The sequence below is a fragment of the Eptesicus fuscus genome, chromosome 21, assembly GCF_027574615.1.
Source record: "Eptesicus fuscus isolate TK198812 chromosome 21, DD_ASM_mEF_20220401, whole genome shotgun sequence".
NCBI classification, from domain to species: domain Eukaryota; kingdom Metazoa; phylum Chordata; class Mammalia; order Chiroptera; family Vespertilionidae; genus Eptesicus; species Eptesicus fuscus.
Genome location: NC_072493.1, coordinates 23601504 through 23741798, shown reverse-complemented (window position 1 = coordinate 23741798; position 140295 = coordinate 23601504). Strand labels below are relative to the sequence as shown.

Sequence of the window (140295 nt, the reverse complement as noted above, 5' to 3'; positions counted from 1 at the left end):
CCCCTCTCACTCCTTCCTCCCCCCCCCCCGCCATTTACCCCCACTTTCTGGAATGAGCCCCACCCCATCACAGCAGACCCTGTAAATGTGCCCAGGAGACTCATCAAATACAGGTGCTGCGTGTAACCACTGAGGAGCTGCGTGCAGTTGAGCAGTAAAGCTAATGCCATGCCTGGCAGATAAAAATTCATTCATGTGCATCTTGTACAATCCTTTCTGTGCTCCAGAGCCTGTGTTTTCTCTTTTCTGATGTCTGAGACCCTGGCCTGGGTAACTGAGGGATGCAGGGGTGTGTCAGAGCCAGGGAGGGTCTGCTCTGAACAAATGCCGGGCATCAAGGTCCTGTGTCCGTGGGACCACTGCCCCTCCGCCCTGGAGCACCACTATCATGCCCCACTCCTCTGAGCCCCCCGAGGCCCCAACCGCTCTCAGGAGGAGCTAGGGCTGACCCCCACACCTCAGGGGCTGGCTCTGCCCTTGGCCCTTCAAATCCTCCCTGAGTAGTGGCTATCACCAACTTCTAAGTCCCAGATGAGCAGGCGGGAGCTCAGAGAGGCTGCTGACTTGCCCAAGGACACACAGCTGGGAGGGCACAGTGAGGGACAGAGGCCAGGCCTGCCTGTGCCAGGCTCCCTGAGTTCACAGACTAATTGGTGAATTCTGCCAACGTTGAATACGTTCCTCATATGGGTTCCCTGAATCCTACTTTCTAGAAATCGGGGCCAGTGCACAGATAATTAGCTCTGACGGGCCCTGTCGCTGGTTCCTAGAGAGGTCTCAGGTTTGTGCTGAAGTGCATCTTAATGGGACAACAGTCAACAAATTGGGGAGAAGTGGGGTCACCAGGAAGCACCTCTGTGAAGCTGGGAGTGTGCCCCAGGGTTCAGGCAGCCACTGGCTGCCCCGCCTCACCCTGAACTCTGTGGGGAGGCCAGCAGCAGGCAGAGGAGCAGAGAAGCAGCACCCAGACCGGCTCTACTGCTAACGCCCGTGCCCTTAGGGTGGGCTCCGTGCCTCTTCCAGCCTCAGTTTCCTCGTCTGGCAAATAGGGCCAAAGACCCTGAGGCAACTCAAAAGATCACAGGTTGAAACTGCAAACTCTCTAGGAGGGCTTACACATCCGATACCCCATGGCACGGCCACAGGCCCGGTCCGTGTCAGAGATCTCATTTCCCAGGGACGAGGGTCTTGTCCTTGGGGACCCACTGGGTCTGGCATGAACCTTCTCACCGGGCAGGTGTGGGACATTGCTTCCAAGGGGTGAGGCTGTCCGGACAGACGTGTGTCCACATGCCGAGGGGCTGTCGGTGTCCAGCTAGAGCGGCCATGTGACACTATGCCCCTGGAATTTGCTGGAGGTTTCTCACTCCCCCCATCCCTGCTCTGGCTTTGGGTCCGTGGTTTCATTTTGACATCAGGCGAAAGTCAAAGGGATGACTCAGGAGCGCTGACTGGATCTCCCGGCACTTGCGGGGGAGCAGGGAGGAGGGCAGGGGGCCTCGGCTCCTTGAGGTTGGCAGGAGTGGGTCTCGGGTCCCAGGCGGCATGGGGGCTGGCCGGGGGCACTGCAGGCACCTCCTCGCTCTGTTACGTCTCAGAGCAAAAGGGCAGGGACTCCCATGTGGGACCCTGACGGTCCATACCCCTCCTCAGCAGCCCGGGCGGGTGTCCAGTGTCGGACAGCTCCTTCCAGGAGAGATGGATGCGGCTACATGTTCGACTTTGGAAATTGTGAAGAGAAAGTGCCACCTGGCCAGACAGGGGAGTGCTGGGATCCAGGGCCTGGACCACCGCCTAACCCCAGCAGGCTGCGGACACCAGCCTCCTCACCCTCAGCTCTGTTGGCATCTGGGGCCAGGTCATTTTTGTCATGGACTGTCCTGTGCCCTAGTTGTGACCACCAAAAATGTCCCTAGACATTGCCGATGTCCCCTGGAGGGCAAAGTCACGTGCACACACACACATTGAGAAGCGCTGGGTTATAAGAAGCAGGATTGGGGTGAGAGGTCAGGGGCTGTCTAGGGTCTCAACCTGAAGGGCTGAGCTCCCAGCTCTGTGGATGGTGGTGCTGGGGTGGGAGAGGCATGCCGTGTGGCCTTGGGGCCTGTGCTAAAGCTCCCTATGAAATGGGAAGAGCAAGGTTGTGGGGTTCATTCATCTGCACGGCACCTGGTCCAGGGTGGGTAGGGGTCCGTCAGTTCTTAGGACTGTGGTCTTGGGCGCCAACACTAAGTGAGGGCTTCTGTCACTGCCGCACACTCGTGAGAGAACTAGCTTCTCGCACCCAGGTGTGCCATGGGCTGGGCACGCACACACACACACACACACACACACACACGCCCCCACACACAGGTGAGTTCTGAAACTAGCTTTCTTAGCAATAAGAATAGACCCCATAGGAAAGATTAGGTAGGAAATACCTTCTGGGAACTTTGTCTGAGCCAGGGGACCCTCAGCATTAGAAACTTTAGGAAACCAACTTGATTGAAATACCGATTAACTCGAGGGGGTTTCTCAGCCCCTTTCTGTGCCACTTTCCATGGAGAGGGAGAGCCCAGAATGATGCCACAGAAATGTGAGCTGAGGCTTGGTGCCTCTCAGTGCCAAGTAGGGCCAGGGGCAGGGGCCTCGGAGTCCCTGGTCCCATTCAGGTTTTCAAGTCAACTGGCAGGAATTTCTGGAACCTTCTTCAGAGGGTATAATGAACAGGCACAGGAAAATCAACTTTGACTTGCCATGTATTTTAGCTTATTGTAAACTGTTCGGGGAGAGCTCAGAGCTCCCTCGCCTCGTGCAGAACCAAGGGCCAGGTCCATTCACTCATTTCCAAGCTCAGTGCAGGATCCTGTGCGTTACCTATACCTTGCTTTACATAATAAAGGTGTTCCTAAGAGGGTGTGAAACTTGAACTTGTGTAAGTTAAAGCAGCTTGAGCACTCTCAGGGGGAACATTGTTCAAAGGACTAATTCTGAAAGGGTGCCTTTCTGTAAAGCGAAGTATCCCTTACAATTTCACTTCTTGGAAGTGCCCTAAGTCCGCACCTTGAGTTTGTCTAAAGTGGGGGAGGGGCCAGATCTGTCCGTGGACACCTCCAGTGAGGGCTCTCCTGACCTTGAAGGAGACCCACCAGTCCATAGGAGGGACTAGCCACTCACTCCCGCGTGTCCCAGGACAGCCAGTGTCACACGCACTGAGTTATGTGGCCGTAAGCAGGTCCCTTCCTTCTCTTGGTCTCAATGTCCTCCTCTGTGGTTGAAGCGATTAAACAGATGACCTGTAAGGTCATTAAATAGATGACCTGCGTGATTCCAGCTCCCACCATCTGTGTGCCAGAGTTCACCAGGTCTGTCTGTGATAGGCCTGAGGCTGAACAAGGGGATCCAGAGCAAAGGTGCCAAGATTTTAGGGACCATTGACTCCCATCTTGGAGATGAGCACCTCCTCCCAGGGTCTCCCCAAGGTACCAACCTGGGGGACCTCAAAGTGAAGTTCCGCAGGCAAGTGCCATGTGACCATTGTGGCATGGCCCCTCATCCTCCTAGCCAGAAGCACAAGAGGAAAATGTTTAATGTGTTGGTACCTAGAGAGGGCTGGAGACCAGGCCAGGACGGGTGGGGATAAAGAATACATGGGAAACTTTTGAAAGTCATGCTAAATCCGGGTTTGCATCTGAGCAACACAGCCCTGCCAGTTTGGGGGTGGACTGGCAAGGGGGCATGGCAAGGGGTTTGGTGGCTTCCATACCTTTCCCATCAGGGACACCCATCACTAAAGGGCATCCCATGAAAAGAACACCTAGGAAGAGCGGTGCTAAAAATAGCAGGGGGGGGTGTAGAAGAGGAGGGGGTGGCGAAGTTTGTAACCGAAGCCTGGGGGCTGACCCACGGGCTGCCCAAGGCTGGGCGGAGGGCTCTCTGAGCACCCAGCCGCTGCCGCTGCCGAGAACTTGTTTGGAGAGGACTTGGCCCGCTTGCGCGCCGGCCTGGGAAGCGGGTGGAGGCTGCTCTCCTCCTCTCCCCACCCCGCCCCGCAGGGGCAGAGCGCGGCGCGGCGGCGGCGGGGCGGCTCGGTGCCCGACGGGCGCGCGGCCCGTCTGCACGGCCCCGGGCGGGCCTGCGGTCGGGGATGGGACTGCGCTCCGCGCTGCAGAGCGCTCGTCTGCGTCCGCCAGCGCGGCGAGCTGAGCGGGGCCCTCGGAGCGGGAGGTGAGTGTGGACGCGCCGCGCCCCGCGCCGCCTGTGCATCCGGCAGGGACACCGGCTCCGGTTCGAAGGGACTTGGGTTCGAACCCCGCGGTCACCTGGCTGTCCGTGCCCTCGTGGCCCCAACCTGGCCCCTCCCCGTGCCCTGGGTAGGGCACCCCGGCGGGGCCAAACGGACCCTCCCGCCTCGCTTCGCCGCGGCCCCTTCTCGGCTCCCCGACCTCGCTCGCCAGGCCGGGGACGTGCGGCGCCACCAACGCCAGGACGCCAGGGGTTCTGCGGGGCCGCGCGCGCCGGCCGGCCGGCCAGCCCTAGCCCTGCCCAACGCCGTTTTTTGCAGGGCTCAGCCAACTCCTCTGGGCACTTTGCAAAGTGCAGTCCCGAGTGCCCGGCGTTGCGTGCCCACCAGGGCCACTGAGCGGGGACGCTGGGAGCAGGGTCCGCCCTGCCGGACTTCGGGGAGCGGGAGTGCATGGCCCGGGATTCTGGGGGTGCGCGGCCGCGGACTGGCTCATTCATTGAGGAGTGGAGCAGCTGGTCCGCCGCCTCCTCCGGGCCGCCCCCGGGCATGTTGGCCCGCAGCTCTGGGGGCGGTGGCACAGGCAGCGCAGGACGGGGTGGGGTCTTTGGGGCCGACCCGGGGACTCCACGCCGCTGAGCTCCTGTAGGGAAGGCCACGCGGCGCCCCCACCCGGTCCGCGCCCCAGGCCGACTCACGCGCAGAGGCAGCCGGCTGGAGGGACCCGTGGGGACGCGGCGCCGCGTGGCGGCGGCCGGAAGGGAAGGCCAGCGGGGCTCCCGGGGACTTCTCTCGGCCACCCAGATCCTGCCGCTGTACCTCCGGCCTGAGCAGCAAGGTGTGGGTGGACAGGCTCTTGGGCACCGGGAGACGGTAGGGGGCTTTGAGGTGAGTGGCCTCCTGCGCCCTGGTGGTGGCTGCACTTCTTACACTCGGTACCGCATAGAAACTGTGCCACGTGTTACTGCTTTTAATCCTCATATCATGGGATAGGAGGTACCCATATTCCAGATGAAGAAACTGAGGATAAGAGAGGTTAGGTAACTGGGTCAACGCAGCACAGCTAGTGAGCAGCAATGGCTGGTAGTCTCTCTCCATCTGTTAGACTCTGCCTGTTGGCGGGGGAAAAAAATGTGTATTGAGCCCCCTCTGTGCCCGACACTGACCCGGACACCCCCAGACCCAGCCTTCTCCATAACAAACAAAACAAATAGGTAAAATGCCAGGCTAGTATCAGAGTGGGAGCTAGGCAGTTACAGTTTGGGGAAGGGCAGCCTCTGGGAGGGTGTGCCCTCGTGTGCCATATGCCCAGCCTGGCAGGCCCTGGACCTGCCAGGGGGCAGAGCTTGCCAAGAGCCTCACCTGTGAGTGGGAAGAGGGAGGAATGGGAAAGCTGGGTGTCTTGAGGGGAAACCATGGCCCCTACAATAAAGCATAAGTGAAGGGTGTGTGGCCTCTGTATCTGGGCCTCAGGCTGGTGCAGCCCCCGGCAGTGTGAGAATGTCCCAGGATTTCATGGTCAAAAATAACTTAAAGGTCATGAGCTTCAGACCCTTCGTCAGTGCTTCAGTCTCCACTGGACTCTGCTTCCAGGTTATTGACTCGGCTTGAATACCCCCCCGCGATGAAGAAGTCGCTTCTTATCATAGCAGTCCATCCCATGACCCCACCCCTGGAAGATGCCAGAGGGCTGTGAGCAAACTCTCTTCTGGCTGAGCAAAAAGCCTCCTACCCGTGTTTCCTGTCCACCCCGGGCCCGTCCTCATGGGCAGCACACCGGACGTCAGGTTAACTCTTATACACAGTTGCCTTTAGAGAATGTTAATAGAGAGATTGTGACCCCTTTAGGCCTCATCTTTTCTGGTCTTGCACCTTTTCTGACTGGACATTTCCCAGTCAGGCTCCATCCTGCCTCCCTCCCTGGGAGAGAGTCAGTGGGTCTCTGCCCCATCTCCACATTTGCTGAACCCCAGGGTGGCCTGGAAGCGGAGACCTGCTCTCACCTCCTTCCTTCTGGAAACCTGCCACCATTGATGGTGCCAAAGACGCATGTGCTTCTTTGACATCAGTTCACACTGTAGATTCCTCTGGAGCCCTGAGACCTCCAAGCCAGGCCCCACCCCACCTCCTTCTGCTTTTGCCTCATGCTAAGAATTCAGTTACTTGTCTGCTTCCTCATCCAAAATGAAGGACTGAGAGTGAGGAGGTGGTGTACTGATTAAGATGTGGGCTCCAGAATCAGTTGCTCGGGGGCTGTATGCAAGTCACCAACATCTCTGACCTCGATTTTCCCATCAGGAAAAATGGGGGGAACTCACAGGTTTCATGGGATGGGCTGAGGGATAGAGTGCCTGCAGTGTAGACCTGCCACACTGAGGTACTACCCACGGGTCTGGGGAGTCTCGCAGGTTCTGTGGGAAGAGTTTTGAAGATGTGAAAGACTTAGAAGGGTACAGATGCCAGCTAAAAGTCTAGGATGGCCCAGCCAGAGTAGCTCAGAGCATCATCCTGTGCACCGAAAGGTTGCCAGTTTAATTCCAGGTCAGGGCAGAAACCTGTGTTTTGGGTTCAATCCCTAGTTGGAAGGCAACTGATTGATCTCTATCTCTATCTCTCTCTCTCTCTCTCTCTCTCTCTCTCTCTCTCTCTCTCTCTCCTCTCTTCCTCTAAGTATTTCCTCAAGTGAGGATTTCTTTTTAAAAGTCTAGGATGGAGGAGGTAGTAGGAAACAGTAATGCGGGCAAGGCAGGATACATCCCAGGCCCCATTGGACGGTACCTCCCCAGAGAGTGGCTCACCCAAGCCAGCTAGCCAGCTTTGCTAGAAGCAAATAGTTGGGAAGAGACTTAGGAAAGAGGGTGCCCAGCCCACTCTCCTGCCCACTGCACACAGAGCTAGAGCTGGAGCTGCATTCAAGGCCAGCCTCTATCCAACCCCGTTCTCCTTTCCCAATTCAGTCTTCATCATCCATTCTCAGGACACTGGCTCCCCCTTCCCATCTCTTGTCCTGGACACTCTGGCTTCCGTCTCTACCATCCAGCCTCCTCCTGGCCATGCTACATGGTCCCACCCTTCCGCCCTTCCAGATCCCACCTTAATAGTCTGTGTGCTCCTGACACCCTGCTCAGAGCCCCATCCTGCTCAGCCAGGTACAGCGAGCAGTCAGCACATACTGGCTGGGGGACGTTCAGGATCTGGTTCTCTGGTGGAATTAGCCATTACGTAGTGAGCATGGCGGAGGGGGCCCGGGGAGGTGAGCTCCATGAGATGGCCGTGCAGGTGCCCAGGGCCTGTTTCTTCAGTCTCTCCTTGCTAGTTTATTCTTACCATTCACCTGTGGCCGTGGCTGGGGTGGCAGATGCTGTCCTCGGGGACTGACCGCCATTTTGTAATTCAGCCCCTTCATGAACTCAGCCAAGGACCCATCGTTTCCCTGAGTGGAAGGAAAGATGGGCCTGCGCAGTGGCAGGCTGTTCATTGCACAGGGCACCCGCCCACACTCCGCTCACCAGGCCTTGGTTTCTGGGGCCATGAACACCTTGTGTTTACACCCAAAGGTACCAAAGCACGAGAGGCGGTGCCACTTTAGAGATGTGTGCTGTTCGCGGGCCTCTGTCCTTGCTCCTGGGACGTCACACACAACCTGTCATGTATGCATGCTGCGAGCTGCGCCTCCAGAGGCCCTGAGAGCCAAGGCATCTGTCATTGCTGACTTGGGACTCCCTCCTCCCTCGTCAGGTGCTGTCAAGCATCCAGGCCCCCTCTGCATTTTTCTGGGTCAGCGTCATTCTTATAGATTTCCCCTTGGCCCAGGAGCGCCAAGACAACGCTGGGGAGGGGTGGGAAGCAGGGCAGCAGGCGGGCAGGGACCCACCCCAGGAGTGCCGGGGACTTGGAGCCCAGCTGCGGTCAGCACAGTGAGTTCCTGCCTCCAGATGTTCTTCAAAGCCTTCGGGCTCCGCCCCCTCACACAGCCGCCTGCGGTTGCTGGTCCTGACTCCCAGCCACCAGAACGTGAGATCACCGACTGCATTGGCAGGGGTTTGGGGGCTGTGACCCCGGCATCAAACTATATGTTCTCGGCTCATTACTCATCCCACTCTTGTCGGGATTGAAGTGGTCTCTGCGAATTACATCCTTGTTTAAATAGAGCTGGCTTTGGGGAGGACAGTTCCAAATATAAGCTTCGTTTATGACCGGGGGTGAGAGGGGTGGAGGGGGCGGGGGAGGGGAAGAGCCTGAAGATGAAGGTTAGAAGGCAGGGCTTGTCTGGAGGATTTGGGGCGCTTCCTGGTAGACCCAGGCCCCCTTCTCTCCCTGTCTTCCCTGTCACCCAGCACTTAAAGCAAGCGGGGGCCACACCATCGCTGAGGAGCTGGCAGAACCGCTTTCCTCTCCTCTCCCAGGGAAGCTCACACCCACAGCTCTCCACCCTCCCAGGCTAGGTCAGGTGAACCCCTTGAGTGAAAAACACATGGCTTAGAGGGGTCTCAGCGTGGGGGCCATGAGGCCAGAACCAGGCACTGACCCCGTGGGGGCCCTGGTTTCATTACAGAGAGGGCCAGGTAGGCCTTCCTTCAAGATGCAGTATGCAGCTACCTGTCCTGGGCCACCCCCTGGACCCCAGAGGAAGGAAGCAGGGAGTGCCCATGGACAATGAGTGAATGGACAGGTGAGCGCAGGAGATTAGTGCGCTGATGCACATGAATGAAATGGGGCCCCATGCATGGGATCGTGCCCACAGCAGCCTCTCCTTCCATCCTCAGCCCTCCTATGAGTGGGCAGGTGGGAGACAGTGGCAGGGCAGTGGCACAGAGTGTCCTGCTAACAGCCTCTGTCCTGACTCTGGGCTGCTCACAGGGCCAATGTCCCACCCAGTGGCCAAACAGAATCCACATTCATGAGTGGCCATTGAGTCTTTCCAACGGCCTGGGCACAGCCTCTGCCTGCAGAATGTGCCCGTTGCATTTTCCGAATTCCTCCAGGCGGCTGGGCCAGGCGGTGTGTGTAAACAGGGCCTGCTCCTCTGAGCCCTCGTTTGGCCGGCAGGGCACTGCCCTCTAGGGATGCTGCGGAGGGGCTCCTCTGGGTTCCTTGCAAAGGGCGGGAGTGGTGACTGATGCAACACACCAGGGAGTGGTCAGTGTGGATTTACCAAGGCCATGGCCAGACAGAGGAGAGGAGCCAGGACCAGGTCCCGGTGCTGGAGGTGGAGGCTGCGGTGCCGGGTGCTCGTAGGCGTCTGTGTCCTAATCAGCCCTCCGCGGCAGGAGCAGAGCATACAATTCACCCCTTTAAAGTGTCCAGTTCCGTGGGTTTTGGTATGTTCACAAGGTCGTGCAACCATTACAACCATCTCATTCTAGAGCAGTCTCATCATCCCCCAGAAGAAACCCCATGCCGTTGGCAGTCACTCCCTCTCCCCCTCCCCCAGTCCCTGGCAGCTACTAAGCTCCTGTCTGTCTCTGTGGGTTCGTCTCTTCAGGGCATTTCCTATAAATGAAATCACACAGTATTTGCCTTTCTGTGAGTGCTTTTCTTAACTTGCCATAACGATTTCAAGGTTCATCCCTGTGAAAGCCTGCACTAGGGCTTCCTACCTTTTTAAGGCTGAATAATATTCCAGTGTATGGATGGACCGCGTTTTGCTTATCTGTTTCGCGCCAAGGGACATTTGAGCCATGTTCACCTTTTGGCTATTGTGAGTAACGCTGCTGTGTGCAGTTTTTTGTTTTGTTTTGTTTTTAAATATATTTTTATTGATTTCAGAGAGGAAGGGAGAGGGAGAGAGAGAGATAGAAACATCAATGATGAGAGAATCATTGATTGGCTGCCTCCTGCACGCCTCCCACTGGGGATCGAGCCCGCAACCTGGGCATGTGCCCTTGACTGGAATCGAACCTGGGACCTTTCAGTCCGCAGGCTGACACTCTATCCACTGAGCAAAACCAGCTAGGGCTCGTGTGCAGTTTTTTATGTGGACGTGTAATTTCGTTTCTCTTGGGTAGACACCTAGGAGTGAAATTGCGGGGTCATGTGTTCACGATAACCCTTTCAGAAGGTTCCGGACTGTGCCCCACAGCAGCTACAGCATTTCTCCTTCCCACCAGTATGTGAAGAGTAGGGGGCCTCTTCACCCCCTTTCTATGGACAGGAAACCAGCACAGAGAGGCAGAGGCGCTGGCTCAGAGCTGCACAGCAGAAGCGGGGCCCAGGATTTAACCTCAGCCCGGGCGCCCGAGCTCTGAGCACGCAGATGGGGAAACTGAGACAAAGGGAGTGGCAGTCATGACTCTGAGGCAGTCTTTACAGGACAGTCCCATCTGTAGGGGGCTTCTGAGGACTGGTGGCTGCTCTGGGCCCTCTCCATGCCTGTTACCTGCTGCCTTTCCTTGAATGAAGGGGGGAGGGGCAGCACCCTGATACACTGCCAAAAACTTATACTGCTCATCTTTTCCAAGACTTCCCCAAAGGGACCCTCAGCATTTTCCCAGGATGACTGTGCATTGAGAAGAGGGAATAAGCACTAATCCCAAGAGGCCTAAATGCACTTACCAAGGTCAGGTGATCTATGGAGTTTTCGCTCAGCCCCCAACCTGTCCTGTGGTTATTTTCTCAGTTCCTGAACGTAAATCGGAGTACACATACCCAACAACCAGCAGAACCCACAGTTCTTGCCCCAGAGAGGTTAAGACACTTGCCCAATGTCCACCAGCTAGGAGAAGTCAGAGGGGCCCACGAGCACCCTCTCCCACTCCGACAGACAGGTGCACTCTGCACCGGCGCTCCCAGGCTGGCTCCTGCTGAGAAGCGTCTCCCTCGGACACACCACATGGGGGAGAGGTGTTGGCGGCTCCCCTGGACAGGTTGACTTCCTTAACCTTAGGCTCAGAGTCGGAAGAGACGCTGTCCTCCCCAGGAAGGACACAGCGCAACACTGCCAGGTGGTGGGCACCTCTGTCCTTCGTGCGTGCATCTCACAACCACTGTGGAGGGCCACCCGGGGCCAGGCTGTGCGCCAGGCATCAGGGCCATTCAAACTGGCCAAGCCCTCTTCCCTGGCAGAAGCTCACAACCTGGTTGGAGGGCAGCCAGGGAGCAAGGGGGCCAGGGGCTTCCTACGGAGCAACTGTAGGAAAGGCTTGTGCGAGTGCCCAAAGGAGGGCATCCGGGCGGGATCCGCTGAGGCCAGCCCGGTGAGGCCGGAGCAGATGCAGGTGTTCCAGGCGGGGATGGCATATCCCCAGCACTGACCCGAGAGAGAGACCAGGAGACAGCCGAGGCCAGCCCCTTCTTTTGGGAGAAAGGGCGAGGTGGAGCAGCCCACCTCGGTCATACCGCTCTGCGAGTCAGAGTCGGGATTTGAGCCCACCCTGGTTCTTACTGCAGCCCCCTTCGCCCCAGGGACCCAAAGGAGAGCAGCTGAGGGGAAGATGATGCCCTAGTGGGGTTCTTGGCCAGGGTCTGCCAGGAGAAGTGGGGTCCCCACCCCTTGAAATAGTCACCACTCCCCACGCAACCATTCAGGCTGGTCTGTACCGTGATGGGAGGATGAGCACTGGGCAGGTGGAACTGCTGGGAGTGCTGTCTCTCCCCGCAACCGGGGAGTGGGGCTGCTGCTGTCATTTCACAGGTGAGGAAACTGAGACACAGAGAGGAGAAGGAGCTGTCATCAAGAGCCCAAGGTCTAGGCATGGCCATGGGGCAGGACAGGCAGTGAGTGGGTGCTCACCAGGCCCACTTCCCAGCCTGCAAGAATCCCTTTAAAGAGCCGGAGCTGTTACTGGCGGCCTGTGCTATGAGGGGGTGTCTTCAGGATCTAGAAACCCAGAAACCAAAGCCTTCTCTTTTCCCAGCATGTGGCAGTGTGCAGTCACCAGAGCAGGGAAGTGTGTGAGTATGTAAGCGTGCTGCATGCATGTATGTGTGTGGACACGCATGTGCACGTCTGTGAGCATGTGCATGTATATATTGTGTGTCATGTGTACATAATGGTGTGCACCCACATGTGTGTGTGTGCATGTATGTATGTCATGTGTACATAATGGTGTGCACCCACATGTGTGTGTGCTTGTGTGTTCCTGTGTGCATGCACATGCACACGTGTGAGTGTACATGTGTGTGAGTATGTCATTGTGTCTATGAGTATGTACATGAATATAATATAATATAATATAATTTAATATAATATAATATAATATATAATAATAAAAGGGTAATATATAAATCAACCCAACGGCCATCCGGACGACCTTCCGGACAAAGCGGGGGGGGGGGGGGCGGGTGGTGCTGCAGCTGCGGGATCGAGGCAGCCGCTGTGGCTGCGAAGGCCTACTCTGGCACGAATTTTGTGCATCGGGCCTCTAGTATATAAAATAAAATGCAAGCCACAATTGCAAGATACAAAGGTAATTTTAAATGTTCTTGTAACTACATTTAAAAACATAAAAAGAAACAGATGAAATTAATTTTAATGCACTATATCCAAAATATCATTTCAATATGTAATCAATATAAAATCAGTGAGATGGTTTAGGTTCTTGAGGTCCCATGTACACTTTACACCTAGTACACATCTCAGTCTGACCAGCCACATGCAAGCACTCAGTGGCCATGCTTGCACATGGCTGATGTGCACCACTAGGCTGTAAGTGCTCTTCAGCTGTGGAATCTCTGACATGCCTCCTAGCATAGCCCCCTCCTGTCCAAGACCTCCTGGGCCTCCAGGATACCTGTTCAGACTGCTCTTCCTTCTCTGAGCCTTGGTTTCTCAAACTGGGGTCCGGGAAACTGAAGTCTCTCTCCTCCCCTAGGTCTGCTGAATCAGAACCACTGGGAAGGGCCTGAGATCTGCATCTTAACTGGCTCCCTGGTGACCTAGCCCACAGTGACATTTCAGACTCTCTTAAGCCCTTACCTTTTTATCCCTAGATGCCATGTTCTGGGCACCCTGGACAGGAGCTGTCCAGAAATGTACCATTTTCTTGATCACCACCATACCATTGCACATGCTCTTTTTCTTTTCTTTGGGATATTTGGAAAACTCCTATCTATCCTTCAAAACCCACCTCGGACATTGCCCTGCCTTTCCTCCAAGGCAACGTGAGTTCCCGCCCCTGCATTGCTCCTTCTTAAATCTGCCCTGTGCACGGTGGTCCCTGGAGTGCTGGAACCTGAGGAGGGTCGAGACTGCCATCTCCTTTCTGAAATCCCAGGTCCTAGCCAGGCCCCAGCTCGGAGCAGTCTCCAGGCGTGTTGTGGTATGAATCCGGGCCTGCGTGGGTGGGTTGGTCTCTGCAATCTCAGTAAACATCTGGCCACAGGGCCTGGCAGGAAGCTGACCTCGAGGGTACCACTCGCCTGGCAGCCGTGCCCTGTCTATAAATATATTCTAAACGCTGAGCAGCCCGCAAGCATTCCTGCTCCCACCCGCCCGGAGGGCCCTCCCTGCGGAAGCAAGGCAGCCGGAGGCCCTTGAGCCTGGCGGTGGCAGTCCCTCCCGGTGAGTGGGAGCGTGCCCACTCCAAGGTCAGCTCAGGGCCTGCCGAATCCGATTGTTATCTGAGCGTGCTTGCCGACATGCCTAGCGCCCAGGCTGCATTTAGCTCTGGGAAAGGCTTCCCATACCGGCAGCGTGCTTTTCTTGGATGTCTAGGCTGTATTTATGCCGGGCTGGTGCCTGAGGAATAATTAAAGTCTCAGAGGCCACCGGAGGGGCCTGCCTGCTGCTGGGCTATAGGTGCCTGGGTCTGCGCACCCAGGCCTGAGGCCCTCTGGTGCCATATTGCCCAGAGCCTATTGACTTAAAGATCAAAGCTGGACTTTGACCAATGCATGTGTGAGCTGAGCCCCGCCGGGACAGGAGACTTCATCCTGTCTGGCATGAGGGGTGCTCAGGTGGGAGTCACCCAGGCAGCTGCGGGGCTTCACTAAAGTGCCTCACCTCTTCGAGCCTCAGTCTCCCCACCTGGCCCTGAGCATCACAAGTCCTGCCTCCCCGGCTGGGAACGAGGACCTGTGTGATTGGCCATCAGTCTGACAGTGCTTTGTCCGCCCAGGCCAGGCCTGGTGTCTGTAGCTGGTATCGTTCCGACAGCAGTGGACACTACTTCACCAGCCTGCTGGCAACCAGGTGTCTCAAGCATGTGCCTTCAGGGAAGATTGTCAGGCCCCAAAGCGTGGCTCAGCAGTGGCGCTCACAAAGAAATGGCTCGCCGTCTACACCAGCATCGTCAGGAGACGTGGGATGCCAGCCACAGGGGTCATGTCAGATTTTCCAGTGGCTGCATGGGGAAAAGAAACAGGCGATACAGACGTTCATGATATATTTAATTAACCAGTATAACCAAAACACTTTCATCTTAACACGTTGTCTAAAATTTATCAATGAAACAGTTCACATTCTTCAGGCACTCAGGGCAGCCTCGGGGTGCGGGGATGGGGTGACACCCAGGTCCCAGCTTCTGGGCATCACTATGTCAGTTCACTGGCATCTCCTCCACTGGCCCGTGAGCTCCTGACATCCACTGTGCCTGGTCATTTCTTGGCCCCGGAGGCCAGGCAATGTGCAGGTGCTCAGCGAGACAGATGCAATACCTGCGGGAACGGGGGCTCAGGGATTCCCAGCACTGTGGTTTCCACGTGGCCCCTGTCCTGGTGGTCCCCGCAGGCACCCATGCCCACTCCAGGGCACCTGTACCTTTTGACCTGCCCTGCACCCCGTCTCATCTATTTCCTCCCTGCTCTCCGGGATAATACCTTAGCCTTAGCAGCCTCAAACTGGCTCAGGTCCTAGGAGTGAATCAGCCCTGGGAGACCCGCCCCCCCCCCTACCTGGGAGCAAACTCTGTAGGCAGGGCCTCAGGAAGTTGTGGCAAGGAGAATGTTTCTCTTATGACCATGGACAGCCAGTTAGAAAGCACTGGAGCAGTGGTTCTCAACCTTTCTAATGCCGCGACCCTTTCATACAGTTCCTCATGTTGTGGTGACCCCCAACCATAAAATTATTTTCGTTGCTACTTCATAACTGTAATTTTGCTACTGTTATGAATCGTAATGTAAATAGCTGTGTTTTCCGATGGTCTTAGGCTCTACAGCAGCGGTTCTCAACCTGTGGGTCACATTCTTCAGGCACTCAGGGCAGCCTGAGGTTGAGAACCGCTGCTGTAGAGCCTAAGACCATCGGAAAACACAGATATTTACATTACGATTCATTAACAGTAGCAAAATTACAGTTATGAAGTAGCAACGAAAATAATTTTATGGTTGGGGGTCACCACAACATGAGGAACTATATTAAAGGGTCGCGGCATTAGAAAGGTTGAGAACCACTGCACTGGAGGGAGGTGGCTATATATGGGTGAAATGCATGTACACATGTTATTGCAGACATATACACTGAGTGGCCAGATTATTATGATCTCTGAATGCATAATAATCTGGCCACTCAGTGTGTGTGTGTGTGTGTGTGTGTGTGTGTGTGTGTGTGTGTGTGTGTACTAGAGGCCCGGTGCATGAAATTCGTGCATGGGGTGGGAGGGGTTGTCCCTAAGCCCAGCCTGCACCCTCTCCAATCTGGGACCCCTCCCTACTGGGATCGGGCCTAAATGGGCAGTTGGACATCCCTCTCACAATCTAGGACTGCTGGCTCCCAACTGCTCGCCTGCCTGCCTTCCTGATTGCCCCTAACTGCTTCTGCCTGCCAGCCTGATCATCCCCTAACCACTCCCCTGCCAGCCTGATTGATGCCGAACTGCTCTCCTGCCAGCCTGTTTGCCCCTAACTGCCCTCCCCTGAAGGCCTGGTCACCTCTAACTGCCCTCCCCTTCAGGTCTGGTCACCCCTAACTGCCCTCCCCTGCAGGCCTGGTCCCCCCCCCCAACTGCTCTCCCCTGCAGGCCTTGGTCCCCCACAACTGGCCTTCCCTGCAGGCCTGGTTGCCCCAAACTTCCCTCCTCTGCCGGCCTGGTCATCCCTAACTGCCCTCCCCTGCAGTCTTGATCTCCCCCAACTGCCCTCCCTTGCAGGCCTGGTCTCTCCCAACTGCCCTCCCCTGCTGGCCTGATCACCCACAACTGCCCTCCCTTGCAGGACTGGTCTCTCCCAACTGCCTTCCTCTGCTGGCCTGACCCCTCCCAACTGCCCTTCCCTGCTGGCCATCTTGTGGTGGCCACCTTGTATCCACATGGGGGCAGCCATCTTTGACCACATGGGAGCAGCCATCTTGTGTGTTGGAGTGATGGTCAATTTGCATATTACTCTTTTATTAGATAGGATATATATATTAGCGGCCCAGTGCATGAATTCGTACACAGGTGGGGTCCGGCCAGCCTGGCCAGGGGGAGGGGACATGGGAGGTTGGCCAGCCTGCCTGCTGGTCGAACTCCTGGTCAAGGGGACAATTTGCATATTAGCCTTTTATTATATAGGATATACACTGACTGGCCAGATTATTATGCATTCAGAGATCATAATAATCTGGCCACTCAGTGTATATTGGTCTATATATTGTTATATATCATAATACACACTTTATATATCATATACAAATTGCGTATTTAGCTCACTGGGATTGGGTGCCATTCCGGGGTACCACAGACCAGGCACTGTGCTAGGACTTAATCCAGTTGGTACCTATCCCACAGCACCCCTCAGGGTGGATAATGCTATCATAGTATACTTCCTGCTGAGGCCCTGAGGTTGCACACCCATCAAGGAGAAGGGACTGGGCCCACATGTGTGAATCTGAAGTCTATTTCCTCCACTCTTGTAGGTCACCCCCCAGCCCAGTGACAGCTGTAGTCCACACACAGTGCCCCAGTGCCAGAAGGTGGTCATGTGTCAGCCCTGCTATGTGGCCCCAAGGGCACTCACTGCATTCAGACTGCCTCCCCTCTAGACACATGTCCTGGAAGGTCATGACCCTGGGTCATCCCAGGAGAACTCCAGAGGCTCCACTCAAGATGGTCATCTCACTGCAGCCAAGACCCCTCCACCCATGCGCTCACTCCTACTAGAGGCTTAACGTTGGGTTGAGGCTGAACAGGGCAGAGTTATCCACAGGGTTACCCACCGTCCATTTGCTCATTTCCAGTTCTTACATCTCAACTCTGTGTCCTTTTTCCTTGTCACCCCACTTTGAGCTTGGCCGTCAGGCTGTCTTTTATGTATTCTTGTGCTTTGGGTCGCCTGAGTGCAAGTGATGATAACAGACCTCCTAGGACACAAAAGAGTATTTATTGGCCTGTGGGACTGCAAAGTCCATGCACTAGCAGGTTTTTGGTAGAGGTGGATCCAGGTTCCCAGGCAACACCTCAGGAGTTGGCCTCTCTCTCAGCAGACCCTCCTGGAGGGTGGCAAAGAGGGACCTACGGCTTAGGCCTCTGTCCCACCCACCAGCCCAGCAAAAGTTCCCAGGGAAGCCCCCATTGGTAGATCCATGCCCACTGCCCACCCAGACTCTAGGCACACGGTGCTTTCAGGAAGGTCTGGATCATGTGCCCAACCCTGGGACCTGGGGGTGAGATCAGCCTTCCCTCTCTTCCGTTCTCTGGTGCCCCTCCCAGCTATTTGGGAAGACGGGGAAGAAGGGCGAGTGGGCTGGCAAATTTCAGGATTCCCAGAGGGTGGGTGGGGCAAGGTGGTGTATTGTCCTAGGTTAGTAATCTTTGCCCCAACATATAAATATGGATCCAAATATGAATATAGGCATTGTGTGTGTGTGTGTGTGTGTGTGTGTGTGTGTGTGTGTGTGTGTGAAAGAGAGAGGGGGGCATAGAAAGGCATGGTAGGTAGGTAGGTAGGTATGTAGGTAGAATGATTCATAGATAGATAGAATCTCCTATGTAAGGTTTCTTTTGGACATTTGAATCAAGTTTCAGTGGCTATACAAGTTGGAAACGCCCAGTTTACGATGACCTCAGATCCTTTGCATCCCTGACATGCTGGCATCTGGAAGTCTGGGAGTGACAGACAGTCAAGCCAGAAGCTTGGTCCTACCTCCCCAGTCTCCCTCGGGCACAGGCCCCTAGTGTTAGGGCACCCAGACCCTCGGGTGCAGGGCAGAGGCACCTCTCTCCCTGCCCAGAGCCTCGAGAAAGAGATGGCATCGCTCCCAGCAACCTGGCAGGGAAAGGCTCAGTCAGCCCACTGGGCAAAGCCGGGTCAGCAAAACAAAAAGCCTCAGAAAGCACGTTCTATCAGCAAATGAGGAAAATGCTGGAAGGAGTGACACCTCTCCTTCCTGGGATGGGGCCTTTGATCCCTGCCTCCCAGCTGTGTAGTCTGAAGGGCCCTCTGTGATGTCCGGCTCCTCACAGGGACCAGCATGGGGAGCTGGGTCCTCCCCACCCCAGTTCTCATCTCTGGTCCCTCTGCTCAGGATGCAAATGCAAAGACACAGTGGCTCCTTGGAAGAAGTCAGGTGACCGGCACAGAAGGAGATGTCAGCTTTGGGGATGAACTTGAATTTGGGTCATTTGCAGCAGCTGAAACATCTGGGATGGGACTTGTGACCAGACAGATGGGGTCCAGGTTGCTTCCCCACAGAGAAACAGCCATTCTCATAGGTCCAGGGGCAGAGGAGGACGAAGTTACAGCAGCAGTCATTGGTCAGCCCCACTGTGCTGAGCCTGACCTGCACCATCTTGTTTAACCCCCCAGGACCCTGCACAATCCCCGTTTAACAGATACAAAAACTAAAGCCAAGAGACGTTGACCACTAAGACCTGGAGGATTCAGACAACAGTGTTCCATCGTTTTTCATGATTCTGTAGGTGGGCAGCATGGCTTTCCCCGCCCCAGCCTGGGCCACTCGGGGGCGGCCGGCTGGTCCCAGCTGGCTTTGCTCATGCGGTTTGGGCAGAGGCAGCTGGGTCATTTTCAGAGCACCCCAGCTCTGAAAGTTTCAATCACACTGTACACCCAAAGTTTCAATCACACTGTACGTGTGCGCCCACACGTGGTATTTTGTAGAAGAGCCACCTCCTTGGGAGGTGTCTTCTCCCCCGATCTGCTGGGCCTGGGCCCCCTAAGAAGCAGGAGCACTGGGCACCCAGGAGGTGGGGGCCGTACTCCAGGCCCCTGTTGGCCTCAGGGTGACACAAGCACACTGGGCCCTTGGCTGTGTGACTCTAGGCAAGTCTCCACGCCTTTCTGGACCTCAGCTCCTCAGTGAGGAGATGGGAATTCACTATTGTGCCAGCCTCACGAATTGGCATGGGAATCAGCCGGGTGACGGAGGTAGTGTGTTGGGGTGAAGGGAAACGGAGCTGCTTATCATCCATACCTACCCTCATGGCCGCCACTGGGGAGCACGCAGCCATTGCCCTAGTGATGGAATGGGACCTGGATGCCAGTGAAAGAGCCTGACCTCTGGGGTCAGCACACCCAAGTCCCATTTCTGCCCAGCCCACAGCATAACCTTTGAACTTCAGCATACTTGTGACCCTACCCAGCAGGGTAGCTGAGCACATCTGCCACAGAAACTCAGACTGGCACCCCACCTTCCTCCAGGTCTGGCCGGTCCAAAGCTCTGCTACACAATCACCAGCAGGGTGACTCCCCACTGTATTATTCCAGCTGGGGCACCAGGCCCACCTGCTGGCAGCGGGGCCCACGCTCAGCCTTCCAGGGCAGCTTCTGCTGCCCCCAGGAGCAGTTCCTCCGCTGAGGCGGGAAGGAGCCCTGTCGCGCTGCGGCTGGGGCTCCTGGAAGCACTTTGCTTCTGCCTGCTTTCCAGAACCTCCCAGCCTAGGGGCCTCCTTGGGCCCAGGACCAGCCTCCCCAGATCAGTCCCTCGCTCAGCTGTGAAAACAGCAGCAGCCCTGGGAGAACTCGGGGCTGCTCGGCTATGGGTCAGCTGGTGACTGCAGTTCAGGGGCCCTGGTCAGAGACTGAGTGAGCTGGGACCACACCCAGCTTCATCTGTGCTTCTTGGCATCTCAGTGGACAGGCAGAGTTGGCCCTGCTCTCAGGGCACTTTGGGTATCTTCAAGGACCCAAGCATGACGGTTACTGAGCCCAGGACTGAGCTGACTCAGAGAAGGGGCTCAAGACAGTAGACTAGTGTCTTTCTCTGGGGATGGAGGCTTATCCACCCAGGGGGAAGAACAGTCATGGCCAGAGTCACATCTGGCTCTTCCACCACAACCCCTTGCCAGCTCTTTGGCCCATGAGGCTCCAGGACCCTTCATAGATTCAGGCAGAAGGGAAGACCCAAACCCCAGACGACTCCTAAGGCCCCTCCCCACACAGGACCCCAGAACGGACCAGCACTGAGCCCAGAGGAAGTAAGGGGCTTTTCCCCTCCCTAAGCCTTGGGATAGAGCTGTCAGTGATAGAGCTGTGGCACCCATGCCATCCAGCTCGACATGTAGGGAGTGGTCAAATGGTGGGGCAGTTGCTTAGTCTAGGGCAGTGGTCGGCAAACCGCTGCTCGCGAGCCACATGCGGCTCTTTGGCCCCTCGAGTGTACTAACGCCACTTCTTTAAAATAGACTCACCCGGGCGAAAACCGACTTCTGCGCATGGGCCACAAAGTTTCAATCACACTGTACGTGCGCGCCCGCACGTGGTATTTTGTAGAAGAGCCACACTCAAGGGGCCAAAGAGCCTCATGTGGCTCGCGAGCCGCCGTTTGCCGACCACTGGTCTAGGGTGTTGCAGTGGCAGTGAGCCAGGGCTAGACTATAGCACTCAGGGCCCCCGGGGCCTGAATTCTAGTCCTGGAGACAGGTGGATGGATGGATGATGAATGGATGGGTGGTGGATGGAGGGATGGATGGATAATGAATGGTGGATGGATGGATGGATGGATGGATGGATGGATGGATGGGAAGATGGATGAATGGATGGTGAATGGATGGATGGATGCAAGATTGGATGATGGATGAATAGATGGGTGGATGGATGGATGGGAGGATGGATGAATGGATGGTGAATGGATGGATGGATGCAAGATTGGATGATGGATGAATAGATGGGTGGATGGATGGATGGATGGTGAATGGATGGATGGATGCATGAATGGATGGATGGATGATGAGTGGATGAATTACTATGTTTGCCAGGCATTGTGCCAAGCAGTAGACACAAGGGTGAACCTGTCCAGTGAGGCCCTGTCCTCCGGGAGCTTCTCATCCAGCACAGGAGGCGATTCACCCAGGTGAACAGGTGGAAGAGGACTCCTAGTGCCATAAAGGACGCTGCATTGCAGCAGGATGATGGTCACACAGGAGCACGGTTTGGGGAGTGGGGGTGGGCAGTGTCAAGAAGAAGACAGTCTGGGATGCTATGTGGGCACGTCACATCCCAGACAGACATTTTGCATCCCAAAGGCACCCTGGTTTCCCCTCTGAATAGGAACTTGCCCCGGCCCCTCGTCACAGCTCTGATTCCTCACACCTGTGCCCCAGACCACCACCATTATTTGCTTTCTCTGAGCCCTCACGGGATGCTGGCTGGCTCTGCCAGGAACGGGGGGTAACAGAGATGAGCAAGTCCCTCCTGCCAACCCCAGGCATCATTCTCCTGTCCCTGGGCCTCTCTGTCCAAGCGTGCTCACCTCCCACTCATCTCCCCCTGTATTTTCCTGGTGGGAAACAATTCCCGCAGCTTCGTGAGGAGAAAGCTGGACAGGGTGGCAGGGGGCTAGCCCAGGGCACATGGCCAGTTAAGCTTTCCCAGGTCTGCTGATTCCCTCACCTGACCTACCCTGACAGAGAAAAAAGACCCCATAAAAAGGTCAGCTTGCCCTAACCAGTTTGGCTCAGTGGATAGAGCGTCGGCCTGCGGACTGAAGGGTCCCAGGTTCGATACCTGTCAAGGGCATGTACCTTAGTTGCAGGCACATCCCCAGTAGGGGGTGTGCAGGAGGCAGCTGATTGATGTTTCTCTCTCATCGATGTTTCTAACTCTCTATCCCTTTCCCTTCCTCTCTGTAAAAAATCAATAAAATGTATTTTTTTTAAAAAAAAGGTCAGCTTTCCCTAGGAAGATAAAAACATAAATGCAACACCCAGCCTCACGTGTCAGAGTTCAAGCATGTTCAAATACACAGATCAGTACGCTTTCAACTTTTACAAGGTCCAGACCCTTAGGAGGGAGGAGGAAGGGGGTGGAATGAGGAGCCTATGAGCTGCTATCTAAGGCAGAGTCCCAGGGAGGGTGGGTTGGGTCAGGTGTGGGTGGTGGGGCGCCCCAGCCCACTCCCAGAGCAAGGGGCAGGCCCCTGTGGATTCATCCCATTTTCTTATGGTGGGAATCTCTACTTGCTTTTATCTCCTCGGTCAGGGTTCCTTTCTATGTTGCAATTTTTGTAAATGTATAACTTGAATTATTTTACTCTCAGAAGTGTTCGGTTTGGACAACACATTCTGTGATCTGCCTAGAGGCCAAGAAGGGGGCCCCCACTGGCCACACCTCGTGGGGCCACACTGAGGGACCCTCCAGAAATGTTCCCTTCCAGAACTGATAGTGCGGATGGAGTTCGTGTGCCATCTCACATCCCTAAGCTCCCTTGCAGTTCTGGGATCCTGAGGAAAGCGGTTGGAGTTTTCGTGGTGGTAGTTGTTTCATGGCATAACTGTTCTTCTGTGTTTACTAGTGGCCCAGTGCATGAAATTCATGCACGGGGGCGGGGGGGCAGGGGGAGGGGAGAGTGTCCCTCAGCCAGGCCTGGACCCTCTCCAGTCTGGGGGATCGGGCCTAAACTGGCAGTCGGACATCCCTCTTGCAATCCGGGACCGCTGGCTCCTAACCACTTACCTGCCTGCCTGCATGATCACCCCTAACCACTCTGCCTGCTGGCCTGCTCGCCCCTAACTGCCCCCCATTCCAGTCTGCTTACCCCCAACTGCCGCCCCCACTGGCCTGACCACCCCCAACTGGCCCCCCCTGCCAGCCTGCTTGTCCCCATCTGCTCCTTCCCCCCACCACCAGCCTGATCACCCCCAACTGCCTTCCCCTCCTGGCCTGATTGCCCCTAACTGCCTCTGCCTTGGCCCTGCCACCATGGCTTTGTCCAGAAGGATGTCCAGAAGGTCTCCCGGTCTAATTAGCATATTACCCTTTTATTAGTATAGATGGTCAACTTTTTTAAACACACACAAAAGTAGGGAGAAGGGCACCCAAACTCAAGCCCGTCTCTCAGGGTTACTAACACCTGGTAATCCGCCTCCACCCGTCCCTGCCCCCTGCTGACTCTTGCTGTGTCCTTTAAAGCAAATCCCAGATGCCACGTTATGCACCCTGTAAAGACTTCCAGAAAAGCAGTCGGCCCTTCCGATAAAACGGTGATCTGAGGAGCGAGGAGCGTACTAACGAGTTACCAGTGTGAATGGGCTGTTTGTCTTTGTAATGGAAACTAGAATGAACTTGAGGTCGTCCCCCACCCTGTGCTTTGGCAGTCACATCCCATTAGGCTCTCCTAGCGGGGGAGAGGGAGGGACGAGCCCCAGCAGCTGTGGGTCTCCGGAAGTGTGGGCGTGGTCTGTGCCCGGTCTCACGGAAAGACCAGGAGGCCTTGGGACAGTTTGGAAATCTCTGGTGGAGGATAGTGGCTTCGCGGCCCAGGACAGGCACACAGCACACGCTAGTGCGTGGATGAATACGCTCTCCGGGGGCTCCTCCTTCTGAGCTGGCAGGGCAGGGAGAGGGGAGCTTCAGGAAGGACACACCCTGGGAAAGAGGCAATTCGGGGGGCAAGGTGAGGAGAAAGGTAACGAGCAGGTCATAGGGCGTGTCGGGCCCCTCAGGACAGCCAGAGGCCAACCCAAGAAGTCCAGGCCCAACGGGGTCACCTGTGAGCCCCATGAAAGGTTGTGTTTGGTCACCATGCTTTTCAGCCACAGGGGAACAGAACTCAACTCGAAATAGGGTAAGCAAAAGTGAGACTCTATTGGCTCCCGTAACTGGGCTACGCAGGGCAGGCTTCAGGTGTAGCTGGATCCAGATACTCCAACCGTGGCTTCAGAATCTAGTCTAAGAGAACAGGGAGGGCCAGGCCTGCCGGACCGCCTGGACAGAGGGCACAGGAGGGTGGTTCCCCAGAGGAAACGCAAGGTGCTCTTGCCAGAAATAGGAGGATGGGTGCTGGGCAGGCAAGAAACAGATGTTCACACAGAGGGAACATTTGCAGCTGCAAGGAGGGTCCAGGGGTGGGAATGGAGCAGAGGGAGGTTTTTCAAGCCCTGAGCCCCGGGGTGCAGCCACATGCGGGATGGGGCTTGCAAACTGTTAGCCCCTGGGGTCATATCCGCCCAGCACATGTGTTTGGTTGGCCACAGCTGTTTCTAAAACCATAGGATCCACAAGGATATCCAAGCTTCTGTTAGAAATCCAAGAGGAGCGTCCGCAGTGGGCCGTCACGCCACCAGCAAACAGTTGGGTGGGCCCGGGCAGCTGCTGCCCCTTGGATGCGGCGTGAACCTCCTGTTGGGCTCAGTCCCCAGCACTCCCTAATGCCCATCCCCTGCTCCCCTGCCTCAGTGTGTTGTCACCCAGCCCCTTTGGGCATTTGCATCTGCACCTCGGGGCCTCGAGGGGACTGTGGCTGGGAGAGGCTGAGAGAGGTGGGCGCCAGTCCCCAGTGAGGTGACACGAACAGGGCTTTGCTAAACAAAGGCCCCCAGGAAATGCAGACAAGGTTTGGAGTCTCCAGGCAGTCAAGAGCAGCCCTTCCCAGCTGCCACAGTGAGGCCACCGTGTCCCCTGTGGTCATCACCCACCTGGCCGAGTCCTGCCCCACCCGCCTGGCAGCCCAGGGACAAACATGCTCTCGGCCCTGCAGCTCTTGACCCGGAAGCAGAAAAACCTGCAGTTTAGTAACTCAAGATGGTTTCTGCCTTTCCCACCTGCCCATCCACCCCCCCCCCAAAAAAAAAACACAGATGTCGAAGTGTCTGGCAGCAGGTGAGCATGGTGCACTGAGCTGTTTAGAGGCACTTGGAAGGGAATTCATTAAGACCAGCTGAGGTGTTAAAAGCTGGATGGTGGCAGGACCAGGGACAATTTGCCTGAGGACACAGGAGCAACCGGAGCCCACAAGATGAGACCAGTTGGGAGGCTGTCGCTCCACTGGGTCCCAGAGCTGAGTCTAAGAATAAGGCAGGAGGGCAGAAGTGTGGGTGTGATGCAGAGGGGGTTGGGTGGGGGCCGACCACCTAGGGGCTTGGCAAGTCACTGGCTCTGGCCCCCAGAGTGGTCCTTTCTCTTCCTGATCTCAGTTTACCTATCTATCGAGGGTGCCTGCGGATCTTTCCAGCGTGCGGCCCCTGCCCACCCTCCCGCAGAGCGGGCTCCCTGCAGGCCGGGCACCAGCACTGGCGCTCAGCAGGGAGAACAAGGTTGGGTCTTTCACTCTTTTCATTGTAAAAGCAATTCCTGCCCTGTGGCAGAAACTGGCAGGGACATTTAAAAAATATGAAGGCCAGCGTCCCCCCTTCCAGTCCTCCTTGGAAAACCTCAGGGCCCTCTTCATTTGTGCACAGATGGCTCTGTCTGCTTTTCTGCAGAGCCCCGCCCACTGGCTCTCTCGAATGCGCTGTTACCGTAACACAGGTGGCCCCTCACTCTCCCTAACAGCTCTGCAGTAGCTGGGGGCTGTCCCATGGTGACCAAACAAGTCCTGTCGGTGTGTTTCGGTTGCCAAGTTGCTCTTCCTTTATTCCCTACAATCTTTTCCTTAATTAAAAATCAGCATAAACACATTAGATTAGAAACAAAAAGACCAACAGGACGTGCCTGTAGCATTAGAAGGTGGCATCTGTTAGTCCGCCCCTCCCCAGCGCCCCAGACTAGCCCGCTGGGGCAGCACTTCTCATTTGCTCTCCAGCCTCTGAGACTCCAGCGGGACCACAGCTGAGCCAGGGAGCCTGAGCCTTCCAGGGGCCTTCGCTGAGCAGGGGGATCGGCTTGGGTGGGCCGGGTGCAGGTGGCTGGCACAGAGCTACCTTGGGCCTCGTCTTAGCTCTGTCTCCACTCCCACCTGATCCATGCAGTGACCACATCTTGAGGAAATGCAGGCTGTGGCATCCCATAGACTCAGCTCTGGAGTAGGGTCACCCCCAGGTCATCATCTCCCAGGTCAGGGTCATCCCCAGGTCAAGGTCATCCCATGTCATAGGGTCAACCTAGGTCAGAGTCACCCCCAGAGTCACCTGTCTGCAGAAGAATGTGCCCAACCACGTTCCTCCCCATCTGACTCCTGGGCCTCCAACAATCTGGGCTGCTAGTGCTTCCAGCCACCAGCAGTCTGGGATGGCAGGACACATGTTGGCAGGTCTCCATGCCCATGGCCTCCAGGGCTGCCCCACTTGGTTTGGGGAAGGACCTGGGCTGAGTGATGTGGTGCTGCATCGCCTCTCTCAGGTTCGGGGCAACTCAGGGTCCTTTCCTGGACATGAGGTCAGACAGGCAGCACCGGGCCAGGCCTCCCTCCCTAAGATGGGGAAAGTGAAGGATGAGCCTGGCCCCTTTCCAGCACCCACTCTCCTACACTCACTCGCTGTGTGACGACCTCTGCAGCCATGTACCTTTCTGGGTCTGTTACCTCACCTATAGCACCAGGGGTAGGGATTCACAGCCATTGAGCGCTTACCATGCACCAGGCATGTGACACCTGGCATGTCTTTTCATCCTGCCTCAATGCTGTGAGGTAGGGATTGGTTAGAAGAATTCCAGAAAAACTGTTTGGCCCATTTGTGCTCCACTTTGGTCAGATAATGGGAGAGACGAGTCTACTGTGCATCCTTCCTGAAAGGTTCGGAGTGGGCCGGGGTCACGCACCTATGACATGAGGCCATAATGTATCCAAAGAACTTTTATTTCAGCCCCCTGGGTGCAGGTGGGCTGAGTCCGAAAAAGGAATCAGCAGAGACTGAAGGGAGAGGCAAGTTTTTATTCACTTCTGCTGGCTGCAAGCTGTTCTGCTAAGGTAAGGGTCCAGTCCCTCGCTCCTCCCGTCGCCAGATGTCTAGTGGTTAGCTAGGCTATGCCGATCTCAAGACTGCAAGCTTTCTGCAAGATATCTGCTAAGCACAGTAAGTCTCTTCTGCCCGTTTTATTCTCTTTAACCCTTTCACTTCCCTTTTTGCCTTGATGGCCAGGAAGCTCAGAGCTCAGTTTGGACCTCATGTGAGGTTTTTGGCTTTCGGTTTCTGTCTGAAGCACCTTGTGGTGTAGGCATCCTTTTCTCTAAGCCACGTTTAGCCCTTTTTTGGAGCAGAAGGAGTATACGTTTTAAAGAAACAAAGTTGGGAGGAGGGGAATTAAAGATTGAAGAATGAAAGGGAGGGGCTGTCGCCATTGGGCCAGTGTGAGGGGATGGCTCTCGTAAGAGGTTAGGGTCCACAGACTCCACAGGGTTCAGAATGACTTTTCCGGCCAGCAGACACTTACTGAGCACCGACTGTATGCACAGCACTAAGTGGTTATCGCTTCATTTGTCTTTCTGGAATCTTCTCTCTCCTCTGTCTCTTTCAGGCCCACTTCTGGTTCCCAGTGGTTGGCTCACGTGGGCTTCGAATCCCCCTCTGCACCCCTATTTCCTGCAGACCCGTGCTGACTCAAGGCTGGCTCATCTCTCTTCACTTCTACCTTAAAGGCCAGAGAAGGAGACTCCCTGTGCCCAGCACCCCACTCGCCATCAAGATAAACATGATCACAATGCCTTTTTTAGTCCCTGGCAAAATTCCCCGCTTTCTTCCTTTCTTCCTACTTTTTCTCCAACTGATGAAAGAAAAACACCCAGAGGGCCAGGGAGGGAGGGGCTCTCTATGGGGTCTCAGCCAACACCACCCTCTGAAGCCAACAGAGCCAGGGCTTGTCTGGGATGAATATCGGCGTTATTCAGCCTGCACACCGTAAGGGCCAGGCAGCCCCTGCTCCCAGCCAGCCCCTCTGCAGTGGGCCCCTCTGCAAGCAGACAGGGGGCTGAGCTGGGCCTTCGAGAACCAGAGTGGATCTCATGCAGCCAGAGATCCCCACACACACACTCCCAGAGTGTGGCTGGAGTAGAAGGCTCCTGCCCAGGAAAATTCCCCCCAGGGTACCCTAGGCTCAGGTCATCAAGCTGGGAAAGGAAATCCCGGGCCTTGCCATGACTCAGTTTCCTCTCATGCAAAGCAGAGATAATGTCAGGGCCTCGGGGGACACCCCGCAGCCAGCCATGGAATGGTAGGATGCATTCCTTCATGATGCTGGCAAACAGGGTGGTGACGAAAATGCAGGGAGGAGGTGCCGGAGGAAGTTGATTCTGGGTTCGGTTGAAGGTGGAGCCAACCGGAATGCCAATGGATTGGACTGGATGTGGGGGCAGAGAGGACAGGGGCAAGTGTGACTCCAAGCATTTGGGTCTGAGCAAGTTGCCAGAGAGTGGACCATTCACGGAGAAGTAGACAATAGGTCAAGGCCATGCTCTCTCCGGGAGCTCTAGAGTAGGAGCCTCTTCCGGCTCCTGGGGGCTCCAGACATCCCTGGACTTGTGGCCGCCTCTGCCTGTGTTATTGTGTGGCCTCTCCCTGGGTCTGTATCTTGTAAGGACACTCTCATTGGATTAAGGCCACGCTAACCTAGGATGACCTCATCTTGGCTTGATTACATCTGCAATGACCCTCTTTCCAAACAAGGTCCCATCCACAGGTTCTGGGGGTTAGGATTTGAACGTATCTTTTGGGGGGACACAATTCAACTCACAATGCCCCCCTATCTCCTGTCCTCTGTGCTGCCTCTGCAAAGACAAATTCAGAGGGCGGAGGAGCCACAAACAAAGAAACAGATTTGAGGGTGAATCACTCCTGTTAAAGCTCCAAGGAGGCAACATCTGAGCTAAAGCATCTACCAGACATAGCCTGACATGGGAAGGTCTAGGAAAAACTTTTCAGGCAGAGGGAATAGTGAGTGCAAAGGCCCTGAGGCATGAGTGAGCTTGGTGCTTTCTAACCCTTCTTTTAAATGTTTTTATTGATTTCAGAGAGGAAAGGAGAGAGAGAGAAACATCAGTGAGAGAGAATCATCAATTGGCTGCCTCCTGCACGCCCCCTACTATCGAGCCCACAACCCAGGCATGAACCCTGACGGGGAATCAAACTATGACCTTCTGGTTCATGGGTCAACACTCAACCACTGAACTACATCAGCCGGGCAACTTGGCGCTTTCTAGAAGTCCCAGGAGGCAGGGCCCTGGTGATGCAAGGGCTTGTAGGCCAGGGTGGGACTTGATTCCAATACCACAGAGGACTTTACGCTGGAGATAGAGCCTCGCTTGTGTTTGGAAAGATCCCTCTGCTGCTATGGGGAGAACAAGATGTGGGAGCCACCAGGAAAGCCGAGACAGGGCATTGCATTCGTCTGGGCGGAAGATGTTGGTGGCCTGGCCCAGCCAGAGAGGGCAGCGGAGTTGTAGCAGGACAGAGGCCAGCCCAGGTTTCTCAGAGCCGTGGCACGTTGGCTGTGTGGTCCTGGGCAAGTGTCTCAACCTCTCAGAGCTCCTTTCTCTTATCAGCAGAGTGTGGATGAGCAACCCCACACCCGAAGGTCCCCTTTTTGTCACACAGCTGGATGGGGCCATCGTGTCATCCAGGGTCTCAGGCCCCCTCCACCTTCCAGTGTCCTGGGGACTTACCAAGGCCCTGCCGCCAGGCATCCCTCCCCCAGGAGGGGCTAACTATTTATCAGGAGGAGCACCTGGCAGTGGGTCAGGAAAGGGGCAAGGTCTGCATGCTTGTTGTGGGAAGTCAAGGTGACAGGGCAACTGCCGGCCGTGGCCACCTGGGAGGAGGGTCCAGATGCTTTGGGAAGGCCTGGGAGACAGCAGCCCTGTGCCAGGCACCCCTTGGACTCCTGCCTCCCTTCCAGCTTTGCTCCTTCTCTGGCTGGAGCCCAGTTCAGCCTTAGGCCAGGGAGATGCCCAACTGGGGGACCTGGCACACCCCACCCTCCACAAGAGCCCTTGAGGGGGATTCAGCACTCCCCACCCTCCACTGAAGCCTTTGAGGGGGGTTCAGCACACCCACCCTCCACAGAAGCCAGCCAGGCTCCCGTGTCACACCCACACTGCTCACCTCAGCCCCTGTCTGCACAGTCTCCACAAGGCCCCAGCCTCCCCGAGCTTGCCCTCTGAGGCCCTCTGCAGCTCACTATGTGACCTAAGGACATGGCCTCGCCTCTCTGCACCCTGCTAGCTCAGGAGGTCCTTTGCCAGTGAGGGTTTTTCCCCCTCCAGTTGGGGTTCTAAACATCCTGAGAACTTTCCAGAGCACAGGGTCAGCAGACATGTGTTCACGTCCTGATTGCCCTAAACTGGGCCTTCTGGGACGTCAATCCATGCGGTGGGGGTCTGTGTTTGTGCCATCTATACCCATGTCCCAGCACCTGGCAGGGAGCTTGGCACACCCTCCGCTTTGTCGAAATTCAATGAATGTGTGAGTGAATGAATGAGTGAGTGACCGGAGAGCCTCAGTGGGTGGAAAAGGTCACACAAGACCAACCACAGGCTCAATCTGGCCTCACACAGTAGTTATTTTGTTTTATGTGAATTTGTTGCAAAGTTTAAAAATAAGGAGATTTCACTTTAAAACCTGGATTTCTGGCTTTTCCTGAAAAATCGGAGAGCCTGCCACTGTGCTGGATTTCCTGGCGGCCACAGTTGGCGGAGCTTGGAGCAGCTGCCCGTCAGGCGAGTGGGCATGGGCCACGGTGCAACTCGTGCAGCCGTGAACCCTGTCAGAGGGACAGATGGGTGGCCGGGTGGACACCACAGTGCAGCTCCCCCACGCCCCGCTCGCTCCCTGGCACTGGGGACGTGGAGGCACATAAAACTATTCGGAAGCTTGGTCCTGGGGATAAATAGTCAAATATGGTGTGTGTGAGAGGGTGCAGCCCAGGGGCTGAGCCCAGCCAGGAGAGGGATGGGGTGCTGGAGGCCTGGAAGGACAGGTGACAGGTGACGCTCAGGCCGACAGAGGAGAGTGAGGCAGGAGACAGGGTCCCGACTCTGAACAGCACAGACCCACCCAGTTCTCCCCCTGAACGTCTTCTTTCCTTTCCTGCACCCCCGCCCCAAAAAGCTATCTTTGGCTTTGGCAATGCTGCCCACCCCCCCCCCACCCCCCGCGCCCCGAAGCCCAGCAGGAGGACTGTCCCTCCGGCGATGCACCAGGCAGCTGGCAGAGCTGAGCAAGTAAATGGCAGGTACATGGAAGGCCCAGACAGGAGCGGCTTTCAGGAAGGGCTGTCGCGGCTGTGTTCCTGGCAGCCCCTTTGTTTTCCATCACGGAGTGTTTGCTGACTTTTTATGAAAGGAGAGGCACCGGGCGGTGTGGGGCCGCCGCTCTGTCCTGAGAGAAGAGGCGCCCGTCAATGCCTGAGACCCTGCGCCACCGCACCGTGACCGTGTGTCCGCCCCACCAGGCCTCAGCTTCCCCTTCTGCACAGAACTGGTGGGCGCTGTGATGGCAGGGGCTCACTGCCAGGCTCAGGGGCCAGTCGAGGAGGGTGTCCTGCAGAGGCAGGGACAGCTTTATGCAGGTGACGGCTTGGTCCTGGGCTGCCTCCGGTGTTGTGGCCTTGGCCTCAGCGTTCCCCTGTGTAAAAAGGGGTGATGGTGGCCTGAAGTTGGCGAAACCCATCTGGAGGCTGTGGGTGGAGGTGTCCTAGGACCTCTCAGTGTCAGGGATGGGGGCTCCCTGAGGGAAGGGCAAAGCTGCAGGCCCCTCAACCAGCTCCCTGCAGTTTGTCACACCCCTGCCCCGTAGGGCCTGGATCCTGCAAGTCCCCTGGAATATTGAAGGGTCTTATCCCCAGAGCCAGAAACCCCCACCCGTGTCTGCGCTGCCCCACCTAACCTTCTCACCCCCGCCCACGGGGCCTCTCAGATCTAACAGCTCCCACTGTCCACAGGCTTCAGTCCAGCAATGGGGCTGTCGCCACCACACAGGAGCACCTACTGTGTGTGCATGAGGAACTAGGGACACATGTGGGCGAGGTGGACCCAGCCTGGCCCCGAGGCCATCCTGGCAGGATTCAGCACTCATTTCCTTCATAAAAGAGCCCTGAGTGTCGAGGACCCCTCTCCCCTACCCAGCTGCCTGCCAACCAGCATGTTTCTAATCCTCTCATCCTTAGGAAGTGAAATTAAAATCACTTTTAATTGAAAAATGAGGCTGATAGGATTCTGAACCTGACGAGAGAATAATTAACTGGGCCTCCGAGGAAGCTCATTAATCTTGTCACTCGGGAGAGACAGCTCATTAAAACCCACCTTCCCCGCCAAGCACAGGAAGGAAGAGCCTTGAGTGACCTCACTCTGACCCCGTTTCTCGTTCAGAGGCCTTGCAAGGGGCAAGATGGGCTGTTTCCAAAAGCCAGAGAAGACAGCCTTCTTCTCTAGGGTCTCAGGGGTGCAGAGGTTGTCCTGCAGCCACCACCCAATTCATCTGCCCTCCCACAACCTCAGTTTTCTCACCTGTAAAATGGGTCTGATGCCACCCCACCCCATGGCTAGATGATAAGAAGACTGACCTAAGGTGACTTATCCCAAGGCCTGGAGTAGCCAGAACCACACCTGGCCCAGCCACCCGGCCCCAGGGAGGCCCGCAGAGCATGCAGGGAGGCCCCATATGTCCCAGGTCCTGCAGCTCCACTCTGCAATCTCCCTCCCTCCCCCTTCTCTCACCTGGGTCCAACCTCCATGCAGACCAGTGCTTCTCACTCTGTCATACATCAGGGTCACGAGGTGGCGGGTGACAGCATGCAGGATCCCCAAGGCATGCTCTGGGCCCCAGCCCAGGATTTCAGACCTAGAGGGTCTGGGTAGACCCCAGACTCTGCCTCCAGATGCTGGTCCATGGCCTGCCCTGGGCAGCAAGGGTCTGGAAACCACTGACGCGTCTGAGGGTGGTAGGAGCAAGAGGCACCCTGAAAGAGCCGCTTCAGAGGAGCCCTGGAGATCGTGACAAAGCACTTGGGACTTCATGTTGAAGTTACAGTAATGGAAAATAACTGATTTTTATAATGAGCCATCGCGTGTTAACGGTTGTTTGGGGGAAGGGATAGTGACAATCTTTCCCACAAAATCAGAATCACATGAACCCTTGAACATCCTCCGCCCTCCAGGGCTTTTCCCAGCGAGACCCAGAGCCCAGAGACAAGGCCCAACCGAGGCTGGGGTTCTGAGCTTTCTGCACCCTCTCCTGGGGCCCTCTGGGTGGGGGTGGGGTTCATTATGGAGGACTGAGGGCCAAGGCTTCCAGATGGACCAGCTGCTCTGGGCAGAGCCCAAAGCAGCCTTATTGGGGACAGGGTCCACTCTGGGGCCCCAGGGCGCCAGACCAAGGCCGGCCACCCCCACCCCTCCTGACTTTCTCCTCCTGGTCCCTCTGAGCATCTCCCTCTCACCACTGTGTCCTTGGTGACAAGGATGGCAGCTCCTGAGCAAGGGCAGTCCTGGGTGCTGGCAGTCCTCCAGAACTGCTCCTCTGGTCAGGGTATGGAGGGCAGAGGGGGTGTTGAGACACACAGCAGTGCCCACTCCAGCAGGACTTGGGGGCTTCATGGAACCCATTTTGAAAACCAAAGTAGCCAGGGCATTAAGGGTGGTGTCTCCGCTCCCTTCTCTGGGAGGCCAAGAGCTGGGCTCTCACCCAGCCCTCCAGCGGTTGCTAGTGGCTGCTTCGAGCATCACTAGGTGCTGCCCCTGCCAGGAGCTCAGAGCCGGAGGCACCAGGAGCCCAAGCTGGCTTCTGGGCGAGCTAGTACCTTCTTGGAGCCACTGTTCCCATCTGTGAAGTGAACACACTGAGATCCTTGATCTAGAACCCAAGGCAGAGTTGTTGGCCAGGCGAATCTGAAGAAAATGCCCTGCCTACTTTGGTTTTCAAAATGGGTTCCATGAAGCCCCCAAGTCCTGCTGGAGTGGGCACTGCTGTGTGTCTCAACACCCCCTCTGCCCTCCATACCCTGACCAGCCTGCCCTGGACAATGGGCACTTGCTGTTCACCCAGGCTTGGTTGGGAGCTTCCTGGAGCCATTAAGTCCCAGTAGAATCCCTGCAGCCAGATCCCCGCAGGAGGGCCCCAAACAGTCCCTTGTCCCTCTCTGCAGGGGAGAAGGACTCTCCAAGGAATAGGTCAGGGGGGCAGCCAGAGTGTGCTGGGCTGAGCTTGGCACAGTGTTAACATTCAAGGTGTGAGACGTGTTCCCAAAACTGAGTGTTGGCCTTGCCATTAGACATTTCTGGACTTGGGTGCAACAGCAGAGAGACAGAGAAGCTGAGGGCACTGCCTCCAAATCCCCACGTCCACCTTCTCCAGGCAGACCCTCCTGCCTGCTGGCTTGTGCACATGGAACATCAAGAGGGTTTTATTTAGAAACTAGTGGCCCAGTGCACGAAATTCATGCATGGAGTGGGGGGTGTCCCTCAGCCTGGTCTGCACCCTCTCCAATCTGGGACCCCTCGGGGGATGTCTGACTGCCTGTGGGATCGGGCCTAAACCGGCAGTCGGACATCCCTCTTGCAATCCAGGACCGCTGGCTCCTAACCACTCACCTGCCTGCCTGCCTGATCACCCCTAACCACTCTGCCTGCTGGCCTGCTCACCCCCAACTGCCCCCCCTCTTGCTGGCCTGATAGCCCCCAACTGCCTCCCCCCCCGCTGGCCTGCTCACCCCCAACTGGCCCCCCCTGCCTGCCTACTTGCTCCCAACTCCCCCCCTCACCAGCCTGATCACCCTCAACTGCCCTCCCCTCCTGGCCTGATCGCCCCTAACCGCCTCTGCCTTGGCCCCGCCACCATGGCTTTGTCCGGAAGGTCTCCTGGAAGGTCTCCTGGTCTAATTAGCATATTACCCTTTTATTAGTATAGATGAGGTCCAGAGGCAGAAAGTGTATCTCCTCCACAGCCTTGGTGAGGGTGCATGCATACATGTCGGTGCTGTGTGCATATGTGTGTACGTGTGTGCTGCGAGGAGGGTCTGGCCCTTGTCCTGCACACCACCCCAGTTGGCCCCCTCAGAACTGGAGCCCCAGGTCTGAGGAGAAGACCCCTGGGAGCCCCAGCAATGACAGCTCTGGGCAGCCTCCCTCCATGAGGGCTGGGCCCCAGGTTCCCCATATGTGTCTCCCCCTGTTCTGTAATGCTGTGTTGAGGTGGGTGGGGGCACCACCACTTCAAAGATGGGGAAACTGAGGACTGCAGAGCTTTCCTGAGGCACCCAGGGAGGTTAGCAGCAGGACCAGGCAAACCTGTGCCCCCCCCAGCCTGTGCCAGACCCCGGGCAGGAGGGAGTGGGGAATGGGGCCTGAGCCAGCATGGCCCAGGTGCTGCCTGTGGTGAGAGGGAGGGTAGTGCAGCAGTGAGCCCACAGCAACGGTGCAGGAACAGGATATGCCATGAGAGACTGACAAGCCTTGGAGGGGCAGAGAGTGACCTTGGGAAGGGGATGTGCTAGCTCCATGTTGAGAAGGGTTTCCTGGAGGAGGTGGCATTGGTGCCAGACCAGAGGAGAAGGGAAAGGGGGCACATCCTGAGAAGGGAATGATGGATGCAAGGACCTAAGGCAGGAGCATGCCTGGCATGCAGGGACATGGAAGGTGACAGAGGCCAAGGAGGTGCCAGGGAGGGTGGTAGGAAGAGAGGGCAGAGGGCAGGAGGATCCAGGCAGTGCAGCATGTAGGTCTCTCAGGTGTGCAGGTGCCTGAACTAGGAGCTGGGGACAAAGGCACAGGGTTCCCCCCCCTCCTCCGCGCGCACACACACATACACATACATACACAGCACTGAGGGCTGTTGTCTGGGTCCCCAACATCTTGACGTCACATAGGACTCCACCCCTCTCTTACAAGTCTCCAATCTCACTCCTTGGCCCTTCCCCACTCAGCCTATATGGGACAGTATGGTCATCCCTGTCTTGCAGGTGACAGCACCAAGTGCCCCTAGAGAGACAGGTCTCTCCTACCCTAGACAGCTGGTGTCCAGGGTTCCAGACAGTGCCAGTCAGTGCAGGTGTCAACACGGCCCCTGGTTGGACTGGTGACCGGGCTGGGAACCCTGCCTTGGATTTCTGGCAGCCTCCTGACGCCGGGTAGCCAGCTGGGCCAGCAAGCACTTTCCAGATGCACATGGGCCATCGAGATGCACCAGACGAGGCCGCTGCTGTCCAGGAACTGAGGCTCGGGGAGAGGCTTGTCAAGGTAGAGCAGGATGTGGGCAGCCAGCGCTATCTCCTCCCATAGCCACCCAGACCCCAAACCATTCTGCACCCCCATCCAGCACGATCCTGCAAAACATCATTCGGACCTGCCGGGTCCTACTTGAAATTCCAGAGCTCCCACCACCACACTCAGAATGAGGTCCGGCTCCTCGGTCGTATCCAGAATGAAGGTGTGCATTGTCCCAGCAGGTTTTTGACTTATTCTAGGAGGAGCTTGGACAGGGCTCCAGCTGGCCATCAGGCACTGGAGGAGGCGCCAGCCGCCTCCCGGAGAGTTGGCATGTAAAGTCTGGGAAATGAAGAGCTACTGTCAGCAGTGTTGTCATGCACCCCATGATACTGGTCCTTGAGGAACAAAAGAACGGAGAGTGGTCGGTGCCGCGCCAGTCCTCACTGGGCACCAGGTGCTGTCTTTAAACACACATCCCTGCCTCCACCACCACCCCCAGCGCCTCCCTGTCATTTTCGAAGACATCATTTTCCCCCTACGTGCTCCTCTTATCTCCCTTCTGTTAAAGGATCTCAAATATGCACCCGATAAGGTGGGACAAACACCCGCTTCCCCAGCCCCTTCCAAAGCCAGCCTCCACTTTCCCCCAAAGTAATTAAGATAAATGCAGCTGATAATTTGCACCGTATTCTTAAACGTACCCTCAGGCCATATCTCAGATATAATTTTACCTGCAGAGGTTTATCTGCGTGCTTGGGTAACAGATAGTTTTTAAGCAAAGTGGCAGTGTTTGAAGGAAAAGGAAAGGAGGATATTTGTGAAATAAATGTCAGAATGAGCCACACTGCAGCCCCTTAGAACAAGGACAGCTAACTGGGAACCCCTGGGGCTGTTCTGGGTCCCTCCACTGTGCTCGGCTGCCCCAGGTCTTGGAGCTTGTCTGGGCTCAGCCAGCTGGGGAAGTGGCCGGGATGGGTGGGGACCAAAAGAGTGGCAAGATGTTGTCATAGGGCAGTGGGTGCAACTGTGCTCTTCTCGCTTCTCCCAGCCATGTTCATCTCGGATAATCTGAAAACAGAGGCTCCTACCCAGCCGAGTTGGCATGCAGAGCACCTGGCTTTGCCCACAACACCCCTTGGGATCAGGCTGGTGGCCAGAGGGGCCAGGCCAAGCCTCAGGCCAGTTATGCACAGGCTCAGGGAGTCCAAGTGGCCAGGTTGGTGCCCAGGAAGGCAGCTCAGGCAGCTCAAGAGGGTGGGCAGCTGGAAACACAGCAAAGATCAATAATAAGAGGGGCCAGCCTAGACCCAAGCTAGACAGGGGCCTCCTAGAGGCCCAGGAGCAGGGTCCACTCGCCATGTGTTGGGGCTGCAAGGTCCACTCGCCATGTGCCCTGGACAGGCCCGTGTCTCCTCTGAGCCTTGGTTTCCCCAGCTGCACCTAGGTCAAGCTGGAGCCCTGCTGCCCTTCCCAGCCCATTCTGCCCAATGGTGCTTGTCTTGCCTCCTGTTTGGTATCTAGGATGGGGAGCAGGGCCTTGGGGTTGGGTGTGGACATGAACCCCATGCATATCCACAGCATCCCTCTGTGGCCTCCCTTTACCAGCCGATGATACCCACACCAGCCCAACCCCTCACCACACCACATGCTCCCACCCCAGCTTCCCAGGCAGGAGTCTCACCCCTAACCTGTGCTTGAGAGCCCCTTACCCAAGGCCCAGCCATGCATGGCTGAGGGTCACCTCCTCACAGAAGCCTGTGCCCATCGCCCTCTCGCACACCCCCACTCACTATCTTTGCCCCATTTACCATCCACAGCTGCATTTTCTGCTCTAACTCGAGGCACACCTGCGCTGGGCACAACTGCACCTCTCTCGGGCTGCACAACCTGGTGAGAGATTCCCCCCTTCTACGTGCCTCAGTTTCCCGTCTATAAATTTGGAGAGCAGCACCAACCTTGTGAGGCAGCCGTAGAGACCAAGTGAGAAATGAGCACAGAGCATGATGCGTGGTGTGGACGCTGTTGCCGTCATTGTCCTTACCCCGCACTGTCTCCTGGCGCTGGCAGCTCTGTGGGGAAGGGTGGAAAATGAAGAAAAGCAAACAGCATCTGAACCTATAGTCTGTCACCACCTCCCTGTGCCCCCCTGACCCCGCTGGCTTCCCTCTCTGTGCTTGTCCTGTGCCCAGCACTTAGCACGCTGCTGGACCGGTGAAAGCCAGTGTGGGCACTGAGGCCTGGAGGCCGGGATGAGCCCAGATGGGGGCTGGAGGGCTTGTGTGGTCCTTGCCCAGGTGCCTCCTGTAAGAGGGGAGCAGGACCAGAGCCGGAAGGGGCTGCCCAGGCCACTAGCCCACCCTCACAGCCTCATCTGACCCTAAGCACCTCCAAAAGCCCCACCTCCAAATACCACTGCCCTGGGAGTTAGGGCTTCAATAAAAGATTTGGGGACACAAACATTCAGCCATGACAGCCAGGATGCAGGGACGTGGCTTTCCCCACTTTGCTGGGGGCGGGGGCCAACATCTAGCTCTCAGGCAGGGCAGGAATTGGGAGGCCCTGCCCTTTAAGAAGTTACAGTCCAGCCCTGATGAGAGATGTAGGAAAATTAAACCCCTCCGCGGATGGACAGATGGACAGCAGGGAGACCGAGGAGGCCACAGGGCAAGGAATGAAGCTTGGGTGCAGGGCCCTGGCCAGGTAGCACAGATGGTTAGTGAGTCATCCCAATACGCCAAGGTTGCAGGTTCAATCCTCAGTCAAGGTACATACAAGAATCAACCAGTGGATGCAGAAATAAGTAGAACAACAAATTAATGTTTTTCTCTCTCTCTCAAATCAAATTAAAGCCCAGCCAGTGTTTCTCAATGGTTACAGCATCAGCCCACTCACGGAGGGTCACAGGTTTGATTCCTGGTCAAGGAGTCAAGGGCACATACCTGGGTTGCAGGTTCGATCCCCAGCGCATATGGGAAGCATCCAATCGATGTGTCTTTCTCTCTCTCTCTCTCTCTCTCTCTCTCTCTCTCTCTCTCTCTCTCTCTCTCCTTCCTTCCCTCCCTTCCACTCTCTCTGAAAAGCAATGGAAAAAAATACCCTCAGGTGAGGATTTAAAATAATAATATTAATAATAATTTAAAATTAAATTTAAAAAAAATATTTTTTTAAAAAAAAAGCTTGAGTGTTGGCTGGGGGCCGTGAGAAGCCACGTCACTGATCATGAGAGACAGAGCCAGGATGGGCCTGAGGAGTCCTCGGGTTCATCTTCTCATTTATAGATGGGGAAACTGAGGCCAGGACACTCAGAGTTGCACATGGAGCTCTGACTGGACAGTGGCATCCTGAGTGCAGAGCTGCCCCAGGCCTCTAGGATGCAGGAGGACAGTCCTTGCCTGAGAGCTTATGAGATCACTGATAACTGCTGGCTACAGCGCTACCTCCTGAACAAATACCGCTCAGGTGGACTGAACACACAGCAGGGAAGGCTTCTCGGAAGAGGTGGACTGGAGAGGAGCCCGAAGAGCAGTGGCCATGTTCAGAGCAAACATCTGCTGAGTGAACAGTTTAGGTGTGTTGTCCCGTTTCATCTTCCTTGACAATCCTCTGAGGTCAGGACTTTGATCATCCCCATTTTACTGGTGAGGAAACTGCTCAGAGAGACTCAGACCAGCCCTGGCCCCACAGCCTAGAAGAGCCGGAACCAGGATTTGAGCCCAGCACAGCTAAACCTGCAGAGCTCCCTGGAAGTGGGTGAGAATCGGAAGACCGGAAAGAAGGCTGGTGTCCTAGGCAGGGGAACTGCTTATGCTTAGGCAGAGGCCCGAAGTGGACTCAAGAGGAAGGGCTGGGACGTGCCCAATAGAGATGGGGAAGAAGGGAGAGCGGAGCCCACTTCTAGGACAGAGACGCCACAGCCCAAACAAGGCAGGTTAAAGAGGAGGTGAGGGGAGAGGGTCAGGAGCAGAGGCCTCTGTGCAAGGGGCTGGGAGATCATGGGGTGGGGACACAGGGACGGCAGGGACCAGGCCTGCAGCAGGACTACCCTCACCAGGAGCTGCCGCCAACAACCGCACTGGAGCCAGCCAACACCACACCACTGTGGTCTTGAGTTACCTGGAGCTCTGGGACCAGGCCTGTTAGGATAGGAGCCAGGTAGTGTTTCTGAGGGAAAGGAGATGCCTGCACTGCTGGGGTTCCCTGGGGCAGCCCGGATCTGGGGGATTGGATCTCCTGACTTCAAAGGGGCCCAGGCTACTGAAACCCACACCAACGCACACTAAGGGGCTTTGCCAAGAGCCTGGGCAGGGGTGGGAACCCGAGACCTAGGGCACACGCTGCCCTGTACCTGCCCCATGGTCTGAGCACCAAAGTCTGGTCCTCAGACCCCTGAAGGGGCAGCTGGCTTTAAGAGGCCTGGGTGTTGTAGGCAGAACGTCAGGCCCACTGCCTGGGGGCTGAGGAGAGAGAATGATGGGGTGGCTGAGCTCTGCCACAGGCTCAGCATGTGGAGGCAGGGTACCCCAGGGATGGGAAGGAGTCACTAAAGCAAGACCAAGGTATAGAGCCACTCTGTCTGGCATGGGCAGGCATCGTCCTGGGCAGGCCTGCTTCACCTCCCTGTGTTCTTCACTACGTGCTGTGTGAGTTGGACAAGTTTACCACCTCTCTGAGCCAGGGTTTCCTCATCTGTGGTTATCTGTTGACTTCTCCTGTAAGCTCCATGACACAGAGGCCATGAATCAGTCACTCACCACTAGACGCCTAGTACAGCGTCTTACACAAACATGCAGATCTGTGAGTGTGAATGAATGAATGAATGAAAGCTCTTCCACTGAGTCGCCAGTGGCAACCCGTGGTCCTCCTCCCTTCCCGGCCTCTGCTGGGAAAAGGTACACTGTGATGCCAGGACTTACATTAAAAGCCCACGGGTTCTCCGCTTTATCAGGAGGAATGCAAGTCAGTGCAACCCACGGGGGGTTGCACGAATGGATTAGTTGTCTGTTGCTGTGTAACAAATAGCAGCTTGAAACAATACCATTATTATCTACAGTTTCTGTGGATCAGGAATTTGGGCCCATCTCAGCTCAGCGGTCTGGCTCCAGGCCTCTCAAGAAGTTGGAGCTGGAATGTCAGCAGGGGCTGTTGTCTCATTTGAAGGCTCACCTGGGGCTTGAAGAGCCGCTTCTGAGGTGGCCACATACAGCTGCAGGCAAGAGGCCTCAGTTCCTCCCCATGTGGACTCTCCACAGGGTTGCTTGTGTGTCCTCACAACATGGCTCCCTGAGTGAGTGACTAGACAGAGAGCAAGGCAGAAGCCACAGTGCCCTTTATGACCTAATTTCTAAAGCCCGACACCCTCACTTCCACCTTATTTTGTTGATTAGCAGCAAGTCACCAGGTCAGCCCACGTTTGAGAAGAGGGCATTGGGCCCCACCTTTTCAAGGAAGGAGGATCAAAAAATTTGTGGCCAAATTTTAAAATCACTCCAGGGATTAATTTGACAAATTACAAATGCACTTGCCCTTTGACCCCATCTCTTCTTAGCATTTACCCTATGGGTCTCACTGGCATGCAGATTCGTTGCTCTGCTGTTTGTAAGGCCCAATATAGGACAATCCCATGCCCATCTGGAGGGGTCTGGACACGTAAATAGCTGTCCATCATTCTGCAGAATATTCTGTAGGTGGAGAGACAGACAGATAGGAATCTGTGGCGTGCTGTGGAATTATCTCCAAGATGCGTTGTTAAATGCAAATAAAGTGGAATAGTGAGTGCAGTAGGCTATCTTTTGTTGAAGAAAGGGGAAATGGGATCTGCTGATATTTACATCAAGAAACTGGAAGGAAACCCAAGAAGTTCCCGGGTGCTTACACAGCAGGACGGGGAAGAGGGCCAACAGGCCAGGGCACAGAGTGAGACTTCGCACTGCAGACCTTTGAACACTGTCTCAAGTTTGGGAGCCATAAGAACTTAACGAAAAGAAATGTAAAATAGTCAACAAACCTGGGGCAAAGGCAGCCAGCTGACCCCTAACCCTGCAGGGCCAGGCTGAGCTGCCTACTGGCCTCCTGAGCTCACCATCTCTCCTTGACAGTTTCCTGGCACCCTAAGGGCCCTGGCTCTGCGTGGCGTTGGGGTAGGGGGCCTCACCTGGGAACCGCTCCCGACTTCTCCCGGGTCTCTTGGCCCCCAGCCAAGCACCACATGGATCCTGACACAGTTTCCATTTTCCTTGCAGCCAAGAAGTCCTCATTCCTCAGGAAGCTGTGCGGCGACCCAGCTGAGGGCCCCACTCCCGAGGTATGTGGACGAGGACAGCTGGCCTGGAGGCTGGCAGTCTCCACCCGGCCGGAGATGCCCTCGGCCCAGGCTCCCCACCCGCCCCACCGGCCCGTCTCCTTCCGTCTCCCGGCTCAGGCGGTAATTGGGGCTGCCAGCTGCCTCCCTAAGAGACCTTCTCCCCGAGCCAGCTGTCAGGAGCCGCCTCGTGGCTTCTAACCGCAGCGCTGAGCTGGGGTGAGACTGCTCAGGGCGGCAGCAGCTCCTGTCAGCTAAGTTCTCCAAGGGGCCAGCAAGTCAGGCCTCCTCAGATCAGACCCCTCCTTTCCTGAGGGCAGGCTGGAGCACAGCTGTTTCAAACCAACAAATTAGCAACTTCTTCCTGTTTTCAGACCCCACTCAGCCCTCCCCACAGCCTCCTTCCTGTAGTCTCCTCACCACATGGCCTTTGTGCTGGTGAGCAAATCGGGGCCCAGAGGAGTGACAAGACTTCACAGTTACAGGACTAACAGGGACAGTGCGTTGGTCCGCACCACACCCTCTGCTAAATGCTTTATGAAGAGGTTATTCACGGATTGCTCCCTTGCCACTGCCTTTGAGATAGGTTCCAGTGTTGTTCCCAGGTCACAGACGCAGAAGCCGAGGCTGGTGGAGGCTGGGAGGGGTGCCTGGCATGTGCGGCAGGCACTGTCAGGGAATCAGAGGCAGGATCCCCACCTACCCTCTCAGAGGCTGCCTGGAGCCTGAACCTGTGGGGCTGTGTCTAACGATGCTCTGGCCTCACCTGCCACCCCCTAAAAAGCTCTGGAAGCTGTGGGGAGTCCCAGGCTCTCCCCGTCCTCTGTACCTGTGTCCCAGCAGCAGCCTCTTCAGGGGCAGGTGAAGGAGGCCCTGCAAGGTCAGAGGCCCTCGGAGGTCAGAGGCCCTGGCACCTCTGCCCGCCTGACCCCATGGACTTCACTACCTATGCAATTGGAGGCCTGGAAGTCGGCCTGGGTCCTGCCCCCTTAGGCTGTCTGAGAAGTTCAAGAGGGGAGGTCCCACAGGCCAGAGCCCCTCCTGCTGGTCCAGAGCCAGCTCTTGGCCCAACTTTTGCTGGATCACGGTCCTGCGAGAGGTTCAAGAGCTTTCCCTGTGGTGTGTACCTGCAGCCAGTGGCAAAGGGGGCCCCCCAGGAGACTCCCTGGCCTGGGTCAGAGTACATGGAAAGGCAGGCCACCTTGTCCAAGCCGCTGGCTGCAGCCTCATACCCGCTCACTTGGGTCCCACTTGCCCACCCTGTAAAGGCCTCAGTGTCCTTCAGAAACTGGCCCAGCTCCACACAGGTCCTTCTTCAGCACAGAGCTCTTTCTCCCAGTTTTCCCAAGCAGCCCTGCACCTGCCCGTGCTCACAGTGCCCACCCTGAATGATCTTCTCCATCCACGTGGCCAAAGCTGATGCCGCCTCCTCTAAGAAGTCTCCTCTGATTCCAGCCAGGCAGGAGCCCCCTCCTCTGATGTCCCTCGACCCCAAGTTAAGTTCCACCTAGCATGCAGTAGGTACTCAATAAATGCCACTCCCTGACCCCCATGCCCAGCCTCCATGGGCCCCACAGGAGCTCTGAGCCCCAAAGCTGCAGTCTATCTCCCCTTGAGCGCTAGGCCTGGGGCAGATGTCCAGAAGCGCTCTTGTGAGTGTGAATGCATGAATGAGGGGTCAGCCCCAGTGACTGGCCTTCCCGCCAAGAAAAGCCGGTTCTGGTTGCTGGAAACAAAAGGACCCTTGGGGACAGCCTGGTCTGACCCCCTCGCCCTTGGCTGATGGGAACAGGAGCCCAGAGATGGACAGTCCCCACCAGTGACCAGGCGGCCAGCCTACCGCCTGGCCACAGCTTGTGACCTCAGTCCTCGAAAAGGCAGCAAGGCAGGTTTCCAGATCTCTGCTCTAAAAATCTCTGCTCAGAAGTAGCATGAGTCACTGCAGCTCACAGCCAGTAGCATGGCTCTGGATTGAATGGAGCCATGTGGCCAAGGCTGCCGGCAGCCGGACAGATTGAAACCCTCCCACAGGGGACAGCCGGATCTTAGTAATGTGATCTACTGCCTCCAGCCCCAATGGGGAGCTTTCTGGCCAGAGCTCGGAGGCTGCAGGTGTCTCTGAGAGCAGGTGGGGCCATGGGGTCAGAGACTTCTGCTCCCCTTTAAACGCCCACTCAGGATGGCCCAGGTGTAGCTGCAGCTTGGAGGGCCAACAGACCAGGCTCCCATCTGGCTTCCAGCAGCGCCCAGGAGAAGCAATGCCACAACCCGTGCACAGATGGAGACACTGAGGCTGGGGAGGCACAGGAAGGGAATGCCCCTGCATGCCGGGCCATGGCAGGTCACAAGAATGTTGAACCTTAGAACAATCCAATGAGAGTGGCACTGTTACCATCCCTACGCAAGGGTGTGGAAACTGACCTTTCCTCAATCTTGAGTGCCTACTGTGTGCCAGACTCCATGTTGTGGGGATGAGGCAGAGAATAAACCACAGGCTCCCTAGTTTGGGAGCCCCAGGCTCAGGCAGAAACAGGAATAGTCAGAAAACCACACACGCAGCAAATGATCCACAAGGGACCTAATATACAGTTTGGACACAGTGACCCGTGTCATTTCACAACAGCCCCATCAGGGGGCTCTCCTGGGATCCCCATATTCCAGGCTTAGGGATGCTGAGGAACTAGTCCCAGGTCCCACAGCAGGTCAGTGGCTGAGCCAGGACTTGCACTGGGCAGTTCAAAGTCCAGTAGGGAGGATGGCATCTCATAGGCTTTGCCCTCTCTTGTGCAGGGGCTTCATGAGGGGCCAGGCTGCTGCTGTCTCCACACCCGGCACAGCCTGGCCCCAATCTGGTGCCCAGACCATGTGTGGCAAGGCTGGAGGAGGCCCTTCCTGGGGACCCCAGTGCCTTTCACTAGCTGTGAGGCCATGTGTGAGTTACTCATCTCTCCGTAGCTCTAAGGGTTCTGACCTTCAGAGCCACCGTGAGGACAGGAAAAGTGACTGATGGAAACCACTCAGCTCCCTGGTCCCCAGCCAAATGCTCAGAAGGAGCTCATGCTGAGGTTACTGCTATCATTCATTCATTCAACAAACTTCACCCACAAGCCCTTGCTCCAAGGTCTTCAGTCTTGAGATAGAAGGGATGGAAGGGTTGGCCCCAGGCAATGGGGCCCAGAAGAGGGGGTAAGACCTCTGCTTAGGAGGGGAGGGGAACACACGCTCTGGAATGGAGGAGGGTCCACGGGGCTGGCCAGCGGGGAAGAGGGACAGTACTGGAACCATCCCCACCCAGGAGAGACAGGGATGCTTGTGCCCCAATCAGGCTATGATCCCTGGGGAGGTCTCCAAACAGGGAGGAGGCCCCAGCAGTGCCCGGCGCTGCCTGGAAATACAGATGCAGACCCCACCCAAGGAGCTGGCCAGTGGGTCCCTAAGGCGAGTGGCTTGAGGCTTTCCTGTGTGCAACAGCCGTAAGACCATCACAGGACCAGGTGTGAGCCTCGGGCCAGACTCAGGTGTGCGTAGTCTCACCCCTTATTTCCCAACTCCGCTTCTGATGTGAGGCCCCTCCTCTCAGCAGGTGAAGGTGTCCCCTCTGTCCTGCGTGGGTTGTCCCTTGACCCCACCTGGGCTCAGGTCACACAGATGACCACCAGGTGCTCTTTATCCCTGCCATGGCCTCTGTAGGTCTAGGGCCTTTGACTCACAGGCTGGCCAGAGCCACACAGGACTGCTCTGAGGTGGCCAGGGGTCTTCGGAGCACTCTCCTTTTTTCCCTTTCTCCTTCTCCCCACCACCCTCACCCCCTTGCTCAGTCTGGCAGGAAAGCTTTTCTCCTCTTGTCTCTCACAGTGGCATTGGAGCTGAGCCCCTTCCTCTAAAGGTGGGGGCTTTGGTGCCAGCTGCTTCTGCTCCCAGCCTGTCACAGCTTCCGTGGGAGCCAGGAGCCTCCACAGCTCCCTCCTCACTTCTGTCTTTTCCTTTCAGGCTCCACCCAGGACCATGAGAGCAGGTTTCTCCAGGGAACCCCAAGGGGCAAGGATGGCCACCCAGCCCTCTCCCCACGGACCCCCTCGGACCACCACATCCTCCTAGCAACCAGACGGAGGGGCCATGCCTGGAGAGCAGCCCCGCGGAGCACCACCCCCAACCATGACCCGAGGCCTGCAATCTGGCCAAACAACCAGTGGCATGGCCAGCGGCACAGCCTCCCAGCCCCCCGGCGAGGACAGTGCCCTGGCCAGCAGGACCACCAAGGCCATGAGGGAGCCGGGCAGTGGGACCCAGGCCATGGAGCCCCCTGATACCCAGCCTGGGCAGGCTAGGGAGGTGGAGCCCAAGGCCACCCTCCAGAGAACCCAGCCCCTACGCAGCCCCCCCAGGAAGGGTGGTAGCCCCCGGGCCCCACTGGGGAGGAGCCACACACAGGCTCCCACAGGGCACCCAGGCAGGGCAGACAACAGCCCCCAGCAGCTCTACACTCTGAGCATTTCGGGCTCCAGGGCCAGGCCTGCTCTGGAGGAGACCCCTGAGGGCCCCCAGCGGGAGGGCCCCCGGCCCCCAGAAGCAGAGGCCCCAGAAGAGCTCACCTTCCAAAGGTGCTTCCAGGAGACACCCTCCAGCTTTACCTCCACCAAGTATACCTCACCGAGTGCCACCCCAGGGCCCCCACCCCTTAGGGCCCCCCAGAGCAGTGGCGCCAGTCCCTGCAGGCCAGCCTCCTACTCAGAATTCCAGGCCAGTGGGGCCGATGCCTGGCTTCCCGCTGCTGAAAACGACTTCCCAGGTGCTAGTTTCAGGGTCCTTCCCACAGAACCGGAGCCCTTCCCCAAAGGTGGCAGCCCCAGGGTGGCCTCCTTCCAGATCCCCTTCCCAGCTCTGCCTGGGCCTGGCCCAAAGCCCTTCCCCGAGGACCCGGCGGGGCCTGAGTACTCTGAGAGGGCCCTGGTGTTTGCCTTCCACCAGCCTCGGGGAGAATGGCAGGAGGAGGCAGTGGGCACAGGCGTGGCCTACCCGCTGCCCACCCAGCCTGCTCCCCCACCCCCGTCCTGCTTCTCCAGCCAGCCCGGGCACCTTGACCCCACCAGTGACCTCGGCCGTGCTCTCCCCACAACTGGTGCTGCTCGCCCGGTCCCCAGCCCCTTCTCAGAGAGCACGGTCACCTTCCCAGACAGTTTGCACAAGAGCCTGACCACAGCCCTCCCTGAGAGACCGCCTTCAGCCCAAAATGGACTGGGGAGCCCCAGGGGACCCCCAAACTCTCTGCCCCAGAGGCACTTTCCAGGGCAGGCTTATGGAAGCCCGGGAGCCAGTGGGGTGGGCACCAGTCCTAGTTCTCTGGACACAGAGCTGGCCAACCCTGGGCCCCCGCCCACCAGACTGCCCCAGCTGTGGGATCCCATCAGAGCCCCCTACCCCACACCTCCCCTGGGCCCCCCCGCCACCACCAGGAGTGTGTTCTTTGAAGGCCAGCCCAGCTCTGGACAGAGGTTTGGCCTCCCCCAGAGCCCCCCACTGCCCTGGCCCCAGGTGCTGCCGGCCACCAGGCCCAGCACCCATCAAGTGGAGATGCTGAACCGGCTGCCTTTTCCCCCAGGGACCCCTGAGTGGCAGGGGGGCCGCCAGGTAGCCCTGGGTGCTGCCAGCAAGACACCTGGACCTGGGGAGAAGCTGGTGCTGAGAAACAGCCCCGGCCAGCACAGCAGCAGCTCCCCAGGGCTGTTCACCTACAATGGACTGCAGGACCCTGGAGCCCAGCCCATGTTCTTTGGAGTAGCCCAGCCCCAGGTCTCACCCCAAGGGACCCCCAGCCTGCCCCCACCCAGGCTGGTGGGAGCCTCTCCCAGTGAGTCCCCACTGCCCTCACCCGCCACCAACACAGCCGGCAGCAGCACCTGCTCATCACTGTCACCGCTGTCCAGCAGCCCAGCCAACCCCAGCTCGGAGGAGAGCCAGCTCCCCGGCCCACTAGGGCCCTCTGCCTTCTTCCACGCCCCCAATCACCCCCAGGAGAACAGCAGCCCCTTCCCATCCCCTGACCCCTCACATGCCCTTCCCATCCACTACCAGCCAGAACCAGTCAAGACCTTCCCTTTCCCCACAGAGGTGCTGGGGGCTGAGGGGACCTTCAAATGCCTGGAGGAGGTCCCATTCCCCAGTGCGGTCCCCGAGGTGGGCAGTGGGCGGCTGGAGGGCTTCCCCCCGGAGCCGCCCCCCTACTCTGCCCACCACTTCCCCCTCAGCAGCGCCAGCCTGGACCAGCTGGACGTGCTGCTCACTTGCAAGCAGTGTGACCGAAACTACAGCAGCCTGGCCACCTTCCTGGAGCACCGGCAGTTTTGCAGCCTGCTCCTGGCCAGGACCAAGGACAGCCACCAGCAGCCCGCAGAGATCCCCACGCCTCCTGCTGCCCCCTCTGTGCTGGCTGCCCCCAAAGCACCGGCCCCCGGGAACCCAGGCCTTCTCAGCCACACTAAGACGGTCCCCTTCCTGCTAGGGGGAGACCTCCGGGTGGATGGCAAAGATGACCCCCTGAGGACAACTTTCTTGCCCAGCCTGACCACTGCCCCTTTCCCACTCTCCGCTGCGGACCTGGACCTGGAGGACGATGCCAAGCTGGACAGCCTCATCACCGAGGCACTCAACGGCCTGGAATATCAGTCAGACAACCCCGAGATCGACAGCAGTTTCATCGACGTCTTCGCTGATGAAGAACCTTCTGGCCCCAGAGGTACCAGTGCTGGGCTGCCCCCCAAGACCAGGGTGGGTGGGGCCACGCCAGAGAACAAAGCCCACCCCCTGCTCCCAACCATGGAGTCCCAGGCCCCCTGCCCGGGGGATGGGAGCTACACAGCCTGCAGCCGGCCCAAAACTCGATCCCTGGGCCCAGTGCCTGCGGAGGCAAATGGTGCCAGCCTGGCCAGCCAGCAGAGGAGAGGGAAGCAGTTTAAGTTTTCCCAGGGGGAACTGGACACAGCCAACACTGCCAAGAGGTCGGGCAGGGGCACCAGAGCCTCCTGTCTGAGGCCCAGGAGGAAGGGCAACAGGACTGAGCCAGCCCCACACCGCCCCCGGGACCTCAGGACCCGAGCCCTCAAGAGCCACACAGATCCCTGTGGAAGGCTCCTCCCGGTGGAGACTCGGAGCTCTAAGCGCCTCCGGCTGTCCCTGCGGAAGGACTCCAGGAGGAGGAAGGCCTGGGGTGGCACCTGGAGCAAGGAGCTCATCCACAAGATTGTGCAGCAGAAGAATCAGCTGCACAAGCAGCAGGCACAGCAAGGCCAGGGCAGTTGCTTCTCCCTGGCAACCGAGAGGCCCGCACCCAGCGCCCTGGATGGCAGGCTTCAGGAATATGACTATGCTTCAGAGTCCGAGGAAGAGGACAACTTGCAGCCACGGGGCTCCCGCCTCAGAGGCCGGCCTCGACACGGCAGCCGGCGGTGGCGCCGAGGTGAGAAGAGGAAGGAAATGGACTTAGCCCTGGGTCCTAGAGAAGAGCGAAAGCAGCAGAAATCCAGGAAGGTCGTGAGGCCGGAAACCACAAAGCCAGGCAGGCCTTGCCCAGGCCCCAGTGAGAGCCCTGAGGGCCAGGGCCCACTGCCAAGCCCGGAGACCATAGACAGCCCTAAGGAGAGAGACCCCAAGTGTCTCCTGCAGATTCCCACCAGGACCAAGACCCCAGAAGAAAGCCATGCATCGCTGGACTTCCCTCAAGAAGATGTTCCTCCTGACACCACCACCAGAGGTGCTTCGGGCTCTCCTCCCTCCACCTGTGTGGAAGGAAGTCCCTGTCCCCCAGCCCCTGAGCGACCACAACCAGGCAGGGAGGACACCATGGTGCCCCACAGGAGCTCAGCAGTGCCAGGTGCAAGCAGTCTGCTGGGTGTCCCCCGGTGCACAGAACCCCCCATCTCTCATGACAAAGAGGACCCCCCTGCCTGCCTGCCAGGAGAATTGCTGGTCCCCATCACTGACACCACTGCTGCCTACCCCGAGCCCAGCACCCTGTTTTTAAAGACCCCTGATCTTGGGTGTGACTCTGCTCTTATTAACAGAGACTCCCTGGTTCCAGGTGCCAAAAAGGAGCCCCAGCCCTACAGCAGTCCCCCCAGAAAATTGCCCCTTGGACCCCAAGACCTGGCTGGCTGTTTCCCCAAAGACTTGTACTCCAAGCCCTTGGATCCAGACACTCCTGCAGCCAGTAGCATGCACCTGTGCCAGGAGGGTGTGGACTCCAGTTCCCTCGAGCCAAAACCTCCCAGGAATCCAGCCTACACAGTGGACACCGACCCAGGCAAAGCCGAATCACCACTGACCTTGGAGTCCACGCCCCTCCTCTCGGGGCTGCCCATGGACGACTTCGACTCACCCATCTACAGCAGCCTATCCGGAAATGGGGACGCACAATCACCGCCTACAGGCATTGACCCACCCCCAAGGAAACCCCGGCTGGACCCACCGTACCCCTCATTTCTGCCTGAGAAGGGCTGGTCTCTGCTGGAGGAAGTTTCCCCGATGCTTTCCAGCCATCTGGATCATCCTCCTGACCTCTCAGGGGCAAAGGTGTTCAGTAAGAAGGGTCCTCGTGAAAGGACAAACGCCGCCACCCCTCCCCCTTTGCCGTGCAAGGTTAACGAATGTAGCATCACTTTTATGAGCAACCTGTCTGAGGATGAATTAGAGATCAAAAGATTGGTTACCGAATTAGAAAGTCAGCTGCAAAGTAAAGGTGTGCATGAGGCCCCAGGAGAGCTGCGTGGAGCTCAGCCCACGGGCAGGATGCGCTCCGGCACAGACACCCCGCTGACCATCCACCAGGTTGCTTCACCCCAAAAGGACTCATTCTCCACAGCTGACCTCACTGATCTTGGGGAATTGAGTCCACACCAGGAAGGGGCAGAAACAGCCATGGCCACCACAGAGGGGACCCTAGGGAGCCCCCAGGAGGAGTGGCCCTCATTTCACCTGGGAGAAGCAGCCCCTCCCCCTGCCTCCCACAAAGACCAGGTTTCTGGAGCTTCTTTCGGCCCCACTGGGGCTAGCCTCAGTTTCCAGCCAGTGCAGAACACCAGACTCTCCGGGAGAGGGCTCCCTGAGGCAGAAGAGGGCTGCAGGGGCTGCCCAGAAGCCTGTCTCCCGGACCCCGGAGAGCCACTCAAACCCCCGTCGGACGGAGGGAAGTTAGTGAAGAGCAGCCCAAACCATGAGCCTTTATTTTTTAAAAATAACAAGGCCACCGGAATCCATCACAACGAAGACGTGCTGCTGCTCCTTCCCTGCAAGGCGCAGGGGCCCGGCCACGATGCCCCTGAGCTGGAGGCGCTCAGCAGTCCTGTTGCCCATTTGGCACCTAACTTGGCATTTCAGGGTGCTGCAGTTCTGCATCTGGGTGCCACTCCACCTTCTGGTACCAGGCACAGTGAGGTCCTCCAGGGACATTCTCTAAGCAGTGCAGATGGGACAGAAGAAACAGGTCCCCTCCACCCTGTAGCAGGGAGCCCTAGCTCTGAGGGTAACAAGAAGGTTGTACCAGCAGGGGCCTCCCCAAGTCCTGGCTGCATGCCTGACATCAGTCCTGGCAGGAGGCCCCAGGACCCAGCCGAAAGCCCCCTATGTCAACTCCAGCTCCTGGTGGCCAGAGCAGCTGAGAATGAAGATGATGACCAGAACTTACAGGGGGCCCAGCTTGCCAACACCCAGAGCCCTCAACAGAGCAACCCTTCAGATGTGGAAGGGGACATCATGGAATGTGGGAATGTGGCCCACAGCCCTGGTAAGGGTTCCGATGGGGGTGTGCAGATGATGACAGCTATCTCTGAAGTGGCCGGATGTCAGCTGAGGCCTGAGGCAGGTGACCATCTGGGCTCACTCGGCCAGGCTGAGAAGCTCAAAGGCCCAGGCGAAGCCAGCCAGCTGCAACCAGATAACTGGGGGAGCCTGGGGAGACCAGACAACCTCGCCACAGTTAATGCTGACCCTGAAACTACACTGGCCAGCCCCGCTGGGGCTGCAGACCAGCTAGGGGGGCAGGTCCAGGGAAGCAGACCGAACTTGGGCCTTCAAAATGAGGCACAGTCCGCTCCCAGCCCCTCCTCCTCTGATGTGGAATCTTTAGTCCCGGCCTTGACAGCAACCCATGCCCAAAATGGGCCTGAGGACTGGACTCCAGTGGCGGCCAGTCCAGGCCTTAAGAAACACCTGCTGCTCACTGGCGAGAGCCCAGAGCTCCCCATGAGAGACCTGGCCAGCTGTGCCCCCTTGCCCATTTCTGCAGCCACCCCTGTTCCCTGCAGCCTGGAGCACCTGCTCCAGGAAGACCCTCCCACAGTGCCTTCAGGTGAGCTGAGGGGGCTGCTCCCAGTGTCGCCATCCCTCGGGGACCCTACCAGCATGAAGCACCTGCCAGCCTATTCCTCTGCCGGTACAGCTCTAAAAAGGGCTGACTGCACCCCAGCTCCCACAGATGCTAGGGCTGGAGGGTCCCTGGCCACCTCTTCATCTTTGAGGACAAGCTCTTGTGGCCTCAAGGAAAGCCTGGTTTGCCACTCTCTCCTAGGGGAACAGAGCCCACTGGAAGACGCTTCCACGGGCCAGCCTGGTCTCATCAATGCCTTCATTTCCACCCATGTGGGGGACCACCCTGAAGGCTACATGTCAGGATCCCTAGAGGGTTCTAGGAAAGAGAGGCTGAGGGGATCTCCTGCCTATGACGTCTCTTCTCCCCCATCGAGGGCCATGTCCCCAAGAGTGACCATCCAGGCTGCAGCCCTACCCGGCATTCCTGCCACAGATGGCATGGGAGCAGTCAGAGGCCCCAGCGCTGAGTGGCCAGACCCCCACTGCAGGGGAGCACTACCCCACAGCAGCCCAGACAGGACGCCCGAGGGCCCCCCTTCAGAACACCCAAGACACAGGGAAGACCAGAGCATCACCACTGACGCTTCCTCCCAGAGGACAGCAGGGCCAGAGCCTCGTGCCTGCCAGGAAGGTGAGGCCGGGGCCAGCACCCAGGGCGAGGAGGACCTTAAGATACCCGGGGCTGGGCGCCCTGGCATTTCCAAGGCCTCAGCAGCTGGCACCAGAGGCCCAACAGTCGCCTGCCCTTGTGAAGAGCTCCAGCAGGACAGAGCCACGTCTCTGAGCAGCACAGCCAGCAACTCCAGGCCCAACTCCCCGCAGAGCCTCAGAAATGTCCCCCAGCAGGTGCCCCAGGGGGACCCTCTATGTCCCCAGGACCCCAAACAGAAGCCTGGTGGCTTTAAAAACAGCCCCGTGTCTACTGAGAGCAGCTGCTGGAAGAACCGAGACCCCAGCGGGAGGCCTGTGACCTGTGAGGTCTGCTCAGCCACCTTCCGATCCGGACCAGGCCTAAGCCGCCACAGAGCCAGGAAGCACAGGCTACAGGGGGTCATCTCCCAGCCAAGCCCCCCAGCCCCGGCTGCTCCCCAACCTGGGGAGCCTGCAGCCCAGATGAACCGCCCCCCTGGGAAAAAAAGCCGCAGGGCGCCTGGGAAGGAGAAACCGAGGCACAGGCTGAGCAGCCCCAGCCACACAGCTGGGTCACCTCCGGTCCAGGGCTCCATGGCTCCTGAGGATGACCCAGGTCCCAAGATGTCCAAGGGGCTCAGGCGGGGGGTCAGCATTGTGAGAACACCAGTCTGTCCCCACAGCCGGGAACCACACCCCCCAGGCCTGGTCAAGCCAGGAGTGGGCTCAAGGCCTGCAGAGCCCAGGAAATGGGGCTTGCTGCAGAGGGACGACCCCTGTCCCAAACGGGCAGAGAGAAGAGGAGGCAAGAGGCGGGGTAGAGCGCCCATGGACATCCCCCGCGAGCCAGAGGGGAAATCAAATAAGAAATCGAGAAAGCCAAGAGCGAGAAGGTTCCGGGAGGAGCGCGGTCCTCCAGTCTCTCCTGATGTGATTTCAGATAGAAGCCACCGGAATCCATCAACTGCGACTGTCAATTACCCACCCCCTCTGAGCCACTGCCTCTCACAGGAGACAGAGCAGGAGACTGAGGTCACACAGCTCCCTCTCCTCCTGGCCACAGAACTGGAGGGGACGTCCGCACAGAAGTCACCTGGGAAGTTGATGGCACCTCCAGGGAGAATGGAGCGGGTGCCTCCTGCAGAAGAGATGAGGGAGCAGAAGGCAGCCTTGGCAAGGGGGTCCCGGGGACCCAGAGAGACCAGGACATCAGGTGTCTGCAGAGAACTATCAAGGGCAGCTGGGGGTACACCTGCAGGGCACAGCAGTGCAACCGAGACTGGGTCAGGGCAAGCTGTCTGGGAAGAGCACAAGCCCCCCTGGGGACCCTCAGGCTCCCCAGAGACTTGTGGTTCTGAAGCAGGTGACACCATCAGCAGTTGCTTCCAGGAGCATGAAGGTGTCACTCCTGAATCCCCCAGCCTGGGTCTCAGGGACCCTCTGAGCTTATTTGATGATGAAGCCTCCTTTTCCCAGCTCTTCCCTCTGAGCAACCACTTAACTCGGAAGAAGAACCCCCGAGTCTATGGGAAGCGCTGTAAAAAGCCAAAGCCTCCGCCATTGCCAGAGCCCTGGGAGTTCCAGGGCAGTGACACTCTGCCCTCCGCCCACATGCCCACAGATCTCAGTGACTCAGGCTCCCTCTGCCTGTCCCTCGAGGACCCATGGAGTGACGAGGCCATGGGCCTGCCTGAGTCCTTCCTCCTGGAGGGCTTCCTCAGCAGCAAGATGCCTGGCATTGACCCCTGGGCCCCAGGACCCAGCCTATGGGCCCTGGAGCCTGACCCAGAGGCGGACTGCGCCGAGCAGGAACCCTCCTGCAATGCCAAGGACCACCCGTCGGAGAGCATCCCTGAGCTGCACATGGTCCCAGCGGCTTGGCGAGGCCTGGAGCTGCAGGCCTCCGCTGATGAGACCGCCTCTTCTCTTGGGGACATGAGCCCTGAGCCCCCCAACCTGGAGCAAGAACACTACAACTGCGGGCTCCCGGGGAATGCCGTGGCTCTTGAGAGGCTCAGCCCTAGATTTGAGATGCAAGATATCTGCTTTCTGGGACCCTGCGAAGACCCTGTGGCTCTCTCCAACATGAGCTTCTTAGACTTCAAGGCCACAGTGAACTCCCAGGGGTCACAGAGCCAAAGGACAGAGGAGGTGGCCAAGGCCAGAAGGGCCCCAGTCAGAGACCGGAATGCCAGGGCCAAGAGGACACCCTACAAGTGCAGGGTGTGCTTCCAGCGCTTTCATGGCCTGGGAGAGCTGGACCTCCATAAGCTGGCCCACAGCCCCTCACCGCCCCCCACCTGCTACATGTGTGTGGAGCGCAGGTTCGGTTCTCGAGAGCTGCTGAGGGAGCACCTGCAGGAGAAGCACGTGCAGGGCCGGGCGGGGCTGTGGGCCTGCGGCATGTGCCTGCGGGAGGTGGCCGATGTCTGGATGTACAATGAGCACCTGCGGGAACATGCCCTACGATTTGCCCGAAAGGGGCCAGCACGGAGGTCCCTGGGAGACCCATCTGGACGCTGGGAGGGGGACAGCACGGTCACACACTTCCTGAGCAGCATGATGGGGCAGGCATCCAAACCCCACAGGGGCAAGTGCTCAGCTGGCCAGGCAAATGGGGGCCCTGCAGAGAGGGAGAGGGCAAAACCCAAGGCTCGTACCAAAAACTCAAACCAGGATGGCACTTTGATGCCAGACAGCACCTTAGCCAAAAGCAGTCCATCAACCTGTGCAAACCCAGCTCTGCCCAGCAGTTCTGCCACTCTCCCTGGCTCCACCAAGACGTGCCCCAGCTTGTCCCCTGCACCCTGCCCCACCCGAGAGCCTCTACCCCACACCATCCCAGTGCATCAGGACTGCAAGGACCCCTCCCGAGACTGCCACCACTGCGGCAAGCGGTTCCCCAAGCCTTTCAAGCTGCAGCGCCACCTTGCGGTGCACAGCCCGCAGCGCGTCTTCCTGTGCCCCCAGTGCCCAAGGGTCTACCCTGAGCCCTGCGAGCTTCGTGCGCACCTCGCCAGGGAGCACGGGGTGAGGGAGGAGCTGGAGCTGCAACACACCCCACTGTATGACTGTGAGCTCTGTGCCAACGTCACCCACATCAGCAAGAGGTCCTTCATCTGCAGCTCTTGCAACTACACGTTCGCCAAGAAAGAGCAGTTTGACCGACACATGGACAAACACCTGAGGAGGGGGCAGCAGCCCTTCACATTCCGCGGGGTGCGGAGGCCAGGCGCCTCTGGGCAGAAGACCCAGGTCCGGGAGGGCTCACTACCTAGTAAACGACGCAGAGTGGCCACACCCAGCAGCACCCCTGGGCCCGTCGTGGACAGGTCTCTGTCTCTGGGCAGCAGTTCCACCCTGAACGAGGCATCCATGCCAGCCCTGCTCCAGCCCTGCCTAGAGGCGGCTCCTGGTGGCACCCAGGGTCAGCCCAGGAGCCCAGAGAGGCCCATGGATCTTGAGGGCCACCTGGCCATGGGCAACAATCTGCCCTCTGACTCCCAAGAGTTCATTTGCCCATCCCTGTCTTCTTTCCCAGCAGCCTCAGCTGATGGCAAAGATGGCCACAAGCCAGACCAGGCCCTGGAGAGTCCCACAGATGAGGCTTCCCCAGGCAGCCCTGGGCCTCTTCTCCAGCAGGCTCTCCCTCTAGAGGGATTTCTACCCCAGCCAGGGGCCAGAGGCCAAGCCTCAGAGAGCCTATTCTCAGGGAAAGGCAGGACCCCAAGTGCCCCTGGCAAATGTGCTCCTGACCATCACCCAGAAGCCTCCTCCATGCTCCGGAAGGAGAAGCAGGTGTCCACGTGCTACATGGTGTCTGAGGGGGACAAGGGAGTCCCCTCCCATAAGGGGAGTGCCACCAAGCATGGGGGCTGTCAGAGTTCATCAAAGGACAGGCCAACTCTGTCTCTCCCCAGCAAAGCACCCAAGTTCCCGGTGCAATCAAAGAAGGCGATGGCCAGCCCAAAACCTGGAGAGCCAGCCCGTGGAACTGAGGACAGGCAGAAGGCCACTGCCCTCAAACCCAAGCCAGGCCCCAGCTCCCAGGGCAATGGAGGCCCACAGCACAGCACCAAGACAGCAGGTGGCAGCCAGCCTCAGCCAGCCAGTGGGCAGCTCCAGAGCGAAACAGCCACTACCCCATCCAAACCCAACTGCCCAGCCCAGAGCCCCGCCCCAGACAAGCTCCCCACTCGAGCCCCAGCCAAGGGCTACTCCAAGGCTCCAAGGGAAGCTGGTGACCAGGGGCCCCAAGGGAGCCTGGTCCCCAGGGAGGACAGGGAGGGCAAAGAGAAGAAGAGAAAGGGCCGGGCCCTGGGGCCAAGCAAGAGTGAAAGTGTGGGGAGCTTGGGAAGGGCCCCTTCAGTCCCTGACAAACCCCGCCGGGCTCCCCGGAAGCAGGCTACTCCCAGCCGTGTGCTCCCTGCCAAGCCCAGGCCCGGTAGCCAGAGCAGCATTACACTGCCTCAGCCCTCAGAGCAGCAGAGGGGGGAGCCCAGCCACACACACCGGGACTTCAGACGCAGCAGAGATGGACTAGGCAAAGCCTTTCCCCAGGCGAGACCCCTGCACAGGACCCCCAAGAGGGGCAGAGCTGTCCGCGGTGCTGAACATGCCCATCGCCGAGCCTGCTGGACTGCTGAATCCCAGAACGACCTCCTCAGCCAGCTCTTCGGACAGAGACTAACCAGCTTCAAGATCCCTCTAAAAAAGGACCCCTCTGAGTAATTTATAGGAGTGAGAGAGTGCATGGGAGAAGGGCTGGGGGATGAACCCAGTGAATAAGGGACTCCTGTCTACACTGGCAAGCTTCAGTACTCAGAGATAGTTTGATTGGTGGCCACATCTTAATCCACCTGACTTACCATGCAAATGCTCAGACTCCAGTGTTAGAGCTGAGACTCTAATGCTTGGAGTAGGGCCTGAGGTTGATGGACAGCAATACCCTTCAACCTAGAAGGTTAGGACGAGGGGCTGGCCAGCAGCAGGCTCTTGGAGACCATGCAGCTGTTTTTTTAGTACCAAGAACATGAAGAAAGAGCAGCTCATGCCTTGCATCCTTTGTGCCTCCTCCTTTGAAGGCTTGGACAGGGTCCTCCCCTCCATGTCATCTAGTAGGGAAGTAAGTTGAGGCAACCACGGTCAGATCACAGCAGGACCCCTCTTGGTCTTGCTGCTGTTGCTGCAATTCCAAAGTGGCCTTACAAATCAAATGGGGGGGGGCGCTCTCCACCTAGCGATTTGTGAGCTACCTGGCCCCCCAAGCACATGGTCGTGATGGCCACTATCCATACCACAGACAAAAGCACTGGTTCCCAGTGCACCTTGACCCCTGAGGACCAGGTTCACACTTGGACTGGGAGGAAGCTGCTCAACAGCCAGCTCCCACCAGTTCTTCCTCCCCACCACACACCCCAGCCTCTGTGGTTGCCTTTCTAGAGCTTTCCTCCTACACAGAGCTCTCAGCTGGCAAGTATCAGCAATTTAGCTCTGAAGTTTCTGGTGCTATTTTCATGTTGTAATGTGAATACAGGCTTCCTTGATTCGTTTTACCTGGGTGGGTTGGGAGGGGAGACAGGCTGGAGAGGTGAGAAGGGGGCTGCATGGAAGGCTCACAGGCACCAGCCGCCCCGAGAAGTCTTTCACTGGCTCCCCGGTCAGCAGGCTCCAGCCCCAGGGTTGCAGTCAGAGAAGCTGGCTGGGACACTCAGGGCCGGGTGTGGCGCTGCTGGCATCTCATGCACTGAATGTGACCCAGGGCTCGGTATGCACGTCCTTTTTACAGAATCGTGTCTTCGAAGCGAATAGGAGTGTGGGAGAGACTTCCTTCTGTTCTTGGTGTCTGCGGTTCAGTTTGTTTCCTTCTGTTTTGTTTTGTTTTTCATTTTTACCTTGGGTACAATGTGCATGTCAAAAGTTTTTATTTTGGTATTTTGAAAGAGACCAAATCAGGCCCAAATCTCCTTTCTAGAAGGTGTTGTGTGCCCCTCAGAATGCCTCTTTAGTGCTAATAAATAAAACATGGGGAACTCTGAGGCTGTGCTCTGCGAATCACAGCAAACCCATCCTGTCAAATATATTCCCACTATTTTCACAGAAAGCCTCTGCTGTGTGGCGTCGGTCCTCCAACCAGCCCCACCCTGCCTGCCACCTGGGCCCAGAACCTGACTCATGGAGTCTCAGCTTCAGCTGCCACTTTTGTCCTGATACCAGGGCTATCTGGTCCTGTAGAGTCTCCCCCAAGCAGCAAAGCGGTCCCACCAGCCCCTCCAGGATTGGTAACACGGGCAGATAATGCCATGGGGCAGCCTCACTTTGTTTCTGGAGCTTTCAGAGCAGGAAACCATTAACTCAACTCAGTTTAGAGGACACGGGAAGGCAGCAGAGGCAGCATGAGGGGTAAAACCAGGAGACCCTCCCCCATCTCAGGCTCAGACACGCGGGGCTCACCAAGACCTGAAGAACCCCTCAAAGACTCCAGTGTCTGGGACATGCGCCTGGAGGGCAAGCGAGGCTGTCTAGAGTCAGGTACCCATCTGGTCCTGCCCATGACAAATACCTGGGCCCAGCATGAGGGGTACCGCTCAGAGCAGGTCCCAAATAACACGTGCTGGGTAGAGGAGAAGAGCCTCGCCAAGCCCTCTCCACTGGAAGAGGGATACCACCTGTGAAACGGTAACTGGGGCCTCATCACTCCTGTCCAGGCCCACAGACCCCTGCCCCAGCTACACTCCCCTGCCTGCCCGGCTCACTTCATCCCGCCAGGCCTTTGCCTGTGCATTTCCCTCCACCAGGAACGCCCTTCCCAGGTCCTCTTCCTAAGTCTTAGCCCCTCCCATTGGTGTGCCCCCAGCCCCAGGTGGGCAGCCATGAGGGAGTCACGACTGGGTGCTCGCATTCCTGGGTGCCCCCATTTAGCCCACCATACCTCTGGCAAGGCCTGGGGCCAGCACCATCTGTATCACCTGGGAACATGGTGGACATTCCAGGCTCTGCCCAAATTTCAATCAGTCAGATGCTCTGGGGTGGGTGAGCAGTCTGTGATGTCACATGCCCTTGGGGTGCTGATGCTCACAATATTTGGGAACCTATCATGGCTCCAGTCTGCTCAGGGACTGGTGTGAACAAGACACCCCACTCCTGCGGCAGTAACCCCGTCCTGCAGCCAGAGCCCCCAGCGTGCACATGCCCAACTGGCCAGCAGGTGGCAGCATTTGTCCAGCAGGCTGGGCACCTAGGCCACTGGCAGCTGGACTCTAGGCCTAGAGTCACCCACCACTTTCACATGCAAACACAACAGACACACGCCATAGCCCCACCCCCTTCCACCTTACCAACAGGTTCAGAAACCCAAGCTTACTGCACATATGTGTGCACCCCTCCATAGCCTTACACACGCCGGCGCGGCATGCAGCCCCACACACCAGCAAACATGGGACTTGCCCAGACACACTGAGACATGAGTGATTGTGGGTATGTCTAGGAGGACCTGGCCCTTGAGAGGTCCCCAGGCGCATCCCAAAGTGCCTGCTTGAGCCATGGAGTGGGCTGGATGAGGATGGGCGAGGGTTTGGGCAGGAGCAGGGCCACTGCTCCCTGAGGACCTGAGGAAGTGCCTGGCCATCCTGCAGCTGAGAAAACAGCATAGACCCCCCCACACACACACACACACACACACACACACACACACACACCCCGCCCCTGAATGTCCTCAGGCGGTGCTGCTGCTTCTGCCCTGGTTCACCATCTAGGAAGCCTGCAGGGTTCCTCCAGGGGCTGCCCTGAGGCAGGCAGGGGTAGGCAGAGGGTGTGCTAGCAGAAAGTAACACAAATGTCTGCATTGTCCAACTGCATCCTCCAATAGGCCCCAAAACCTGACCCCAATAACCTCTCTGCCCCACCAGCTCAGAGACAAGCAGGAAAGAAGATGGTGCTTATGAGCAAGTGAGAAAGTGCAGGTGGAGGGGAGAGGCTGGGAGAGAGAAAGAGCAGGGGTTGCCTGGACTTAGGTGGTGAAGGCAGCCAGAGGAAGAGCAGCTGGTGGTGGAGTGGCAGGCCAGCCTCCATCCCCCCAGACACCATAAAGGGGGAGCTTTGCTAGGCACATCCGCCCGGGGAACTGGCTAGAGAATGTTACTCAAAGTGGGCTTACCTCAGCTTCTGGGGCCACAAAGGCCAGAGAGAGTCTCCTGGGAAACTGTGTAGATGGCCATGTGCACACAGTGGGAAGAACCCAGTGGAAAGGATCCCACAGAGCTGGCCTCAGAGAAGCAGACATCCACCAGGGAAGGGCGAATCCTTGGCACTCCGGAGTGGCCATTGTCAGGATTCCTTGAAGCACCCCCGATGAGGGGATACGACTTGGAGACTCATTTGTCCTCCCTATGTCACCTATGAATGTGCTGCACGTGGGCTCTGAAAATCCACCCCTGAGACCACAGGACTCCTGTTTCTATGCCGGTCCAGTGGGTGGGCAGCACATTTCTTGCAGAAGCCTGACCGCAAGGCCCGAGGTCCTGCTGCTGTGGGAATGGTGGCCCCAAGCAGCCACACTGAGCCCCTCGGGGCCATCTCTCTTTTCCGCCCACTCTGGGCCTGGGCGCCCAAGGCCATGGCCTCTTTCCCACAGGACACTGTCTACCTCACTGGCTGGCTGGTATGGCCTTGTGGGCTGCAGCTCAAGGCCACAGGCCTCCGCCCCAGAGCCCCCAGGTAGAGAGGAGACAGGACTAGGCCTCCCAAGGGCCAAGGTTTAGCTGGACCTAAACAAACTGCACCTTTGCCTGCCCTGCCGAGAGACCCCCAGAACCATGCCTGGGGCCTAGGAGGGAGACAGGTGTGTTCAGCCACAGGACAGGCTCTGGGCTGGGAGACAGCAGACCTCAGGCTCATAGCCATCCGCACCTCAGTTTTCCCACTCATTAAATTGGCACAGTTACCAAAAACCCTTCCAGCCATGACACTTGGAGACTCTTAGGCCTAAGTGTTGTGGCTAGACGGGTGGGTCTCACTCCTCTGCCCTCCGCTCCCCCAGCATGCACCTGGCTCTTCCTTCAGGTGTGTACTCAGATGACACCTCCTATCTGTAGCCTCTCCTGTTTAAGGTGGCAACTGCACCCCCGGTGCCCCGGCAGGCCCCCACCCTGCTTTATAGCATGTTCGACCTTCTGGTGTGCCCCAGGGCCCAGCCCTTAATTGTGGCTATTGGCCTCCTGCTGCTAGACTCTTGTGTGTGTGTGTTCACGGTTTTACCTTTAGTGACTAGAGTAGGAGCTCAATACATGTTTGTAGGTGGGAAGAAGTGAAGAAGGGACAAGGGAGAAAGGAAGGGAGCAGAGGAGGAGAGAAGGGAACAGGATGAGAGAGGGGAGAGGGGAGAGGGGAAGGGAAGAGGAGAGGGGAGTGGAGAAGGGGGAAAGAAGGAGAAAGAAAGAAAGTCTTCCTGTGGGTAAGTGTGCATTTCCTCTCTGGTGATATAACCACGTAACCCCAGCTCTCAGAGTTGGGAAATGTCCAGCTAATACTTCCTTCCAGATAACACTTGCTCCCGGTACTGCCTTGCCTCATGGGGTCAATGGGCCACACTTGGGCAGCTGCATGAAACCGTGGCTCTTGCTAATACCCAAGGACCTAGGACGGTCTCCAGGCAACAGCCTTTGTGCCCAAGGATATCAGAGGGAGTGGCTTGTTAGAGATGCTAGCTTTATAGAGAACCACCATGCCCAGGAGAAGGGGCTTATCTGGTGTGGTCCCGGGACGACTCTCTCTACTGTCCCTCAGATGGAATCCAGAACTGCCTGAGTCCAGTCTCCAAGCCAGAGCCACCCACCCACACTGGGGGCAGCCAAGGCAGCACCCCCCGCCCCCGACCTGCTCCCACCAGCCTGGGGGTGCCCAGACAGCATCTAGTTGTCTTTAGGCCAACTCCTTCTCTGCCCCTTTTGCAGGCAGCCTCCTGATTCCTAACTTAATTTATTTTGACATCCTTGCTGCCTTTTGACCTCCTTACGGAGTCATGTGGTGCTTAAAACTCATTATCCCCCCATTGAAACAGGAAGTTAATTAAACCCTTCACAGAGCCAGTGTTGATGAATGTCAGGATGGGCCCCTGATGCAGCTACCCAGCGTCCTTAGGCTGACCTGCAGAGCTAGGGAGGGAGCCGGGGCGGGGGGGAGGGGAGGGAGGAGCGGCGCAGGGGGGAGAGTAAGGCCTGGCCCTGGGACAGACTGGCCCCCTTCCCTCCAATGCAGCAACCAATGTTCATTCTGGAGCAGAGGGTGTGGATTTCCTAGGGAGAATCCAGCTCTGCCACTTACCTGCTGTGTGGCCTTGGGCAAGTGACTTCACTTCTCTAAGCCTCAGTTTACTCGTCTGGCAAATGGAAATTCTAACAGTCTTTCAAAGAGCCATTATAAGCAGACGGTGCATTGATCTGTATTAGTGCCCAGCACAGGGCCTGGCACCGAGGAACCCTCCATGACATTACTCTCATGGCTGCTAGTGTAAGATGACAGAGCACTGAGTGCTGCAGAAAGGCCTCTGGTCCCCACAAGCTGGAGCAGAGAGGAAAGGCCGAGTCTTGTCTGAGAGCAGTCAGGGGCTTCCCTGAGGAAGGGAAGTGGGAGGGAAGTACCAGGCAGTGGGCGAGAAGGGTGCATGTGGCAGCAGGACCAGCTTTCGCAAAGGCTCAGCCTGCAGGACACCTGGACTTGAGTACAAGGAGGTTCAGAAAAGAGGGTAAGAGCAGGGCAGGCCAGGGCAGAGGTTATCACCAGCAACGGGGTCAGGAGTGGCTCTGGGGGACCAGTGGGGTGGGGACAGTGGTTGGGGTGGTGACTGAGGGAGGCTTGGAGCACGATGGGGTGGTGGCGATGTGCCAGGGGGCATTTTGGAGCTATGAAGAGGTGAAGTCACAAACAGTGGAGGGACAGGGAAGCTCTCCGTGGGCCTGGTGTCCGGAGACCCTTCATCTAGCCTGGCCTGGGGACCTGCTCTGTGCCATAGTCTGCTGTAGCCCGAATCCTTTGAGACCCCACCCTCAGCCCTCCCTGCCTTTGCACTTACTCTTCCCTCAGCTGAGAATGCTCTTCTCCCATCACTCTTTTTTGTGCGTCCTCTTTATTCTTCAATGTCCATCTTAAGTTTATAGAACGTTCTGTGGCTTCCTGGGTCATAGCCCAGCAATCAGTGCAGGGCCTGGCATGCAGGAGATGCCACAATTAGTTCCTTCCCCCACCCATAGCAACTGACCAGCCATGGGCCACCCTCCTCTGGAGTTAACCTGCCTGGGGTTACAGGAAACTGCCACTTCTGAGCTGGAGGACCACCCTGAGCCTTAGTGCCTTCCTCACTGCCACCAGAGCCTTGAGCACTGTGGCCAGGCCCAGCTCTGCCACTTTCTGCCTGGTGACCCTAACGGCTGTAACCAGCAGAGGGTTGCACAAAGACTTCGTGAAAGAATATGAACCAGCCCAAAGAAAGGGCTTAGAAAATGCTCGTGATGGACCATGACATCACCCCTAGAATGCGCGTCCAGGACAGAGCCATGCTCAGGAGCCTTTCCTGGGACCAGACACCCTTGGAACTTCCTGGGAGGCCTCCAGGGAGCCTATTAGCCTTGGAATCCAGTGAGCAGGGGAACAGTCAGGCCTTGGTCAAGGCAGCCCAGCTCCATGCAAAGCCCCTCCCAACTCCACAGCAAGCGTTGACAGCCCCTCCCCCCGCCCCCCCCCCTGCCCCCATTGAGACTGAATGCAATTCTGTTTACTCCACTAATGACTTTTGGATGTGAATCCTGGCACTCCTCACAGTCACACAGGGACAGGTGGAAATCAGAGTTCACAATGGGCAGCCCATGGGGATGGAGGTGGCCAGGTGAGACACCTTCAGCAGCCCTACACCCTGCTCCTCCTCCAGACAGCCTTCCCTGACTTCCCCAGGCAGAGGCAGTTGCTCCCACTCTGGACACACCCAGGCCTTCCTTTCAACAACACTTTTTGTTCTTCTTTCCTCAATATAGCTCCATTATCAACAGACCTCCTCTGAGGCCACAGTAGTGTGTTCAAGGTCCTATGGCATCACCGCTGATCACCAGCGAGGCAGTTTCCTCCTCTGTATAATGGGGTAAAGATAGTCCCTGCAGGGCAGGTGGAGAGAAAAAGCAGAGAAGGAAAGTGCTCCAGAAACAGCTCTCACCTGGGTTTGGGCTGCTATGGCACTTCATGGGCCTGTGACCTGTGCAGGTACACGAGGCCTACAGCACTTGGGAAGATCCTGCACTTGGTTTAACACGCTGCTGTTGCCGCCCTGAAATTCTTACTCTTTGAACAAGGGGCCCCACATTTTCGTTTTGCGCAGGGCCTCAAAAATGATGTAGCTAGTCCTGGTCAGCAGGTTCTGTTTCTCACCTGCCTCTGCTCCTAAGTCTCTGGGTGATTTGAATGTGTTTCTCCTCTTGGGGCCACAGTTTATGGGCAAAGAAGTGGCCAAAGTGATGCCTATCTTCTCATCCTGCACCCTAGACAGATATCACTAATGGATCATGGCTCTTTCTCCTGCTGACCCTCAAGATCCTCCTTAACAGATAGATCTCCAGCCATTTCAGGAGCACCAACCTGGGTGTGCATGGAGCCCCAGACACAACCCATAGCCACCTCCTCCAAGAATCCCTCTGACTCCCAAGTCCCCATCTTTGAGAAGGTAGTAAAGCCCAACGGGAAGCACAGATAGGTGGGGTGCCTCATTCAGTGGACAAACACTATGGGAGCCTTGGGCTGAGTGAACCAGTCAGCCATGGACCCTGAGCTCCTCAGTGAGGGGGTACAGCACCAGGCAGCTGTAGGAAGGCTATACCCACTGGCTCTGGGTAGGAAGCTGTGTGACCCTTGGGCAAGTCTCTTGGCCTCCTAGCCTTAGTGTTTCTGTCTGTCCAGTGGCAGTGAGTGGTCCCAGGGTGGACCTCAGCCTCCTGCCCTGCCTGCCACTCTACTGCCCAGAGACCCCCTGAGAGTAGTGACAGGGCAGGGGAGAGTGCCTAGGCTCTAGGGATAACCCTTCTCCTTACCCATGGAGTGGGGGCAAAGGTAACAGAAGTCAGAATGATGTGGGGGCTCTCACAGGCATGGGGCTCAGCATTCAGCCAGCCTTGGCATGTGACAGTGGTGATGATTATCTGCCACTAGATGGGTGGGGCTCTTTAGAAAAAATCTTCCTGGTAGCCCTGGGGCCCTACTAACTCCCTATTTCTTGGGAATATAAGAGGGGGCAGGCATCTAATTCAGGCCAAGAACATTCAAATAAAAGAATACAATTGTGCTCCTGTTGGGCAACCTTAATGCTGTGTGACCTTGAGCAAGGCTCACTGGAAATGGGGGCCTCTGGGATCCCATAAACATATCCCAAAGGACAAGAGGGTCATCTCTATTTCCAGGATTGGAACAGACAGTACTGACCCTGGGACCCTCGCTCCTTTCCGACTGCCCAGGCGGGAGGGGCGCAGAGATTCGCTCAACCGGCTGAGGGGCCGGCTTCCCGGGCCTCCATCAGGGCGCCCCGCAGAGGAGAGGCTCCGGAGGGGTGACATCCATGACTGCTGGGAGAGGGGCAGGGACAGGGGCAGGGACAGGCCCCTAGCTTCCGCAACCTCCAAGATTTCCTGCCAGATCTCAGTCCGAGGGAGGAGGACCCGAGGTCCCAGCTTTCCATTTGGGGGTCTCGGCCACTGGGGTGGCGGACCCTGGGGATATCGCTTCCACCGAGATTCGGAAGAAAGCCCCCACCAGCCAGAGCTGGCTCCACACCTCAAATCGGATCCAAGACAAATGTGAGGTGTCAGGGCATTGAGCTTCCCCCGCAGGCTTAGGAGCGCGCAAACCGGAGGACCTGAGGGCGGAGTTACAGAGTAGGGGGCGGGGCCATAAGAGGCCGGGGCGGAGCCAGCCTCTGGGGCGGAGGCGGGGCGGGGCCTTAGCGTCTAGGGGCTAAACCAGGTCCCGTCAGGCTTTGGGGCAGGGCCAGCGCTGAGGGGCGGGTCCACAGAGGCCCGGAGCACGCCGGTTGCAATGCCGCGGCGCGGCGAGACGGAATAGGTCGCCGAGTCCCAGAGAGGCCTGAGGACAAAGCTTCAGGGCCGAAGGAGGAGTCGAGGCCTGAGGTCTACACAGGGCTGTGGGCGGGCCTCTGGGCGGGGCCTGTGCCTCTGGGCGGGGCCGCGGCGCTGAGGGAGGGGCGGGGCCAACTCTGTGCAGGCCTGGGCGGGCCCTCGGCGCCGGGGGCGGGGCCGGAGGCGCGGCGCCAGTGACCAGCAGGTCCCGCCCCTCCCGGCCCGCCCTCCCGGAGCGCCCGGGTCCTGGCCTCCCGGTTCGCTGTGTGCTGCCCGCAGGTTCCATTGAGAAAAGCTGAGCGGCGGCGGCGGCGGCGGCGGCGTCTGCGCGGGAGCCGAGGACCGGCAGCAGCCCGCCGCCCGCCGCCCCGGCGGTCCGCGCGCTTGCAGCGCCGGGGCCGAGCCTCCGGTTTCCGCAGCGGCTCCGAGCCGGCCGCGGCGGGCTGGGGGCGCGGGCCGGGGCGGCTGTGGAGCGCGGGGGCCGAGGGCATGAGCCGTCCCGTGGCTCCGCTGCGCCCCCGCCGCCCGCCGCCGCCCGCCAGGGGCTAGAGGCGGCCGCCGGGAGGGCACGCGGCGCCGGAGACATGTCCAGAAGGAAACAGAGCAATCCCCGGCAGATTAAGCGTGAGTCAAACTTTGCCCGCTCGCCCGCCGTCCCCGACCCCCGTCGTCCCCCACCCGCCCCCCGCCCGCCCTGCTCTGCCCGCTCCGCCGGCGACCTTCACCCCGCGCCGCGCCCCCCCGCGCTCTGTGCCAAGCGCGCCGCAATCTAATCTCCGCGGCGGGCTGGGCCCCCGCGTCTCGGCTTGGCACCGGGGGTCTGGCCGGGAGGGGTGTCCGCCCAAACAGTCAGGATCTGAGTGGCTGGGGGCGCGCCCAACTCGTGGCGGACCCCTCCCCCACATCCCCGAGATGGTGCGGCGATAAGGCGGCCCCGATCTGGGCTCAGATAAAGTTTAAAATATTCCATTCTGCAAGTCCCATCCTGATAAGATCACTCTGTCGGGACGGGCTGAAATTGTGATCTTATCTCGCGCAGTTGACTCTCCCAGGCTTTGTATCTAGAGGGAGAAAGAGAGACCTGGGAGGAAGAGGGGACACCCGAGGCCGCGTGGAAATGCATGGTCAAGTGGCGGGGACCCGCTGGCGCCCACTACCACTCCCGCTGGCCAAAGAGCCACGTGGCTTGCGGGGGGTGGGGCGGGGGCGTGCAGCTACTCAGACCCCTGTGTCCTGTAGCCCTGGTTTCAAACTCCAGCCTTCCATGCCTGCAGACAGCCTCTTGGAGGTCCGACCCGGTCAAGGCCGCACCGGCAGCAGAAGGTGCGCTCGGATGCCTGCGGGAACACCCACCACCCCTCCAAGTCAAAAAAGAGGCTCCCTCCCCCCCCCCCCCCCGCCAGGGTCGCCCCTGTGCGCGTCCAAGTTTCTCTCCCATCCGCCCTGAGGGCCTCTCCCCGGGGGTCTAGGTGGCCACTGAGTTCACACTGCTGATGCCCCAGCGGTAAGAGCGCCCCGCACTCTCGGGGGCCACGCGGCTGCGGGAAGAGCCACAGAGCTAGTGCACAGGAAGCGCGGCTCCCCGCCCCACGCCAATAATAACTTGGAGCTTCGGCATCCAGGGCGGAGGCGCGGGACTTCCTCCTGGGGGTCGCATCTCCCAGGCCAGACAGACGGCCAGGTAGTCGGGGCCAGCCCGCTGCCCAGCCCCAGGCAGTGGGCACTGCCACTTCTGTTCGCCTGACCATTGCTACCAGAGCCGACTATGCGAACTCCTGGGGGAGTGTCTACTCCCGAGGTTCGGGGGAGGGGGGAACGCAAGGAGGAATCCGGATTCCCGTAATCTGACTCCCTCAATGTGCAAGTGGGACCTATTTTCAGAAAGTCGCCTTCTATCAAGTCAACTCAAGTATTAAAACCACCCACAGGTCCCGATCTGCGTGCGTTCTCTGGTTTCTTTTTCCCCTCCTCCCTTGTGCGCTACTGATCGGTCTGTTCTCGTGTGTGCGTATGTGTATGTGTTTCAGCGTGATGAGAAATGCAGATAGCGCGGGCAGGGAGATCGCAGGTTGGGAACCGATCGCCAGTGCCGATAAGGCCCAGAGCGGGGCGAGCGCCCTGGCCAGCTGGGTCGGCCGAGCGGTGCGCTTTAGGGACGGGGACTGCAGCTCGCACAAGGGTGAGCCCCCGCGGCCCACCCTCGATGCTCCCTAGACCCAGGCAGAGGCGGGGGCCGGGCCTGGGAGGCGGGGCCGGGCACTCTCCCTGCCGCCCGCGGCCCCGGGAGCCTCCTCCCCGTGGCAGATCTTGGCGCGTTAAGATGCAAGCGCTGATTGTCACCAAGCGGCGGCGCCCGCCCGCCTGCCCTCTGCCCGCGGCTGTGCGTGCAGCCCTCGCAGCTGTGCGCCCGCCACACTGGCCTCACCTGCAACCAGGCCGCGGGGAGGCTGAGCTCGTGGGGCCGCCGTCCCCCGCTCCCTCACCAAAGCCGGGGCGCAGCTGCCCGCGCCTCTGTGTGCCTTTTGTTCCGCGCAGAGATAGATGTGCCGCGCTGATAAGGCGAGTAACCGATGGCGGCGGCGATAGGCGCTTCCATTTATTAACTTCAAACGTGGGAGCGGGGGAGGGCGAGGCGGGAGCGCGGCCTTGGCCGGCCAGATGGCTGACACGATAGGCCCGGCTGCGCTGGCGGGGAGCGCTGGGCAGAACGAGGCCCGGGACCCCTGGTCCCCCCACCCCTCTGAGCTTCCCTCCCGCCCGGGTCGATGTGAGCTCTGATAAACGCCGGGGCCGGTCGGCCGGATGGTGATCGCCAAGAACGATAAGAGTCCTTATCTATGGCCACCAGGCCCCGCCGGTTCAAGGCAACAACAGAGAGGGGGTGTCACGCCTGGGCGAGTGGGGGCCTCGGACGTGGGCAGGGGTAGGAGCCGTGGGCCTGTGTCCTCGCCAGGGATAGTCTGGGCGAGTTTTCATCCCAAACACACTTAATTGCCAAGAAGTTGATTCTCCCCCTGCGGGTGGTACAGTCCGTCAAAATGAAAGGAAAGTGACTGTGCTGGCCAGGATGGGGGAGGCGGGGAGGATACCCCGCCCCTGATTTCTATTAGATGGTGTGAGACAGCCAGAGGTGGGGTTGGCACCTCCAGCAGGAGATAGGGTGTTTTTCCTCTTGAATCATGTTAGGGTTGGTGTCGTTTCTGGCGAGTGTGAGGTGTAACCTGCTTGGAGTTTACTTGAAAACACACACACACACACACACAACGTGGTTTCTATTGCCCAGGCTGAGTTTTGGGGGACCCAGTATGCTGGTTTCTTTTTTAGCGTGTCCCCCAAATTAGGAGAGAAGGTCTGTGTACATGTGTACATCTGTCTTGATTCACTCAGAATGTCTTTATTGAGCACTTGCTGTATGCAAGCACTGGGTCACACCACATTGGGGAGATGGGAGTGGGTGAGACTGGGAGCAGTGTGGGAAGTCAAGACAAGGTAAGGGGTAGAGAACAGATGGGTATTCAGGGACACTTTCTGGAATGGGGGTTAGGCAGAGGCTAGCCATGGGTTGCCCCAGGGACAAGGGACAGTCCTCACTTTCCAACTCTGAAAAATGGGATGATGATTCCTGGCTGTTGAGGGGAATAAAGGGCCGAGAGTCACAAGATTCTAGGGAAGGGATGGCCTGTGTGAGGAGGCAAGAATGAGGTCGGGAGGGTGGGGCTGGGCCTCAGTTTCCCTTTCTGAAAAAATGCGGATAGGAGTGAACCCCCAGGTTAGATGGGCTGTCCAGGGGCCACAGAGTCCCTTTATAGTGGGAAAGCCCTTGGGGACCATGGATCCAGATACAAGGTGGAAACCGAAGTCAGCCAAGGAAGAGACTTCCAGAAGAGGCTGGGCTTTGTCTGGCCGGACAGCCCCCCCCCCCCCCCCCCCCCCCAGTCCCAGCCCCAACAGTTACTCCAGCTCCATCTCAGATGATGGTGTTTTTCACACATTCTCAGAGTTTGATTAAACAAATTATTGGTGGCCACAGGATGACTAATTTACTCCGAGCTTCAAAGTCACCCGCCTGCTCTCCGAAGCAGCCTGACGCCCACCCATAGGACTGGCTATGCCTTCTGGCGAGGGCCAGTTCCAGGAGAGCCTGGGTTAGGCCCCAGAAGGAAACGAGGTGGTCTCTGTGTACATTTTCATGAATGTAAGCACAATGATCTGCACAGGGCCATGCACACTTTCTTTCCGTGTGTGGGAGGCACCTGGAGTCTGCCTGGCTCCCAGGGGCCACCTAGAAATGCCACTGTGGTGGCAGAGAAGCTGGAAAAGAGGCATCTGTGGCAACCTCGCTGCCCCTGACTTGAACCACCGTTGGCAGGTTACCTTACCTTCCACAGCCTCTGAAAAACGGGTGTGACTGTGCCTGCTGTCCAGAGGTTGACAGGCACTAAGTTCAGCCTTCAGCTGGCTTTGGCCCCCTCCCAAGCACCCTGGGGGCATGGGGATTGAGCTGTAGTGAGCAAAGGGGACAGAGGATTTAGAGACCCGGAAGGATTTGCTCACAGTGCCTGCCCCTGAACCTGGACTTGAACAGGGCTCTCGTGCACCTGAGAACTCAGCCTCTCCCTCCTGATGGTGGGACTTCACCCGGCTCTGGACCATTCCTGGTTTTCCTTTATTCTTGGGCCTCAGGAAACATAGTCAGCTCACTTGTTAATAATAACAACATAAATAATAGCTAATCCAGAGTTTACTCTGTGCCACACTACATAGTAACTTAAAGCAGGTCCTGTTCGTATCGCCATTTATATCTAAAGAAACTGAATCACGAAGAGGTCAAGTTTCTCACCCAAGAAAGTGGCAGAGCGAGAATTGAAATACAGGCAGCTTGGCCCCTCACTCTGAACCAGTATGTCTGAACATCACGATGCTTTCTTGAAGTTCTCTCTTCTCTACCTGTCTCTGGGCTTCTCAGGGCCTCAGTCTCCACACCTGTAGAATGGGCCTTTGGGAGCAGTGACACTCCGGGGTCTTTCCCAGCCCTGCCCTTGCTGCATCTCCCATGGCCTCCTTCCTGAGACATTCCTGTGCAGGAGTGGTCCCCGAGGAGACTTTACCCAGCTCTACCCGGGGGCCTGAGCCTGGCCTAGTCCCGGCCGCCCAGCCAGCCCCTCCCCGGAGGTCACCGGGAGCCCAGCATGGCACCAGCACCGCCAGCAATTTAAATGGGTCAGTTGGGGAAGAAAGGAGGAGGGAATGCGATGCCATTAATTGTACCCCTTATCTCCTGTTTCTATGCCAACCAGACGTTCCTGGGGCTTGACGGGCTCGTGAATAATACTCCCGGCCAGCCTATCTGCCATCGACAGGCCTCCTCCTGGAGGCAGCTGTTGCCTCGCCGATTGGTATCACCTACCTCATAGACCCAGGCCTGGGCCCTCACATAGGATGGCCGAGCCACACTCGGGCACCTGGCTGGGCTCCCGTCCACTCAGCCACCATACCGCTGGATCTTCCTGGACCTGTCCTTGGCTACTGTCCCCATTTCACAGAGGGGGAAACTGAGGCCACAGCCACATGTGTGTTCTCTGGACCTAGTCTGCTGTTCCCCATTCAGGCAGGAGTGGCCTGGGGAAAGGGTATTCTACCTGCAGAGGGAGTCATCCTCCATATCTCCTGGCCCTCTGTGGGCCTCAGTGTCCTTGGCTGTGGCAGAACGGGGCAGGTGGTCCCACTGGTAAGAGACCAGCTTCCTTCAAGCTGCACTGCGTGTGGCCCTATGAGAAGAGGAGAGCCTGCACTTGCGGCAGTTCCCATCAGGGCTGAGCCCCCACCAGGGCTGTTCACAACCAGAAACTCCGAGGAGATATCTCTCTCTCTCTCTCTCTCTCTCTCTCTCTCTCTCTCTCTCTCTGGTCCCTTCTAGCCTCAGTGCCTTTGCACAGCTGCTCAGGTCTCCACTCAGAGCCCCTCACAGGCAGATCATTTCTCACCTCCACACCCCACCCTTCCCACAGAGACCTCATTAGTCTGTTTGATCGCTCACTGCCTGGGAGAGGGGACTGAGTCTGTTCTGTCCCCACAAAGAGAGCCTTCCAGAACTCTGTCGGATAAATGATCATATGGATACATGACATGAAATGGACATGGCTGGGATCCCAGCTGTACCACTTAGTGGCCATGGGACTAGGGGCAATGCCCACCCCATGCGAGCCCCGTTTTCCCCATCTACAAAACCAGGTGATGGCATTGCTGGCCCCTGAGTACCACTGTGAGGATCAAAGAGAAATACACATTATCAGAAACAACTGCTATGAACCATCCTCCTCCTCCTTCTCCTCCTCCACAGTGTCTCTGGTCATTCAGGTCAGATCTGTAGTTTCCAGCTTATGTGAGATGGAGAAATCCCTTTTCCCAAACTCCCAGAGAGTAAAACACCTACAGGGCTCTGCCTGGGAAGATCTCCTGCCCACTCTCTGGCCCTATGGCCCACAGAGCTCTCTGTGCCAGGCCCCTGGTGACCAGCCACCCCTCTTCCTAGCTGGCTCATTCCCCCACGACTTGCCAAGTGAGTACCCAAGCTGTGCAATCTTGGCACATTGCTTGCCCTCTCTGGGCTGGAGTCTTTCCTTTGTTAGAAGAGAAGGGAAGAGGAGGGGCTGTGCTGGTGAGTGGTCAGTGATATTCCTCTGCCTCCCCCTACCACCTCCTCACCTCCCTAACTGAACTCTGGATGGGTCTAGGCCAAGCCATGCCAGAGTTGAGAGGCCACAGGGCCAGGCAGCCAAATGAGAGTCTCCTGTGTCCCTGTGCCCATTTCACAGATGAAGCGGGAACTAGAGGCCTAAAGAGGGAGGTGGGCTTACCAAGTGTTCCCAGCCAGCAACTGCCTGGGCCAGGAGAAAAGCAGTGGGCCTGGGAGAGCGGGTCCGGGAGGAGCGGGGGATCTCTGCAGGAAGGCAGCCTTAGTGGTTGCTGTCAGGGTACCAGGCAGCATCCGTGTGGTGCTCCCTCTCTGCTTCAGTTTGCCCATTGGTTCAGTGGGCACATCCCAGTTCAATGTCCTAGTTTTCAGATGAGGACATGAGACCACAAGAGTTCAAGACTTGAGTCCTGGCTTGGGGCAAGGAGGAAAAAGGGGAGATGGTCAAGTTCTGAAAGAGGCCTGGGTCCCCGCCTTTCATCTCAACACACAGCTTCCCAGCTGAGCATGTGGACGAGTGTCCTCCATCCTTAGCCCTAGTTCTCTCATGTGTAGAATGTCTACAGCACCGTGCCTGCTCCAGGGGCTATGCTGAGAGCTCACAATGGCTGGGACACAGCAGCAACAGTTGGAGCATACCTGAGGTCCCAGGTTGGGTAGGGACCTAAGCTTTGTGCTGCTGAGTAACACGTTGCTTCATGGGACCACCAGGTGGGCTAAGGACAGAGACTCTTTTCTTAGGGGCCTCTGGATTCCATCCTCACCCCCATCTTCCACATCAGGGAGCCAGGGCTCAGAGTTCCAGGCCTGGGCCACACTCCAAGGGCTGTGGGCTGCAGACCAGCCCTCATCTCCAGAGTGGGAGACCACTGTAGTGGGGTCCACTGCTCAGCCTTGAGTCCTGGCCTCATTGTGACCCTGGGGCAAGTGGCTTCTCTCATGCCTCAGTTTCTACTTTTGAAGAAAGAGCTTAATAAGAGCAGATTCCTCCTAGGGCCTTCATGAGGAGTCCATGAAATCCCAGGTGCAAACTGTGAAGAGCTGACCTGGGTTTGTGTTCTGGGTGGACACTGGGGCCCTAAGAGCTGCTGGCTATATTACTGATATTTTGCCAGATACCCCAAGAGCCCATCACTCAACACAGAGCCCTAACTTCTGCCTTCCTCTCCTTTGGATGTTCGTTTTTTAAAATGGAGGGATTTGTGGGCAGGGGTGCCCTGACTATACCACGCCCTCGGCTGGGTCGGCCCCACACTCAAGCCCTCTCAGTCCTTTCCTGCACAGGGATCTTACCAGCTGTTATGTTCATCGTCGTTGGTTGACCCATTTTACAGGTGAGAAAACTGAGGCCCTGGGAGACTGTAACATGTCTGGGTCTGTGACATAGAGGTGGGCAGAGGTTTATCTGGGCAGTGCCAGCTCAGCCCTCCAGGCCATCTGCCCCAGTGTTTGTATCCTCCTGAGGCCTCTTCAGCTCCCCCACCTCTCCTTCCCCTTCCTCACAGCCCCATGTTTGGGAGAAGGCAGTGGCCCCGCTGGGACAGGAATGTGGTAGCTGACCTTGGGCCAGAGCCTGGTAAGGCAGATAAGAAGGCCCTCCCCTTGGCCTCCTGTCCCTCCATTCTGTCCTCCCTTGGCTGAGAGGCTGTGGACTCTCAGAATTTTGTTTTCCTCACCTGTAAAAAGGTGCTGGGGTGCTGGGGTGCAGTTTCCATGAGCCCAGGCCTGGTCAGAGCCCAGCCCAGCTGCTCCTGCTTCCTTCAGTCCAGTAGCTGGAATGGGGACAAAGACCCAGTCAGCCAGCCAGTGTCTGAAATCACCTACCTGCTAAGCACTTTGCAGACATCCTCTCTTGTGGTTCTCCCGAGACACACTCAGATTAGGGTCCCCAACCTATTTTGCACACAAAGAAATGGAGGATCAGAGAGTGCGGGCGGCTGCACCAGAGTGACACAGCACATAAGTGGTATGGAGATGGGATGGATGGGGTCGTCTGTGTGAGCCCTGCCCCAGCTCCCCTGGGTGCCTACGTTCCAGTCCCCCAAGAACTGGCAGGTGTTGTGCTTCCTGGCCAGGAGGGTAGACCACAAGGGGATCTCTGAACATGGGTATTACTGCCACAGACAGGTAGAATCCTGGGGTCGAGGCTCTTGGACTCTGTGGGTGTGAAGAAATTACTTTGCCTTCCTGAGCCTGTCTCCACTTCTGCAAGATGGGGACACCGGGCTGAGCTCTGAAAGTACCTGGGCCTTGTGCAAGTCATTGAGCCTCTATGAGCCTTAGTTTCCCCCTACAAAATGAAACAGACCTCTTTGGGCATCTCAGTGAAACAGATGAGACTTGACGTAGGAGGTATAGCCTGGGCCAGAACTGGTGTGTCCTTCTTGTTGTTTTACAAAATTAAAATGAAGAGGACAGAGGGCTACCTCGCCCCTCTCCAGGCTCCCTTGGGCTGCTTCCTTTCGGTTCCTCTTGATGCCTTCAAGCCCTCTAGCTTTCCCAATCTGCCCGTCACAATCTTCGGCCTCAATTTCCCTTTTCTCCATCAAGCCCCCACCCTGTGAGTCAGACCCAGGGAGTAGGAGGGGGAGGGGCCCAAGGCCAGGTGGTCTTGGCTGCTTCCTGCAGTAGGGTTTGAAGGAAGGGCTTCCAGAGGGCCCCCCAGTAGAAATAGGACCTTGCAGGCAATGGTGAGTCTATCCTGGACATTGCTGGATTCTCAGCTCCCAGGAAGGAATTGAGGGGCCTCGGGCTGTCCTCTCAGCTGGTCTTTGGGCTGCTCTTAACCCCTCAAGAAAGGAGAGAAATCCAAGGCAGAGCTATGCACAGCCATAGGGCCTCTCGTGGCCTCCTCCATCCGCCCTCAGCTTATCTAGAACCCCAAGTTCATTCTTGATCATTCCAGGCTTGTTGGTCATTTATCATTACAGCAAGCATTAACCAAGCATTTCTTAAGCCTTTACTCTGTGCTGAGGACTTTAGCTGTGAGCTCACAGCCTTCCACCAGTTACCTTCAAGGGAAGCTCATTGACTAGCCCAGTGCACAAAAGGGAAACTGAGGTTTAGAGAGTTTGAAGGTCAGACCTAACACTGCACCAAGTTCCTGGGGGAGGGTAGAGCTCTGTGCTCCCTGCTGGGCCTGGCCATGTCCAAGTTCAAGTTCAGAAGTCCAAATTCAAGTTCAGAAACTAAGGCCTTCCTGTGGGTCCAGGCAGCATCCAGCTCTGGTCACCATGCTATTCCTCTTGGCTGCATGACCTTCTGTGAGTCCCTTCCCCTTTTTGGGCAGAGCCCACTGGGGTGTCCCCATCCTACTGATATTTTTTGCTGCCAGGGCTTGAGGCTAGAAAAAGGTCTCAGGCCAGGGACAGGGGACCCTGCAGGTCTCAAGGTAGGAGGACAGACTGTTCACAGCACAACCCCACCTGTTGTGCCCCCACACCACCATCCATCTTTCCACTTCATGGGCCTGACACAGCTCAGGAAGGCCTGGGACAACCCAAGCCCACTGGGGCCTTGAGGTGGTCTCCTGTCTGTGTCCTCTCCTATTCGATATACCCATACCTGGCTCCACCAAAACCAAACATTTTCCCAGAGAGCAGAGGGAGAAGCCCTATACTCATCTGGTGGCCTTGAGGGTCGGCCTGCACCCAGGCCCTCGGGGGCCACAGCAAGGTCAGTGGTCCCTCTCTCCCTCCCAGCCTTGCCAGCCGGAGCCCAGTCTGCCCCGAACTGTCTCCTGGTCCGGGCCTCTGGCAGGCGCAGGTTTCAGCTCCTGTGATAACTCGGAAAGTTGAACTGGCCCCATTACTGCGCTGAGATGGTTGGCGAGATACCGCCTTGATAATGGGGGAGATACAGCCTCTCCGTGGCCAATAGCCCAGCCTCTCCACCCATTAACATTCCCCACCAGCGATCCGCTCCTGCGCCTATCTCCTCCATTTCCACTCCTCCCGCAGATAAGAATGGAAATTCTGACTTCATAGCTCACTGATTAAAGTGTCTGGATTTCTTGATAATACACAGATAAATTATGTTTTTGAAAAAGAAGGTAGGGAGGAGGGTGGGGAGGGCGGGGGCCCTGGAGGGGAGCCCTTGGCTGTCTCTCCAGCCTTTCCTGGCCCCCGGGCAGGCCGTGCACCTCGGAGCGTCCAGCTTGCACCTCCCAGGTTTTGGTACAAAGTTAGCATCCAGGGGCCAGCTGGGAAGGCAGAGCAGGCCTCCCTCAGAAGGAGGAATCACGTTGGAGGGAATTATGCCCAGGCCTGAGGGTCAGGCCCTCTGTGGGGGAATTATTGGGCACCCACTGTATCCAGGAGACACAGTTCTCAGTGTCCAGGAGACACAGAGCCCTGAATAAGCAAAATTCCCAGTGGGGCTGGGTGGTCCCAGGTCCTCCTGAACTATGCCAGGCCTGAGCCAGGAGTTGACCTGCCTGCCTGGACTCTTAACTCTTAGGGAACAGCTCTGTGCCTCAGTTTCCTCATCTGTCAAATGTGCATAGACTGTGGAGAGGATGCAGTCCCCCAAAGGCAGGAATTTTGTTTGTTCAGGTCTCTGTCTCCTGGACACCTAGAACAGGGGGTGGTTATACAGTAGGTGCCCAATAAATGTTGAGGGACCAAGCAACGCCCCAATTGTCTCCCTGCCTCATCCCCAGCCATCCTGCCTTTCCAGGCCTGACCGGCTGCCACAAGTGACAGCAGCACCCAAATGGGACTGAGGTGCCATCTCTGAGTCTGTCTGGATAAAGCCGCATCCTTCAGCTGATCCGAGATCCTGCGCTGATGGTGCGATTAGCAACGATTAGGGCTGGCGTGTGGCTAATCCTCCCGCTGAGGGACAGGTGAGGCAGCTGTGGTGAGGGCGGTGCTTGCAGAGGGACACCCAGCTGTTTGGGAGGGGAAACCAGGGCCCTGGCAGCCTTGACATGCCAGCTGGGCCAGTGGTCAGGCAGAGCCCACCTCCCTCGCTACAGAGAGCCCTCCAGAGGGACTGCAGAGGCTTCTGGCAGGCATAGGGCAACTGGCCGTTTCCCCCCTTTCTGCAACTCTTTCAAAAATGAGATTCTCTGTGAGCCCAGAGGCAGGAAGCCTGAGTGGACAGTCAGCAGCATTTGTGGATGGCTCTGGGACTCCCCAATTATAATAATCCTAATGGTGGCCATTGTTAGATAATACCTCCCTTTACTAGGCTGTATGCCACGCCTGGACTTGACCTGTGTTATCCTGAAGAGTACTCCCAGCAGCCCTGAGAAGGGCATCTCTGACCTCATTTCTCCTTGGAGGATTCAGACTCAGAGAGGTTGAACAATTCACCCAAGGTCACACAGCTTGGGAGGGAGCAATAAAGACACTGGCTTAGAGGCCTGGTCAAGGTGAGCTACTGCTCTGAACCACACAGCCATGTCCAAGAGCAGTAGGTGATAGGTGCCTCTACATCTGCCCCCAGAAAATTGGCTCCTTTTATGATAAAGATGGTTTCTTTCTGTCTTTGGGAGTTTGATTTATTTCAGTGTTCTAAGGGAAGTCAGCTATTTTTTAGTAAAATGGGTGCATATACAGGTGAGGGGGACAAGTGTAGAGTGGGGTACCTGGGGTTTGATTCCTGCCCCTTGGGCAGGTGACCTAATGTTTCTGGACCCTAGTTTCCTCACCAGAACAGTGGGCATAATCTCAATTCTGGCCTCCTTGGCCTTTGAGGAATGAGACAGGAGAGAAATGGGAAAAGCATCAAGAACTCAAGGGTTCTCTGAGGGGCATGGACTGTAGGGTGGGGCAAAAGTAGGTTTATAGTTGTGAATATGGGAATCAGAGTTTATTCTTGTATTATTTATTAATCACTATTATTTTCCATATAAACAACTGTAAACCTACCATTGCCCCACTCTGTATGGGTCTGCCTGCTGCACATGCTCCACGAATGCTACCAGCATTCTTCCTGGACTCTTTTTGGCAAATAGCTCTGGTTTGCAGAGGCCCAGGGCCCTGTCAGTAATGCAGGTGGTTCTGGAACATTTGTCCTATGAGCCTGGGAGTCCATTCCTTGGAGAACCCTCCATTTTTACCAGAGACAGAGGGAACATAGAGAGTGTGGGGTCCAGCCTGCCTCCTCTCTGTGGCTCACAGGCACTGCCCTGTTCTGAGCCTCAGTTTCTACATCTGTAAAATGTGGCTGAAGATACTAAGACCTGCCTTGCAGGCCTTGGCCTGGGAGTCAGGCACCTGCTGTGGCCAACTCTCCTGAGGGCTCCCCATTCCTATGCAGCTGTGCCCGTCCTGGCCTTGCAGAATGCCTCAAGGGAGGAGCTCAGCACCCAGTCTCAAGGCCCAGATTCAAGTCCCAGCCCCACCTACTTTTGTCCTGTATCCTCTCTGAGCCTCCCTGCCCTCCTCCATGAAGTCATCCCCTCTCAGGAGAACCCTTTAGTGAGCTAATGAGAAGGATCCAGGGTCTCTTCACTCTGCAAGGACTGATGTGCCCACAGATATTGACAACCACCCCAGGACCCCTACCCCTTCCAGCTGAGAACTCTGGGTGAAGATCCTGGGAGTGTTGGACACAGCTGGAGGGAGCCTGAGAGGGAGGCCCCACCCCCTTGGTTGCCACACTGGGGGCTGGGTGTAGGGGTATGTCCCACCCTACCCCTCCCCAACAAGAAAGGAAAAAAGAAAAGGGAACTGTGATAAAAAGGGTGATAGGCCTGTGTGGTGGAGGAGTCCTATCGCTGTTATCTATCTGCCTGCTGCTCTGAGCAGTTCTGTTGTTTCCCTTATCTCACCCACCAAAATGCCAAGAACAAAAGCATGAGCACACTCATACACACACACCCAGGAGCCCACCACCACACAACTCGTGGAGTCCCAAGAAAGTGGTGAAAGCTAAGGGGTTCAGGTTCTCTTAAAGCTATGACCATCATCATCATTTTGCAAAGGAAGCCAAAATATAGCCCTCCCTGAGACAAGGCAGCTAAAATTAAGAAGTTACCCTGGAAGGAAGGACCTAGCCTTTGGGGAAGGTTGGGGGAGGGGAGGGGGAGAGAGAGACAAGGTTCTAGCTGTGCCGCTACATCCTGGCTGTGTGACCTGGGGTCAGTATCTTTCCCCCTCTGAGTTCCTAATTGGGGGTAGGAGGAGTAGGTAGAATATGAGGATTTCAGGGAACCTTAGAGGAAAAGGAAGAGCCTGCACTATAACCAAAGTCTTCCCCAGGCTGCAAGTGGCCCATTGTGTTCCAGACTTGGGGCTGGGGCAGGCCAGTCACCCAGAGCCTGGCACTCTCAGAACCTGCCCCCGCAGAATGTAGTCTCCCCCAGAGCGCAGCCTAGGCCCTGAGGGCCCAGGCCCCCAGCTTGGCATCCCAGAGCCCAGTACCCCCTCCAGCTTGACACCCCCTAGAGTCCATCATCTCCATAGCACAGCCCCCCCTTGCCTGGTCTGGCACTTCCAGAGCCCAGCACCCCCAGATCCCAGCCTAATGCCCCTCAACTTCCCCCCAGAGCCCAACCCAGCCCCTCAGAGCCCAGGTCCCTCAACCTAGCACCCCGGAATCTGGCATTCCCAGAGCTCAGGGCCCCCAGAACCTAGCCTTCCCCCTCCCCCACCTCAGAACCCTTGCCTGATCTCCCAACCAAGGCCCCTCCAGAGTTCAGTCCCCTGAGCCCAGTAACCCTAGGCTGGCCCCCCAACCCTGCCTACTCAACAGCTTCAGGCAGGCACCCCCTCAGCCAGGGGACCAAGGTCCTAACTTGTGTGTTGGCAGCCAATGGAAGCAGGGTATGCAAATAAGCATGAGTGTGACACAGGGATTGGCTGTTCACTGAGGGGTGGGGCTGCCTCCAGAGTCCCAGCCCAGACCTTGCCCTCCTGGTGGAAATCCCCCCCAACCTTCCCCAGCTTTGAAAGGGCTGGCCTCTCCAGACCTTGCTGCTGAGGCTCTCCATTTGCATGGGAGCAGAGGAATGGGCAGGTTGGCCTTTAGATGACCTCCTGCTGACCGTCAGAGCGCAGACCCTCACAGCCTGAAATTGGGGGCCAGGATTTGTGTGTTCTGACAACTCTGACTCCCAGATGGGAACACCAAGTTCAAAAGCTGGGTGGGGACAGTTCAAGGCTGGCCAACTCCCCTTCTACTCCCTATGTCTGGCACCTCCAGACCATGTGCATGCTGTCCCCCGACTCTGCCCTCCTCCAGCTATGATTTTTATTTAGAACTTGGCTCTGCCAGGCTCTGTAGCACCAACTTCATGAATGACAGTTCCAACCCGTTTGCCAGACCTGCTCCCCACTCTGTAAATCTGAGGGTCTGGTCTCTGCCTCCCAGGGCGGTTTCTGTGTCCTCCAGCAAGCCCTGTTGCTCCTGAGCCTCAATTTCCCCATCCACACAAGGAGAAGGAAGTTCTCTGGGGGCTCCCTACTCCTTCTGTGGCTGTGGCATATTCTAGAAACTTGGGGTCTTCCAGATTTCCCATTTTCAGAAATTTACATGACAGGAAACCATGTCTGTAGAAAGTATTCAAGCAAGTTTGGGGCATTCTTGTGTTCAAAGTCACTTTGCACCCCACGGCATATCTTGTCAGCAAGATTGGGCCCAGGTAGGCCCAGCCAGAGCCCCCACCCCCACCCCCACCCCAGCTCCCATGGCACCAGCAGGGCTCGGTGACCCAAAAAACAGCCACAGGCGTGGGTGTTTTCAAAAATGCGTAAGTGGAAAATAGCAGAGGGGTGAGAAGGGAGCGAATTTGGGCTGAGATCTAAGGGGAGGAAACAGGGAGGGGGCCGTCGGGCCAGTACCAGACTGCCACTGTATGACCTCAGCTGAGCCCCTCACCTCTCTGGGCCTCTGTCCCCTACCCTATAAGATGGGGTGATGGTGCCTCCCAGGAGTAGGGAGGGTGAGGGTCACAGGGACTCAGTGCATGAGAGTAGAAGAACAGTCTAGGCGTCTTCACTTGGGAGGGGTCTCCTAACACCTGCCTGGAAATCTCTCCGAGGGGAGTCCCCATTCTGCCAGCATCTCTGTCTTCCCCAGGACAGTGCCAGGTGCTCAATAAGTTATCCCTCAACTAATTTCTAAATCTATTTCCATCCTGGCCCCTCCCAGGAGAATAAAGCAAAACCAAGGGGAAAAGGACACTGGAAGAAAAAGTTAATGCCTGCAAGAGAATGTGTTATAGACAGAGCCCTAAAGTGCAGGTGCTGGGGTCCTTACACAGTGGGCAGCAAGGTCCCTGTCCCCGAGGCAAGATTGGGACTCACTCCTTCAGGGACTGGCTGTCTGGGAACTGGGACACACAGGCTGACCTCTAACTTGTAATGAGTATCTATTGGGGGGGCGGGGGGCGGGGCCTGGACTAGGGACCCTGGTGACCTTCACAGGTGGGGCCTCAGTCCCTGCCCTCATGGAGACCAAGGTTGATGGGGAGGTAGAGAAGGAAAAAAATCCCTAACGATGGAGGGATCCCCTGCAGCTGGAGGACTGGTGGTCAAGGAAGGCGAGGGGGCCGCAGTGAAGCAGACTTTCAGCGGAGACATTGGGATGGTGGTGTGTGGGGAAGAATGTGCCTGGCAGAGGGAACAACAGAGGTGAAGCTCTGAGCAGGGAATGAGATATCATGGTGAGAGAAGTGCCAGGCCCCTGCCGTGCATTGACCAGCACAGTCAGGGCCCAGTTCAAATGCCAGCACCACCTCAGTATGCGGCCTAGCCCTGGCTCCAGGACAGTCACAGGGCCTGGGGGCCCAGGATAGAGGAACTGTGCATGAGGCTCCCCCTTTCCTCCTCCTCTCCTTCCTCCTCTTCCTCCCTCTCAAGTACCAGACTTTTCCTCTCCACTTACTCTGTCCTGGCCCAATGGGCTCTGGGAATCCAGACGCAAGCCAATGTTTGACAAGTCAGAGGGTTTGGCTCAAAGCTGTAATGTCCAGGCCCCAAGGTGACTGTCATCACAGTGGCTCTCATTCACCCTAGAGGGGTCAAGGTTGACAGTTTTGGAGCCACAGGTCCTAGATGCAAATCCCAGCCCTCCATTCACTGGGTCCCCTTATGCCAGTCTCTGAAACCCCTAAGCCTCAGATGGGGCCCTCCAAGGTGGTGAGGAGCCCATTAGGGGCTATATGGACTGCTTTGCGCAGGCCTGGGGCTCGATCCAGTCTCACTGGGTATTCCTGGGCTGCAGGGCTTGGAGATGGGTGCCAAGGAACTCTTAGACCCTTCATCGGGAGCCTAGCAGGGCCAAACTGTGACCAGCAGCAGAACTTTGCCCAGGGTCATTCATGGGATGGGTCAACTGGTCTGGCCTGCCTTCTGGACTCTCCATGACCCCTCAGCATCCCCATCCCATCCATCGATGCAGGACCAGACCCCAGCAAGCCCTGGCCTCAGTATCTACATCTGGCAGACGGCCTGAGGCAGCATGGTGGTGGGGAAGCCCATATCACTGTAGAGGGCTATGCACCTGGGTAGGGATCTGTGTCTCTGAATCCCTGAGGAAAGGAGCAGACATTTAATGGAGCATCTGCTGTGTGCTCCTTGGCACTAGGTGACAGATTTTTTTTTTATTGTAGCAAAATATACATAAAATTTGTCATTATAACTATTTTAAATATACAATTCAGTGGCATTAAATATATTCGCAAGGTTGTGCAACAATCGGCACTATCCATTTCCAGAAAATTACCATCATCCCAACAAATACTGTCACCATTGAACAGTAAGTCCCCACCCCCCTCGAACTCCCACAGCCTCCATTCTACTCTAGGTGTATGAATTTTTTAAAATACATTTTTATTGATTTAAGAGAAGAGAGAAGAGGGAGAGGATATAGAAACGCCAATGATGAGAGAGAATCATTGATTGGCTGCCTCCTGCACGCCCCACACTGGGGATGGAGCCCGAAACCCGGGCATGTGCCCTGACTGAGAATTGAACCATGACCTCCTGGTTCATAGATCGATGCTCAGCCACTGAGCCATTCCAGCCGGGCTCTGTGTATGAATTTGAGGCTGATGTTTTAGCCCCTAGTTAGTTGAGGTAACAGGCTCAGTGTGGACAAGGGCCCTGTCCTGCAGGATTTGAGGGCAGGCGTCTTCCACCCCAGATTCCTGGATGCTGTGGCTCTGGACCCCATGGGGATGAGGGCCGCCCTGAGCCAAGAGGTACAGTTTCAGGCCCTGCAGAGTCTCCAGCTCCTCGCGGGTTTCCCCATTTCTGTGGTGGGAGCAGAGTAGATTTGCTGCTTGAGACCTGGCCAAACCCACCGGGGGGAAAAGGCCAGCCCAGAGGATCAGCTTCTTCTTTCCTCCCTGGACACTAGAGTCTTCCAGGTTTGAGGGTGTGTCCAGAGCATCTGGACAGCCTGGGGATATGGGTGCAGGACCCCACCTCCTAGAAGAGGAGGTGAATGGGCCTAGAGTTCCCACATCTCCTGGGGCCATAGATCTTTGGTAAACTGGTGATTACAGGCCCTTCTCACACAGGGCAGGACCTAGTGTAGTAGTGCCTGAGGGCCGGGTGCCCCAGAGGTGAGAGGAGAAATCTGGAGCTGAGGAGGGCTCGGCACCTGCCAACTCCCCTCGGGATGTCCTGCCCCGCCTGTCAGATGGCAGGGCCCTGTCACTCTGGAGCCCTTGTCCCCTTCCGGAAGCAGTCTGCCTCCATCCATCTGACGTGGGGGCCACCGGGCGACGGCTCCATTAGCTTCCGCCCCGCTCCCATCTATCAGCCTTATCAGCCCATCGGGAGAGAGAATCTCTTTGGAGCCCGTGGTGCTTCATTCTCTCGGCACTATTTCCCCGTCTCCTCCCCAGGCTGCCTCCTGCTTGCCACTCTATGCTGTGGCCTTGGCTGCTTCTGCCATGCCCCATGGCCTTGACCACCACTCTCACCCCATGCCGTGTCCTCTCCCCTTCACCTCCCCATCAGTCACATGCCGGGGTCTTTGCCACACGGCCCCGAGTGTGTTCTCTAGGGCCCACGAGTGGCCTGGCCCCTCCCCACCCAGCCCAGGCCACGTGGTCTGCACCCCCTCCCCTGGGAGTATTAGTAATCTGTCCTCAGAGTGAAACAATCTCGTGTAATCTATCAGTGGCTATCAGGCCCATCAGAGGGCGGGGAGTGGCCAGGCCCAGAGATGGCGCCAACCTCCAGCGTTGATAAAGTTTCTGAGCTGAGCGGAGATGAATGTTGAGTAAGTGCAGGCCGCGCGATAGGATGTGGACTTGGCAGGCCCGCAGCTCCGGCTGAAACCAATCTCTCCCCTATCAGCCAGGCTGGGCTTTCTCAGGCCCCGCTCTTTCTTCCCGCCTCCTCCGCCTCCCTTTTCTCTGCCTTGCCCCGCCCGGCCCCTGCCCCTGAGGACAGGGGTGGGAGGCGAGGAGGGGGGTGGTGAACCTGCCTGATGGCCCTGGCCCTAGAGAGGGGGCAGGCTTGGGGCAGGATAGGGTCCTGATCAAGGCCAAGGAGGTGGCACCCAGCTGCCTGGGTGGCTGGCTGAAGGTGGTGGCCATCCACAGCAGCTGACCTCCCTTCAGTATAGAGCCTGAAGTCTTTGCTTAGCTCCTGGGGTGCTGAGAATAAACCTCCAGCCAGCTGCCTAGCGCTCTAGCCCCACTGCTTCTCCACCTCCACCGTCCTCAGCGGCAGAGCTAGAACCCACCAACTCTTTCCGCTTCCGGGGCTTTGCATTGACAGTTCCCTGTCTGGAGTGGTCTTCCTTGTCACAGTTGCAGCTTTAATATCGCCTCCTCCTATGAGAATCCCTTGCTCCACACCCACTTGCTATTTTCTATCCTATACTGTCTTAGGTGTTCATGGTATCTGAGATGCCACAGTGTGTCCACCCCCACCCCAATGTACACACACACACACACACGCACGCACACACGCACGCACGCACACACGCACGCACGCACGCACACTCACCGTCTGAACCTGTTTGCTCAGGTTGACCTAGCAAGTGGCAGGCTCTCAGGAACCTGGCAGAAGGAGTTATATACTCTTAGGAATAACTCACATCTGGGGAATCTTCACCTCCTGCAAAGCCCTTTCCCATCCACTCCTTATGACAGCACTACGAGGTCAGTGTGTCAGTACCCGTTTGCCAGGTGTGTACATCAAGGCCTGGGCAGGCTCCCTAAGCTCAGAGCCATATGCCCCAGAACCTGGCCCAGCTCGGTTCTGCCGAGCCCTGAATAGCTGTGTGGGCAGATAGCCCAAGACCCGCGATGAGGCCAGGTGGGGGCTGGTGTAGGGCTCTCTGACTCACTTTCCCCATCTGTAGAGAGGAACCCGTTTCCCCACAGGCCAGTATCGAAGAGGGTCCTGGCAGAGCTTCATGAACGGTCAAAGGCTGTGCACTTGTGTCCCAGCTCCTGGAGGGAGGGGCCCTGGGTGCCAGTCATTGTACACCCCTGCTCTCCCTGCACCACAGCTGGGAGGTAGGTGAGCACCCCCGTAGAGTGGAGAGAGGCATGCTGGCGCTGGCCACACAGCAAGTAGCTGGTAGAGCCTGGGCTCTGGTCTCAGGGAACAGAGAGTTGGAAGGGGAGGTGGCACACCCCAAGATCCGGCCTCAGCCCCTCGTCATCCACCCACATATGGGCTTAGACCCCAAGGCTCCCTTCTGGGGCCAAACAAGATTCCCCAAGTCCCCTCACTCCTCTACCCCAGGCTTCTCCTGTGGGAGCCCAGCAGGCTCCCAGCCACACCCGGCTCTGAGCCAGGCCATCTGTGAGCAGTCTGTTTCCCACCCCCACACCCATCACAGTTACCAGTATTCATTAAGCTCCTACTATGTGCCCAGTGCTGTTGCAGAGCTGGGATACTGGCATGGGCTGAGATTCGGCTCTGGCACTGAAAGAGATGGGAAGCCATGGGGGCTGCTGAGCACAGGAGGGCGGGTCAAGGTGTGGAGGGTTCCAGGTGAGTACAGTGGGGGACACGGGTATAGACAACCACCCACAAGAGAGCGTGACCTTAGCGTCTGTGCTGACAGCCCTGGGGAGAAGGAGCTGGGAAGCTGACCACAGTTGGCCAGGAGGTTGAGGCCTAAGGAGGAGAGGGTGGCCACAGGGCAAGGGGGCCCTGAGGCCTGGGAGGAGGTCCTCCTGTCCCAGAAGCTGCACAGGGGGACAGTGGGTCTCATTTGGGGGCCTGGGGCTGTTCTTGGTTACAGCAGCCCCCAGGCATAATGGGGACACAGGGATAAGACATCCACATGCGTGTGGTTGCTGGCCTTTACCTGTCACCCACCCACCTTCTGCTGAGAGGAAGGTTTATTTTGTCCTTGGCATCTAGGCCTCCTCCACACCCTTCCAGTGGGGTCTGGTGGTAGCCAGCCCGGCTGCCAGGACTGTGATGGAGAGGGTGTGGTGAGAAGGGACCTGGGAGGAAGGAGAGAGAAGCTGGGACAAAGAACATTCGAGTGCGGGAAGGGAGGGCAAAGGCATGGGCCTGGCTGGGTTTAGGGCCAAGTGAGAGGCTCTGGGTGGCTGGGAGTGTGGCAGAGTTGACAAGGAAAGGTGCTAGTGTGTCTTTGCATGAGACTGGGCCACAGGGGGCCCTGGGTTTTATTTGGGCACATATGACTGTCCCTCCCAACTTTTAATAAACACACTGTTAAACGCTGAGTAACACTCTATTGTATGTGAATTATATCTCCAAAAGATCTTTTTAATTTGTTAGCAGCTGGAGTAGGTCCCAGTGGCTCTTGTCCATGAGAGCATGGTTCTGTGTTCCGAGAGAACGTGGGGCCCCTGCTTGGCACGCCCCGGGCACTGCAAGTTTGTGCTTGATGCTGAGGGCATCTCTTTGCCCTCAGATGGCCCAGGGTGTGTTGCCTGTGACAGCCACCCTCCTCCAGCGTGGCTTACTGGGACAGTCTCAGTCACCAGCACTTTCAGGCGTGGCCTGGGTGCCTGCCGAGCCATGAGGCTTACAGCCTGGCAGGTACACACAGCAGATGTGATGGGCACACCAAGACCTGAGAGGCGCAGGGCCGGGGACCCAGATCTGTACCTCTGGAGGAAGAGTGAGTTCTCTGTCTCAGGGTGCGTTCAATCAGCGCCTGGCTGCCCCTTGGTGGAGAAGGGGAGAATCAAGCTGCTCAGTCCCCATGTCTCCTCTGCCCCAGGCCCACTCGTGCAGTCCAGGAAGGGGTGGGGGGCAGGACCAGTGAGGGAGAGCGTCTGGGCCCAGGTCCCCAGAACAGGCAGAGGTTCAGATGCTTGATCTTCTCAGAGGAACAGGCTGCCCGCTCAAATAAGCCAAGATTATCTTGCCAACATCCTCTTTGTGGTCACCCTGGCTGTCATTGGGACTGATCCTGGGTTGATGAGAGCCACTGGCAGGCCACAGCAGGGGCCTGTGGGCCCCTCCTAGTTTGTACCTATTGAGGCTCCAGAGACCCCTCTGCACTCTACTGGGACCCTCTGCATCGCCAACAGCACCCTTACCCTCATGGCCATTGCTGCAGTCCTTGAACACCCCATTAGGGTGACGGGGGCAGTGCCTTCTTTGCAGTTGGTTGCAGGTGGGTCACCCTTCATCCTCCCTCTGGGCACTTCAGGGCCAGCAGGGATCATGAAAATTACACAAATGACTTGCAAATAAATGTGAGGCTCCAGGGACACACCGACCGTGGGAGGAAGAGTTAATGGAGTGGTAAGAAGGCCTTAACCTGGCAGAGATGGGGCAAGAGAGTGTCCGGGCAGAGGGACAGCATAGGCCGAGGCGCTGTGGCTGGAGAGCCAGGGCAGTGGAAGGGGTTTGGTTGTCATTCTGGGGGTAAGGGTGGAGCAGGGAAGAGCTCAGGCCCAGAAGAGGCACCTGCTCTGCTGATGGACTAGACCCCACACTGGCAGTGGCGAGGAGAGAAGCAGGCAGTTCAGGCCATTTTGAGGGGAATGGGGTGGGCAGGAGATGGACCCACTGAGATGACCAGGCTCTGTGTGATATCTGTGGCAGCTCTCAGCCTCCTGGTGGGAAGTGGGCATGAGAGAACCCACCGAGAGGGCTGCTCAGTGCCAGGGCCTGGCTGGGTGTCCAAGAGGCCCTCCCAGAACTCCAGCCTCCTCCTGTGGGTGCCTGTACCCCTCAAGAGGGCCCCCACCCCTCTGCTGCTGTGATCTCCAATGAGCCAATGGTCCAGAAACCTGACTCTGTTCATGTTCAAGAAACTGTTGAGGAACTTCTGATTAAGTGATCATTTTTTATCAGAGGCCCTACTGGGCATGCTCCTGTCCCCCTGGATAGCACAAGCTGACCTCATCAGACCCTGGACTGTCTGGGGCCTCTCCACTCTAGGGATACCCTGTCTTCACCAAAGCCCCATATACTGGGCTCCCTCCTGCTTCTCCAGGCTTGGTCCTGACCCTGCCTTGTCCCTACCCAGCACTCGCCTCTTCTAACCTGCTTCTCTCCGTCCACCTGGGCCTGGAAAGCAACTCAGCTGCTTGTCAGAAATGTGCATAAGTACGAGGCACTTGGTCATACGGGCCTTGGACAGTGAGTGGAGACTGCAGGCTGTAGGGTGCAGCTAACAGGCGGGTGCTCGGCCAGGGCAATCAGCTGCCCCCGCGCTCTGTGCCTTGGTTTCCTGTCTGTCAAACGCTAGCTGGACTAAAGCCCTCCTGTCTGGGAAGGGGTTTAATAGCATCCAGTCGTGCTGGCCAGGACCCAGGGAGGGGAGCGTCACCAGAGGTCACGCTGCCTCCTGATGAGAGGTCAGGGTTCAGACCCAGGTCTGTCTGCTGAGCCCCCAGAATGACTGGGTCCCTGTCACCCTGAGCCCCCTAGCGTATGGCTCCCTCAGGGAGAGCAGGGCTGTCCCCACCGCCTGTCTGTCCCTGCCATGGCCTGAGCTGCCCGCGGCCCCGCGGTGGGAAAGTCTGAATCTGTTGCTATTTTCTCTCTGTTATCAGGGCCTTATCTGGCCACGGTGCCACCCAGAGGCCAGGGTCTCTCTCCTGGCAGCACTGACCCCCCACCTGTCCACTGGCTGCCCAGAGCCAGCAAGACAGGAGGCCAGGCCTTCTGCCAGTCTTCTGCCTGTACTGCCCTCCCCAGCCCCCAGCCCCTCAGCTCCCCAGCCCCTCAGCACCCCAGCCCTTGTCACCTCCATCTCCACCTCTAGAGGGCCCGGTGGCACTTCCATGGAGAGCTGAAATAATAACAGTTGTAATAATAACCACAAGTCTGTGCTCAGCACCTACTGGCACCATCTTGCCTGAACCCTGACCCCAGCCCATGACAGGAGGTTACTATCATGCCAGGCTTTCAGTGAGGAAACCAGACTCAGGGAGGCATGGCCTGCACAAGGTCACCAGCCTCAACGTCCTGCTCTTCCTTCTGCCTGGAATGCTTTTCCTTGGCCCCATTAGCAGGCAACCTCCTTTTGTCCCCTTCTAGGTCACCACTCATTTGTTGCCTCCTCCCAGAAGCCTTCCCTGACTGGCACCTCCACCCCTTCTTTGGGGCAAAGGCCACACTTGCATTTTTCATGTTTCTTTCTTGGGGGTACATCTTAGTTGCTGCAGGGTCTCCAATGCCTGTGGGGTCTGGCACCTGGTGGGCTCAGGAAAGGATGGGTGAATGAAAAAGTGAGTGAATGAAAGAACTAGGATTGAAAATGAGCCATCAGATCCCAGGCTCTGCCTGGTGACCCTCTCCCAGCTCTGAATTTCTCCAGGCAGCCCAGGATATTGGTGAGAGAGGAGCGGGGCACATAACCCTGCAGTGGCCACCTATCCCCCAAGCCAGTGAGCCTGCATTTAAAATCCCACTCGGACACAGGAAGCGGGTGCCTGGCAGATACCTGTCCCTGTTTCCTCCCCTGTAAGTTGGGACTAAAGGACGTTCCCAGAGAGGCATAAATGGCCCATGCAATGGGCAGGCATAAGGGCAAGATCCAATGCAGGTGGGGGCTCACTGGGCCTTTGCCCTGGTTCTTTCACGTTTCCAATGGCCTTGTCGGGGGATGGTCAGAGTTGCCCCCATTCAACAAGGTGCAGTCTGCGGTAGGGGGTGGCGGCGGGGGGGTGGCGGCGGGGGGCAGCCAGTGCTTCAAGCCACCCCCAGCAGCACCTATCTGGAAGGTCGACCTGAGGGCTGAAGTCGGGAGGGATTTTATTCCCTCCTCGGCTACCAGCTCTTGCTTTCTTCAAGGCAGTTATTCAGAAGGACCCCTCAGTTGCCTTGCTATCAAAGCCAGGAGTTCGTTAATCATTGCTGCTCCGGGAATTGGAAGGAGTTGGGATCATCCCACTGCACAGAGGCTGTCTCTGTAATTCAGTTTTAAAGCATGAAAAAAGGGAGTTGATGAAATTCCACTATCAGTGCTGAGCCAATATGCAAAATATCTCACCCCCAATCAAATAGCTATTATGTTTTCATTCCATTTCGGCATCAGCTTAATGAGCAGGAGACGGATCGGAGCGCTGGCGTCTGCTCACCGTGATAACCAAGGGTCTCCGGGCAGCGGGGGCCATGCCCAGGGCTGCCCTGGCTGGCGGTGACCACTGTCATCACCCACATGCACCCCCCCCCCAAACAGGTGCTCGGCCTTGGGCATCGGCCTCTGGACCCCACCAAGCAATGGGGTCAGCCTCGTCCTCGCTCTAGGTCATTTGCAGGTTGAGGAGAGGTGTGAGGCCGCACCTGCACAGAGAAGGGCTTGGTCTGAGCCTGTATCTGGAAGGGTGGCTTATTGGAGAAGACTCCTGCCCCACCTGCCCCCCCCCCCACTGCTTCCTCGCCCAGGCCCATGAGCAGGTCAGTCCACCTTGCTGGACCTCAGTTTACTCATCTGCAAAGTGGTAGTGACTCGGGTTTCCATCTTGGGAGGTGTTGGGAAGTGCATTTGCCCATCATGACTGTCATAATAGCCCTGCCTCCCCCTCCACCTGGTCCTGTCACCGTCCCACTGTCCTCTCCCTCCACTCATCCCTGTATGGTAGAAGTGTACCCTCCTCCCCCCACACACGGTCCCCATCATCGCTATACCCCTGGCTACAGGGGGTTGCAGGGGTACAAAGGACATTTACAAAATGCTGAGCACAAGGTAGTGCTTAATCATAGCACATCCCCCCCCACCATTTCCTGGGCCCTGCTGGGAGGTAGGTGGTAGTAGCTAATGATGATGACAGTTGATGTTTGGGGCATATGCACTGTGTGCCAGCCCTGAGCTAAGTTCAAATACAGGTGTCACCACATTTCATCCTGTAAGGTAGGAGCTGTGTGATTACTGAGCACAGAAAGCTAGAGTTCCTTGTCTGAGGTCACATAGCAAGGACACTTCCCGCCTGGCTCAGCTGTTAGGGTCTCTGGGCAGAGAGGGTCCCAAAGGGGCCGGGCAGCCTCTGTCCTAGCCCAGGGCACCCAGGGAAGCATAGCATCTCAACAATCACCCTTGCCAGCTGAGAAACCTTCCTCCTGAGCCCCAGGTGGAAACAGGTGTCATGGGCTTAAGCGGGAACAACCTGGCATGCTCTCGGTGCGCCCAGGCGAGTGTGGGGCGGAATTGAGTGTGGGGCGGAATTTGCCGAGCTGGTTGTGGGCTTGTAGCGATTTGCTGGTTGGCAGTTGTCTCCTGCATTATCAGAGCTGTGTTAATTGTGCTGGAACTGAATTAGCGGCATTAGAATAAATTGCCTCTTTCTTCACGCTCATTGTCACGCCTTTGTGCAGAGCGGATGCAGAGCGGATGCCTTTGTTCTCCAGTAAATGGACCCAACAGGAGCTCAGGGCCTCCCTGGGTGGCTGAGGCCCACCTGGGTGAGGCATCAAGAGTAGGGGACATCCGGGGGCCTGACCAGTATGAGGAGGGGAGTGTCACCCCCACCCCAATGCTCTGGTCCCTGCCCTTTCTGAAAGCAGGTAGCTTCTTACCCATTCTCCAGAACAGGCAACTGAGGCCTTGAAATCCCATGGCCCATTCAACAGGAGGGGCCACAGCCCTGAGGCAACCCCTCCAGCTCTGAATGAGCTACAGAAGGCACCAGGGCTTCTAGAAAAGGGCCAGCAAGTGGGCTGACCTCAGGACTGTGTGCTGACCACGGTGATGGGCAGTGCCCACTCAGGGCCGACTCCCTGGGAGAGGGATCAGAGGCTGGCCTCCACTGCATCCAGTGCTTCCCTACCAAGGTGCGTGCCGAGGGAGGTTACTGCGGGTCAGGCCTCCCACCTGACCCAGGGGCACAAGTCCGACCGGTCTGGGGTGTGCCCAGCCCAACACAGAGCCTGCTTGTGTGGGCGCATTGACGAGAGCACAGAGGCTTAGCCTGGGGCTGGTTCTGTGTGGTCTGAGTAATTATAGCTCTGAGGTGTCCTGGGGAGGCTAGAGCTAAGTCCAGAGGACTACAGTAGGGAAATGAGCCTGCTGCCCTGTGTGGACCCTCTGTGTGCCTCAGGGTTAGGATCTACCTCCCCTCAGCCCCTCCCCCACCCCCCCCCCCCCACTCCTCACCCCTGTCTCTAGACTAAGAGGAGGTCAGCCCTACTCTCCTCTTAGCCTTGACTCCCCACTCCTCCTTCCTATATCATATCGAGGCCTGTCCGGATTCCGGGCCTTTGCACAAGCCGCTTCCTTTGCCCTCAGCTGTCAGCCTCGCACCAACATCAACCCCTGAGATCTGCTGGTAGCATCTGTCTTTCTCATTTGACTCCCTTCCTCACAGCACACTTATCATTTTCTGTTGTTTCGGTTTGGGGCCTGTCTATTGTTTGACTATCTCCCCCGCCAGCCTGGAAGTCCCTGCAGAATCCAGAGGTCCCAGCACCTCTGCTTTCTAGAACAGTGTCTGCCCTCAGATGTCCATGGAAGTTAGAAAAGGCATCTGCCCCACCAGCAACAACTCGGTTTTCACTACTGTAGCGGGCCACCACCCACCTGTGGTCAGAGAGGTGCCCTGAAATGCAAAGAGAAAACCAGCTTTGCACCTCCCTGCTCCACGTAAATTGCTAGGTTTTGAAAGTAAGCCTGGGAACTCGGCCACCACATTCTATCATAGCCTCATGGGTCTCCCTGTCCTGCTGCCTTGAGCCAGTTTCTGTGGCCATGTTGGACGCTGGCTGGTTGCACAGTGTGACTTGATGGGCAGGCATCGGAAGCATCAGCAGGCCCCGCCTCCCTCCATCAGCTAACTACCCACCTTCTTTCACCCCCTGGAAAACCCTGGCAAAGCTGGAGAGTAAGGGCACCAAGGAGGACACGAGTGATTCGGTGAGAAGCCCCTAAAGCTGGACAAATTTTAGTCCCTCTCTGTGTTTTTCTGGGGAGAAAGCACTGGATTTGACCGGATTCCCAGGGGGGTCATGACATACAAAAGATCAGGAGCCACCAGCCACTGAGGTGTGAATCCCAAGCAAGTCTCCCTCTGCTGCTGCTTGCCTGCCTCTGGGGACGGGAGCTCGATGGCCCCTGAGAAGTGGCCATTCCATTCTTTCCCGCTCAGGTCTCCTTCTAGTGCTTTCCATTCCTGTCAAAACAAGCCCCGTTCTTCTCCATCAGGAACCTCTGACATGTGAATTTGCAGATGTTGCCACAGCTTCTTGCTCATTTTCCTCAGCAGCAGGAGGGTCTGGATGCTTCAGGCTCAATAGCCTGGGACCAAAAGCCCCTGTTCCCTGCCCCCCATTATTCCATACCTGGGGTTTGAATCAGGATCCTCCCCCACACCACACCTGGATGATGAGTGTCATCTCCCTGGTGACCGGTGGGTGGGGCAGGGCAGGTGGCTGCAGAGGAAGAGCTTGGGGAGATACAGTAAGTTCTCACTTAATGTCATTTATAGGTTCTGTGACTCTTAAGTTCCTTGAGGTGTAACGAACCAAATTTGCCCTAGGCTAGGAGATATAACTGGAGTTAGGTTCCTACAGTATCTCATCCTTGTTATTCAAGGACCTGCTGTAATTGGGCAGAGGTGGCCCCACTCCGGTACCTGTCCTGGGGCCCAGGCTGAGACAGGAATAGAAGGGGCTTAGGCAATCAGGTGAGCAGGAGGAGGAGGGGCACCTGTTCACCACTGTTCCCTCTGCCCACTGTACGGCACCATCTGTCTGACCTCGGAGCAGAGGTTGCCAACCTGGCCTGCACTCAGGGGCACTAGCGGGTCCAGCTTTGACACCCTCCCAGGGCTGGTCTGGGGTCAGGTCAACTGGACTCCCATCTGCCTTCTCACCTGTAATGTGGGCTCCATGGGGCTCCCCTTGTAAGAGCCTCTGGGAAGGGTGGGGATTATAATTAGGGGGCCCTAGCCTCCAGAGGTTGACTGCAGACACCCGTGTGTTCACCTGTGCCCCATCGGCTATTTATTTCTGGAATCGGCTTCTCTAAGACCTCCTGTGTGCTGGATGCTGGGGCTCACCCTCAGGAAGCTCCCAGACCTGGACCCTGAGTGTGGGCTGCTTTCCGGAGGAGGGGTCTGGGTCAGAGGGAACAGCTGTGCCAGGCCCAGGAGATGTTTACCCACCGGAGCTGTGGGCGCACACTGGGGCTCTGCAAATCCCTCAAGAGCAGACCTGTGGGACGAGGAAGGGCCACGGCCATCAGGTAGCCTCCAAGAGCTCCCTAAGCCACAAGAGTCCCCATAGTTGCTACCACGATTTGGAGCAGAGGGGAGGGCCTGGGACGATCGTCCTGACAAGAGCAGTTCACTGGGCCAGTAGAGGCTGTGGGGCAGGTGAGATGTAACGGGAAGGCCAGTGACCCCTAGGTGCAGGGGTTGGGCTGATATGGTTAAGGTTCACACATCAAGTCACACTGATGGCTGCCCCCTCCTGGCCTCTGACTCCATGGAGTGGCCGGGGCGTACCATGAGGGAGCAGAGCCTCACGATTTCTCTTGGGCTGTGTCTGCAGGTTCCCTCGGAGACATGGAGGCTGGAGAGGAGGCTCAGGCTGCAGACATCGGCCTCCCAGAGCCGGAGGCTGCAGCACCTGAGCCCGAGGCCAAGGAGGAGCCCAAGCCCCTGAGCCCTTCCAGTCCAGGTGAGTCGGGCAATGGGTATGGCAGGCTGGGGTCTGGCACTCTGAGCCACCCCGCACCTTCTCACATTCTGGCCTGTGGCTTCATGAGAGCCAGTCCCTCTGTGTTTCCACACCTGTGAAGTAGCGTTGAACTTGGTGTATCTGTGGGCTATCTGTGCCTGATAGAGCGAGGAGAAGCCAGGGTGGCTCCCAGCCAAGGGCTTGATCCCAGGGGCTGGAGGGAACTGGGGGTAACCCATTTTATAGATGAGAGAATGAGGCCCAGAGAGGTGAATGAGTTGCTCAGGGTCGCACAGCCTACGCACCTGATCAAGGATCTGACCCCCAAGTCTGGATTCACATTGATTCCCCCTGTCTCCCCACCTGCTCTCCATCCCACCCCAGGCACCAGAATCTCTTCTTGGGACCTCCTGGTGGCAGTTTCCCCAGTGGAGGGTGGGACTCATTTCTCAAGCTGAGAATAAGTTTTGGAAGGAGAGGCAGCCCTCCACCCAGGGGTGAATTAACCTGACACCAGGAGGCTGGCTCAGGATAGCTGTACCCCCAGACATCCCCGAGACCCCTAGAGGGAGGGGCCTCACTGAGCAGAGGTGTTGGGGGAGGTCAGCACCTGACCTGTGATCTAGAAGAAACAGACTGGAAGGCTAGTAGTGGGAGGACGAGGGGGCGGGGCTCTGCCTGGGCCATCTGCTGTGAGCCCAGCTCCCTCTCCTCTGCCTCCCTGGATCCTCCACCATGGCCCTGGGGGTGATTTTACTCCCATTCCCATTTCATACCACGAATGCACACCCAGGCTGAGTTACCCCCAGGCCATATTCTGATGGAGGAAACAGCCACAAACTGGCCCATTTGGGAGAGTAGTAAGTGGGTGGGCATGACTGGAGTGAAGGAGAGATGGGGGAAGCCGGGAGACAACATTGAAGAGATATAGAGTAGACAGCAGGAGAGCTCTGCAGGGGAGGGGGGCGGCCAGAAGCCGAGGAGGGGCAGGAGGCGGGCAGATATCCCAGACAGACCTTTGTCTCTGACAGGGAGGTTCCTTCTCACTGTGGACCCTCCCACCCCCAGCATTTCCCAGTCTCAGAGCATCGGGGTCACCACAAGCTCAGGAGCCCAACAAGCCTGGTCCCCTGTGTCCCTTTTCCCAGTAGCAGGCCCATTGGAGTCACCAGGGCTATACAGTGAGAGGAGGCGGGGCCAGTGGGACTTGAGCCCAAGGCTGGGGCTCCCATCACCCTCAGCTCACTGGGGACTGTGCGGCCATGTGAAGGGATCAGGAGCCTGGCCTCTGGTACCAGTTCTGATTCATTATTGTTATCTCTGCCACCATCATCATCATCTCACATTGCTTGATGGAACACCAGCCTTCCCTCCCATTGGTCCCCAGCCCATGCACCTGTCCTTCCTGAGCCTGTTTCTGAATCTGTAACTGGGCGTGAACCCCTTGGGGTGGCCGATGGGGCTGAGGGAGTGTGTGAGGGGCCCCTTTACACCATCACGATTACTATTAGCTGCTGTGCACTAATGGGAGGCCTCGCAGGGCCTTGATCTGCCAAAGGGCAAATGGCTGGTTACTTATGGACTTTGACCCGGTGGCTTTCCTAGGGTGCTGGGCCCCTTATCTGATCTGGGAGCTGGGGCTGCACGGGGGTGGGGTGGGGAAGGAGCTGGAAAAAACAGCCGGGGTTGCACCTGGCACAGGCCGTGGTGATAACTCGGTGATGGGCGAGATAAGGCAGCAGGAGCAATATCTGCCTCTCGGGCGGGCCCAGCCCGGCTCCCTCTCAGTGGCTGGAGCTCAAATGCCAGCCACGTTGATTTATAGCCAAAAATAATAGGACTTTTATACTGTGTGATTGATTTATTTGATGTTAATCATGGCCCTTATCTCGGGTATTAATAATCTGCTGGGCGCGTGACGTCACCAAGGGGGGGGCTTTTATGGGAGCTCATCGATTGGGGGCTGAGGTAGTTATCAGGCCAGCAGGGAAGGCAAATATGCCCTTTGGGCTGGAATTGGGTGCAGGGCCTGCTGGAGAGGCCCCCAGCTGCCCGTGGAGGAGACAGGGAAGGCGGAGCCCACATGTGTGCCCCTGGCCTGGGCGTGCCCAGTAGGGCATCCTGCACTCTAATTATTAACAGCAGCTGGAATAGCAATTATTATTGCTACAATTAATGAAGGGAATGAGGGGTTTTAAAGGCCAAGGGGAAAAACTGAGGTGCCTGATCCTCCCCAATTAGAGCAAGTCTAGGGGTGGGTGACCTTAGGCACATGCTTACCTGGGCCTTGGTGTCCTTCCTGGCCACCAAGGATGGGTCAAGAGGTCAGGCAACTTGGTACCCAGAGCTTGGTGGGGCCTGATGGTGTTTTCCTCTCTGCAGAAGCTAATCCCCTGCCCCCACCGCCAACACCGCACCCCACATCCCCTGAAGGCTCCAAGGAGATGGAGGGGCAGGAGCCAGAGACGAGTCTGGAGGAGGAGGCCAGCAGCTCGTGGAGCGGGCCAGGTAACCATGCCTGCAGTCATGTCCAGCAGCATTGGGTGGCCCCAGGCCCAGCCTTCTGGGAGTCCTGGAGCTGAGCACTCTGACGGCTCACGTGGGACAGAACTGGCCTGCTGGCTGGAGAGATCGGTGGCAACCCACCGGGCCCAGGCCTGTTCCAAAGTCCAGCCTGCCTGTGGGGCCAGTGGTATCGCTGGAGGCCAGCACCGAGCTGTGCTGATGCTCAGAGCTGAATCCCAGGCCTGGCAGACCAAAGTGGATTCCTAGGAGGGGAAAGAGGAGCAGGCAATGAAGGCAGGGAAAGACATCCGAGGAGGGGGAAACAGCCAGGGCAGGGGATGGGGGGGTGTGGAGAGCCTTCCACCTGGGCTGGGGATTTAGAGCTGTACAGGTGCTCAGGCCCAGAGGTGGCTGCGGGCACCCGGGAGGTGGGAGGTAGCTGCAAACTGCCTGGTCCTGGACCACAGGGAATGTCTTTGAAGGTGGTTTTGGGCCGCCAATCACACGCCCTCCAATTTGCAGCTGAAATTCTGACCTTGGAAGTCCCACCAAATGTGTTCCTTCTGGCCCCCCACCCCCCAGTTCCACTCATTTGTGAAGAGAAGGAAGAATGCCGGTTGTCTCCACGGTTCTTTGGTTCAGGGACACGGGGTGACGTGTGGGAGGAATTGGCAGGGCTACATCTCCAGGCGCAGGTACAGCTTGCCATGGAGGGCTGGAGAGCTGGGGAGGAGGAGGCAGGGTGTGGTCCTTGGTGACTGGAAGGACGGAAGGGAGACTACTCATGCCAGGCACATGCGTGATGCAGCAAGCATTTATGGAACACCTGTTATGTGCCAGAATCCGTGAGCACAGTCTTCAGGGAGCATGCACACACACACAGGCATAATAATACAAGTGAGGTTCATGACCGACCAGTGGGAAGAAGGTACATGGTGAGGGCCTCACCTTGATGGGGGGTCAGGGAAGTCTTCGCCGGAGCAGAGGGGCACCGAGTGACCAAGGGGATTGTCCAAGGTCACCAGCTGCAAAGTGGCAGAGCCATTGGTTTGGACCCACCAACTGGCTCCAGAGTCGGCTATGGGTTTGTGAGCTCCAGCTTGAGTGATCACCCAGGCGGTCCTGTCCACCCTGCAGGGTAATATCATCAGCCCATTTCACATAGAAACATAAGCCCCTAGAGATCAGAACCTGACCCCAGGCCAGGGCCGGAGTACCCCAGAAGCTTCCTACACTATTTGCATCCTTGGGGGCCAGGGGACTCCCTATCAGCTCCCACAGATATGAAATGGGCAGCGATGGGCTGATAAGTGGCCACTGGCCAACCGCCGCGGTGGCTGCCCCCTATCAGCCCCCAAGCAGCCACACTTATCGCCCGCCCAGGGAAGCCAGAGAGGCCCAGTGGGCTCTTATCTCACAGGGGCCACCCGTGCCAGCAATGGGGCGGCAGGGCTTCATCAGGGCCCAGCTGGGTTGGTGTCCCCGAGGGCACTGCCCAGCAGTGACCGCCTGCAGGGTAGGGTGCAGCCAGTGCCTGGCCACCGTCATGGGCAAGTCCTGGCGCTCTTTGCACGTTTAAGGCCCTCTCTCTTGTTCTCTGTCCCTCTGAGCCCCTCTGCCTGTCATGTGTGAGCATCTCTCTCTCCCTGTCTCTCTCTCTCTCTCTCTCTCTCTCCCTATTTTTTTTATCCCTGGCCTGCAGCTAATCCCCTCACCCCATGTGTGAGGAAAAATATAGCCCCTATCCTCACCAGCAGCTCATGAGGCAGGCTTGGGGGCACCACCCATCTATTCCCCTCTGGGATGGGGGTGGCAGCTTGGACCACAGTGCACCGTACACTGCCTGGCCTTGGGCCAGTGCCTGGGCCCGAGCCTCAGTTTCCCATCTGGCCTGCATGAGGGTGGGAGCCGGCCACCTCACAGGGCCCAGAGTTCGGCAGACATGCTGCAGCCCATTCTGGCTGCCCCCTCTCACCTTTCTGGCTGCCATCTGCTGGTCGGGACCCAGGTGGCAGCAGCCCGAGAGAGAGGCCGGGCCTCAGTGTCCCTCTCTGCAGCTGCACGGTGGGTTCAGCGCAGTTGCCCTGCCTCCAGTGGTCAGGGCCCAAGCAGACGGCCAAGAGAACCCCCAGGAGGCACCCACATGGCGCTGGGCAGAAGGGAGGCCTCTCCTCCCAGGAGGCCCTCCACACACACTGCATGTGCAGTGTGGTCCTGGGTGTGCAAGGGCTCGGTAAGCCCTGGAGTGCAGGTCCCGGGGCCTGCCGGTGACCATGCCTACTCTCCCACCCCATCGTCTCCAGGCCCCATTAGTGCCCTACCCTGGCTTCCTCCTACCACTGGCTGAGACCTGGTGACTCCAGAGCTCCAAAGGCAGGCTGGGGAGATGTTCCGGGTGTTGGTTTTCCTTTTCTAAAGCTCTGAACTGTGTCAGCTGCTGGTGGCTTGGTTCTCAGGTGTTACTGCTTCCAGTGGGACCCTCAAGCTGTCCTGAGAGCAGGAGCACAGGCCCCAAGTCAGCCTGCCTGGCCTGGGTCCAAACTTTGCTGTGAGCACAGTCTTCGGGGAGCATGCACACACATGCAGGTCGCTTGTCCTCTCTGGGCCTCAGTTTCCACATGTGTCCAACAGAGCTGAGGAGAGTGCCGGCCCCTTGAGGGAGCTGTGAGGAGAGCGCCATGCCTGGTGCAGTGAGCACTTCGCCTCGGCTTCACCCTGAGGGCTGTTATCTTGCCCCGGCTGCCTGGGTTCCTCTGGGACTGGGGGTACAGGCAGTTCTACGGGGAGAAGCCACGATCCGGCACAACCCGAACTCCACTCCTGGGGCCAGCCAAGCCGTGCACCCGTGGAGCAGGGAGAAGCCCCTTTCACTCCCCTGTGGGTGGTGTTCGTCTTGGCCCCACAGATGCCATTGCCCACCCCTCACCCAAGGCGCCCCCACTGCACCAGAGCCGGATGTGCTGTCTGTCAGAGCCCAGGTCCAGGATGGGTTTGAGGCCCAGCTCTGCAGTGGCATCGCAGTGTGGTCTCTAGGATGTCACCTCCTCCTCCGAGCCCCCTGGGGTGCGTGAGGGCCAGGGCAGAGGTGCGCCGAGTGAATGCTGGAGAAATGGTAGCTGTGCCAGAGATGTTCACCTCACGGGGCTCAAGCAGCACCAACTGTGAGCAGTCCTGGGGAGTGTGTGACCCTGAAGGGCCCAACAGGGCAGGAGGTCTGAGAGCGTGGGAGGGGCGGGTGCCAGGCAAGGACTCAGCCCATGCTAAGGCTCAGAGGTAGGACCAAAGCCCAGCAAGGAGGCCCTAGGGCCTGAGGAGAGGAGGAGGAGTGGGGAGGGACCAGTGGGTAGGTAGGGTCAGGTCCCAAAGGAGAGGAGGTGGGGATGGGAGCTGAGCCTTCAGCCCAGCTCAAAGGGAAGGGGGCAGGCAACAGGAAGAGGGAGAGCTCAGGAGTTTTATCTTTGAAATGACCTTGTTTGCTAGAGGGGCTGACTGTTTAAAATTCTGATATGCAAATAGCTACAAGCTAAAATCTATAATCCCCAAATCCTGTCTGGAAGGGCAGCTGCCACTACCTTTGCTCCGCTGGCCCAGCGCTCTCTGCTCCTCAGGGGATGGCTCCACCCACCCCATGTCCCTCTCTGTGTCCTGTGCCCTCCCCTCCCACTACCCTCGTTCCCCTCCACCTCTCCACTTAACATCAGGAAAAAGCAGGTCAGACAGACAAGCACCCCCATTAGGACTGAGAGCCCTGAGGCTCCCATCTGTGTAGGGGTCCTGGGCCTGACACCCACCTCATGGTTCTGTCCAAGCTTCTGACTAATGGCAGTCAGCATGGCCTGGGCCTGCCTGGCAGATCACGAGGAGACTGATGAAGGGAGCAGCTGCAGTGTTTGGGGTCCCCTCCCCTTGGTAGTCCTCTAGGGTCCCTTCCCACCGAGTAGCCCCTCGGCCAGCAGAGGGAGGGTGACTTGCCCCCCTGGGGTGGCCAGAGAAGGCTTCACTCCTCTGACCTCCCACCCTCCCTCCCCTCCCACCCTCTCTGCCCAGCACAGAGGGGACGCCAAAGAGCACAGTCACTGTCTAGCTCTCCGGCCGCCTGTTTGGAGGCAGGGTGATCCGGATGCCCTGGATGCTGAGCGTAGGGCTGATCACCATGGGTGCTGTACTCGCTGGGGAGCAGGAGGGGAATCAGGAGGCCTCTAGGGCTCCCCCCCCCAACCCAGGGACATCAAGTGACCATGAGGACAGCCCGGGCTTCACAGGCTTAGGAAGGAAGGCGGTGGCCAGGGGCACATTTAGTGGTCAGGGCACCCAGCCTGTGGCCTGCCTGTGTGATCAGGGCCCCAGGAGCAGGGTTCCTTTCCCCCCTAAGGTCTCAGGGCCTGGAATTCTTTCCTGGTGACCACTGTTTACAAAATAAAGCCAATTGGGCAGAGCCTTGGGAGGGTGGGGGCCAGGATACAAGGTGAGAGGACCACTGACGGGTGAGAGGCCTGTGGGCAGTGGGCAGCCTCCTGTGCGAGACTGATTGCTGGACCACAGCCTGGCTTTATCACGAGGGCACAGGCGGGCACTGGGTAGGAAGAGGTTGAGCTGGAGCAGGAAGCGAGGGGGCACAGAGCTGGGGACCACCTGCCACCACCTTTCACTCATCGACACTTGGCATCAACCTGCCCTGAGCCCCAGACTGGGTAGCAAACAGTCCCCACAAGGGCCATAGTCTGTCGCACCTGACTCCAGGGGTGAGTTGGTTCTGCTCCCCCAAAATCCAGGGCTTTTGGTGGGGGAGTGGGCTGGGGTTCCCTAGAGCTGAGACTGAGGTGGACTTTCCTGGGCCTCAAAACCCCTGTCTGGGGCAGCCCAGTTTCAAGAGAGAGGGGCATGGAGCGGGGATGAGGACCCACACCAGCCAAGAGAAGGAATATGGAGCACAGTGTGGCCGCGTGTGTGCTCAGGACCTGGTGAGCACCACTTTACAATTAGGGAAACTGAGGCCTGGCTAGATGCAGTGGCATGGCCAAGGTCATCCAGCTCACAGTGGGCAGGGAGCTGGCATCTGAGAGGCTGCGCCTGTTTGGTAGGAAGTATCTCTAGGCTTCGTTTCAGTGCCCTGCCTCCACCCCTCCATCCCTGGCTGTGTGGTCAGGGCCCCAGGAGTGAGGTCCCCTTTACCTATCAGTTCTCAGGACCTGGAGCTCTTTCCTGGTGACCACTGTTTAAAAAATAAACCCAATGGCCCAAACATCAGTGTCACCTTCTTTGTCCCCAGCTCCATCCCCAGCCCTGGAGGGAATGATGGGCAGGCTGGCCATGTTCCCACAACACTGCAGGTCGGCAGAGGGAACAGCCAGATGGTCAGTGCCAGGTCAGCACCTTACCCCTAACCCCCAAGCCAAGGCCTAAAGGACAAATTGGAGTGGGGCGAGTGTTCAAGTGAGGAGCTAGCATGAACAGGTCCTGAGGTTTGAAGTGTGGGTGTGGCTCAGGCATTAGAGGCTGGAGTGGGGGTGGGGAGAGGTAGGATGGGGCATGCATGGGCTCAATGCCATGGACTGTGGGGAGACGCCTCCAGTTTCTTGGCTATAAAATGGGGGGCTGCAGGGTTTTAAGTGGGGCATTTGGTCAGCTGCCATATGGTGAATAGGTTGGGAAGCGCCTGCTGTGAGGGGCTGGAGGAGGCATCTGTCAGCCATTTCCTGCTGGGAGGGCGGGGGGGGGGGGGGGGGGGGGGCCGGGCGGGATTGGAGCCTGGTTCCCCCACCCGCAGGGACCCAGGGGGCCTGCTGGAAGCTGGGAAACCTCGCCCTGGAGGGTGAGCGAGGGCGTAGGGCCGACTATCTGGGCCGAGCTCGGCTGACTAATCTTGTTGCCTGGAGTTTCTATGCAAACCTCAAGGTTTGTTATCGGGCAGTGGGCGGGCAGGCGGCTGAGGCAGGACGGCCTGTCCTGATGGACAGCCCAGGAGATGGGCCGATACTGCCCGCCACAAGTCCCCTCCCGCCAGCTCGGCATGTGTGGGTGGGAAAAATCATTTCAGCTATTTTGCTTTATCACCGGGCCTGGCATGGCAGCCTGATAGGCCTATTTGTCTTAGATTAACAGATAGGGGAGGGCCATGGAGGGGGATGATGGCTGATGTCAGGGGTCAAGCTGGAGTCAGCTCCAGAGACCAGATTCAGCGGCTGGGTCTTTCTGGATGTCCCAGGGAAGGGGGTGCACACCAGGTGCCCCAGAGGCACGTGTTCCCTAGGATCACCCAGCGGGCTGGCTCTACATGGCCCTGACCTCCCACTTCAGAGCTGAGCAAACTGAGACTCAGGGAAATGGAGCGAAAACCTGGGGAGCAGTCTGTGTGTCCCCGCAGTTGGCCATCCTTTCTTCCCAGGTGTTTCCCGAGCACCTACAGGGCCAGGCACGTTGCAGGTGCCAGCAGAGTCCATCAGACAGGAGCGCCATGGGATCTGCAACCCAGGAGTGGGCAAGGGAAGGGAAGGCGGTAGTTTATTCATTCAACAAACACTTGTGTATTAAGCTCCTGCTTGGTGCCGACAGAGTCCAGGGGCCCAGGGAGCTGATGTTCTAGTCAGGGAGACAGAGACTAAATAATGACGTAAAAATGTCATGTGTTCCAGGGGCTGAGGCTCTGGACTAAAAGAAAGAAGGGGAGCAATTCTGAATTGGGTAGCCAGAGTAGGTGTTGCTGAGCCCATGTTTGAGCAAAGACCACAAGAGTGAGGGGAACCAGCTGCTGTCGGGGGACAGTGTACCAGGTAGAGAGCACAGTGCAGGCAGGAGATCTGAGGCAAGAGTGCTCTTGGCTGGGTCTGGAGTGCAGGGATGAGGAGGTGAGCTCAGAGCATGGGGGCCCTATCTGTAATGGTTGTCTTGGAAACGGAGTTCAGAGGTCACAGGCTTTGGCCAGCACAAGCTGAGGGTGACTGGCTGGCTGATGGATACCTAGGCTGCCCGCCACCCCAGACCCCAAGCTCTTTCCATGACCCCTCCCCAGAGCATCGGTCCCCAAGCCAGGGTAGGGCCTGAACCCTTAGCCTGCGTCCACCACCAAAACTCAGAACTGCCCACCTCTCTGAACAAGGCCCTGTGGGCGGGACCCCCAGGACAGGGCTGAAGTGGGACTATGAGCCCATGGCCTCTGACTGGGGTGCTGAGGCACAGAGATGGCCATGGCTCCCCCTATGCCCAGGCTGTTGACCCCCCTCAGCCCTGGGTAGTCTCCTCACTGTGTTCAGCAGTTCCTCATGCAGAGGAGCTGACCACCTGGCACCCACATCAGCCCTGCCAGGCAGCTGCTCCTTGGCCTGTCCTGACTCCAACCTCTCCCCACAACAAAGGCACCTGGGCCTTGGGGTCGCAGGTTTTGGGGGGTGGTCAGAACATCTGGGAGGGGCAGGCTATCGGTGGGCAGATCTTTGGTAAGACTTCCCACCCAACTCTTCCGTAGGAGCTTATCCCCATTCGCTCACTCGCTAGTACCTTTATTTATTAAGTGCCTACTGCGTGTCAGCCCCTGTTGTAGACACTGGGGGTGTAGCATGAACAAAACAGACCAGCCACTGCCCTCTAAGAGCTGCAGCCAGTAGCACAGAGAGCAGTCGTCAAGGGGCGCAGGCTAAGCAGGGAATGTGGACAGGAATAGAGGGTGGTTAGGGGGCTGGGGTGAGCAGCCCCTGACCCTCAGAGGTTTGCACAGAGAGCTCAGAGGATCCCAGGGAAACTGCCCCACAGAGCACAGCGTGCAGAGATCCTGCACGCAGGGGCACCTGCGGGGAGACAAGGACAGAGCAGGAGGGGGCAAGGGCTGATGGCCGGGCTGGTTGCCATGTGGAGAAAGGACTGTAGGGGGTTCAGGGTAAACATGGAAGACCCATGAAAAAGCTGAGACTGAAATTTGGTGTCAGATGCCGGACTTCCTCAGAGGTGGAAACTGAGGCCCAGAGAGGTTAGGCGGCTGCCCCAGCGCCACGACTGGACGATTGAGAGAGCTGAGCCTGAAGTCCATCTCCCCGAGAGAGGCCCTAGCCCACTCTCTCCCGGCCCAGCTCCAGTTGGTTCTCAGGGGCTCCCAGAGCCCCTCCAAAGAGGGTGCAGACACTGTGTGGGTGGAGGGTGAGTGAGCAACAAGGGACCCGGTGGCTATGGCCCGGGTCCTCGGCTGTCCCGGCGTCTGGGGGGGCCCAGGCCTGGCTGCCTGCCCATGCTGCCCGCTGACCTCACCGGCCTTCCGGGAGCGCCTATCTGTGGCCAGGGCAGCCTATCTCGGCCACGGGTGCTAATCAAGCCCGGCTTCCTCCTCCGCCCTCCCGCCGGCTTCCTGCCTCAGCCAGCCCACCCAGCCGGTTGGCCGTGTGTCTAGGCATCAGCCTTCGCCTGGCCTGCCCCTCCCAAGCATCACTATGGTGCAGGTCCACCTGCCCTCCTCCAGGGCCCAAAATCAGACCACCACAGCCTGGCCATGGTGCCTGGGGTGCATCAGCTCACTTCTCTGAGCCTCCTGGTAAAATGGCCCCAGATACATACCACAGAGGACCCCAAGGGACGGCAGGGATGGCCATTACTGGCACGGCTCTTGCTGTTCCTTTGTCAGTGCCGATGCTAATGCTGGCACGGTCCCTCCTCCTGGCGCCAGTACTCGTGCTGCCACTCTTCCTATCACTGTCACTGTTGTTGGGACTAGTATTGTCACGGTCAATGCTGCTGTTGCTAGCGCTATTGCTGTCACTAACACTGGTACTCCTATAGGTACTCTCACCGTCCGTCACTAACACTGTCCCTGTCACCAGTAATGTTACTGTCCCATCACCCCTTGCTGGCATGACTCAAACAAGGCACCAGGGCAGACCTGGCTTCCAACGTCACCTGTCTCGCAGGGGGCCTTTGGGTCCCTACTCAAGCTTCTCCTCTGTGGGGTGAGGACAGGCTGTCTGGAGATGCCAGGAGGGCTGGGATAGGCATGGGCAGGGCAGGGCAGCAGGAAGGCAGCATGTGCAACGTGGTGGCTCTCTCCAAGCATGCCCAGGGCTCTCCCTGGAGTTATGGGGGGGGGGGGGGGGGGGGCGTGTCAGGGGCACCAGCAGGCAGTTCCCTCCCCTGTACCACTGCCCAGGAGAGAGACAGAGGCAACCTGCTGTCCGTCGTAGGCAGCACTGCCCTCGTGCCAGGCACCATTTGTCACGGGATCTCCCTCAGTCCCAGGAGTGGGCTCTTTGACCACACCCTCTCGACAGAAGGAAACTGAGGCTGGACAAGCGGCAGTGCTTCTCTCAGACCCAGGATGGGAACCGGGCCCCCACTGACCCCACAGGCCTGCCAGCCCTCCCCCCATGTGATTTAACACTTTGTCCTCGGAGGGCCCCTCCCCCTGCCAGATGAGCGGGGCTCCTTATTTATTTATTTATTACTCCTCTATCTCCGTGCGTAACTTTTGATTTCCTCGCTGTGTTTTTCCATTACGGCAGCGGTGGATGTAGCCGATAAGATCAATCCCGGGAGATGGGACAAAGGGGCCGCCATCGGCTCGAGGGCTGGTCATATCCTGCCCGAAAGGGCCGAGCAGGGCCTGAAATGAGGCACGATGCTATCTCCGGGGCTTATTATGTGTCGTCGTGGGGAGGGGGCTCTGCCTGCCTCAGCCTCTCTCCCCTCCCCCTCAGAACCCGCCTTTGCCCCCCCCCCCCAGACAGACTCCTGCGTCCCACCCATCCTCAGCCCCATCCCTCACAGGACCCCTGAGCGCCCTCGGCCGTGGGCCCTTGGAAGGGCTTTGGCCCAGACACCATCTGGGCTGTCCCAGTGCCCTTGGCCTCCTGGGCTGTTCCTTCAGCTTCCCTGAGCCTCAGTGTTCCTGTCTGTCACCAAGACTCCCTCTGCTCCTGGAGCCGCTGGGTGCGGTGGACTCTGGAGACCTACCCCCTTCCCAAAAAAGCACTCACACGCCGAGGTGCCCAGGCTGGATCCTGCACGGCGCTGTGGTGTTCTTGCCTTGACTCAGCAGTTCAGCTTCTAGGAATTTATCCCAGAAAAATAATCTCGGCGTGGACAGGCATAGGGTGGCGAGGATAGCCATCACTCCATGTTGAAGATAGCGAGCCGCTTATTTTATTTATTTATTTATGTATTTATTTATTTATTGCTGGCCTGCAGCATTTCTACAAGAAGAGGGAGAAATTATTCCAAAAGAAGCAAATTCTGCACAGACATCCCCACTTCTCGGCCAGTGTGTGCATTTCTCTACGTGCACACAGTGGGTCAGACGTGCCCAGTGCTGAAGGCCATGGGCAGGACAACAAGCAGATCTGGGGCTGACCTGGGGCAGTCCCAACAGCACCCCTCCCCTTCCCCAGCCCCTGAGCTTTCCTGGTCCTGCCAAAATTCTACCTGTCCCACCCCCGGGGACCTTGCTGGGTCTCAGAGGGCACACGCCATCATCTTGGCAGGAGCAAGGAGTGGAGGTGAGAGCAAGCACCGTGCCCCCAGACAGGGAACTCCAGTGGAGCCTGGCTGTGGGCTCGGCTGGATGGGCCCAGTGGGGAGCCCCCCCCCCCCCCCCCAAGGGCATGAAGAAGGACATAGCATTGGACAGGTTCTGGGGCCTGGGTGTGAACTCAGTCACCTGCCTCACTCTGTGGCCAGGTCCTCTCTGATCCCCAGTCTCTTAGTCTATAAAGGGGATAATACCAGTCCCTATGGCACTGGGGTGGGGGGTAGGGGGACGGCCAGAGGGGGGAGGTTTGAGGACTGAGTTGATCAGTACCATGAAAGCAGGTGTCTGCTGGTTTTACATAGTGCAGTAAACACACACGGCTTTCACAAGATGGGGCTTTAACAATTCCCGGGACTCGGCCTCATGCTGGGTTGTCCCTAGGGGACCGTGGGGCAAGGGGCCAGTGCCCCAGTTATTGCCGTGGGGTGTGGGCAAGCCAGAGCCCTCCTGTAGACCTCAGCCTCCCTCCCCATGTGTAAGCGCCTCCTTTGTGGGCAGAGCAGATGGGAGGTGCTTGGTGCTCATAAAGTGTCAGCGGGTGCTCAGGGACTGTTGCCTTTTCTGGAAGGGTCTTTGTAGTCCCTGCGGGGCTCACCCTGCATAGGCAGTGGTCGTGTCATGATATTCTCGAGTGTGTTGGCTCGATGCCCACTGCTGCCCCCCAGGCAGGACAAGGCGAGGGGCTCAGCAGTAGCCTCAGGCCTTCCCTTCACCCTTGTGACCACCAGCCTCTGCCCAGACCCTCACTCACCCTCATGCCCACCCCCCACCCCCCTACGCATTTACAGCAGAGAGACGGGGCCCTGTGAGGACCATGCCCCAGCCTAGCTCAGGGAGCAGAGTGGACTGGCCAGGCTGGGGGCTGAGAGGCGGTGAGTTGGAGGCTGGAAAGAAGGAAGGGCCCTCTCTGTGGCGTCAGCCTCTGGAAAAACAGGGGCCAGGGGCCAGGACGCCCAGGCTGATAGGGGCCAGATAAGCTATTTGCACAGGAGGTATTTTCTTTACCTTATCACACATCCTGCTTCCAGCCTGCCTACAGGACGAGGCAGGGCCCGGAAAGCCAGGGACCCCGACCCCAGTGCTCAAGCCTCAGGGTCTCCTAAGACCAAGGACCAGGGCCAGGGGCTGGAGAGGCTTCCGCTGCCCACTTGGCAGGTGAGAAGATTGAGGCCCAGGGACCAGGACAGTTAGTTTTTTAAGAAGGCGGGAGAGACCAGGAGTCCTGGAGCTTGGAGGCACCCAGGAAGCTGTGGTTCTTAGGCTCCGCGGGGCCAAGGGGAGGCTCCATCCAAAGTGGGGAGCAGAAAGGAAAGCGCGGCGAGGGCAGGGCAGCATCCTGGGCCCAGCACACGGGCCCCTAAGGAGTCTCAGACCCACTGCCTACCCCATGGCAGCTCCTGCCAGTCAAGCTGGTCCTCTTGGCTGTGCCTGGAGCGGGCAGAGTATCTGAGACACATCCCACCCCAAGGAGCCAGATCTCTAAGCAGTCACCCACCACACCCTCCCCCAAGACTCTGAGCTGCCCACAGGGCCTCAGAAAGGGCACTTCTGGGACTGAGTGAGGCCCCCCTGCAGCCCTTCCTACCCACCTGGGGGCCAGTCAAGATGACCGCCAAGGCCTTGCCAAATCCCAGCCCCACAGACACCGCTTTCCCTAGGGCCACCCCCTTACCAGGATAGGTCTCTGGGCCTGATGGTGGTGAAGGGCCCCTTCAGGTCCCAGGTGAGCAGTGGGGCCCCACCCTGCTCTCTGGCTGTTCCCAGGCGGTCCCAGCTCCACCATTAGCCGGGGCCAGGGTTCAGCCCGATAAAGATGGGCTGTTGTTCTATATCAAAAAATCAATAATCCCCAGTGATGTTCCAGTGATAGGGAGAGAAGTTCACAGGCACCAGCTGGCGGTGGGGCGGGGGTAGGGCCAGGGGCTCCAGCACCTGAGGCTGCCCTCCCTTGCTTGTCCCTCACCTGGCTGACTGGCAAGGCTGATCCCTGGTGGACTCCGGTCTCAGCAGTCCCCCTCCTTGCCCCACCACCTCTTTGTGGGTGTGAGGAAGCCCAGAGCAGCTAGGCCCTCCCCAGGGTCAGGAGGTGAAATGCTGGGCGGTGAGAACAGAAGCAGAGGACAGGCCAGCACGGGGCCCCCCTCAGGCTCAGCAGGACCAGCTGCCCCAGCTCCCAGGCCTACGCTTGTTGATTAGACTGGAAGGTCCAGCTCCAGTTCCGCCTCCTTTCACTGTCCTCTAGACACGGACGCTCGCTAGGTCCCCAGCGGTATTGGGGCCATCAGGACACAGCTGTCGGCAACCCCAGCCCAAGGGGCTAACATTCTAGTGGAGAGACAGTTAATAAAATACAAGGCTCAACTCTGCAGTGCTGGGGTCGGTGGCCAAGGGCAATCACCCCTGCTCATGCACAAGGTAACTGGGCACCGAGGCCCTGGAGCGCCCCACTCCCCGAATCACTGTGCCTGCACCCACTGGCCCATGTTGGAGCCGGCCACGGTGTCGTCCTGCCAGCCCCCTCTGCCGTTAGTTGCCAGTAACGTCACCTGCCGGCTCCGCCTCGTCTCAACCTACCCCACGTTGTCCAGCCGCCGTGCAGAGCTTGACAGGAGAGGGCGGTTCAAAAGAGGGCTATTCGAGAGATGGCGCTTTGCCCAGTGGGCGGGCATTCAGCCCAGGTCCAGTGGAAAGAGAGTCTCGGGCAGGTGCAGTGGCCCGGGCAGGCTGCCGTGGTTCTCCTGGCAGGTGTGACCCCCAGAAGAAGGTCAAGATGAGGCCTCAGGGTCCATCTTGCCCCTGCAACCAGCTACTGTGAGCACAGGATCTGTGGGAAACTGCTTAAGAAGGAAGGTTCTGGGCTTGAAGCCCCTTGAAAAGCTCTGACCTGGATGAGAGGGAAACGCCCTCCAGGGAGGACTCAGGCTCTGCACACTGTACTAGCCTGAGCACTAGGGTGGCTGGGTGCTAGCAGAGGCTGGGCACCCATATCCATGCCCAAAGGCCAGCAGGGGCCACAGTGGGCAGAGAAGCTGGAGACTTCCCCAGGCGATGGTGGGACCAGGTGGGGGACACCCAGGAGGCCCTGTGTGGGGAAGTTGGGAGGTTCCCAGGAATGTTCTCTATTGGTGGAGTGGGCATTGGTCTTGGTTATAGTCCCATCCACATCTCCAGTGCTGGGCACTCAGTAGCGTTAAATAGCACAGAAATGATCTGATGGAAGTGTGGCCCTGTGGTCTGTGGCCAAAATAGCGGTAAGGGTAGGGGTTGAGGCATCATCTCAGGGGAGCTGGTCACTGCCTGAGGGGCAGCAGCCGGCATTGAGCTCAAATGGTTCCTGGCTCTGCCAGGGCATCTTATATCTCCCTCGAGGCCAGAGGTCCCAGATTGTATGTGCTCTTATTTTCAAACTAGAGGCCCGGTGCACAAATTCATGCACCAGTGGGGTCCCTCGGCCTGGCCTGCAGGATCAGGCCAAAACGGGCTCTCCAACATCCCCCGAGGGGCCCCGGATTGCGAGAGGGCACAGGCCAGGCCGAGGGACCCCACCGGTGCACGATTGGGACCGGGGAGGAACACAGGAGGTAGGCCAGCTGGGGAGGGACCCTGGGAGGGCTCCAGGGCATGTCCGGCCCATCTCACTCAGTCCTGATCAGCCAGACTCCAGCAGCAAGCTAACCTACTGGTCAGAGCATCTGCCCCCAGTGGTCAGTGCACGTCATAGCGAGCGGTTCAACCAATCATATTACACTTTGATTGGTTGAACAGACTACCGGACACTTAGCATATTAGGCTTTTATTATGTAGGATGATGACAACAGGCCCCCAATTTTGTTGTTGTTGTTGTTGTTTAGTGGGGAGGGGCCTCCATTTCTATTCACGTCCTCAGCTCACAGTCCCCAGCTCCTCTGGTACCATCTCCCAGACCCTGGCCTTACTTCCTTGGACTGGCAGAGCAGGAGAAAGGGACCCCACTGCTTTTCCCCAAAAGCTCTTTCAGCTGTGTCCTCTCCGCACTGTGTCCCCATAATTCATAGATGGGAACTGGAGGTCTTCAGATGGGGCAGGATCTATCCATAGGTGCTGTAGCCACTGGTGACAGAGCCAGGGCTGAAATCAAGCTCTGCTCCTTTTTGTTTCCTGATGTGACCTTCAGCTGGGCTGGCTGCCAACCTATAGCTCGGGGTCTCCAGGTCCTGAGGCCCCGGGCTGGGTGGGCATGATAGTCTTTTTTGTGCCCTGGAGGGTATGAAAAGGTCAGCAGCAAGCCTGTCAGCAGTCCCGGCTGGGAGTCTTGCTACTGCCCCAAGCCTGGAGAAACAAGCCCAAATGGGAAAGGCTGCATAGCTCCTGCAGATGCGCAGGCCTAGGGGAGAACTGGCAGCAAGGGTGGGCCTCCTGGGAACAGCTGGCCATCCATAGTGCACTGTGACCTCACCCCATGGCCCTCCTCATGCCCCAGTGCAAGGATCTGCCTCAGCCTGTTCCCAGTTCCACATGGGAACCCTGAGCCAGGCTCCGCCTCCTCTGGGCCTTGTTGCCCCTTCCTTAAATGGGAAGCAAGAACAGGGGCCAACAGGATGGGGCCCAGCGGGTGGGATACTCCAAGAAGCTGATGGGGAATAGCCTTCCCCTGCCATTTCTGCCCAGGCCTGGATTTGCCCCCTCCAGCCAGGTCATACAGGAAGGTCACACGTGAGCAGGGCCACAGCATTCATGCAGAACAAACCTTCCCCTCCCAGCGGGCACAGAGCAGAAGGGAAGAGAGCCTGGCCAAGAATTTGCAGGGACTGCAGCTTGGCCCAGCTGGACCCCACTGCCTGCTTGCAGGCCGTGCTCTGTGAATGCTCATCGAGCACTGACTGTGCAGGCCCCATCCTTCATGTACCATACTCATTATGTCATTTCACCCTGCAATTAATGTGCTCTTATACTCATTTCACACAAGAGGAAACGGTGCCGGGAGGGGAGTGACCTGTCCAGCTGGGAGATGGCAGTAGCAGGATACAAACACAGGTTCTAGAACCAAGGTCAATTGCTAAAGCCGCAGAGAAGACAGATGCTGGATGGTGATGGCCACATGGGGCCAGAGGAGGAGCCGCTCAGCCTCCACTCTTTGTCCTTGTTTCTGTCTTTCTAGGGCTTCAGCTACCATTCAGCTCATGGCTTTCCCAGTCAGGAGGGTTGAACTGAGAACAGGAAAGGGGCTGGATTTTAGAGCTGGTGACCTTGGACACGTCACAGCACCCTCAGTAAAATGGACACAGTCGCCAGTGTTCCAGATCATGGGGGGCAGGGGCATTGAGGTGTGTCTCTGGTGGGAGGTGCTGAGCAGGTGTGTGAGTGAACAGGTCTGCAGGACATATCATTGCAAGAGAGCTTGTGCCAGCCAGTAGAGGGGACAGCCATGATCTGCTGTGTGACCTTAAAGAGTCTCTTGCCCTCTCTGGGTCTGGTTTCCATGTTCGTACAGGATGTGTTGGAAACACACACTCTCAGGGCCCACACAATCTCCAAGCCAGCCCAACTCTGGGCCCACACCCAGGAAAACTTTTAGAACCCCATCAGGAAGACAGGGGGCCTGCTTACCCTGGAATTTCCCCCCTCTTGCCCTCTCCCTCCCTCTCTCCCTCTTGCTCCTTTTTCTCTCTCTTTTCTATGACTTTTATCAAAGGCAAACAGCATGATCCCTGAGATAGGGCCACTCCCCAACAAAGCCAGGGCCAGCTGGCCCACAGGAGCCACAGGGTGAGGCCGGGTGGGAGTGATGGGGCTGATTAGATAAGTGGGTGCTTGCAGTGACCCCAAAGTGAGCACCCACATGCTGATCCCCCAGCCCACCATTCAGGGCGGAGAATGCCCAATGGTTGGACTCTGTGCTCTGGAGTCCACCAGCCATTAGCATAAAGGAGGAGCCAGCCAGCAGGGTACAGGAGGCAGCAGCCCCCAAGCTCGTGGACACTCCAGCAAGCCTACAGAGCCGCCCCAAGTCAGAGTTGCAAGCCAGCCTGCTGAGGCCTTTGGTCAGGGAAACTGAGGCCTGGGAGGCTGGGCACAGTGGGCTCTCCAGATGTTCCAACTTGGAGCCCTGGATCTTCTGTCAGAAAGGAGCTCAGGCTGGTCTGGGTGGGTACCTGCTGTGCAACCCTAAGGGAGTTGCTCAGGTTCTCTGGACCCCCTCTGGCATGAAGTGGGAAGAGTGGGACCTTCTCACTGGCTTGTTATTCATGTTGTTGAGGGAGGTCACCACCGGCTCCAAGGTGGGACAGGACTAGGGACAAGGCTAAGAGCAGCAACTCAGCGGCAGGCCTGGGCTGGCCCCAGCCCTCCTGGGATCCCAGGGGAGGAAAGCTGTGCTGCCCACATCTATTAACATGTTGGCCTCTGCTCACACAGCCGCCAACCCAGCACGAAAACTGAGGCTCAGCCAGAGGTGAGCAGAGGCAGGCCCTGGCCCCAGCCTGTTGTTTCCAGACCCCAAGTCTCTTACTCAGCCACGCCCTCCACCAGGCTCCCAGGAGTGGGTCCTGTCTTGGCCTGAGTGGCAACACTCAGCCCTGTTCCCTTCACTATCCCCTTGGGATGCCGTTGGAGGGTTTTGAGACCTAAACAGACGTGTAAATCATATAAATATGCAAAACCTGAATTTTCTCATCTGGTTCCTCACAGATGCTTGGGGGTGAAATTGAATCCTGTGCTGCATGTTTGTTCTGGAAATAACATGTGTGGGGTTGTTTGCCAGAATAAATTAGTCTTTGTCCTGATGCTGTGCCTATAGTGATGGCCTGACACCCATGGGGGTGGGGGAGCCACCCAGGCAGCAGGGCCTGCCCCACCGACTGAGGAGGCCATCTGCAAATGGGGAAACTGAGGACAGAGCAAGAAGTCAGCCACTGGACAGGGGAGCTCAGAGCTGGCCCACTGTACCCCCCACCTCCTCTCCAACAGCCTCCCTATCCTGTTTTCTCTATCACCTCCTGCTTCGGCCCAGAAAAGGGTATTGAGGCCTCGCCATGACCATGGCTGGGCTCTAATTCAAATCCCACCTATTTACTGTGTACCTTGGGCTGGTTGCTTAACCTCTCTGAACCTCACTCTCCTGCTCTGCAGACTGGGGAATAAGTTCATTGTGGCTAGGAGAAATCCCCGTAGATTGTGTCAGGCCGTTGGCTGAGACTCAACAAATGGCCAGAAATCGTGTGCAGATTGTGACTTCTTGGGGCCAAATGACATCGCCCTCACTCTCCAGCTGAGGGACCAGAGTAGATAGAATAGGAAGAGTTGGCCAGTACCTGACTGGAGCTGGCATCTCTCTGTGCCTCTCTTGCCTCAGCTGCTCTGGAGTTGGGGAGGAGGAAACAGAGATATGGGCCACAGGAGGCTTCTGGACACTTCCACCTGGAAGCCTACCATGACTGACCCACCATTAGCGATGTCACCTGTGTTTCCTGGGAGCCCTCGAGGGCAGGCGCTGAGCCTTCTTTATCCTTGCCCCCCGTGCCCCCGTGGGGTTTTGTGACTGAGTAAGCACTAAGCCACCAGTCCGGAGACCTGGGTTCGTCCCACCTTTAGCCTGAGCTCGCAGTGTGGCTTGGGTGGTCCTGGGCCTCCCTGGGCCCTGGGTTTCCTATCCGTGTGGTTCAGAACTGGCCATCTGCACGGCTACCACTGTCTGCGTCTTCCAGCTCTTACCGAGGCTGTTTAAAAATAGCTGCATCTTCCTGCCTGTCACTCTCCCTGTCAGCTGTCACCCCTCGCTCCACATCCCCACCCCTGAGCCCCTCGCCCTCGCTAATTTCTGCTTCCACTCATTCTCAGCCTTGAACTGAGCCCTCATGAGATCCCCAGTCTGCCATGAGTAAGTGGTCCCACCCACCCCCGCTTTTCTGATGCCATTTTACTTCTGGTTGGGAAAGGGTCTCTGCTAGGTGCTAACTGGGCTTTGACACTTGCTTGACCCCGTTTGCCATGGGAGGGTTTGGTCAGGAACTGGAAGCTGGAAATAGGTTATCTGAGCAGACAGGTGTTGAACATCACTAGGGTCACCATGGACAGCTGCACAGGTTGTACGCTGCACAAGGGTCCTGGGTAAGCTGGGGCTTAAATCCAGCCATGTTCCCCTCACCAAGCCGGGCACCTGCCATGGCCCTGCATCCACCCACAGGGGGCGCCTGAAATGGCCTCCCCTGGACCAGGGAGGTGGGTTGTCATATGATCATGGCCAATCCCCAGCCCAAGTCCCTCAGTCCCCCGGCCTCCCCACCTTACCCAGGACTTGACCAGCCCCCAGCAAACCCTGGCTGGTGGGTTCTGTTCCCAGGCCTGCAGAACGGCCGCCTTTATCAGGAGCCAGCCCTCTCTGGCAATGCATGATATCCAGGAGATGGAGCCACTGCCGTGGGGAGCGCTGTTATCTGGGAGGCTCGGCCCGCCAGCCGTGGGGCTCCGATTAGGGAGCATGGCCGTTTGCCTGTGGGTGCCTGTGTGGGCAGGTGGGGGGCAAGCCAGAGCCAAGGTTCTGGAAAGGGACCATGGATCCCCACAGGTATGACAAGCAGGGGCAGACTGGGAGGTCTGGGGCTGCCCCACTCTTTCTGTTGCTCAGGGAGTGACCAGAGCCAGCTGCCTTCCTCCCGCTCTGTGTCCCCAAGTCTTGGCCCACACATGGGAAGACTGAGTTGAATTCTGATTCCTCCTCCCACGGGAAGGTGGGCACCAGCCCCAGATGGAAAGTATTATCTCCTCATGGGGCTCCAACAAGGCCAGGAACGACTCCTACCAACATTCTGCACACAGAAAAGAAAATATGTGAAAACAGGGAGTCATGGCCACTGTGCTGCCCTGTCTGTGGCCCCAGCAGGAAAACTAGTGTCCAGAGGAACAAGTGGGCAGCCCTGCTAAGAGGTCCAAGTGTGGGCCAACCCCTGTGTGGCTTAGTGCATATCTGGTTGTCGGGATAGGGGTAAGCCATTGCATTAGGATTCTGGATGCTTCCCCTTGGATCCCGCTCCCCTGAGTGGGCAGTGCACAGACTCAGCCCATGGTTGGCTCCCTGCCAGCCTCAGAAGCAGCACATGGACCTGTTGGGTGGCTGGACAAATGCATGGATGGACAGATGAGTGCCCAGTGAGCTCAGCTCTAGACCGCCTCTTCGTTCCCCCCATCTCTCCCTCACACACCCACCCACGCATCCTAGGTGGATTGGCAGAAGACTCAGACCCTTGTGGGCAGGCCACAAAGTGACAGAGCCACCCACTGCCCCCCCTCGTTGCGGGGCAGATAAAGGGGCGCCGGCCTCCTCGGCCTCGCCCTGGTCTCCTGCCATCTTATCTGCCCTGGGGAAGACAAGGACCCAGTTGGAACGTTTTAGCCAGGCCTCCTGGCATATTTACACGTTATCTCTGCCATTAGGCCGGCAGTTATCTGATAATCGGGCCCATTAAGGCCACAGCCTGCCCAATCGGGGCTCCAGGAAGTGGGGCCGCCACAGCAGCGCTTGCTCGGGGACCAGGCCAGGCCACGTGAGGCCTCCGTGGGCGCAGGCAGCCTGTATGGCACCTGAGGCATAAGGTGGCCTGGCCTTCTGAGCAGAGGTTGTGCAGCTGAGGGAGGCGAGGCGCTGCCATCCGAGGACATGGCCACCACCATCCCCTTGTCCAGTGAGGACACTGAGGCGGGGAGGAGGGTAACGTGCAGGTGTGATTCTCCCAGGGCACCCCTGACAAATTTGTACAGCCTTGGTGGCTTAAAACATCAGAAATTTACTCTCTCACAGTTCTGGAGCCAGAAGTCCCGAATCCAGGTGTTAGCAGGGCCTCACTCCATCTAGAGGCTCTAGGGGAGGGTCCTTCCTGCTTCTCCCAGCTCCTGGGGCCCGGGTGCAGCTTCCTCCTGGCTACATCACTCCATCTCTGCCTGTCTTCACACCGTCTTTTTCCTCGAGTCTCTCTTCGGTGTCTTTTTCCTGTGTCTCTTATAAGAACACTAGAGGCCCAATGCATGAAATTCGTGCAAGAGTAGGCCTTCCTTCCCCCAGCTGCCAACACCGGCTTCCCTCCAGCCACCGGCAGGCACCCGGGACCCGCCCTCGCAGCCCCGTCTTCGTCCGGAAGGACGTCCGGTCTAAATAGCATATTATGTTTTTATTATTATAGATTCTTCATTGATTTAGGGCCCACTGGATGGTCCATGATGGTCTCATCTTGAGATCCTACCTTGATTATATCTACAAAGACCCTTTTTCTAAGTAGGGCACAATCACATGTTCCGGTGGAAATATCTCTTGGGGGCCACCATTCATTCTACTACACAGGTCATATGGATCATGTGGCAAGCCTGGGCTGAACCTGGGAGCCTGATGTAGACCCTGTACAAACCCAAGTTGCCCACCCCGTGGGAATGACCATTGTAGGGCCTCACAGCTGAGGTCCATCTGTCTGTGTAAACGTAACAGAATCCTAGCTCTACAGTGGATGCCACTCCTCTAGCTATGCTATGGAGTCATGGCCAACACCACACAAGCTGGCAGAGCCCAGAGAGGGTGGCCCTTCTCATGGCACAGGGAGCCTCAGGCCCCTGGGAGCCTTACAGCCTCAGCTAGGAGACAGGCCATGAGAGAGGCCATGGCTAGCCAAGGACCTCAGCAAGAGTCAGGGTCCAGATTTTCCAGAGAATGCGCAGAGGTCCTGAGGATGGTGTGGGAGCAGCACATTCTGGGGTCACCTCTCATCTTCAGGGAGTAAACGGAACTGACCTCAGCACCACCCAGGTGCAGATTCTGGCTTTGCGGAGGCCCACCTGGCACTGTGCTAAGCATGCTAGGTGGATTAACTCATTCAATCCTCATACCACCCAAGGAGGTAGGAAGTATTGGGGATCCCATCTTATCGATGAGGAAACCAAGGCCCAGCATGTCTATAGCTGCCCTCACAAGCCAGCTATGCAGATTCAGGGATTCTGCCTGTGGGAAGGGGCTGGGAGGACAATGCAATGGGAGGGGGGTGAGTCTCATCACCATCATCCTCTGCTCTGTGCCCATCCATGGATGCATCCTGGGTACAAGCAGCTTCGACAATGCCCCCCTGGGCTGCATGAGGGTCACAGATGTCCCTGACACGGCCATGTGTGTTCCTGATACAGCGGCTCTGGTTCAGAGGCCACACATGTCCCTAACAGAGCAGCCATACACCCCAAGCAATGCACCTGCCTGCTCACATCCAGCTGAAGGCACCCCTCATTGTCCTCTCTCTGCAGCCCATTGTCTCCAGGAAAGGTCTTGCCACAGGGGCTGGCCCGACCCCTGAAGCAGGCACCAGCCAACATCCCTGTAACTCAGGCCTAGCCCACGGGGCAGTACTCCCTCCTCTGCCCTGCAGCCCCCCGACTGCTTCTGGAGGGCTGAGGCCGCAGAGGTAGGCTGGACCTGGGCAGGCAGCAGGGCTGGGCGGTCACCATGGCTGACGCTCCTCACACCTCTGATGTCTCTCCCCACAGACGAGCTGGAGCAGGTCCTGCAAGATGGGCAGAGGTGTGTGCGGGCTCGACGCAGCCTTGCTGAGGGCCTATCCTGGGGCCCATTCCACGGGAGCGTCCAGAGCAGAGCCTCATCCCCCAGGCAGGCAGAACCGGTAAGGAGCCACAACCACGGCTAGCCCACCCTCTGGCCACAGGGAAGCCTCCCACCCAGAGCACAAGCCCCTTATACCCCCTGAGCCAGTCCGGGAGCTCCCACCACTGCGTGTGAAATACATCAGAAGATGTGGGTATTGGGACCAGGAGGGCAGGGAGCATTAACTGCCTGAGAGCACAAGGAGGGCCTCCTGGAGAGTTCAGAGACCAGAGCCCCCAAGGGACCTTGGGTGAATCAGGGAGGGCTTCCTGGAGGAAGGGTTTTTAAGGAGCCCTTAATGGAGGAGTAGAAGGTGGTGAGGCAGAGAAGGAGAAGGGCTTTCAAGAGGAGGAGCAACAAGGAGCCCAGTGGTAGGGCTGGACCCTGTGTGTGGCCATGTGGCTGGGAGCAAGTCAGGGACATCACCCCCCTCCCCCAGGACTTTATGGGCAGGGGCCCTCCTGATGGTAAACCAAGTGGCTTTCTGGGCACTTGGGGACAACTGCAGCAGAAAGCAAGAGATTCATTCTGGTTTTGTCCCTATGGGTCCTTCTGAGGACAAGGAGAGGGCACCTGTGGTGCCTGAGTGTCCCAGCACCTCATCAGCACTTGCTCATCTCCCTCTTTAACTGAGAATCCCCGCCTGGGCAGCACCCTCCCCCAGATGAGGAAAGCACCAGGGTAGCTGGGCAAGGCAGAGGAGAAGTGATCCACAAGGGCCTACCACAGGGCAGGGCTCAGTGGGCACAGAGCCAGCAGCCCTGCAGCAGGGATGGTCCTCTTGTCCTCTGGCCCCAGCCGAGGAGGAAACAGCGGAAACTCCAGGATGGATTCGGCTTTGTGGAAGGAGCCTGATTTGGGCTTCACAGTGGGATAGAGGCTGTGGTGTTTAGCGCAGTCTCTGGAGGCAATGAGCTTCCTGTCACTGGAGTCATCCAAGCAGCAGTTGACTCTTCAGAGGTTAGGCTGCTGGGAGGCAGTTAATAGTTGGAAGGAGGAGGGGGTGGGCTGGGAGTTCTGTGTCTCTGGTCTCTGAACTCTCAAAGTGTAAAGAAAACCTATGAGCAGTGACAGGACAAAGGCAGGGTGGCTGAGGGCTTAGGGTCTCAGCGTGTTCTGAATGGAGTCTGCACCTCTCTCCTGTGCTCCCTCCTGGGGATAATCAGCCCCTTCCAAGGTGGACAGGTGTGTTCCAAACTCTCTCCCCACATGGTGCTGTGTGCCCATGCTTACACACAACACCTCGTTTCCTCCCTGTCCCCTAGGATTGCTGCCCCTGTTCTACAGACGAGGAAACGGGTTAAGTGGCTTTCCAAAGCCATCCAGATCAAATAGCAGAGGGAGAATTGGAACCCATGCCTGCCCAACCCCAGAGACCCCTGGACAGGGCTGAGGAGTCCGGAGACGGGGCCCTCCCCTCCCACCTGCAGCTCCTCTCTGGAAGTTTTGTCCTCCTGGGGCCTGGGGCACAGGTCAGCCTGGGGAGACTTGGCGCCCGAGGCTGGAAACGCTCTCCAGGCAGAGATAATGTCCGAGGGGAGTGAGGGAGCGAGCACCAGGGAAGCCGGCAACCTTTGAGGCTCTTGCGGAGGAGCCCAGGGAGGAAGGAGCCTCGCCTGCTCTTCCCTGCAGCTTTATCTCCCACAGAATTAAATCCTTGATTAACCCTTATCTCCCCAGCAGGCACTATCTCTGCCTTGGCGCCGAGTGTCCAGACGCAACGTACAAGATGATTGATTTCTTAAAGATACGCGAGCCTTTCTGATACTTCATTTATTGTCTAAATATTTTTGCTAACGTTTCAGCGGGCCCCTTATCGAGCTCAGCTGATGGGTCCCAGTTCTCTCCCCCAAGCACCTCCTGCCCCAGATCATCCTATCAGCCGCCAGGCGGTGTTCACTCTTTCAAGAGGGGGGAGGGGGGAGGGGCGCCGAAGGGGTGTATTGGCCCTTTCCTGCTGGGAGTGCAGGGGCTTCTTGCAGGCTGGAGAGGGGACCTGGTGGCCGGACTCTGGGGGTGGGAGCTTTAGGAAGGACACAGAGGGCACAGAGCCTGGTGGGGGATTAAGGGTTGGTTCTGGCACCAACCTGCTGTGTGAGTTCAGGCAGGTCCCTCCCTGATCTAGCAGCAGTTTCCACAGTTGGAAACGAGGGCTTGGAGGCCCAGCCAGCTCTAAAATTTGCAGTCAGTACAAAAGAAATGTTCAGTATGGATGGTGGATGGATGGATGGGTGGGTGGATGAGTGGATGGTGGATGGTGGCTGGGTAGATGAATGCATGATAGGTAGATGGATGGGTGGATAAATGAATGAATGGGCAAATGAGCAAATGAATGAACAAACGTTCACCGCCAGCTTGGCCCATCTGTGTCCAGGGCTCACCCACTTTAGCCATAACCCCATCACAACATCAGTGAGACCTGGGAGGGACCCCATAGCTGCCAAGCAGGGCAACAGGTTCACTGGGGAAAGACCCTGCCTGAGAGGTTGAAGTGGGACCCTCTGGGCCCTGACCTACCATGTGGCCCCAGGTGTCTTTGCCCCAGATCAGTGCAGAGGGTGGTCCTTCACCTGGAGATGGAGATGGAGATGGGGCTGGGGCCCTTGGCTCTGAGCGGCTCTCCATGCAGGAAGCCTCAAAGGCTGGCATCAGGGGTCACTGCCATGGCAGAACCAAACCTCACAACAGGGCAAGCAAGCCCTGGCCAGAAGCCTCGAGGGGATGGGGGGGCAGGCTGAGGCAGGGTGCCTGGGTACACTCCTGGTGATCCCCTCTCTCCCTCTTTGATTCTCATTTACATTTGTTTGTAATAGGGAAGAATGCCCCCTGCCCATCACTGCACTGCTTTCCCCTGACGTCTGGGACACCAAACCCGGACGTGGGGTGCTGTGGGTTCTTTACCAGGTGGGGAAGCACTGCAAGCTGCCCTGCATCCGGCTTAGTGCACCTGCAGAAACGTCCCAGCATTCCACGTCAGGGCGGCTTCTTCCCCACGGCGCCAGGTGCTGCTGGCTGCGGCTGTCCAGCCTCCATGTTCCCACCTGGACATGTTGTGGACACACCCTGACAGCAGGCGGTTCCTACCCACTAAGATCTGGGCACAGCAAGGCAGCCCTGGAGCTGGCCTGCCAGCTATGCCTGCCCACGTCCCTGCCCCACCACTGCCTCCTTACTTGCCAGCCCATGGGCCTGTCCATGCCCCTGCTGCTCCCAGGAACCTGTTCCAGGCATCGCAGCTCATTGTCCTTTGCTCAGTATACCCAGCAGCCCATGGGACCTCACAGGAAATGCCCTGTGGCTCTGCTGCTCCCTTCCCCTTCCCACATGACTGAGGGGTAGCCTGGCCCAGACCTGGGGTGCCAACAGGTCCCTAGGACCATGATGGTCAGGCCCTGGACTAGAGCTTTACCCTGGCACTGTTAACTCACCTTGGCCATGAGGCAGCTGCTCCAACTAACCCTACTGTACAGGTGGGGAAACTGAGTTCAGAGAGGGCCCCAGAATGTAAGAGTTTCCCGTGGCTGCTGTTACAAAGTGCCACAACCTGGTGTCTTAAGCAGAATTATATTCTCTCCTAGTTCTGAGGCCAGGGGATGGCAGGGCTGGTTTCTTCTGGGGTCTCTGAGGAAGAAAGCATTCCAGGCCTCTCCTCAGCCGCTGGTGATCCTTGGGGTTCCTTGGCTTGGAGATGTATCAGTCCCACCTCTGCCTCTTCTTCTCCCCTTATCATTGGATTTAAGACCCACATGGATAATCCAGGATGATTTCATCTGGGCTATCCTTAATTCAATCACATCTGCAAAGACCCTTTTTCCAAACAAGGTCACATTCGGGCTCTGAGTGGACATATCCTTGGGGGCCACATTCAGCCGGCTCCACGGAGCCAACAGCCAGCAGAGCGAGGGCCCAGCCAGGTTGGCCCCTGGCTCCACATGGGACAGCCCCGAGGGGATGCTCAGGTCTGGGCGTGGCTGGAACACCGGGGTAAGGAAGAGGGCATTGTGGGGTGTCCTGAAGACAAGCTCCAGACAGGAGACCTGCTGCTGGCCTTGCTGAGTCCCTGGCACCCTTCCTTTCCACGCCTCAGTTTCCCTACCTGCAGTTGTGGGAGCTGGGAAAGTGCCATAGAATATGGGAGGTACTATCGGCAAGAAGGGGCTCCAGCCCTAACCGGTTTGGCTCAGTGGATGGAGCGTCGGCTTTCGGACTGAAGGATCGAGGGCATGTACCTTGGTTGTGGGCACATCCCCAGTAGGAGGTGTTCAGGAGGCAGCTGATGGATGTTTCTCTCTCATTGATGTTTCTGACTCTCTATCCCTCTCCCTGCCTCTCTGTCAAAAATCAATAAAATATGTATTTTTTTTTTTTTTTAAAGAAGGGGCTCCAGCTACAGAGTCAACCCAGACTGGCCTCCAGGGCATCCAGGAGGAGGACTCAGCTGGTGTCAAAGACCTAGGACCCCTCCCACCACACCAGAAAGACTATTGTCCCCTCCCCTATTGTCTGCCTCCTCCAAGTCCCATTCCCACTGATGCCCACACAGTGCTCCTCCTCACCCCTCCAGGACTCACCCACTGTCCTGGCTACAGCTGCCCATACCCACTCCTGCCCCCACCAGGCCTCAGCCCTTCTCAGCCTTGTCCTGTTTCTCCAGCACTTTCCCTTCCAGCCTCCACGGCTTCTTTCTTGCTGGCCTTTCCACTCCAGCATCCTGCTGAGACATCGGGGACTGCATGTTCTGTTCATGGTGCCCCTGCACCTGGCACAAAGCATGCCTGCATTCATTCGGGACTATTTGCTGAATGAGTGAATGAATGAATGAATGAATGAATGAAAAAGCTGCAGTGATTCAATGGAGATCATGCATACCTGGGTTATAATCCTATGTGCAGAAGCCACCACCACCCCTCCCATGGCCTTGGGTGCCATTAACTTCTGTGGGCCTTAGTCTCCTCCCCTGTGAAATGGGTTCTTCACAGGATCTGGGGAGACAAAGGGGCCTGAGGACTGAAAGGCCATTGCCTCTGGCAAGGTGAGCTGGGGACGTGGGCGGGGCTTCTCAGGATGGGCTGAAGGACTGAGGACTGAAGTTGGGGGGGCCCCAGTCAGAGCCCACCCTGGCCTGCCCCAGTTCTGCCCTCTCAGGAACCTGCCTGTGGTAACCTGGGGCAGGGCCAGTGGCCCTGCTGACCTTCTGCAGGACTGTCTGCTCCCTGTGCCAGGCCGCCCTCCCCCAGAACAGGGCCCCCACCTCACCCTCCACGCGGCTTCATGAGAAGCACTGCGAGGTTTGGGAACAGCCTCAGATAAAGTTGTCACAGCGGATGCGGCGGAGATAGGGTTTCTGATGGTTATCGGTGGGCACAGAATCCAGACACTGACCTCTTTGTTGGGGAAACAAGGAGTGTTCTCAGATGCACCCAGAGAATTTAAAGTGGCCGCCCGTTATCCTGGGGCTGGGTGGGGCCGCCCTGGAGCCAGGAGGGAGGGACAGGGGCCGCCCTGCGGGGCTGTAGGCAGGGCAGGCAGGGCTTCCCCCTGGCTCCTGACAGGGCTGAGAGCGAGCTAGACCCAGACTGGGCACCCAGCCCGGGGGCACCCATGGAGGAAAATCAGCTGGTGGAACACACAACTCTGTCAGTTTGGGCTGGAGGGCCAGGGGGAAGTTGTGAATAGTCCCCCCAAGCTTGCTCCCCCTGCCCACAGGCAAGGCAGGCTAAGCAGGGGGCCTGTCTCTGCCCAGCGGCTTCATCACCAGAGAAAAGGGCTTCTGTTCCGAGGCTGCTCGAATTGGGGAGAATCCAGTAGGAAAAAGGAAAGGAAAAGGGGCCGCCCCGTGTTATGTCAGCCCCTCCACAGGGGAAGTGGACTGAAATTTGCCCCTCACCCGGGGCTCGGCGTGCTCCCAGGGGCAGGGAGGTGGCCTTCAGGCTGCAGCCAACAGACATGGGGTCCAGCTGCCTGGCACAGGGCTAGGGGCTGGCTCAGGGCTGGCTGGGTGTGTGGGATAAGGGCAGGCTGGGCAAGGCCATGCTACACTCTCCAAGAGCCAGGGGTCCCTGCACCCCTAGGAGCCAAGTGCAGGCATGTGCTGCCACTCAGGTGGTTGTGCCCCCCCCTTTTCCAGCCTTCCCCATTTAAGTGGGGGACCAGCCCACCTTGGTGTTAAGGGCTGAGGGAGTGTGGGGGTGAAAGTCAGTCATAAAGCTCTGGATCTCCTGACCCATCTCTTCCTGGGAATCGGGTGTAGGGTACAGGACCGAGCCCCCTCGAGGCCCCTGCATTCCCTCCCGCCTCACTTGCCCTCACAGACAGGGGCTGTCACCCAGCCCAGCCAGGGCAGCCACCAAGCGCAGGTGCTCAGTACCCACTGGGACACAGAGATGGGCGGCGCTGGGCAGAAGGCACAAAGCTGGCCGGGGACATGGCGCCACTGCCGTCCGTCCGTCAGCTCAGAACGTACACGGAAAATTAGGGGTTCTGCAGCGTCAGCAAAGCTGAGCGCGAGGGTTTTTATCATGCTGCGAACACGCGCTCCTGAGAGTGATAAGCATTAAACCGACCGGGAGGCTGTCAGTCTCAGTGTGAGGGTTTAGAAATATTGGGACGAATAATTAGATTTCATATCGTTACCGCAGCACCCATCGGAGGATCAGGCAGATTAATTTTTTTTCACCCTCCTCTACTCATTAATATTCATTAGAGACTCAAGGAGACCCAGCCTCTGCCTTGCCGCTGGTTCACCCACCACTGTGCCAGCACCCCCATCCATTCTACTTTGCCCGAGGCCTGACCCCCTGCTGTCGCCTGAGCAGACCTCCCCAGCCAGCCGGGACCCCTAGCTGGCACCCAGCTCCCACCCCTGCTCTGCAGGGTCGGAATCACCAGGTGTCAAAAGGAGGGAGCTGCCTGCCACAGCCTGCCTGAAAGCAGGCTCGTTGGTGGAGATGCCCACCCCAAGTTGCCATTTAGCAATTGCATTTATTTAGCAAAGGCATTTATTTGCATAAAACAAATCCCCAGTGGACCCCAGCCTCCTGGCCCCAGAGGCACAACTGCTACTTGGTGTGTCCTTTCGGCCAAAAGGAAGGCGAAAGCAAGGGTGATAGCGGTAGGGGCTTGTTTGCCATGTGCTGGTCACATACCAGACAGGCACTGTTCCAAAGGAGGGCTTCACACAGATTGCTTCTTCCCAATGCCCTAGGGGAAACTGAGTCACAGAGTCACAGATGCGACATGCCCTGCAAGCAGGTGGCAGGGCAAGGATGGGTCCAGAGTGAGCAAGCAGGCTCAGGCCACAGTTCCAATCAGGAGGGGCATCACCCATTTGCAGAGAGAGGCCAAGGCCCAGGGAGGGCTTCGTGGTACTGGGACAGGTGGGGCTCTCCCTGACCCACTGGCCAGCTATTCTCCGCTCACCTGTTCCATGACCAGGGTGCTCCGACCTGGCTGGGAGTTCTTACCGGGGGTGCCGGCACACTGGCCTGATCTCGCAGGGTCCCTGAGTCTGCCACAGGGTGGGGACAAGATGCAGAGGTAGTCAAAGGGGCGATGCCCTGCCCAAGGTCACAGTGGGAAGGTCAGGCCTGGACTGGATCCCAATGCCCAGCTCTGGAGCCCCTGGGGCCCCCACAGCCAAAGCCCAGGAGAGTGGCGTGGGCTCAGACCCGGCGTGGAGGTGTCCGGAACCCATCAGAGGACATCCCACACACCATGTCCTGCCCTGGGCATCCCACCATGGCAGCATCCCCACCATCTGCCATGTGCACAAAACCACTGCTGTCTCCGTGGTAGCATTTTCAGGTGACAGCAAGTGACACTGATTCTTAAAGGTCCTGGTGCTCAGTTTCTACGTAAAAGGCATTTATTTGCATAAAACAAAAAGTACCTAAATGTTGACGTGCCATAACTTTCCATATGGGACTCATTTGCTAAGCTTGGGGACCTCCAGGAAGAGGATCCCAGAACCGGGGTCCAGTGCTGGGGCTGAGGCCCAAGGGCAGCAGCAGTCACACCCACTTCTTTTTTTTCTTTTTTTAAAAATTTTTTATTGATCTTTTACAGAGAGGAAGGGAGAGGGATAGAGAGTTAGAAACATCGATGAGAGAGAAACATCAATCAGCTGCCTCCTGCACACCTCCTCCTGGGGATATGCCCGCAACCAAGGTACATGCCCTTGACCGGAATCAAATCTGGGACCTTTCAGTCTGCAGGTCAACACTCTATCCACTTAGCAAAACCGGTCAAGGCGCACACCCACTTCTTCAGGCAAAGAGGGCCACGGTTCTGCCCTGCCCACCAGCCAGCCATGGGTCTGCACCACAACCCCATGTGTAACCAAGAGCTGGGCCACAGAGTGGGGCTGCAGGCGGCCGATCCCCGGCCAGCCGTTTCCAGGCACAGGCTGCATTGGGACAGGGGACACGTGTTTCCTCTGCTTAGCCGGGCTCCGGAAATCAGGCCACCCCCTCCGAAGCCCAGCGGACAGCAGCCTTGAGAGCCTAATCCAGGACTCTTTCCTTCCGGATACTGGGGGCCCATGTGGGAGGAGCCTGTGCCTGGTGCAGCCCCATGCACCCCGTGGGTTTCACGGAAGCACCCAGCAGCCTGCTAAGATGGGGATGGGGGTGGTGAGGAGAGAACACAGGTCTGTGTGTGAATTCCCTGTCACTGGCTGCCTATGTGACCCATCTCTCTGGACCTCAGTTTCCTCGAGAACCCAGCTCCTGAGCTCTGAGAGGTGTCACTAGCACAGCATTTGACAAGGAATAGGCCCACAGCCTGGTCCAGCCATCCTACCAGGTGGTCTCTTGGGCTTCCCCGCATGTGGAGAACCCCTAGCTGGGCTCTTCCCGCGCTCTGTCCTTGCTGACCCCTCCTTTCTGCCCCCCAGAGCCCGGCCCTGACCCTGCTGCTGGAGGACGAAGCGTGCTGGCTGAGGACACTGCCCCGGGCCCTGACGGAGGCTGAGGCCAATGTGGAGATCCACAGGAAGGGTTGGTATCTGGCGCTTCCCTCTCTGCCTTCCGGAAGGTGGAGGTCCTCTCCCAGGGCCGGCTCTTAAAGGGAACTCAGCCTGCTCTGGGCCGGGCCAAGGGACTGGCCACCACACCCCTAGCACCCTGCTTAATAGCCATCGGGGGTCGCACAGATGTCTGCCCTGGATGGGGGAGCAGGGTCTCAGGAAGCCAGGACCGCTCTCAGGACCTCTGGGATACCTCCAGGGCAGCGGAGGAGCCCAGGCCAGGGAGGCCAGGACCCAGAAACAGGTGCCAGCTGGACCTGCCTGTGCATTTTGGCCACTCCTGCCTCCCTGCACCTTCTGGAGGGAGGGTCCCTGGAGGCAGAGCCTGGGTGGGGAGGAGGGAGAACAAGATGGGGGTCCTTGCCCCCCTCACCTTCTCAATTCAGAGTTCAGGCCAGGCAGATGCAGGGGCTACCATCTCCATCACCACAGCCCTGCCTGCCCTGAGTGGTCTTATTCCTGAGGGAAGTGTGGCATGGCTTCCAGTGTGTGAGGGTCAGGGTGGTGTGGACCCTGCCCCCCCCCCCATTACAGATGAGGCTCAGGTCCCAGGGGAGAATGTGGAGACATACTCGTGACTTCTACAGACAGCAAGGGCTGTTTGCCACGTGACCAGCCAGGAGGGCTGTGCACCTACTGACCACAGGAAACGTACCTCATTCCCCGTTTTGCTAAAATGTTCTGGGGGTGTCACCCTCACCACCACCTCCTGAGCACACGGCACATTTGGCTGAACACCCAGTGGAGGCAGAGCTCCATCCTGAGGGTGGCTTTGATTTCCAGACAGAGCCAAAGGCCATTGAAGATAAGCAACAGTCCTGTGACCAGCTCCTCAGCCCAGCCCCTACCCACCTGGGGGCTGCCAGGGCCTGGCAGGGGTACAGAACGAATGCTGGGCCCAGCATTTGGGGACCTGGGCTTTCCACCCTGCCCTGCAGTCAACCATGCACCTGGTCCCAACGCTTCACCCTCTGTACCTCAGTTTCCCCATCCACAGCGGGGAGAGAACCCTGGCCCCTCCTCCCTACCAAGGGGTACTCTAAGGACCCAGAAAGCAGCTAGAGGAGAGAGCTGGGTCTTGGCAGTAAGTAGTCAGCCATGAGACTATACACCCAACCAGGACGTGGGTCAGTTAGCAATACCTGGCCTACCCTTCTTCTCAGCCTGGTCAGCAGGGCTCCGGCCACCGGTGTCTGTCCAGGCAGGACAAGGGTCCTTGCAGCTAGTAGCCTTGTGCTGGACACTGGAGGTGGATTATCGGGCAGCTCGCCAGGGTCCTGTTGGATAAGGCTGCCCCCTGCAGGCCACCTTGAGAACAGTGCACCAGCAGAGTTGAATGGAGCAGGCTTGCCAGTCCAGGGCCTGGCCCAGTGGCTACCAGGCGCTCTGCCATCTGTCCTACATGCCACCCCTCTCCTGGAAAACCGAGAAGCTCTGCTGGTACCCTCAAGTTCCACTCTTGGCTCAGCTAAGGGCAAGAAAGCCCAAGGAAGGCCTGGGTAGGCCTGGGGGACCACCCAGCTGCCCCACAGATGCAGGACAACTTGTGGAAACCAACCAGCCACAGCTGTGCTCCAGGCCTGGTCACTCCCTAACTGTGGCCTTGGCTCCATCCCCCATCCTGGGTTTCAAAACTCTGGTCTCTAAGATGAGGGGCTCGAGAAGATGAGAGGGGAGTCTTTGCGGAGCTGCTGTGGTGGGCCTGGAGCTGCTGGTCCTCCCATCACGGTGCCCTTACCCCTGCAGATGGAGCCCTCTGGTGCAGGCTCACCAAGCCAGTGCCAGCAGGGGGACTGCTGAGCGTGCTCCTCGCAGCCGAGCCTCACAGCACCCCTAACCACCCTGTGAAGAAGGAGCCTGCAGAGCCTGAGTGCCTGGCTCCCTCACACACTGACATCCAGCTCCTGCCCCAGCAAGCCGGCATGGCATCCATCCTGGCCACAGCAGTCATCAACAGTGAGTACCTCCCTCGGGCCACCCCAGGGGCATGGGAGGACCGGCACAGTCCCCAGGCGCAGGGCTGCAGGTGGTACTGAGGAGCTCAAGATCTACCAGATCTGTGACCACTGGCTCTGAGCAGAGGAGGAAGTGTGCTGCAGTAGACATGCACGGGGAGCTTGAAAGAGGGGTTCCAGGAGGGAGAGGGGCTCCAGGCTGCAGCCAGCTGAGAGCAACAAGGTTGGCTCACGTATAGTGATGGGGCAGCCCTGAGCAGGCTGCAGGGAGGCGGGGCAGCAGCGTGCACCTAGCTAGGGCAGAGGCAGCAGGGTCCTCAGGGCCCAGGTCACACACTGGGAAGGGCCCAGGAAACAAGCACAAACCTGAGCCCACGCCTCCCTCTTTGGAGCAGAGCAGGTTTCTGTTTCTCAGCCTCCGCTGGCCTGCGGGCCACCCCTGGCCCTGCCCACTAAACACTGGTACTGCCCCCACTTCTCAGCACACGCTAAGCCTCAGAGAGTTGTTGTGAGAGTTAAGTAGGTTTCACACATTCCGCCAATACTTGTTTAATATCCACACTGAACCAAGCAGTGGAGGCACCAGGATCACCGAGGTAGGGTGCTGGCCAGCCCTGAAAGGACCCATACACCAGAGAGGTGACCTTACTTGGAGGTGGTGGCAGCGGTGGAGGGTACATCCCAGGAAGGAAAGCAATGACGTGGTCAGACAGTAGCAGGGCTACTTTATTGGGGTGCCTGGGAAAGTTGCTCAGACATGAGAACAGTTAGGTTTGGACCTGCATGCCAGGGAAGAGCAGCTGAGTGGGCACCCACCAAGGCCCAGGAGGTGGTCACTGGTTGGAGCCTGGCAGTGCACCAAGCGCAAACTGGGCAAATCTCTGAGGGTGGTTCCAGGCAAGAATGGGATTTCTTCTCAGAGCAATGAGACCTCACTAGAGGCTTTAAACAGCAAAGGGTGTGATCCAATCTGGTTTTAAAATCACCCTGGCTGCTGGGTGGTAATTGTGAGGTTGCAAAATTGTAAGAGGAAGCTTTTTGAGCAAGTCAAAGGTTGTTTGATGCAAGTGGATGCAGCTAAGGTATAGCCTGATGGGACATTGGAGCCCACAGGGACCAGCCGGCTACAGTTGGGTGGGTGAGGAGGCGGCGGTGGCAGCAATCAAGAGGCCAGGAACTTCGGTGTGGCTGGCTAGGTGGATGTTGGTCTGCACCGTTGCTGGCAGGGGCGTCAGTGAGGAGACTCTGCTGAGAATCCTGACCCCTAGGTGGCTGGGAAACGTGTGGTGGGGGCTCAGGGCACAGTCCGAGCTCCACAAGCCCCCTGGGGAGCCCTGGGACAGAATGAGACTCCCAGGGAGAGACAGGGCTGTGGACACTAGAGTCGGGGGTGGGGGAGTGGTGTCTGCTGTGTCCCAGTTTAGTTTTTGTTGTTTTTTTAATTATTGATTTTGAGAGAGAGGAAGGGGGGAGAGAATCGATTTATTGTTCCACTTATTTATGCATTCATTGGTTGATTTTTGTGTGTGCCCTGACCAGGGATTGAACCCACAACACTGGCTTATGGCTCTAACCAACTGAGCTGGCCAGGGCCCCAGTTTAATTCTTGAGACTCCACCACTCTGGGAAGTTTCCTCACCTATTAAGTGGGGATAACGGCAATACCAGCCTCGAGGTGTTTGTGCAAGTTACTTGGGCTGTGCCCACCCAGGACTTGACCATTGGTCAGCCCACCTGTGGTCAGCCCTGGGTTGCTGTGGCTTAAACTGGCCTCCAACGCTCTGACCCCTCTCTTGACTCTGAGGCCAGCAGCACAGTCTCCAGCACTGACCTTGCAAATACATTTTTAAACACTGGTGGCCTCAGGTTCCCATCTCGGGTCAAGGCCTCAGCTGATACAGAACAGAGCTGCCTTGACCCCCAAATAAAAGGGAACTTGAAAAGCAGAGTAAACACAGTAGGAAGGGAACAGAACCAGAAAAACTGCAGGTAGGGGGCACGAGGGTGGCCACCTCACCCAGACAGGTACTAAATTCCTTAAGAGAAGTGGGGAAAATGGGAAACCTGGCAGCCTCCTGGGTGGAGGAGGAGCACCTGTGCAATAGTTAGGGACCCAGGTCAAACATCGGAGAAGCCAGGCTGAGAAACACATCCTAACCTGCAGAAGTAGAAACCAGGTGATCAGGGACCCCAGGGCCCTCATCCCTCCTCTAAATCAAGGTGCAGAACAAGCCCTCCCCTGACCATCTTCAGCCAAGAGGCAGCTGGCCACAGCAGGGGCAGACCAACAGAACATTCCTTTAAATTCCTCTATAAAAACACTGAGAACCAGAGAACGGGTGAAGCATCCATCAGAGAAATCTTCACCTGCTGGAAAAATCAGCCCTGCGACCCAAACTCCTATAAACTGAAAAATCAGAGGCAGCCTATTTGTGGTAAATTTGGTGGATTCAACTGTGACCATTCAGTCAGTAACTGATGTGGAACCATCCACCTGTGTGTGGGGGGGGGGGGGGAGAAGGGGGGTAACGCAGGGACAGAAAGGGCTCCTCTTTCTTGCAGCTCCTGGCTTCACTTCCTGCCCACCCCTACCCCAGAAGCCACCCAGAGCCATATTCAACTCTCATCCTGGTGCCTGAGTGCAGGGGATTCGTACACCTGGTCCCTATGTGCCTGGCCACTCACACACCTGTTCACATGCACACACCTGTTTCATCCTCCACCAGCACAGGGTCCACACCATCCCTCACAGCCCCCTTACCAGCACAAATGCACCTGCACACACTTGCCCACCTTCCTCACCTGTACATGGTCACCCCCACTGAATAAATGACACAACCACATCCTGGACCCCAGTCTCACTCCTACAGGTGTCCACTAGCATGCCCATGCTCCTCCCATGAACACCCCATGAGGCCACAGCATCTCCTTATGGGGCTCACTGCTGGAAGGCAGCCTGGATAGCATCCTGGAAACCCATAGAGAGGGCACCCCGGGTTACAAAAGGACAGATAAGAAAGGGCAGCAGTGATGGGAGGAGGAAGACCAGGTCACAAACCTACTGCTTAAAGCAGGAAGACGCCAGAGACAGCCAGGGCAGAGCCCTCACTTGGCAGAGTCCACTGCCTGGCCCTGGGTTACAGGCGGCCCCTCTTGCTTCCGGAATGTCCCCTCAGGCTTCACCCACCTCTTGCCCCACAGAAGATGTCTTCCCCTGCAAGGACTGCGGCATCTGGTACCGCAGTGAGCGGAACCTGCAAGCTCACCTCCTGTACTACTGTGCCAGCCGCCAGAGTGCCGGCTCCCCTGCCACAGCCGCCGCTGACGAGAAGCCCAAGGAGCCATACCCCAACGAGCGTGTCTGCCCCTTCCCTCAGTGCCGCAAAAGCTGCCCCAGTGCCAGCTCCCTGGAGATCCACATGCGCAGCCACAGCGGTGAGGCTCCACGCCCCCTCAGGACCCCCGCCTGCTTGATGATAGCGTGCCCACTGCGCCCAGGCGACAGATGCGCCTGTGTGGTCCTCCCACCATACCACACAGCCTCCCACAGCTCCCAGGGCATGAAGCCCATCTGTGGCTGTCTGGATGGTCAGCTCAGGGCTGGGCCCTGGCCGGGGTCCTGGGAGGCTTGAAGAGCCCTCCACACACAGCCCACGTCACGGCCCCTCACTGGGCCCTGTGTTCCAGGCGAGCGCCCCTTCGTGTGTCTCATCTGCCTGTCGGCCTTCACCACCAAGGCCAACTGCGAGCGGCACCTCAAGGTGCACACAGACACACAGAGCGGTAAGCAGGCTGGGAAGGGGGCAGGAAGCAGGTCAGGGGGTGTCTGTGGAGCCCATTGGCTCCAGGGTCCTGACACCACAGACCATCTGCAGGTGTCTGCCACAGCTGTGGCTTCATCTCCACCACAAGGGACATCCTCTACAGCCACCTGGTAACCAACCACATGGTCTGCCAGCCAGGCTCCAAGGCTGAGATCTACTCGCCAGGGGTCGGGCACCCCTCGGCCAAGCTCCCGCCAGGTGAGGCCCAGGGGCCCCCTCTGAGGGCTGGGGAGAGGGCTAGTCCATGAGACAGCGAGAGGGTCAATTCGGTCTTGGCCCTTGACCACCTCTGCCCAGCCCAGCTCTCCCTTCCCACCCTGCCCCTTCCTCAGGTCTGGCCCAGGCAGGTCCTGCTCCAGCCCTGAAGTGTGGCCTTTGGGGTCTCCCTGCAGACAGTCTACCCGGCTTCCAGCAGCTCACAGCCCTCCACGGCTCCCTGGCCTCCTCCGACCTGGGCCTGGGGTCCACCTCATCACCAGGACTGGACAGGAAAGCCCTGGGCGAGGCCACCAATGGAGAGGCCAGAACAGCCCCCCAGAACGGGGGCAGCAGCGAGCCCCCAGCAGCGCCCAGGAGCATCAAGGTGGAGGCGGCCGAGGAGCCCGAGGGGGAACCAGGGCCCCCAGCCCCCTCGTCGCGGACGCCCTCACCACCCAGCTCCGCTCCCGCCCGGGTCAAGGCCGAGCTGCCCAGCCCCACACCCGGCTCCAGCCCAGGCCCGGGTGCGCTCTTCCTGCCACAGTTCCCCGCCGCGCCCCCAGCCTCGGAGATCCTGGCCAAGATGTCCGAGCTGGTGCACAGCAGGCTGCAGGTGGGGGTGGGCGCGGGGGCGCCAGCCGGCCTACTCGCGGGGGCCCCCAAAGGCGCCACATGCTTTGAGTGCGACATCACCTTCAACAACGTCAGCAACTTCTACGTGCACAAGCGCCTCTACTGCTCCGGCCGCCGCGCGCCAGACGATGGGCCCCCCGCCCGCAGGCCCAAGGCGCCCCCCACCCCTGTGCGCGCGCCCCCTGCCCCGCCGCCCGCTGAACCCGACAAGCCAAGTTCGTCGCCAGGCCCCGGGGCGCACGAGGACCAGGCGGGGGGCGCGACCACGCCCGAGGCAGAGACCGGCGGCGGCCGGGGCAGTGAGGGCAGCCCAAGCCCGGGCAGCGGGGCGGACGAGGACGACGACCCCCGACGGACGCTGTGCGAGGCCTGCAACATTCGCTTCAGCCGCCATGAGACCTACATGGTGCACAAGCGCTACTACTGCGCCTCGCGCCACGACCCGCCGCCGCGACGGCCCGCTCCCGCCGCACCCCCAGGAACCCCCGGAATCCCCGCCCCGGCGCTGCCACCCGTGCGCACGCGCAGACGCCGGAAGCTCTACGAGCTGCAGGCGGCCAGCCCCGCCCCAGCAGCCCCAGGCCCCGCCCAGCCCGCGCAAGCCCCGGCTCCCGAGCCTTCTGCTTCGCCGTCGCCGCGGCCCGGAAGCGGAAACGGGCCGGACCTATCGGAGGGCCCCATCGACCTGAGCAAAAAGCCGCGGCGCCAGGCCTCCGCCGCTCCCGTGCCCGGCCCCGCGCCCGTGCTGCCTGCCCTGGCCGACTACCACGAGTGCACGGCCTGCCGCGTGAGCTTCCACAGCCTCGAGGCCTACCTGGCGCACAAGAAGTTCTCGTGCCCCGCCGCGCCGCGGCGCCCGCGCGCCCCCGAGGATCCCGCCGTCGTGTGCCCCTACTGCCCCCCGAACGGCCTGGTTCATGGGGACCTCGTCGAGCACTTGCGCCTGGCGCACGGCCTGCTGCTGGGCAAGCCCCTGACTGGCCCGGGCCCCGGCGCAGAGGCCCGGACGCCCTCCCCCGCTGCCCCCCGCGATGGCCTTAACGGCCAGGAGCCACCCACCGGCCCTCCAGACGGCAGTCCCCGTCCCGGCCCGCCCTCAGCCCCACCGACGCCTCCTTCCCACTCGGACAAGGGCGTCCAGACCCCCAGCAAGGGGACGCCGACCTCCCTGCCCAACGGCAACCACAGGTACTGCCGCCTGTGCAACATCAAGTTCAGCAGCCTGTCCACCTTCATCGCCCACAAGAAGTATTACTGTTCCTCGCACGCCGCCGAGCACGTGAAGTGACCGGTGGCCACACTACAAACTGGAAACCGCTTCACACGCCCGCTGCTCCCCAGGAGCCAGGGCCTGCCGGCCTGCCGCTCCTAAAGACGGAATCACCCCCAGGTCCCAGGCTGTTGGAGACTCTGGCTCCTGGGAAACGCACCAAGCACAGGCCTCAGCAGAGGGGACTGCAGGTGGCAGCACCCGCCTGGATCCTTGGCACTTAATAAAGAAGTTCAGTTTGATGAGTAGAGTGATGAAGCAGCCTAGTTCTCTAAGCAGAGGGCCCTGCAGGGTGGGGTGCACACTGGCCAGCATCTTAGGCACTCTGTGAACCAAGCACCTAGAGGCCCACCACCAGCACCACGTCCAGCATACACACAGGCCACTGCAGTCTGCAGTGACCAGGCCCCCTGCCAGAGACACGTTAGTGGTCCTAAGAGCTGGACCAAGCTCCAGGTCAGTCTGACACAACCACACACACAGAATTGCTGCCCTGCCAGCTCTGTACCCACTTGGGGCACAGGGAGAACTGGAACTTCTAGGCCCACTGCTGGCCCATCCCCTCCCCCACAGGATCCAACCAGAAGCTCTGCTTTGGCCACCAGACACCAAAAAGAAAGGGCTTAATCCTACCCAGCTGATAGTCTTCCCACCCCGCTTGGTTCCAGGGACCTGGATGTCACCCATCTAGTCACAGGCCACCAAGGTTTCGAGGGGTGGGAGCATCTTGGGGAGCATGAGGCCCTGTTGTTACCAACGCTGGTGGGAGAGAAGGGGCAGTGAAGAGGCACCAAAGAAGGAGGTGGACAGGGGAGAGGACACCATGACTCTGGTACCAGGGGGACCAAATCCTAAACTAGGTGTAGCATGGCGCCTGTGGTGGCTGCAGTCAGTGGGGATAAGGAACAAGGGTACCCCACCCCCAGTCTGTTCTGGTTCTGTGGGGGTTGCTTGTGCCATGGCTGGACTGGACAATGTTAGGCCAACCCAAGCAGAGTCTAGCCATGCCCTTGCCATTTGGCATCAGGGTAACTGGGCCACCTTCCAGCCTGGTGTCCCTGCCAGAAAACACACCATCAGCCCTTTCCAATTTTGCTTGAAGTAACAAGCACAGTTTCACTCAGCAGCATACAGTGGATAAATGTGAACTCTGACCTTTGACCTTTCTCCATCTTCCTGCCACCCACCCACCCACCCAGACTCACTCTCTAGGCTCAAGGCAAATTTCCCTCCCACCCAGCCCCACAGAAGTGACAGGCTAACATAACAAGCCTGTATTTGGACAAGAACAGTCTCCATGGCATCATCCACAGGCAAGAGCCAAACCCCCC

At 57.9% G+C, this 140295-nt stretch overlaps 2 protein-coding genes across 2 annotated transcripts; both read left to right on the top strand.

Moving 5' to 3' along the window:
- Nucleotides 1–46794: 46794 nt before the first annotated feature.
- Nucleotides 46795–58661, top strand: ZNF469 (zinc finger protein 469). Its single transcript, XM_028142959.2, has one exon. The coding sequence runs from the start codon at nucleotides 46795–46797 to the stop codon at nucleotides 58396–58398; it is 11604 nt and encodes a 3867-aa protein (XP_027998760.2). The 3' UTR covers nucleotides 58399–58661.
- Nucleotides 58662–68031: 9370 nt separating this feature from the next.
- On the top strand, nucleotides 68032–139206 carry ZFPM1 (zinc finger protein, FOG family member 1). Its single transcript, XM_054710859.1, has 10 exons — nucleotides 68032–68396; nucleotides 97320–97448; nucleotides 99831–99956; nucleotides 121945–122078; nucleotides 130953–131055; nucleotides 132831–133040; nucleotides 136241–136474; nucleotides 136727–136822; nucleotides 136915–137061; nucleotides 137256–139206. The coding sequence occupies exons 1-10, from the start codon at nucleotides 68357–68359 to the stop codon at nucleotides 138980–138982; spliced, it is 2946 nt and encodes a 981-aa protein (XP_054566834.1). The 5' UTR covers nucleotides 68032–68356; the 3' UTR covers nucleotides 138983–139206.
- The last annotated feature ends 1089 nt before the right edge of the window (nucleotides 139207–140295 follow it).

What these genes read in the sequence shown, in the direction of transcription:
- ZNF469 (XM_028142959.2), top strand. Translation starts at nt 46,795, where the DNA reads ATGCCTGGAGAGCAGCCCCGCGGAGCACCACCCCCAACCATGACCCGA.
- ZFPM1 (XM_054710859.1), top strand. Translation starts at nt 68,357, where the DNA reads ATGTCCAGAAGGAAACAGAGCAATCCCCGGCAGATTAAGC. An exon ending in CAGCTCGTGGAGCGGGCCAG is followed by an intron (nt 99,957 to 121,944) that starts GTAACCATGCCT and finishes CTCTCCCCACAG; the next exon opens with ACGAGCTGGAGCAGGTCCTG. An exon ending in TGTGGAGATCCACAGGAAGG is followed by an intron (nt 131,056 to 132,830) that starts GTTGGTATCTGG and finishes TTACCCCTGCAG; the next exon opens with ATGGAGCCCTCTGGTGCAGG.